The sequence below is a fragment of the Leopardus geoffroyi genome, chromosome B3 (assembly GCF_018350155.1).
Source record: "Leopardus geoffroyi isolate Oge1 chromosome B3, O.geoffroyi_Oge1_pat1.0, whole genome shotgun sequence".
In the NCBI taxonomy this organism is placed as follows: Eukaryota; Metazoa; Chordata; class Mammalia; order Carnivora; family Felidae; genus Leopardus; species Leopardus geoffroyi.
Window position 1 is genome coordinate 93,518,685 of NC_059337.1, and position 121,896 is coordinate 93,640,580.

The following is a 121,896-nucleotide window of genomic DNA, read 5'->3' on the forward strand; positions in this document are numbered from 1 at the left end:
GTCGGTCACTTAACCGACTGAGCCACCCAGGCCCCCTGGCACTGTACACATTCACAGCTTGGGGATAACATCTTTGATGAGGCTGGCTATACTCTGCCAACAATACCCCAGCTCAAATAATATTTCCAAATTGACTCCCAGGTTTCGTCACCTACTTCCTCAACTCCTGTAGTTTCCACACTCCCCTCCACTTTCTTCACCTCTTTTTTTGGAAAGGATTAGGAACACCTGTCCCTAAAGAGCTTACAGAAATGCCAGAAGACCTGATTCAGGATTGACATTTTTCACCCGAGAGAAAGTTCATGGAATCGTAGGCTTTCGGGTGAATCTCATATGATGACATTACCACTGGACCATCTCTATTTTTTTTTTTAAGTTTATTTATTTTTGAAAGAGAGAATGTGTGAGTGGAGAAGGGGTAGAGAGAGGGAAAGAGAGAGAATCCCAAGCAGGCTCCACACTGTCAGCACAGAGCCCAATGTAGGGCTTAAACACACAAACCATGAGATCATAACCTGAGCCAAAGTCGGACACTTAACCAACTGAACCACCCAGGCGCCTTGGATCATCCCTATTATTATCAGTTCTCAATTACTAATTTTTCATGCTGTCAAGGAGAGAGAGGTAAGAGTATACCTGTTAAACACCTAGACTCTGAAGCAGATTGCCTGGGTTCAAACTTGGATTCTGGTTGTGTGGCATCGGGCCTGTTATTTAACCCCTCTGTTCCCGAGTTTCCCTACTGTAAGATGGAGATAATAATGGAATATATCTCACAAGGTTGTGGGAGGATTTAATGATTATGATTAGAACTTAGTGCCTGGCAGAGAGTAAGCACCATGAAAGTATTATCTACCATTATTGTTGATTCCTCTTTCTATATTTTATTAAGAAATGAAATTAGTAGATACGTAGTGCTACTGCAGAAAATGAACTAACATCTGTATGAATATCTCAAGTTTGTTGCTGAAAATAATTGCTGGTATTTCTGTGGCAATTAAGCTCATGGAAAAAAAATTATAATATTAAAAGAGTAAAAGAATGTTAAATTCATGAATTAGTTTGAAATGCAAAAACAAAGGAAAAGTACAAATGTTGGAGGAAAGTAAATAGTTTAAATTTCCCTCGATACTAAATAATACCTATGAAATATCACATCTTATTTCTGCTCAAAACCATTTATCCACCAGGTACTGTCCAAAATAGTTTATCTGCCATTGGCTCTAAAAGTTTTTGAGACATAGTCCTCTATTCATTGGGAACCACCTACTCTCTTAGATTCTAACACCCTTGCCTATATAAACTTCCAACTCTTAACTGGCCTCATTAGCACAGTAGGCAGCATGTTACTCTCAGACTATTAACCCTCCTTAGGGCACACACAAGAATATCCTTTAAAAGACTTTCTTCCTGATTGGGATGACAGAAGTGATTGGTCTATCCCTATGTAGATCTTGCCATACTTAGTAAGGGATTTAAAGATTTTCATATACTTGAAAAATAAGAAGCTTCCTTTCTTTCATTATATTTTAATGTTATACATAATTTGAGCCGAAAAGAACCTGAGGCCAATAAGACCATTGGTAGGTAAATTAATAAAACAGCGTATGAGATACTCTTGTCTATTGTTGATGGGAATGCAAAATGCAACTTCTTAGAAGAATTGAGAAGTTTATGGACTGAATGTTTCTGTCTCCCTAGTGCTCATATACTGAACCCCTATCTCTTCCTTGTAATGGTATTATAAATTGGGACCTTTGGGAGGTGATTAGGATTAGATGAAGTCCCGAAGATGGAGCCCTCATGAACAGGATTAGTGTCCTTAACAAAAGTCATGAGAGAGCTTGATTCCTCTCTACTCTCCGCCATGTGAAGATACAATGAGAAGTGGGCAGATTGCAACCCTGAAGAGGGTCTGACCAGAACCCACCATGCTGGCACCCTGATCTTGGACTTCTAACCTCCTGAACTGTCAGAAATAAAGTTCTGTTATTTATAAGCCACCCAGCCTACAGCATTTTGTTGTAACAGCCTGAAATAACTAAAGCAGGCAAAATTATATACCATCTATGCTTTGGCTCAGCAATTCCACTTCTAAAAATCTATGCCCAAAAACACACAATGACAAATGCACAAGGACATTTTTCATTGTGACATTATTTGTAAGTGCAAAAGTCTGGCAACAACCCAATGACCATCAGCAGGAGACTACTTCAAAGTTCTGTAGTATATCCACACAGTAAGGTACTAAGCAGTTGTAAAAAAAAGATTAGGAATTATCTCCATACATTGATATGGAATCTCCAGAATGTATTAAGTAAAAAAAAAAAAGTTGAAAATATACTATCTTTTTTGTAAGGAAATAGGGAAAGGGGTATATTTATTTTTCAATGAAACCAACATCTAATAAAAATGATTACCTATAGAGGAATAAAAATGAACAGGGTGGAAAATATGGAAATGCAGACAAAACTTCTGGGAATGCATCATCTCATATAGTTTCAACTTCAGGATCAAATAAATGTTTTATGTAATTAGAAAATAAAATTACATCCAAATATATATACCTAAATATTAAAACCTGAATTTGAGTAACTTAACTGTATACCAATCAATCATTTTACTCAAATAAAAATATTTTATTTAACTCTAAAAACATTGCTTTTAGGAGCGCCTGGGTGGCTAAGTTGGTTAAGCATCTGACTCTTGATTTCAGCTCTGGTCATGATCTCTAAGTTCATGAATTCAAGCCCCACTTCAGGCCCTGCTCTAAGAGCACAAAGCCCACTTGGAATTCTTTCCTTTCTCTCTGCCCCCCTGCTCACGCTCTCCTTCCCTCTCTTGAAATAAATAAAGTTAAAAAACGTTAAAAATGTTTTTTAAGTAAGCTCCAGGCCCACATGGGGCTTAAACTCCCAACCCCGAAATCAAGAGTCACATGGTCTACCAACTGAGCTGGCAAGGCACTCCTAAAAGCAGTGCTTTTAATGTTTACCCTTGTGAAATATATCCTAAGGTCAAAAGAGAACCACAGGGACTCTTAACTGCATTCGCTGGCCCTATTTATGCCATCACTGTTATTTTAAAACTATTGTTAAGTGTGTTTAAGATAAATCAAGTAGGTAATTATGCTAATGTTGACAGAAACCAAGATTTTCAGGCTAAGAAAAAAATTAAAATCCAAGAATTTAAATAAAATCCCTTTTCTCTCTTTTGAAATAAAAAAGGAAGCATTTCCTGACTCTACCTATTGAATAGCCTATAAACAATAACAACTGAGTAGCAGAAAGTAGCACCAGCACAACACTGGGATCTAAAATACCACTTCCCAGCAAAAAAGTGCCAGGGACCCTTGACGAAATGGCTGGTTCTAGATCTGAGGAAGAAAATGTGGAAGAGTCAAACCACAATGATGTTTCAATTTGATACCTGAACTGTGGTTACATAAGAGAAGGAATATCCTTATTCCTAGGACATACATGCTGAAGTATTAAGGGATAAAAGAACGTAATGTGTGGTGTCTACTTTTGAATCGTTCGAAACAGTAAGAGAAAGGTGATAAAACAAGTGTGGCAAAATGGTAAAAAAACTGGTGAACTTTGGAAAAGGTATTTCAGAGTTCTATTATTCTTACAACTTCTCTATAAGTTTGACATCATTTTAAATCATGTCAAAATAATTTTAATAAAATTTTTTAAAAGCAAGATTTTCAGTGAAACTTAATGGAGGTATCCACTGGACTAAGGCCTATTAATTGAAACACACATATTGAAATGAATATATAAAACATGGTAAGTTCATGATACTTGATCACCTTTAGAGGTTTCTAGGACATCAATTCATTAAAGATTGAAAAGAGAATGAATCAAATATTTCCCCCAACCTTTCCTTATAGGCCTTATCTCAGGGTAACCAAATACGTGATAAGGAAGTGTTTTCCTTTATAGGATTCCAACTAATAAATGCAGGGAAAAAAATGACAGAGAATCACAGTTTTGCAACTTAACATAATAATGGATCTGGCAGGGGCACCTGGGTGGCTCAGTAGGTTTGGCATCCAACTTCACGTCAGGTCATGATCTCGCGGTTTGTGAGATCGAGCCCTGCATCAGGCTCTGTGCTGACAGCTCATTGCCTGGAGCCTGCTTCAGATTCTGTGTCTCCTTCTCTCTCTACCCCTCCCCCACTTGTGCTCTGTCTCTATCAAAAATAAATGTAAAAAAAATAAAAAGAAAAAATAATGGATCTGGCAGTAGTTGTTAGTTGTTAATAGCTGCAAAAAACAATCAAGTGAAGAATTTGATGGGGAACTTGATAATGGAGGGGTCAGGTTGACAAGGCCTAAATGAAAGCCATGATTAACGTTAGCGTCACTAATAGTGGGATAACCAGACATAATGTACCTCAGATGCAATGTAATAGGAAGAATACGCATCAACTACACTTACCAAAAAAAAAAAAAAAAAAAAAAAAGGAAGAAGGGAAAGAAGGGAGGAAGGGTGGGAGGAAGGGAGAAGGGAGGAAGGAAGGTATGGAATGGGGAAGAAGAAAAAAAGGACCTGAATTTAATCAAGACTCTATGGTCAACTATGAGAAATTTGAAGACTAAGACAATAGCTAAACAATACCACAAAAAGCAATTAGCCAAATCTAGAATGTGGGACAAGCTACTAGACAAATGATCTCATTTGTTCACAAGTATACGGCATGAAAAGGGAGAGTGGCACAGTGACCGGTAGAGGTTGAAAGGGACTCAGAGCTAACAGTCAAACGCAAAGTACAAACCTTTAGATCCTGCCTCAACCGACAACAAAAAAAATCAGATCAGGGAAATCTGAATACAGATTGTGTACTAAGTATTACAGCAGTATTAAATTTTTAAGTGAGATTATTATCAATGTAATTGCTTAGAGAATGAAAATTTTAAGTGTCCACTATCATTTAGAGATGCAGTCTCAGTTCTTTATCAGTCATATTGCATGTCTGGGATTCTCTTTAAAAATATTCCAGAAAAAAAAAAACAAAACAGGGTGAATAGATGAAGATTAGCAAAATTAATTACTAAAAGGTTAATTTTTGAAGCTGGGTGATGGGTATATGGAGGTTCCATTAGTATTAAAAATGAAAAAAAGGAAGCCTGGAAAACACATTAAAACTCACAAAGTATTCTATCTTATCACAGAACTTCCTTTTATGCCTAAAGAGTTTGGACTCTTCATTGTAATAGCTTTTTGCATCCCGTTATGAGCCTATCGTACAATCCACTCATCACAGTCTTCCAAATTAAAGTTGAAACTTCTACTCCCATTACTGCTCTGGCCCCAACTAAGAGAACCATCCAGCAATTTTATGAAAGAACCCAAGAGGTACAGCTTGAGCTTTGCCAGGGTATCACTGTCTTCTATTTTCTCTCTCTGGGGGGAAAAATTAGGTGTATTTTTAATTCCTCAAGTAGATTGAAGAATATGGCTTTACTCCTTTGTGCTATCATGTCCTACACATACTAAGCTCTTAATAACTGTCTGCTGACAGATTTTGCAATGAGTTCTGGGTAATACGAAAGCTATCTGTGCATGTCTTAGACATCACAAACCAAACTTCATATGCATCAATTCAGTAAAGAAATCTTAATTTCAGTATTTTAATAGGTACTCCTAAAGTGCTTATTTGCATATTTTGTCATCTATAATAAATACCTCAGTATATATGTTAAGTTTCTACTTAAACTCTAGGAGTTGCCCTGTTAAGAATGCAGTTCTTGGATGGTTAGCTGATATTTTAACCAGGAAACCTATATTCAAGGCAGCTACAAACACTTCGGTTACTCATAATTTGACCAACATCCAATGTTTTGCTCATTAGTGTATTAAATGTCAGGGACATTGTTGGGGAATAGTGGTTCACAGAATAACATGAAATCAAAAAGTTGTTCCTATTGGTGAAGTTAACAGTTTCAAGATATATGGATTGCCTAAATATATGAGATATTTCCAATCCTTGCATGGACAGGTTATCTGAATCCATTCAGGCCTATAGTTTACAAATTCCTTAAAGATGGCACCTGGGGCTTAATCCCTTGTTTACAGAGCCTTCCCCGTAGGAGGACTGCTGGTTACCTGAGGCTGGCCATAAACGTAACAGAATCCTCTGCAATGTTGCCTTGTCTGCCTCAAGTAAACCCGTTACAAGGCAAGTTAAGGAATCTAAAAGGAGAGAAAGCTGGGACTGCATGGAACTTACAGACTGAACTCTTGTGCTGGCTTTACTAAAGAATGTTTCTTTAATAAGTGTCTGAACATGTGGCAGAATTTAGCACCACACACGTTTCCATTATAATCTCGTAATGAGGATGTAAAAGATTAGCTATCCCATACCCACCTCAACTTTTGTGGCCACTACCTGCCTACCAACAAGCATCTACAAGTTGAGAACGACAAAGTCAGCTTGGGTCAGTTCAAAACATTTGACGCATATGAAGTCATGTTTCTCAAATTTATTTTAAACATTTCACATTAAATGAAATTTAACCATAGTCATTACAGAGCATCACCACAACAGTACACACAAAGAACTTTTAAAATAAAAGACAAAAGAATACAGCTTTCAACAAGTTAAATGCCACTTTACCATGTAAACAAAAATAAAACCCTGATGCTAAAAAGATACATATTCAGAGGTAAGATACATTTACAAAAACATTTAAACATTAACATAATGCACAACTACATCACATTCTTTGCAAGAGAGTACAAATATTAGTACTCTACATCTACAAAATTTCAGAATCCTGTTAAAATCAAAACCATCTCTGGTTTATGATACAGCACAATTCATAAGGCAAAAATAGAGGCATTATCATCCAGTTCTTTAATTTCACTTGTATTTTAAGGCAAACTTGGAACTTTTTGCTTATTATTTTAAAATAAACGGGACTTACACATGATAAGTTGACAAAATTAATAATAAATTATCTCTAGTTAAATATGTATAATATAAAAGACATATGGATAACAATTTTTCTCTCTACAGAGATGTAAACTGGATTTTTATTGACTCCATATTCACACCAGTAAGAAAACTTGTAAACCTATAGTATTTGAAACAATGTATTTTTTACTCTTTTCAAATGTGTATCAACACTGAATTAATATACTGTAAGTGAAAATCCAATATGTATCCAGCCACAGAATAAATGTATCTAATTAAACCAGGTCTAATTAAAGTGCTGTTTTACAAAGGAAAGAAAAAAAAAAAGATTAAGAAGTAGAACTGGATGTTAACTTGACATGTGACATCTTCTAATTTCTTTATTTTCAGACTACAGAGGTTATAGAGGTTATCACAAGTTTATTGAACTTTTAAGCAGTATATTTATTGTAGAATCTGATTTTCCTGAAAATGAGCACTTAGGTGACAATACCAGAAATCCAACACCAAAACTGAAAACAAACACAGCATTATAGGTACATATACTTTTTCAATGTTAGCCAGAGCCTTGTAATATAGTAAATAATTTTTTTGCAGTTTCTACAATTTTGTTTTTCTAATAGAAAATATATTATCCAATTCCAGGAAGTTTAGAGTTCTATAAACATTAGGTTTTCTATAATTCTTTACATGTCAATAAAACCTAACTGGACACTAAAGGACACAAATGTTTATACATAAACTGGGTGTCTAATCACTTCTAGTGATATTGGTTATAAGGAATTAGATTCATACTTTACCATAATAGTTATTTGGGTACAGGTCTCCCTCACCATACTTCACTCATTGAGTGAAAAGACTGTATCTATTATTTATAATATTTCTAGCCCTGACAGAATCTGGCACAATACCACGTGCATCTATATAGTAGACCCTCCATAATTTGTCAAGCTAGCAAAATAATTTTTCAAAACCTAATGCCATTTTCCTACCATTTGATATCACTTTCTATAGTTTGATATTCATTCATATTTAAAACATTATTAGCAATAACCTATGGAAACATCCTTTGGGCTACATTAAAAATCACTTAAGTTCTATTACTATATTTAACAAAGATTAAATACCCAAACATTCCTACAAGATTAAGTCGTCATAATTATGGAAGGCAATTATCTTCCAGGTGATTAGATACTTTCTATTTCCATTGTCACCTTTTTTTTTCCCAAAATATTTCTGGGCAATCTTAAACAGCTTTCTTCCCATTGCCTGAGTATATAAAATTATGTCTAATATCATTTATAAGCAAACACTTTGATGAGTTTTGACATGAAAAACATGTGACTTTAAATTCACAATCTGTCAGCAAAGTATTCATGATGAAACTTCTCAGAAATCCATACGAGAAGGTCTACTGTAAAGTTATCAGTTGTCAGGTTACAATACCTCTGGTTGTTATGGATAGTACCGTAGGTTTGGTAAACCCAAAATTAGTTATTTCAAAAGTTTGGGGTTGTTTTCTTTCTTTTTACAGGTTTTTATAATTTTTTCTCTGGTATACAGTTTCTACTATTGCCCAAGATGTTTCACATTTAGTCTTTAGCAAGATAAAGTTTTGAGTTTTCCAAAACAATGATCAATATATGCCTTTGGTCTAATTTACCAAGTGATTCTATGTTTAATAACAATTTGATAGTGGGGATGACACATGAGTAAAACATTGTTAACATGTATAGTACAGATCTGTTTACAATTAAAATAAATTTCTATTGTCTTTCAAATTCCCTTATCTTCTGGGGATAGAAGATTAAAATAGTATAATAGAATGCATTTAATAATATAAACAGAAAAAAGATTGAGTTGAGAATTTAAAATTAAGTAAGTAATGAAATCTATTTTAAATTGCTTTTCCTTAAAGTCTAGGCCAATCACAATAGTGCACCTTGTTTCTATTCAATAGATTTATTCAAATCAATTAAAAAGTTATTGCTATATATCATTATGTTATTCAAACAAGCAACATAGAAAATACTCAGCCTGTCAATTTTATTAGTAACTTCTGTTGAGTTCTTAATTGTAAGAGACTAAAAAATCACTTGCAAGGTTTTATAATCTGTGCAAATATTCATAAAGCATACTACTTACATGATTAAAGGTGATTTTATGTAGTTTTGCACTATGTATTTAAATCTACACTGGCAGTTTATGGAAGAACAAGAAAAACTGCAAATTGCCAGGCAATAGTTTCCAAAAAATAACATATTTGCTAATGAATGAACCTATGTTTTATAATTACAAATGGCTTCTTAACAATAGTTTAGAATATTATGGCACTTAAGAATGCAGTATGAATTTTTTCTTAGAAAACAAATGTACACTGGTTTTGCAGAGACTATAAAGAGATAGCAGGCAGGTTAAAAAAAAAAAATCAAGGAAAAGAAAACAACACAACTACAGTACCAAAAATACAAGTACCGACATCCTAATAAAATGCAAAGTAATAGGTTCAAGACTGACAGGTATTTACTAAAACATGCTAAAACAAAATGAGCTAACCACTAATTTTAAATAAACTATCACTGGCTATAGCAAACAGTCTTGCTTGTTTCTTTAGTCAAAGTAGAACCAAATTTAGAACCATTACTCAAGTAAACATCGAGTTCCAGTTTTCCTCAGTAACTCTGTAAAATATTCAATTACCTAAGAAGTGTACAAAGTAATGCATAACTGCCTAGTGCTTCATATTTAATGCATATATTTGTTTTTAAGAAGGACATATAATATCTAGCACAAGAAGAAAGAAGATTAAAAAATGCATCTTTCTTTAAATCACTATTCAGGAACCATGAAAAGTATAACAGGCCATTTAGATGACTCTTGGATGTTAACATTAGCATAACTGCTAACACTTTTAATAAGCACAAATGAACCAAGCCAGTAAAAAAAAAAAAAAAAATGAAAAAATACTATCAAAACATACTATCATGCATATCTCATACTGAACATTCAAAAGAACATTATAGCCTTGTTATATATCCTACAGTTAGCACCATTTTTATATCTGAACACTTTGAAAAAGCAACCAAAGGTCTTAAAAAACTAAAATGATTATAAGGATATATGAAAAAAAATCAGTATGTACTTAGAATGTACTGAACATTTGTCAAATATTTACATCAACACTGGGAAGCCTGCTGTACTACGGAAATAACAAAAAAACTGAAACTGATATGCTTAACTCTTTCTATCCATGCTTAGTATAGCACAGGTGGGTAGCTAAATTCATCCAGCCTTAACCTGCCCATAGAAAGAAGGCATAAAGAGCAAATATCTGCCTTCTTAAAATGAGCCCCCAAATATCATGATAGTAAAAGCATTTGTTCTACAAACTTCTTATATCCCCATTCCTAAAGCCATTTAGTAGGAAGAGTATCCAGATGACTCACTATGGTATATAATTTACAACCCTTAACAGTACCCCCCTCAAAAAAGCAGCCCTTTATTTAAAATGTGAAGCATATGAATTAATATCCAACAGACAGTATCAGCGCTCTGTCTAGTCATTCAATACACTCCAACACTGAAGCATCTCTCATCCTAGGAAATCATGGTGCATATATTAAGTAAGAGGGAGAGCTAAATTTTTTTTTAAGCAGCAAGATTTTCTCCACATGTACACTTATGAACATAAAACGACTCTATCCCAGTATTAGGAGGGAAAAAGTGCACAATTAAATTGGCAAGTTCTTTTTTTTTTTTTTTAAATTATTGATTCACTATGTAATCAAGAGCAACCAAAGCTACTTTATCAGTTCAGAGTACCCAGGAGAACTTTGAGTCTTCATGCTATTTCAAGTTAATAAGAAAGTAATGTAGCTTTTGGATTTCAGAAAATTGGGCATCCTTTCATGCGGCACAAGGTTCATTACCACACTATTTCCACAAATCCACACTTGTCAAAGTGCAGTTAATCCAAAGTTGCAGCGACAGTATATCATGCCAGCTGAATCCAGCCACGTATCTGAAATAGGGTCATATTTCTGCACAGTATTCAGATAGGAAGACCCTGAGTGACCGCCGACTACATAAAGGTAGTTATCAATTACTGCAGCACCAACTCCTAGGAAAGGTGAGTAAAAAAGAGGGAAAAAAACATGTTAACCATGAAGCAGACTTCTCACTAAAAATAAATTTGTATTTTAATGTTTTCTTAAAATACATTCTAATAATCTATTATTAATTATACAAACAATATAGCCATATGTACTTACTGGAAAAAAATCCCTTAATATGAAAGCAAGAGTTCAAGTCTTCCTTCACTTCTCCTCCCTAATCCTATTCTCCCTCTCCTCTACCACAGAAAAATATGAAGAGTATATTATATGTCTTCCCATATGCTTTGTCAATTTATATGTATATATTTTTCAACAAAGCATTCATCTTTATCAGGTTTTTAAATGTCTTCAAATACTTGAAACATGTATTGAACTATATAACTTAGACTTTAAAAATTCTACCATATACACTGTTTTACACAGTTCTAAACAGAACATGGCTACCTAATGTTTTCTCACATTCTCATTATTTTATGGCTTTCCCTCTTATGCAAGGAAGCATTTGCATCAGCAACTTAAAACTTTCTCCTTAAAATAATATGATTTGAGTTTGGGTTCAAAGATAATTTCCTTCTTTTCCTCAAAGCTGTTTTTGTTTTCTCTGGGAACACTGAAATCCAACCTTTTCTAGATCTTCAAACTCCTTCAGTAGGTGAAAACATTTGAAAGCGAACATATAGACTGATGTACAATAAAAAAAAACAAAAACAAAACAATGCAAAGATTCTGGGTGTGTGTGTGTAACATAAAAAGATGACACTTGTGGGGCCTGGATGGCTAGTTGGTTAAGCGTCTGATTCTTGATTTTGGCTCAGGACATGATCTCACAGTTCATGAGACTGAGCCCTCCATGAGGCTCTGCGCTGACAGTGAGAGGCCTACCTGGGATTCTGTCTCTCCTTCTCTCTCTGCCCCTGCCCCACTCGCTTGTGCTCACTCTCTCTCAAAATAAATATTAAATAAACATTTTTAAAAAGATGACATTTGTTGTATGGACAGAGGAGTTTCTGTAAGATACATTCTATTCCCACCATTTCTAAAAATGTGTTCTCCCAACTATAAGAAATGATAATATGCACAATGGCATATTAAAATCACAGTTAAAGAAATCTATTTAATTTTGTTGAATCATTTGTCTCTCGAGTCGAGCACAGAAGGTTTTTTTTGGCTGGACAAGTAATACTCTTACTATTCCAAGGACCTATTATTATTCTAAGAACATCACTTCTATAAGAAATATTACCCTATATGTTTAGATATTAGTTATTATTACCTGTTCTGGGTTCTTTCATTGGTCTACACACAGTCCATTGATTTTGATGAGGGTCATATCTTTCAATGCTTGACAAATGTGAGACACCATTATGTCCACCCACCACAAAAATAAAGCCTAGCATGACACCCACACCAAAGTGAATCCTTTTATCTGCCATAGATGCAACCATCTCCCAGGAGTCCTTACTTGGATCATAACGCTCCACACTGTAAATATTCACAAAAGAAAGAATTAATTCACATATTCTTTGTGCCACTCTTCCTACCAAAACAAAATTAAAACCTACCATAGTTTTAAAAGTGCAAAAAGTCAAATAAAACAAGAATAGTTTGTCCTAAATGTTTACTTTTTGCTGATAAAATTGCAGGGATAAAAGCTTACCTTGTGAACTGAGAGGAAAAATAACAGTACGTTATTCCCTTATATCATACAAGCATCAAGATGTATTAAGGACATGGAGCTTTTGGAGTTAGAAAACCTTGGTTCAAGTACTAATGCTGTCTACTTAGGGTTAAATGAACTGAAGCTCTAACACTCTGGGTACGTGTAATCCTGGATAAGCCATTTCCTCTCACCTGCAAAAATGGGGATAATCTAACCTCAAAGGATTCATGTAAGAATAAAGTCAAATGCATATGTATGTTCTGAAAAGACTCTGAACATCCCAAATTATATATGTTTTCTAAGGACACTAAGGATCTTTCAAAGAGCTAAGGAAAAGGGAAGATGAAAAAAAAAAGGAAAGGAGAGGAATTTTTTGTCTTATAGAATTCATGGTTTACTGTAAACATTGCAGTAACCTCAGAGTGATTTAGGAGAATTTAGGGATTTAAGTAAAGTCTGCATTCCAGATAACACCTGGCATTTCCAAGCTGCATTATGGATATCCAAAGCAAATCAGAATTTCCAAAACAAGCTTCCTAGAAAATCCCAGAAGGCCTCTAAATCTGTGATTTGCCCTGAAGGGCACAAAGGCAGGCTTGTTGAGCTCCTTCTGGTCCTAACCTAACTTCTCAAGAAAGCCTGAAGCATTTGAGAGTCGGTAGCCTAATTCTGGAGTTCAGAACAGAGACCAGACTGTAGACTGACTAGAATATAGACTAAACTATAAATATTTCTGAAAGAACACCAGAATAAAAGCCATTAGAGCACAATTACTGGACAAGAAGAGTTGATAAACTTAACAACTTAAACTTGAAGATCATTACCTCCCAATAGAATACTCAACCATTTATCTTATAAATTTCTGCCAGCACATTTTCAAAGATTAAAATGCATGTCTGTGCCCCAAAGACTTTTCCTTCAAATAAAGGCGCAATAAAATGGAAGAATACTTTAGCTTACAAAGAAATAAAAATTTATAGATGAAATGCTGTTGTGCCCCTACTTACGCAGTTAACAAACCACAACATACTCTTTCATCAAATGCTCACAATCAATAAAACATACACCACTCTAGTTACTATCAGAGATAAAATCTCTAGAACATCAATTTTCAACAACAGTTCAGAATTATGATTAATTTTCCATATAAGCAGTCACTTTATGCTTTTATTTTTCTTGTATATTTTTCTCCTTTATTCAGAGAATACTACAAAATACAGAAATTGCAAATTCGGACTCCAGCAGAACTCAGGTACATAATGATACACACATGATTATAGAGTAAGAATCCAAAAAGGAATATTTAAATAAGGCTTTATATATGTTTATGAGGCACTATAATATATAAGCATATAGAAATTACATTTTTCACTTTTTATTCTGTTAAGCAATGCAATAACAGACCATTTATACACACACATGCATATTTATATATATTCAGCACTCAAAATCTAAAGTTGTCCAACTTCATCTTATTTTCAGATCTCTGAATTTTAAAATCTAGCCGAATTATATTAAATGAATGAATGTAAATTCTTATAAGAGGGATTTCTTAGGTCTATATTAAATCATCATGTAAAACAATTACAATTATACTAGTGGAGCAGATTAAATTTCCCAAATGCCTAACAATATTACTTTGAAAATTAAAAAGGAAGTTCATTCATATATACAAGTTGTGTATGAATCATTATTAACGATACTTAAAAAAAAATCTACAAGCATATACAACTTCATTAGGTTAAATACCTGTTCATGTGGGCAGGACCATACCCACCAATGGCATATATCATTCCATCCAACACAGCTGCAGCAAAACAACTTCTTGTTGTAGTCATTGGTGCCACATGTTGCCATTTTCTTAATTTAGGAATATACTTCTCTACAGATTGTAAGTAAGATTGTCCATCATAACCACCTAATGCATAAAGTTCTCCTGCAAGTACTACTACTCCAAGGGTACTTCGGCTCTCATTCATTCTCTCAAGAGAAGTCCAGGTATTTGTATCAGGATTCCAGCATTCTACTGAATTTTCATGTTTTCTGATAGTGATGCCAGGACGCACATTAGTTTCAATACCACCTATAACATACACTTTTTGGTCTAAAACACATATTCCAAATTCATAGCGAGGAATGTTTAGGGGTGCCAAACCAATCCAAGAGTCATTCTGAGGAAAGTACATCTCCACACTAAAGAATAAGCAGAAAAAATTAAATTTTAAAAATCAAAATGGCTCAAAAACAAAAATGTTTAAACTCTTAAATAATCAGGGACGTGCAAATTAAAACAAACCATGACACACTTTCCAGACTGGACAAAATTTAAAGTCAGATAATAGTAACTGTTGGCAAGAATGTGAGCAAGAAATGCATACTCTGTTGGTTAGCATGTAAACAGGTTAAACTATGTTGGAAAACAATACTACCGGGTAAAATTGAAGATACACAAATGCTCTGACTCAGCAATTTCATTCATATGGATCTACGCTACTGAATGCCTGTTATAGCCAGTTTTGCACCAGGACATATGTACAAAAATGTTTACAGCAGCACAGCACAATCATCCATCAAAAGGAGAATGGATAATTAAGATGTGGTATATCCACCCTATGACTGAATAACTCCACTCCTAGATATATACCCAAGAGAAATACACACATGTATATATATGACGTTCATAGCAGCGTAACAGTCAACAAATGGAAACAATTCAAATGTTCATCAACCATAAAACAGATAAATTGTGGCATATCAGAGAATACAACAATGAAAATAAATTATAGGTATGTGTAACAGGAATGAATCTTACATATATAATGTCATGGGAAAGAAGTCCAATTCAAAAGGATACATTCTGTATAGTTTCATTTATAACAAGTTCAAAAACATTTCTAATTTCTGGATTAGAAATGAGGATAGTGGTTACCTTTAGGGAGGGCAAACTCCAGGGTGGTTTCTGGTGTCGATCATATTCTTTCTTGAACTGGTTTGTGACATTCACTTTGTGATAGCTCAGTGAGCTGTTTGCTAGGGATCTGTGCACTTTTCTGTATGTATGTAACACTTTACCTAATTTTTATATTTAACATGTTCATTTTAGAAAGAAAATATATTATATCCATATACTGTAATACCATACACCAATGAAACTAAGTGAACTACTGCTTCATGCAATCTCACAGGTGAATTTCATAAATTTACTATTTAGTGAGAAAACACATCCCTGAAGAATATATATGCTGCATTTAGATAAAAACATGTAAAACCTAATGCTATATTGGGGCACATAAATATGTGATGAAAATTACAATGCAAGGCAAGGAAATAATATACAGAAAATTCAAAATAGTGGTTATTTCTAGGGGAAGAAAGGAGATGCACCAAGGAGGGACAGAAGGGACACAAGGGAATTTAAAGGTATTGTTAACAGTTATTTCTTAAGCTGGCTGATAGGTACTTGGGTTTTTATTCTTTATATCCTGCATGCTTATTATATATGGCCTCTTGCAAGTATACACATTTCATTTCAATGCCTCCAAACTCAATAGTGCAATGGCATAAAAATATGTTTTCTATTCAGTATGACCAAAGAACATTCATTCATTCAACAGTCACTGAATGCCTATATACAGTTTTGTTATATTCCTTGTTTTAAAAATATGAACTTGAAAAAAATAAATAAATAAATAAACGTTAAAAAAAAATAAATAAAAATATGAACTTGTTCCAATGAGAATGATACATCAGGGAATTATGTGACCTTAATGAGAGAAGTTTCAGTGGGGCGGTGTGGACAAGTCTTGACTGGAGTGGTTCAAGAGAGAATGGGAGGTGAAGTGAAAACAGTGGATATCAACAACTTTTCTAAGGATTTTACTATAAAGAATAAAACAGACACGAAGCGGTTACAAGGACGAGCAGAGAAAGACCATGGAATTCAGGGAAGATTGATTTAATCTGGGAACTTAAACCAAAGCACGTCTGCATGCTGATGGCAATGATGCAGTACAACGGGAGAAGGCGAAGTAAGAGAGATGGGATACATGCAAGAGCAGAGTCCTTGTGTAGAGGAGAGGAACGGAAGCTAGTAAGTAGAGAAATGGAGGCAATGGTCTTAGAAGTAACTTGGTGGATCTGGCGATCGGAAAATGAGGTAGTTCTCTTCTGATTGCTTCTATCTTCTCAGTAGAGTAAGAGATGAAGTCATCAGCTGAGAGTTGGAAGGTGAGGGTTGGGGGGTTTGGATGTTTTCATGCAGAGAAGAGAAGGTATAAAACAGTCCTCGAAGGAAGTGAAAGACTAAACTGGTTAGGGAAAGTAAAGGGGTTGCTGAGAGTGCTAAGGGCCCCAAGTGACACAACTTAACATGGGTATTATGTGTGCTTCACTGCTCAGGTGCAGCCAGGGCATAAGTAGACAACTAATTTTAACTAGATGAGTATGATGGAAGGAAAGAAGGGCAAGGGAGCCATGAGTGTATTCAAAGGGATGATGACAGTGATGTTCCTGGAACCTAAGCTGGGTAAGGAGTGAAGTTGAGGACACTTAGTGATTGGTGAGCAATAAAGTTTTCTGATTATAGGGCCAAAGGATAAAAGTCTTGAGGTGACAAAAAGTAATTGCAGTATAGATGTACTGAAATAAATAAGCTGGCAAGAAATAAGCTGGCAAGAAATAAATAGGCTGGCTAGCCAGAGACTGGAATGTGTGAAACCAAGATTTTGAAAGTTTGAAGTCACTGGTAATGACAAAGTTGAAAGTATAATCATGAGAATAGGTGCCCAAGGTAAGGCAGAAAAGACTGTTAGAAGTGAGATCAAGGACAGAGGCAAAGTTGTTGAATAACTGTGGATCATACTACGGGGATGATGAAATCAACAAGAATGTAAGCCAGCTATAAAAATCTTTACTAAATGTAGTTACTAAAGGGACAGCAGATGTTGACAATAAGAAGGGATATCGAATGATATCACCCAATGGCAAACACTTGGAATGAGTTGAGATTTTTGAGAGAAGGGAAATGAAAAAAAATTGGATATGAGGAACAAAGAAAACACTTACTCAACCTTTAGGACCTGCGATACATGAGGTATGGGAAAACAAAACGGTTTTGAGAGGGCTCTGGCAAAAACAGTATCCGTAAGCATCAGTCATATTTCAGAGTAAGAAGTTAAAAATAAAGATTTTTCTTATGATTGGATATAAATTCTATAGGACATGGCAGACAGCTCTGAGGAGTCAAAAAAAAGAGGGCTGGGCAATAAAGTTAAATTAGATGATATACAGAACCTACAATAACGGTGCAATAAAAATTCTATTTGGGTTATGTGCCAGGTTCCTAGCAGAGAGCTCCTTAACTTAATTTCCTGAGTGATAAGAATATCTTTTGTTTTTTATAATGAGCCCCTTTCAACCACACTTGAGTTTATGCTACTGAGGTGACTATAAGTGGCCACCTAGATAGCTTCAGCATGGGAGCCGTAGCCAGAGGTACCAACCATGTAATTAACAGTCTGGAGGTTGAGCTCAATCACCAATGGCCAATGATTTAATCAATCATACCCTTATAACAAAATCTCTATTACATTCCCTAAACAATGGGGTTTAGAGAGCTTCCAGGCTGGTGAGTACATTGAAATGCTGGGGGGAAAGGGGGAGGGGGTGGGGGTGGTGGAAAAGGTGGTGGCATGCCCAAAGAGGGCATGGAAGTGCTGTTCTTCTCTTCGCCACACCTTGCTCAATGTCTCTCTTCCATTTGGTTGTTCCTCAGTTGTATCCTTTGTAATAAGCTGGAAATAGTAAGTAAGTACTTTCCGGAGTCCTCTGAGTCATTCTAACAGATTATCAAACTCGAGGGGGGTGTTGTGGGAACCCCTGAATTTTCAGTCCTCCATACAGAATTGTGGGTAGCCTGGGCATCCCCTTTTGTGGCTAGCATCTTAAGTGGGAACAGTCTTCTGAAACTATGCCTTTAAGCAGTGGGGTCTGGGCTGACTCTGGATAGTGTCAGAATGGAATTACTGGACCCACAGTTAGTGTTGGAGAACTGGTGTAAGAAAAAAACCTCTCAATGATAATAAGAGTTCAGCTTTGATGATGGATTTTCAGAGATGATTTTTCTAGGTAAACAGAGATACAAGATATAAAGGCATTAATTCTTATAATCTTTGAGGACAAATGAATAATTAGTTGTAATGAGAGCTTCTTTGTTGGAATTTGACCCGTAACTTAGAGCACTGAGGTGAGTGATGTCATGAGTGGTTTGGCTAAAAGTCCATTTAACATTTAATGTATTTGCATAATTAGTCAAAAACACTTTTAATGTACTGCCATCCTTATGACACCCTGTGTAAATAGAAACAACACTGTTCTCAGAGCTTCCTTAGAACTTCCTTAAGCTACCTACCCAGTCTCCACTTCCCTCTTTTGCAGACCTCCTTCCTTTACTAGTTAAAGGGAAAAACAGGCTACTAGATAGTATCTATCTTAAACCCCTTCTCCTTCTCCCACCCCTCCCCACTCCAGCAAACTTATCCTCATTTCTGGTCTTGGAACATAAAGGAGTTTCTCTTTCTTATATTTAAAACCTACCTTTGCTTTTGGTACCAACCCCTTCCTATTTCCTTTAAACTCTTGCTCCATCAGTGACCATTCCTCTGTCCTGTACCTTTACCTTACCCCTCTTTACTGGCAACTGACAGAAACATACTCATGTCTCTCTCTTCCAGAACAAAATAAACAAAAACTTCTCCTGACTCTATCATTGTGCTTGCCTTACCTCTCTCAACTCAGCCAAGATTGTTAAGTCTTCACAGTTTATTTCCTTATTTTTTATACACAGCTCAATCTGCTATAATGTAGCATTTCGACAATTATGCTGAAATCAATCCACCAAAAGTCACAAATGTTCCCCATATAGTCAAGTCTAAGAGCCACTTTTCTATCTTTATCTTTCTGGAACTTTCTTTAGCATTTTACATTTTTAGTCACATTTCTTCCTTCTTGATACATTTAAATTGCTTGGATTACATGATACTATCCTCTCTTTTTTTCCCCTCATTTTTAAATTTTTTTTAAGGCTGTTAAGGCTGACTTTATTTTTTTTTAAATTCAAGTTAGTCAACATACAGTGTATTCTTGGCCTCAGGAGTAGAACCCAGTGAATCATCCCTTAAGTAGGACACCCAGTGCTCATCCCAAAATGTACCCTCCTAATGCCCATCACCCAACCACCCCATCGCCCCACCGACTTCGCCTTCAGCAACCCCTAGTTTGTTTTCTGTATTTAAGAGTTTCTTATGGTTTGTCTCCCTGTTTTTATCTTATTAAAAAAAAAAATAATGACTATTCTCTCGATTCTCTGACCTCTAAGACTGTTCCTGTTGCCCTCATCTTGATTAGTGTTCCCCAGAGGTTCATTTATGAACCAATCTTTTTTCCTTTCTCTATGTTTTTAATGGGCAGAAAGAAGGAACATTTAAGCTAGTCCAGAAGACTTCATGGTTTTAATTTATACCTCTAAGTGTTACTACATGCCAATAACTTAACCATTTCCAGTTCTGATCTCTTTGTTGAGCTTTGCAATGATGTCCAGCTAGTGGGACATCTTTCACTTGGATATTTAATAGGCACTCTGATCTCAGTGCCTATTAGTTTCCCCTCTAAAATGGCTCCTCTTCCTATATTCTCTCTCTTGGTATATATTTATCTAATATCTAACCAAGAAATCAAACTCCTCTTGGCCATCCCCTCATATCCATTCAACTAAATCTTGTCAGTCTGCTCTCTTAAAACATTTTTTAATTAATGCCCCCTTCTCCAACTTTGCTACTTCTACCCTAATTGAGGACCTCATAATCTCTTGTCTACACTTTTATAATATCCTCTTTCCTAATCACTCAGATACAAATCCTGGCCTCTCAATCTTTCGTCATAATGCAGTCAAAATGATCTAATATATGAATCTGATCACTGCACTACCCTTCTTAGTTTTTTGACCCACTTAAGAAAAATCTCTTCATCATGGCACATAATACATTCTTTACTTGGTCCATACTGACCACTGTCTATCACTTGCTGGTTAGACCTTTGAACTTTATTTTATTTTTAATGTTTTTTTTTCTTTTCTTTTTTAAGATTTTATTTTTAAGTAATCTCTACATCCAACATGGGGCTCAGACTTACAACCCCAAAGTCAACAGCTGCATGTTCCACTAACTGAGCCAGTCAAGTACCCCTGATCTTCAAACTTTATATTCTGGAATACCAAACAGCTTTTTTTTTTTTTTTTTAATATTTTAATTAATTGTTTATTTTTATTTGAAAGAGAGAGAGGGAGAGAGCAGGGAAGAGGGGCAGAGAGAGACACAGAGAGAGAGAATCCCAAGCAGGCTCTATGCTCAGTGTGGAGCCTGATGTGGGGCTTGATCCCTCAACCCTGGGACCATGACCTGAGCCAAAATCAAGAATAAGACACTCAACTGAGTCACCCAAGGGCTCCCTCCAAACAGCTTTCACTTTTCTGCACACCCTATACTGTCATTCCATTGCACTGTGTCTTTGTGTACTTCCTGTGATGCCCCTGCTGTCTTTTGCTTGGGTCTTGCTTAGCCTTCAACACAACTTGGACGTTAACTTCTCCACAATATCTTCCCTAAATCCTCCAAGTGGGATAAATGCCTTTCCTTAACATTTCCATGGGATTATTTTAAACACTGCATTAACACTACATATTACAATTACCTATTTAAATATTTGTCAAATAAATAAATATTTGTCTCCTTAACTAAATTATAAATCTGTTAAAGATCCATTACCCAGCATAGTGTATCTGATGCACCGTGTCTACACTATTTTTGCAGAAATATATTGAATAATTACTTAGATTGATTCCACTGTTTCCATAGTTATAAATCATACTGCAATAATACTAGCTTAGGGCAAATGACATTAAAATTTTTTTTTGACAGATTGTATGATGAAAGATTACTGGGTCTAAACACATCAACAGTTCTTATAACTCTTCAAAAATTTGTGTCTATTTTTTAAGTTTATTTTGAGAGAGAGAGAGAAAAGGAGAGGGGGAGAAAGAGAGAGAGACATAGAGAGAGACTGAGTGGCGAAAGGGCAGAGAGAGAGAGGGAGAGAGAAAGGATCCCAAGCAGGCTCCATGCTCAAACTCACGAGCCGTGAGATCATGACCTGAGTCGAAACCAAGAGTCGGAAGCTTAACCAGCTGCACCCTTATGTCTATTATTTTTAATATTTGAGAGACCAAGAGGCAACTGGTCAAGAATTTTTACCAGGTAAATTCACACTTGGAATTTTCTGTCATGACATTTAACTAATATGGTTTACTTTATGCCAATAATTAATGCCTTTAACAATAAGAGTAATTTTTAGTCACTATAACTAATGTTCTACCTACAGCCCAATCTCTATGATACTAGCTTTAGACTATGCAATTAACTTAATTTTAGACAATTAAAATGCACAGTAAGACTTTTTAAAAGATACAGATATATCAGTTGACACCGCTAAAACATCAAGTTTCCTATCACTGGACAGGAAAAAAAGCAATCTAGCAAATTTTTGAAAATGGCCAGAAAGAAATCCATATTATCAAACACGAAAGTTTTCATGAAGCATTCCCATTCAAGGGTAATGCAAAGGTAACATCCTGCTATATTTTCAATATATAAAGGTTACTTGTATAATGCTCCAAATCAGAGGACTTTTGTAAATAAAGGTTTGTTGGAAACCCAGTCACCTCATTTGTTTATGCACTGTCTATGGCTGCATTCACTACAATGGCAGAGCTGAGTAGTTACGACAGACACCATATGGCTGCAAAGTCTAAAATATTTACTATTTGGCTCTTTATAAAAAAAAAAGTCTGACAACTCCTACTGTAAGTTATTAGAAAAGAAAACACTCTTTACTTCTGTCATTAAAAAATATTCACACCAAAGAAAATAAATATGGAAGCCTATGATTTGTATTGGTATCCTTTTTCTTACTTCTTTGGTGGTTCTTCTAATTAATGGTATTCATTCAAACCCACTATAGTCCCCAGTCTGCCCTCATCAAAAATTCCTAGCTCTCCTCTTCAGCATCTTCTGTTATAGTTAGTAATAATAAATCCCTGCTGACCTGGTCAAATAATAACGTAAAAAGTTTCACAAAATTAAAAGAAAAAAAAAAAGACATAAAATGGTAGAAAAGTAACCAAAATGGATAAAGTTTGTGGAGAGAGGGCTTGGGGGGAGGTTGTTAATAACTGGGAGTGTTGAAGAGAATGGATGACAATGTGATTGAAACAATCAGGAAAGTGTTTTAGGAAGAATGGAAGAAATAAAAAGAAGCAAAGAAAGCAAACAGTAAAATCAAACTTTTAAAAAATATAGAACATTAGCATACTTAGCATAAAATCTTTTAGTATCAATCATTTAAGAAAGCTTTCTATTTACCTGTCCAAACAGGCAAATAGTCCAGATTTTCCTCCTACTGCACAAAGTACTTTGGGAGCACAGCGAGGTCGTGTCATCAGGACTGTCTGATGAGAAAGTCTATGTTCAGGCATAAAGTGGTACTTTAGGGCTTCATTCAAAAGATGTTTACAAGTGCGATCATCACGAATAAGATGATTTGCTTCATATAGTCTAGTAAGAAACTTAACACTCAGCAATGGTAATCTCACACTGTTAAGTAGCTGTGCTAAGTATTTCTGACGTTCTTGTACGTCATACTTGATCCAAGACTCAAGTGCGTAAAAAACAGTCTCTTCAGTAGCTACGTTCAAACAGTCATTGGAAACAATTTCATCCAAATCAGCATGTGTAAGTTCAAAAAACTCTTCAGTCTGGCAAACGGCTTCAAAATTCTGGCATATGTATTTAGTAGCTGCCAAATAAAGGTCATGACAACCATATGTCTCTGCAAAACGAGAAATTCCAATACAATTACCAGGATCAAGCTGGCTTTCAAGAAATGCACAACATTCTTTTAGGACAAGCTTTATCTGGAGTAGGTTTGCCGCTGGAAGGAGAGATTCAACTGTGTCCTGCGAAATAAAAACAGTCCCGGTATAGGCATACTCCACAATGGCCTGGAGAGCAGTTTCATCAATGCACTGAAACTCAACCTCACTGTTCTCTTTTTCAGAAAGGTTTCCAGTGAACATAGCTTTGAAATATGGGCTGATGCTGGCAAGTACCACTTTGTGAGCATGGATTTTAACATCACCTACTCGAAGAACGATGTCACAGAGTTCGTGATGTTGACGAAGAAGATTCAAGCCCTGCAGAAGTTGTTCAGAATGTAAGTGGGTTAAGTTAGCAAGCATGTAGGTCGGGGATGTGTGGTCCATCTACGGAAAAACAAAAAGCATGAACAGTTATTTCAAAATGATCTTGCTAATATGATTGATTCCTTTTTCAAATAGTATAAAATTAGCAAAATTTGTTTACTGGTCTGTTTGTTGGTTTTTTAATACTTTATATTAAATACTAGACAGAAGCTTTTAGAGGTAGAAGGGATATTACCAATCATATAGTTCAACTTCTATATCATAAATATTAGGAAACAGAGGCCCAAAGGTTATGTGTGTGATATGTCCCAAACCGCAAAGGTCTCTTGACAATGGACTTTTGGACTACAACTCTGCCAACTCTTCTGTTTCCTTTCATTAAATTCAAGTCTGAGTTACCACTGAGACAAATTACAAATGTGAAAATGCTTAAAGAAAAATGAGTTCTGAAACAATGCTAGTAGGTTTTTGGCTATTTTATCAGGAATAATATCAATGCCTACCAATCTAATCAACAGATGCTTTAGTTGGAAAGAAATTCCATGTTAACACACATTTTAGTCAACAATTCAATAATTACTTTGATAAAGGGTGCTGAATTTAACAAAGGTATTACTATCAACCAATTGAATGACAATAAAAATTAATGTGAGTACAATTTGATGCTCTATAGTGAAGGCAATTAGGCTCACCTACTCATCTACACCATATCTACTCAACTCTTCACCATAATTTTAGATCATATTCAATCAATCTTCTTGCCACTTTGTATGTCTGGAATATGAACAATAAAAAACAGGAAAAAAGAGACAGAGGAGAATAAAAGAAGAAAAAGAAGCAATAGGGATTACGGTAAATTGAATAATGGCTCCCAAAAAGATATCCACATCCTAATCCCTGGAATCTTTGAATGGTACTATCTGGCAAAAACAACAACAACACTGCAGTTATAATTAAGGATTTTGAGATGGGGATACTGGATTATCCAGGTGGGCCCTAAATGCAACTTGTAAGAAGACTGTAGATTTGACACAGAAAGAAGAAAAGAAGGTAATATGACCACGAAGGCAGGGACTGGAATGAGGCAGCCACAAACCAAGTAATAACTGGTAGCCCCCAGAGGCTGGAAGAGGAAAGGAACATATTCTTTCCCTAGAACTTCCAGAGGGAGCATGGCCCTGCCAACACTTTAATTTCAGCACAGTGATAACTAATTTCGGACTGTGGAAGAATAAATTTCTGTTGTTTCTTTAAAAGGTTTATTGGGGCGCCTGGGTGGTGCAGTCGGTTAAGCGTCCGACTTCAGCCAGGTCACAATCTCGCGGTCCGTGAGTTCGAGCCCCGCGTCAGGCTCTGGGCTGATGGCTCAGAGCCTGGAGCCTGTTTCCGATTCTGTGTCTCCCTCTCTCTCTGCCCCTCCCCCGTTCATGCTCTGTCTCTCTCTGTCCCAAAAATAAATAAACGTTGAAAAAAAAAAAAAAAAAGGTTTATTATTTTAAGAGCGAGAGAAAGAGAGTGCGAGCAGGGGAGGGGCAGAGAGGGGGTAGGGGGAGAGAGAATTCCAATCAGGCTCCATGCTCTCAGAGCCTGATGAGGAGCTTGCTCCCTCAAACTGTGAGATCATGACCTGAGCCAAAATCAAAGAATTGGATGCTTAACCTAAATCAAAGAGTTGGGCATCCAGGTGCCGCTGAATTTCTGTTGCTGTAAGCAACTGAGTTTGTTGCAACTTGTTACCTAAAAAATTAATACATGGACACTTCAGAATGGATTTTTTAAAAAATATATGTACATATATATATATAAAAATAATTTTTTTTTTTTTTTCTGAGAGAGAGAGAGACAAAGAGAGACAGAGTGTGAGCAGGGAAGAGGGAGAGAGAGAGACAGGGAGACAAACAATCAGCAACAGGCTCCAGGCTCTGAACTCTCAAACAGAGCCTGACACGGGCCTGAACCCAAGAACTGTGAGATCATGACCTGAGCTGAAGTCCAACTCTTAACCGACTGAGCCACCCAGGCGTCCTTCTTCAGAATGGATCTTAGCAGCTGCTTAGCAGCACACTTCAAACATAAGTTATTGGGATAATAAAAAAGGAGAAGATTTGATTCTAATTTTTAAAGTATTACCAAATAAATCAAAACATTCCAAACCAATATCAATACAGGTAGGACTGGGAGAGTACTGCACTTTATTCCTATGCATTTTTAAGTGGAAATATCCAAATATTGAAACTTTTATCTTCATCAAGAACTTCATCATTTCACACTTGTTTCAAAGGAATTTTAAATCCATTAACAAATTATGGTAACATGGCCACCTAACAGCTGGTATCACTGACCTCCACTTCTGATCTCTCCAAATAATCCCCCACACATCTAACAGAATAATGCCAATCATGGTATGAACAAGTCTCAAGAAATTTCTGGAAAAAAAAATTCTGTGTCTTCCAGTAGGTACTTTATTCCAGAACAGAAAATTGGTAAGAAGACAGCAGCCATAGGCATACGGTTAGATCTGGATCTGTTCTTTTACTTACTATAGGATTGACCTTTTATTCAACGTTTTTATTTATTTTTGGGACAGAGAGAGACAGAGCATGAACGGGGGAGGGGCAGAGAGAGAGGGAGACACAGAATCGGAAACAGGCTCCAGGCTCTGAGCCATCAGCTCAGAGCCTGACGCGGGGCTCGAACTCACGGACTGCGATATCGTGACCTGGCTGAAGTCGGACGCTTAACCGACTGCGCCACCCAGGCGCCCCTAGGATTGACCTTTTAATCTATTTAACTCCCTTTAGTCTCAGTTTACTGGAAAAAATTAGTATTTTGACTAAAAAGTGAAAAATGAACAACAGGAATGGAAAACATACAGAAAACAAGTGAAAAGATTAAAAAGCAGTCTTAAGCTACTTTACATCTGGTTAACTTCTCTCATCTTCATTTTTCTGATCTATAAAATGAAATATTATACCTGAACTATATACCTCACATGGTTTTTGAGGGTCAAATTAGATATTGCACATGAAAACGCAATAAACTTTCAAGAGTTACAAGTACAGGGTATTATGGTGAGGCAACAAAAGGGGAACAGCATCAGGAAATTAAAAGGACCTTGGAAATATAAGATAATGAGTTTTAGTCTGAACTAGGTCACATACTGTTACAAGAATCGATACATTCCTTAATTTGAATATTAATTTTTTCATTCATAAAAGAATACCTCCCTCTACCTCAAAAGGTTATATGAAAATGTTTTCTTAAAGTTGTTTTTTTTTTTAATGTTTATTTATTTTTGAGAGAGAGGGAGAGACAAAGTGTGAGTGGGGAAGAGGCAGAGAGAGAGGGAGACACAGAATCCAAAGCAGGCTCCAGGCCCTGAGCTGTCAGCACAGAGCCCGATGCAGGGCTCCAACTTGTAAACCATGAAATCATGCCCTGAGCTGAATTTGGATACTTAACCAACTGAGCCACCAGGCGCCCATTTTAAATGTAAAGTTCCATACAATTTGCAGTGCCATGAATATAGCACTTAAGTGCCATTTTATTGAGTTGCCTCTTCCCATATCCTCACTTTCACTAATTCCCATTCTTTCCACAATAACCTTTCATTCCAATAAAGCTCATGTAATTATTAAAGGGCTACACAAATATTTTCTTACCATATGCCTGATTTTTGTCTATAGCCTTTCTCCTCTCATTTTCTTTTCATCCAATTCAAATTCTCAACAGGCTGGGTCAAATTTAACTTCATCTGTAAGTCTGTAAACATTTAAGTACTCAATTCCTTTATATGCAATTAATTATATGTGCCGTTTTGTGTAACATAAACAACTCTCTCATTGTCTAAGACTCTCAACTCTCTCAACTTTCATTTGTCTTATTTCACAAGGAGAATGTTATTCAGACTGAAAAGTGCAGAATAAACAGGAAAAGTGAATGGATTCAAAATAAGAGAAAGGGGGTGCCTAGATGGCTCAGTCACTTAAACATCCAACTTTGGCTCAGGTCATGATCTCGCAGTTCGTGGGTTTGAGCCCCACGTTGGGCTCTGCTGCCAGCTCAGAGCCTGGAGCCTGCTTTGGATTCTGTGTCTCCCTCTCTCTCTGCCTCTCCCCGCCCCCCACCCCTGCTCTCTCTCTCTCTCTCTCTCTCTCAAAAATAAAAATTAAAGGGGAGCCTGGGTGGCTCAGTTGGTTGAGCATCTGACTTTAGCTCAGGTCATGATCTTGCGGTTCATGGGTTCGAGCCCTGGGTTGGGCTCTGTGCTAACAGCTCAGAGCCTAGAGTCTGCTTTGGATTCTGTGTCTCCCTCTCTCTCTCTCTGCCTCTCCCCCTGCTTGCACTCTGTCTCTGTCTCTCTCTCAAAAATAAATAAATGTTAACAAAAGAAAAAATTAAGAAAAAAAAACAGAAAAGAAGAGAAGGGATTGAAAAAGGAGATTTAACTAATCAGACAAGAAAGGGAAATAAAGAAATAAAACTGCCTTTGTTAGCAGGTTACAGGATTGTCTATGTAGAAAATCGGAAACAATCAACAAGAACATTCCTGGAACTAATAAGCAATTATAGTAACGTAGCAAGATACAAGGCTAATATCAAGTCAATCCCTTTTCTATCTATACATCACCAATGAATAAGTGAAATTTGAAATTAAGAACATATTACCGTTGACACTAACACCTAAAAAAATGAAACACTTAGATATGAATCTAACAAATATATACACCATTTATGTGAGGAAAATTGTAACATTCTAATGAAAGAAATCGAAGAACTAAATTAATAAGAAGCTACTGCATGTTCATGGATAGAAAGACTCAAAATCATCAAGATGTCAGATGTCAGTTCTTCCCGACTTGAACTATATATTCAATGCAATCCCAATCAAAATTCCAGCAAATTATTTTGTGGATATTGCAAACTGATTCCAGAGTTTATAAGGGGAAGTAAAAGACACAGAAGAGCCAACTCAATATTGAAAAAGAACAAAGTTGAAGGACTGGCATTACCTAATTTCAAGAATTATTATAGGGGCCCCTGGATGGCTTAGTTGGTTAAGCATCCAACTCTTGGTTTCAGCTCAGGTCATGATCTCAGTTTGTGAGTTCAAGCCCCACATCCACTCTGCACTGCCAGTGTGAAGCCTGCTTGGGATTCTGTCTTTCTCCTTCTCTCTCTGCCTCTCTCCCTCAAAATAAATAAATTGAAAAAAAAGAAAAAACGAATTATTATAAAGCTGTATTAATCAAGAAAACTGAGTCACCCAGGTGCTCCTAAAAAAGATAAGTCTTTAAAAAAATAAATTAAAAAAAAGGAGACTTAGCTAATCTTTCAATTACTACCAGTGCCACAGACTGGAGACTGTTTTAAAAAATAAGACAGTAAATTCAACATTCTGATAAGGTTAATGTTATTTTTAATAATATTTTAGAATAAATTATTAAAGGTTTGATTTGTGAATACCTAGAAAAGGATGTAGTGATCTGTAAAACTAGAATGGATGAGCTAATAACAGTAAGACATGTTATAGACTAATCTTGTTTCTTTTTTTTTTTAATGTATATAGAAGACTTGGACATCAGGAAAAGACTTGACGTTGAACTAGATGTCTGTCAAGAATTTTACAATGACTCTCATGATTTTGACAGCAAAACTAAAAAATATAAACTTCAGTTAACTAAATTAGCAACATGAGAGTATACCACCTTCATGGAATGAGGTTTATCTGGAGGAAAGCTTCTGGAACATGCTGTAAGGCCAAAATGAAGAAGATACTTGGGCATTCCCTTCAACTCTGCAGGTGACATGAAGCTTCCAAAGACAGCAAAATCAGTGGTTAACAAATCAAGGATCCAAAAACACCTGATATCTAACAAGAAATTTAAGAGGGTAAATGTTGAGATTCTATAATGAATTACAAAACAACTACATAAGTATAGCTTAAGAGAGAAAAGATACATTTGTAGGATATGTTTAAAGGGCTCAGGGGTTTTAATTTTATTTTAGTACACTAAGCTTATGTACGTTTAAGTTGCAATAATAGAACTATAATATGCAGAACTAACAGAGACATTCTCACTTTGCTCTGCAAATGTCACACTACATCTAGAGTATAGATTTTGGATACCATCCTTTAAAAGGGAGCTAAACAAAGTATAATACCTGACAAAGAGAAGAAATTCAAATCATGTCTCATGGATAATGGAACTGAGGATGTTGAGTCTGAAGAGAAAGAAATCTGAAGGTTATCATGTAAAATAACCTAGGGGTAAAAGTTACTCAATAACTATATTATTATTATTAATTATACAGAGATGTTTCAAAGATTAAATAAGCTTATACATATAACGTGCTTAGAATATTGTTTACCAGTAAGTTCTTGATAAATATAATTTTATTTATCAATAAGCAACTGCATTTGAAGTGAATTTCTTGGCTACTTAAAAGGTATTCTGCTTTCTGGGTTGCACCATTTCTCACTACTAGGTAAGAAATCCACTCTGTACTACTGAAATCCTGTGCCCCATAAAGTATTGCAGAATTGCTGATTTTTAAATCAAGTAAATGGAGGCGCCTGGGTGGCTCAGTCGGTTAAGCGGCCAACTCTTGCTTTCGGCTGAAGTCATGATCTCATAGTTCATGAGTTCCAGCCCCACATCTGACTCTGTGCTCACAGCGTGAGGCCTGCTGCAGATCCTCTGTCCCCCTCTACTGCCCCTCCCCCATTCTCTGTCTCTCAAAAATTAACTTAAAAAAATCAAATTAATGAGTTATTCATTTGTTTCACTTTTATATAAATAGGAACCATATAGTAATAGATCCTTACAGTAAACTAGTTTTTGTGTATTTAAGACTAATAAATTACCACTAACATAATATGAAAGCATGATACAATACTGATTTGTAAAAAGGCACACACATATATGTACACACAAAACACATAAACACACACACACGTGTGTGTGTCTGTGTGTATCTCAAGTATCCAGATATGCAGGACAGTATGATTTTAATAAGGGACTCAGGAATCAGGGTCCTAGGGTCAAAATATTGTCTTTACTATTTACTAGTTGTGTGACCTTGGGAAAGTGATCTTAAAGTCTCATTTTCTCATCTCAGTAAAACACAGACAAAACAGCACATATAAGAACTCAGTAACTGTTAGATGCAATTTATTATTATCAATATCATACTTAGAAAGGCTTGTTTTTTGCTGGCTAAGCCATGTGACTTTCTTTCATGCTTACCAAAAAAGAAAAGAAGCTTACTTACTATCGAGCGAACTAACATAACCAAAGCCTGGCTAATCTGACAAGGCACTTTTAAATTTGGACAGTTTGCTAGTAGCACACAAAGAAGAGTAAGCCAAAGATTAGGCTTCCTGAATTCTTGTCCCACAAAACAAAAAGGACAACAAAACAAAAGGGGCCGGACGATGGCAACACACGTTAGAAGAACCCAAACTACACTGCAGCTAGGCAGTTTTATGTTCTGCAGCTCTATTCTTTGGGGTAGGGGCACATGAAAGCCCCACATCTCATCATAATCAGGGAGCTGAAAAGAAGCACTCTCATGACAGACTCTCAAGGTTATAAAAAGGCAAGTGGGAGATGGACTTGTAGCGGCTCCATAAACGTCTGCCAACTTTTAGTGTTTCAGGAGAATCACAAGGTGTTCCAGTACTCAGATAAGCTGCAGTCCCAGGATTCAAGCTTTTGCTTATGTGGACACATACAGGCAACGATGAAGGTCATGGTGAAGCTGTTCCCCTACACTCAGACCTTCTATAGATTTCTCCTTTAACCTACTTTCTTAGTTCCACCCCCCCTCCCAATAATAAAAATGATCAAAGTTTGAAAAACAACTCAAAGAAAGGGAACTGGCAAAGATGACTTTGTGAAAAAAACACTCACACATAGTTCCGTCCATCACTGTACAGGATACACATGACACGATGTTCATTCCCTTTAAGAAATACTGTGAATGGGGAGCCTGGGTGGCTCAGTTGGTTGAGTGACCAACTTCAGCTCGAGTCATGATCTCATGGTTCATGAGTTTGAGCCCTGCATGAGGCTGTCTGCTGTCAGTGCAGAACCTGTTGACATCCTCTGTCTCCCTCTCCCCATCCACCCCCCCACCCCCTGGGTGTGTGTGTGTGTGCGCAGGCGTGCATGTGCGCCGTGCACGCGCTCTAAGAGATAATATTTTTAATGCTCAACCAAAACAATTCAAACTATACACTTTAAAAGGGTTAAGACAGGAAACTTAAAATGAATTATAATGGAGATTTGTCATAACATCATTAAAAAAATTTTTAATTTGACCCCTTTCCTGTCTGAAGAAATCTGACCCAAAAGCAATTCACAAAACGTTAATTTTTTTTTTTAGAAGCTTTAAAACAATGGTTCTCAAAATTTAATCCTTGTACCACCAGCATCAGCATCACCTGGGACTTGTTAGGAATACAAATTCTTGAGCCCAACCACACATCTAAGGAATTGGAAACATAGATATAGACAGGAAGGGGCAGCAAAAGCAACATGCATTTTAAGCCCTCCAGGCAATTGATATGTATGCTAATGTTTAAGAACCAGTTAAAATATTGCCATCACAAGTATAACTGCTAAAAAATTATTCTAAGTCACACTGTAACTCCTTCAAAATTACAAATTACAACTGTGACTATATTTGGTTCTCAGCTATTTACCTTAAATGTCTAAAAATAACTCAAAGAAGCAGTAACTTCTAGTCTTTAAAACCTCATCTTTGACAGTTTACATTGACAGTTTTATCTCAATAACAACCTTGTGCAGAAGGAAAAGAAGTATCATGGAAGACAGGGAAGAACAGTGAACAAATTCAGAATCGAGAGATCTGGGATCGAGTTTATATGTGACTACTTAATAGCTGTCATGACTGGACAAATTACTTATTCTAAACTTGAATGTTCTCATTTGTAAAGTTTGTTGTTGTGGATTAAACCGAATGTTTGGTTTGGAGAAACAAACCAATGGAGAAGAATTAAAATACAGAAATAGATAATTCAGCATATGGAAACTTAGCTTATGATAAAGGCCATTATCTTGAAATCAATAAGGAAAACAGGGCGCAGGTTAGGGGTGCCTGGTGGCTCAGTTGGTTAAGCGTCTGACTTCGACTCAGGTCATGATCTTGCAGTTTGTGAGTTCCAGCCCCATATCAGGCTCTGTGCTCATACCTCAGAGCCTGGAGCCTGCTTTGGATTCTGTGTCTCCCTCTCTCTCTGCCTCTCTCCCACTAGTGCTCTCTCTCTCTCTCTCTCTCTCTCTCTCAAAAATAAATAAAAACATTAAAAAATTTTTAAATAAGCAGGTTAGGATAACTGAATAAAATTAGATAAAATTAGATCCTTATAAAAATAGATAAAATTAGATCCCTTCCACATATCTACACCAGTATAAATTCCTAATGGATCAGAGGTATAAGTAAAAAATGAAATCATACAATTATTACAATAAAATAGGATGAATTCCTCTGTAATGAGATTAGAAATAATTTCCTAATTATGACACAAAACCCAGAAGCAAGCAATGAGTGAAAAAACAGACTAACTTGATTGCATCACAACTTTGCCTAGCTAAAGAAATCAAAGGAGGGGCACCTGGATGATTCAGTTGGTTAGGCATCCAACTCTTGGTTTTGGCTCAGGTCATGGTCTCGCGTTTGGCAAGTTTGAGCCCTGCATCAGGTTCTGTGCTAACAGCTTGCGATTCTCTCTCTCCCTCTGCCCCTCCCCCCACTCACTCTGTCTTTCTCGAAATGAATAAATAAACAACAAAAAAAGAAATCATAAGCAAAGGAGAAATAGGAGATTGAGAAAAATATTTGCAATACATATATAACACATATCAGAATATTTATAACATTTCTAAAATACTCTAGCCCCACAGAAAAAATAAGCTAAAGAAATGAATAGCTCATTAAAAAATGCAAATCATTCTTAACTATATGGAAAATTGCTCTACCTCACTTACAATCAAATGGATTAAAATGAGTTAATAATTCTTTCCTGGCAATATACTCTGTTGGTATGACTGTGAGAAACAGGCACTCTCACACACTGCTGTGCAAATGTCAAATGTTTAAGACCTCTGGAGGTAAATCTGGAAAATCTAGCAAAACTACATTTGCATTTACCCTATGACCCAACAACCCTACTTCTAAGAATTTACCCAAAAAATATACTGGCAAAAAATATATAATGGCACCTTCATAAGGTTAATAATTGCAGGTCTATTTGTAAAAGCAAAAGAATAATTCTTTATGCTTATTTTTATGCTTGAGAGAGCAAGATATAACTGACCAATAATTTTAAAACAACTCTAAAGTCCACCAATAAAAGAATGGTTGAAAAAAACTATGACATATCCAATCAATCGAGTACTATGCAGCTATGGAAGAAGAATGAGGAATCTCTGTACATAGGCTCTAGAGGGATCTCTGGTCCAAGCAAGAGAAATATGTGTATAGTATGTCACCATTTACCGAAGAAATGGGAGGTTACAAATATACAGATTCACTTACATAAAAACAAAGGAAATATTAAATAATATATATTTTTAAAGGTTATCTACAGGAGGAGTGAGGGAACAGAGTAGAAGGGATAGAGATAGAAGCTAGACATCTCTGAATATATCCCATTTTACAGATTTGCCTATGGAAAAAGTATTTTATATAATTATAAAGCAAAATTAAATCTTGAAAACACAATCCATAATAAATTTGAAAATAAAAGGAAGCAAAGGAACTCAATGTTCATCTAGTTAGTGGTCTAACCATATCATTCCAAATACCTTTAAAACAGTAATTTGATGGTCCTTTCCTAGTAGGATATGCCCTAAAAAAACACACTATTTTCAGTAATCACATTGCTGATGAAAGTGTTATTTGTATTGTGAAACTGTTATGTGTGCATTGCAAATGCATTATTACAAGGCATTTCTAATCATCCCTAGGGTCACTATGATCTGTAATTCTCAGTAGGGGAGCAAAGAGATAAAGATGTTGAGACTAAGATATTAAATATAAACCTTGAACTCTGATTTTGAATATAAAGTGTTTAGAATAGATCTATGTACAGAAACATTAATTATATATTAATATATATTTTGTGCATAAACATATAAAATGCAAATGAGATACACAAATATATAAAATATATTATTTTAAGAAAAAAAGTTAATTACATTTACTAGCTCTGTTTCCTGAAAAGGGTTAGAAACTATTAGATTAATGGCTGATTCAAGGCCTGGGGCACAAAAACATCAAGATAAATTTGGAATTTTTACATACTAGGTAGCAAGAAAGCTATCAATGACAGTGAAGGTTATAAAAAACTTAGGAGCCAAACTGAATAGGCTATCATTAGTCAAAGATGGGACAAACTGAACATCAATAACTACAATTGATTAAAACTTATCAGATGTGCTTAAACCCATGAGTCCATAATGATAACAAAATTATGATAATTAAAAGTCCTAATTCATCACCACTGGAAAATGCTAATGAACCAACTTATTATTTGAAACCTAGTAAATAAAGGCGAAGAATCAAACATTTATCATGTCTTTCCAATACTAACTACACCAATGAGTTACCAAACAAATGAGGGGAAGTTTCTTTCATAAAAGTAAAGGAATAAATAAATACAGGAATGTTAATAAATAAAGGAATGACAGAGTGTCACCATTTCACAATCTTTTTAATTTCTTTTTCACTTTTATTTATTTTTGGGAGACAGAGACAGAGCATGAATGGGGGAAGAGCAGAGAGAGAGGGAGACAAAGAATCCGAAGCAGGCACGAGGCTCTGAGCTGTCAGCACAGAGCCTGACGCAGGGCTCGAACTCACAAACTGCGAGAGAGATCATGACCTGAGCCAAAGTTGGATGCTTAACCGACTGAGCCACCCAGACGACCCCACCATTTCACAATCTTAATGAATAAATGTAGGTAGGCTTTCATTATGAAGGGCTGCTAATATCACAAAGAGACAACCAGACCATCAGGGCCTTCTGATAGGAGACCATAATATCACCTATGGATACTCTTGGACTCCCCGCCCTCCCCCCTCCCCCCAAACACCAAAATCAAACATGCAGTCAACAGTCTAGATCCAACTATTAATTTACAAGAAATACAGAGAACAGAAAAAGCACGTTAAACTATAACAGAAAGATGCAATTAGCAAAAAACATCCTGACTGTGAGAAACTTCATGGAATAAATAACCTAGATGCTTCCACAAATAAACTGAAAGAAATAAAAGAGAACGAACCTACAGTCCAAAATAAACTTGAAACACAGATCAAGCAAATACAACTAAAGAAATGTACAGGTGTTGTGTGCACGCATGCATACATGTGCACACACCCATACATATATATTTAGGAGACAACTGGAAATTTGTACACTAACTGGATAATTTATTATATTAACTAATCACTGTAACTTTAGTTGCTGAAAAAGGATACTGTAGTTATGTTTTATACGTTTATATGTTACATATGTAACATATAACTACATATGTAGTACTTTTAAGAGTTTTTATCTTTTTATACTAAAATATTTGTAGATAATGTTTTCAGAGATTTGCTTCAAATTAATATGGATGACCAAGCAGATGTAGATGTAGATGATCTCATGACATGTTGTTGAAGCTGGGTGATAGAGACATGAAGGTTTGTGTATTATTTTATTTTATTTTATTTTTTTTAATTTTTTTTCAACGTTTATTTATTTTTGGGACAGAGAGAGACAGAGCATGAATGGGGGAGGGGCAGAGAGAGAAGGAGACACAGAATCGGAAACAGGCTCCAGGCTCTGAGCCATCAGCCCAGAGCCTGACGCGGGGCTTGAACTCCCGGACCGCGAGATCGTGACCTGGCTGAAGTCGGATGCTTAACCAACTGCGCCACCCAGGCGCCCCTGTATTATTTTATTTTTGCATGTTTTTGAAATCTTGCACAGAAAACAATGTATGTGTAAGGCACTAAACTTGGCCTAAGACTTAGAGATGAAGAATCTGACATGCAGAGAGTTTAAATGAATTGACGAAGATCATACAAGTAGTAAGAGACATTATAGGAACTATAACGTTTTCCTAATCTTTTTTTTTTTTTTAATTTTTTTTTTTCCAACGTTTATTTATTTTTGGGACAGAGAGAGAGACAGAGCATGAACGGGGGAGGGGCAGAGAGAGAGGGAGACACAGAATCGGAAACAGGCTCCAGGCTCTGAGCCATCAGCCCAGAGCCCGATGCGGGGCTCGAACTCACGAACCGCGAGATCGTGACCTGGCTGCAGTCGGGCGCTTAACCGACTGTGCCACCCAGGCGCCCCACGTTTTCCTAATCTTAAAACAACATTCTCTACATATTACATTAAAAAAATTTCAAAGCTGAACAGTGTAGACCTACTCAAAATATTTACTAAATCAATTTATAATTATTACCACTCCTGAGAAAACTAAATGATTCTATAAAGAGCAACTGGAATGGGGTGCCTGGGTGGCTCAGTTGGTTAAGCGTCCAACTTCGACTCAGGTCACAATCCCACAGTTCGTGGGTTTGAGCCCTGCATCGGGCTCTGTGCTGACAGCTCAGAGCCTGGAACCTGCTTCAGATTCTGTCTCTCTCTCTGCCCCTCCCCCGCTAGTGCTCGCTCTCTCTCTCTCTCTCTCTCAAATATAAACAAACACTAAAAAAATTTTTAAAAATAAAGAGCAACTGGAATACCTTTGACTGTCAGTGTGCCAGTTACTGTTCTAAGCTTTTTACATGTATTAACTCCTTTCATCCTCAGAATAACAACACGAGATAGGTGCTATTGTTATTATTCCTATTTTATAAAGTAATCTGAGGCATAGAGAAACTAGGCCCAGGCAAGACTTAAACCTTGGTATGCTGTCTCCAGAATTCTTCACTACCAGGTTATAAAGCCTCACTTATAAACTTATAATTTCTTAATCTCAGTAAAGTTTAACTCAAACAAGAAACTAAAAAAGGGCAGAATAGAAACTCAAAAATAGATCACATACAAATACACACACATATATATATATTTAAAAGTACATCAAGGTTTTAAAATGAAATACAGAGGGATCTATGGAACAATCATTCCCTTCTGTTATTTATATAATAGTAGCATTGTTACATAAACATCCACAATATAAACACAATGTTAGATAAAAATCAAACTTTCCATAGTCTGCAGCAGCTTCGTAATTTCAGGTTCTGAAACAAAGCTAATAAAGGTCAAGCTGTGAGTTTAGTAACTATTTAACTGACACCTAAATTACAAAACAGTTGTGCTGAAATCAGTTGGGAGGCAATTATCTGCTACAAGGAGAATAGTGATGAGAAATAAGAATTGTTAAAAAAAAAATCCAAACACATATATTTTGCTATAACAAGTATGATTTATGAAATAATATTTTATTATGTCAGTCATTTTCTTAAATTTCTTTCCCACAGTTCAACTCTCCTCACACAAGAATTCAATTACTGATGGCATACTATTTTATCAGTGAGCCTATGAACAAGTTGGCATATTTTCCTGTTCTCTGGGCCTGGCTTTCATTATAACTGAAGAAACAAAAGTAACATTAGAAGCCTCTTATAGTATGAATCATTATATCATGAAGTCAGAAATAATACAAAAGAAAGGAAGCTCCCAAAGCCTTTTCTACATCCAGTAAGAGCTGTAAGTTACATAAAACTAGTTGCAATGAATGTGAGATCCTGTTACCTCATACAGATTAGCACCAGAAATACAACAAAAATTGATTGTTGTTTAAAACTGTACTTTTGACTCAGTCCAAACTGCACAACAGCTTTGAAACATAAACCTAAAGAAACGAAAATGTTGTTTAATTACACATATACAAAAACAGACTCATAATTTCTTAACCTTATTAAGTTTTGGCTCAAATAAGAAACTAAAACAGTACAGAACTGTTAAAAAAAAAGGTTAAAATATATATAATATTTTCAAGATAAATATATAATAAATATATGAATAAATATATATGAATAAAATATATGAATATATTTGTAATAAATAAAAATATAACAAATATATAATATATATTTAATAAATATAATTAAAATATATGAATTTAATATATGAATGATTAATACAAAAATCTAATTTTTTCCTATATTTCAACACTTTCCCCCACCAAAGCTTTTCCAAAGCTCTACCATGTACCTACATAGCTTGAGTTTTACTTTCTTTCTCTGTTCAATTACTTTCCAATGGATACAATTGCCACAGTACAAACATAGATGTAGCTTCCAAAACTTGTTGTGAAAATTAAATGAGTCCATATCCATTAAGTACTTATCATCCTGTATGACAGATAGCCAACAATCAATAAATGGTAGTCATATCACGATCTGTTAATTGTACCTTTCATTTGCATAGCATTTATTCACAATAACTTCTTAAAACTATACAAAACTCTTAATAGTTTACAGAATTCACACTGATTTCCAATATTCCTCAACGTCTGTAAAATTTGAGTAAGAACACAGAAAAAATCATAGTGGTTTATCCAACCAAGTAATATCTTATGTCTGTGAAAATAGGAGATGTTTTTAGGACAATTTTATTTACCTTGCTTAAGTTCAGCTCAAAAAATTAATGTATCACAAATATTCCTATAATCCATTAATTTAACTAAACTTGTTAAAAAATATTGGTATTTTTAATTTGTCTTACCTGAATTTGGTATTTTCAACGTACTCTTATTTACAGCCTTTCAACTTTAAAAGGTGTACTATTAAACACATAGTGTATTCCACTATTTTGGAATTTGATTTAAAAATTTTTATCCTATCTCTGGGGTGCCTGGTGGCTCAGTCAGTTAAACATCCAACTTCGGGTCAGGTCATGATCTCACAGTCTGTGAGTTCAAGCTCCACATCAGGCTCTCTGTTGTCAGTGCAAAGCCCACTTGGGATCCTCTGTTCCCCTATCTCTCTGCCCCCTCTGCCCAAACTCTTGCATGCTCTCTCAAAAAATAAATAAACATTAAAAAAATTTTTTTACCCTATCTCTATTTATGGTTAAACATAAAAGGTTTTTCTAGTCAATACACAATTTCTACAATTCCCTGGATTCCTGGAATTCAAGAATAAGATTTTTTTAAATTTTTCTTTGTAAAAGAAATAAACCGAATATGTTAAATGGATGCGATCTGCCTTCCACAAAATAACCCCTAAAGATAATTAATAAGATGTATGATGTTAATTAAGGTCCCATTTCCTAAATATCCACTATGGAGACTAATGCATCTTCCAAGTCTTTACCAAGGAAATTAAATGTAACAGATATAAAATAAATTGCAATCTATAACATAGTGATCTACAGAGCCCTGAAAAAAGGATCAAAATTAAGACTCATTTTGCCTTATTCTAAGGGAAAGGCACAATAACTGGTTGGTTTAAGTATCCACAATCCTTGAAAAGTATTCACTATGAAGAGAAGGGGTAATTCTGAAGCTTCTACCATAACTTTGATGATGGTACATCATTCAAGACGTTCCAAGTTCCTTTTCTTTGATTCCATGATTACCACACAACCTCCACTTACTAACTTGGCTTCCCAAGTTCTTGGATACAGGAAAGAGTGCACTGGATTCTTCCACCTGAAAATTCTGATCACTGGAAAGGGTTATCTTCTATTCCAACATAAACTAGCATTCTAATATGTACATTCTAAAGTGTACATCATTCTCTTACTCAGTTTAGTTTGAATTGGGGTCCTGAGACCTGGACTTTTATGACTAAAAGTATAAATATGAGTTTCTTACATTGAAATATGAAAACCAGACAGACATTCCTTTTCACTGACGACTGCTACAATCATCTCTTGGGTTTTAACTCCCCAGCCCTTACTCTGTCCCTAAATTAAAAAAAAAACAAAAAAAAAAAAAACTTTTTTTTTCTTTTTTTGGTCTACTGATATATACCTAAACCAAATTAGGCAGATTCATTTAAACACCAAAATGACTAACTAAACTCAAAATAACAACCAACCACCAAAGAACTGAAACCAAAACATAAGGATGTTTACATAGGCCTCATTCACATTTACTCTATTCCTAAAAGACAAAAAAGAAACCTATGATATCCAAATTGTACTTAAGACAACAGAAATTATGTTTTAACTTGCATTATCCAGCAACATTATTTAAAAAAGGTTTGCCATATGTAACTCAATTATCCTGACTTCACTTACATTTAAAATGCATAAATGGGAGACCTCAAACGATAACTTTTCTGCAGCCTTTTCTCAGTAAGTCATCCTAAAGTAATTAATTGTGTTATGCTTCAAAAAAGCCCAACTCCCCCACCCACTCCACAAGAATACAGCCTCACAACAGACACTCCGACACTCCAGCTCTTTAACTGTGTTCGCTTAAGTTTCATTTACAACCAAATGAAACAGTTCGCCTAAATTCACCAAATTCACCAAATTCACAGTTCGCCTAAAAAAAGAAATGTCTATTATTAGCCGTAAATCTACAGGGCAGTTCTCTTAGGACCGTGATGCCAAGCCTTCAACCGCAACTGAAACTGTCTTTGCAATCTCGGTTTCCAGGAGACTGAAGGGCTGCAGACACGCGCAAGGATCCTGCAGGGTGGTTGGGATGGCACAGGGCGCCGGAGGAGGGCAGGAGGTAAGTCTCATAAAGGAACTGCATTAGGGGCCTTTGAGAACGTCTAAGGGAGAGGTGGGAGCTACATGGAAAAATAAAGTACGTTTTAGAAGAGAATTTAAAGTGGTGAGATTAAGGAAAAATGAAAAAATCATCAACCTTCCAAGACCATCGTGTAAGCGAAGTAGGAAGGGGGTAGGGCGGGGAGAATAAGGGCCCCAAAGACCAGAATTTGAAAAAAGTACGCGAGCTATAAGCTTGGCTTTGGTCCGAATCTCCTGTCAGGGTACGCGGGCCGCAGGACAAAAGGATCGCACTAACTCAGGGTTGTAGAAAGCAACGCATTTGCAACCATAACAAGCCCTGCACGAGAAGATGTCGTCTTTCTCCCTGCTTGCTCCTGTTCATTTCTTTACCTCTTACTGCAGCACCAGCGTCACTCCGGCAAAAGTCTGCCAAAGCCCGCGCCGCAGGAGGACAGCAAAAGGAAAATACCTGAGTCCCCGGAATCAGGCAGGTAACAACAAGAGAAGTCGCAGGCCAGCGGTGTCGGGGTAGGATCCCCTGCTTGTCCCCAGTCAAACCCCAATTCTTTCCGGTGGGGAGGGGAACTTCCGCTCGGAGCGATAACGTCACTTCCGTCTAATGCCTTCACGCTGCTTTGCCTTCTCCGCTCTACAGACGTTTGCTACCGTCGTAATGTTCTCACTTCCTTTTCCAGGATCCTGCTGCCTATTCGTAACACCCGACGTGGACTACAGGACCCAGCATTCAACACGGCAAGTTGAGTTCCGGGTCAAGAGGTCCGCGCTGGGTATATCACCATGGAAGCGATCGGTTTGGTCACGTGGTGCCCCTGGATACGCCCGGTGGCTGCTGTGGGGTCTGGGGCTCAGGCGGGGGCCATTTTGCAGAAGGCAGCCTCCCGGAGTTGGGAGCGGCTTGGCAGCTAACTGAAGCTGTTCCTTTCCCTCCTCTACAGCTTGTGGCTTGTAGAGGAACCTGGAAGGCTGGGCTCCATCGAGCCCTTCAAAGACGATGGTTTCCTACAGCCTTTGCCATCTGACGAGTCTCCATGGAGGCTGTGCCCTCTGCGCTGCTCCTGCTGCCGCACCTTCCAGCCCTCTGTGCCTATCGCCTCCAGAGCTGCAGTCGTCCTTCCGCCCCAGAGACTGATGATAGTCGAGGTGGGGGCACCATGAGAGGCGAGAAAAACTACTGCCGTGGAGCTGCCGGAGACCACCGTTCCTGCCCTCCGACACCTTCACCTCTGGCCTCGACCCTCGTGATGCCCGCGGAGGCAGTCACAAGTGGTTGGTCTGGGTCTGGAGGTGGTTTGGCAGGGGGAGACGAAGAGGAGACTCGGCTTCTTCAACTCCTTCGGACCGCACCAGATCCTTCCGAGGCCTTCCAGGCTTTGCAGGCTGCTTTGCCGCGGCGGGGCGGTCGACTCGGCTTCCCCCGACGGAAGGAAGCATTGTATCGGGCCTTGGGCCGAGTGCTTGTGGAAGGAGTTAGTGATGAGAAGCGACTCTGCTTGCAGCTCCTTTCGGACGTTCTCCGGGGTCAGGGGGAGGCAGGCCAGCTGGAAGAGGCCTTTAGCTTAGCACTTCTGCCTCAACTTGTTATCTCCTTAAGAGAAGAGAATCCAGCCCTACGGAAAGATGCGCTACAAATCCTACATGTCTGTCTGAAACGTAGTTCTGGACAGGTGCTGAGAACGCTTATACAACAGGGACTGGAAAGTACCGACTCCCGACTTCGAGCTTCCACAGCACTACTGTTCCCCATCCTGCTTACTCCTGAGGATTTGTTGCTCAGCTTAGATCTCACCGAGGTAATAATATCCTTAGCCAGAAAGCTTGGCGATCAGGAGATAGAAGAAGAATCTGAGACTGCTTTCTCTGCACTTCAGCAAATTGGGGAACGACTTGGCCAAGAGAGATTTCAGTCCTATATCTCTGGCCTGCCATCTGCGTTGAGGAGACACTACAATCGCCGCCTGGAGTCTCAATTTGGAAGTCAGGTTCCTTATTATTTGGAACTTGAAGCCTCTGGATTTCCTGAAGATCCTCTCCCCTGTGCAGTGACTGTTTCCAACAGCAATCTTAAATTTGGGATTATTCCTCAAGAGCTTCATTCAAGGTTGTTAGACCAGGAAGACTATAAGAACCGGACTCAGGCTGTTGAGGAACTAAAACAGGTGATGGGAAGAGTTAACCCTAGTTCTACCCCTCATTCCAGTCTTGTCGGTTTCATTAGCTTATTGTATAATTTGTTAGACGATTCAAACTTCAAAGTGGTCCATGGCACACTTCAGGTCCTGCATTTACTGGTTATTCGCCTTGGAGAGCAGGTACAACAGTTCTTGGGACCAGTTATAGCAGCTTCTGTCAAAGTGCTGGCAGATAACAAGTTGGTAATCAAACAAGAATACATGAAAATCTTCCTCAAGCTAATGAAGGAAGTAGGTCCTCAACAGGTGCTTTGTTTACTCCTGGAACATCTCAAACATAAGCATTCCAGAGTGAGAGAGGAGGTAGTGAACATTTGCATCTGCTCCCTCCTGACTTATCCAAGTGAAGATTTTGACTTAACCAAACTGTCTTTTGATCTTGCCCCAGCTCTTGTAGATAGCAAACGCAGGGTACGCCAAGCAGCTCTTGAAGCCTTTGCTGTGTTGGCATCGTCAATGGGCTCAGGTAAAACCAGCATCCTTTTCAAAGCTGTGGATACTGTTGAACTGCAAGATAATGGAGATGGAGTGATGAATGCTGTGCAGGCCAGATTGGCTAGGAAAACCCTCCCAAGGTTAACAGAACAGGGATTTGTGGAATATGCAATACTTATGCCATCATCTGCCCAGGGTAGGTCAAGTCATTTGGCACATGGAGCAGATACAGATTGGCTTTTGGCTGGTAACAGAACTCAGAGTGCACACTGTCATTGTGGTGACCACACAAGGGACAGCATGCAAATTTATGGATCTTACAGTCCAACCATATGTACCCGAAGGGTATTAAGTGCAGGAAAAGGAAAAAATAAATTACCATGGGAAAATGAGCAGTCTGGAGTCATGGGAGAAAACCAGACCTCCAATCCCAAGGATATAGAACAGGTATGCATCTTTTCTAATTTCCTTGAGTTGAAACTAGAAAGAGTTTAAAATGAAAATAGGTTTGTAATGACTTAAGGGTGAAACTGCTAGAGGGTTGTTATGCTGTTTTTTTTAAGTGGTTTGAAAGCTGATGTGGACATCTATTGTAATGGTACAGATCATGTAGGAACATTTAATAAGCTTACTGCTTGATGGATTTCATTGAATTTGAGGCACAATATGATAATGACAATACTTGGATTTCAGTTTGGGCCTGTCAACTTGGTATGTCAATTATCTCATCCATACACAAACACTGAGTATTTAGTACTTGTCAGATAAAGAGCTGACTTCTAATAATGAAGATGAGGCTGGTTCCGTGAAGTTTAGGTAGAAAGACAGACCTGTAAATGGGCAATTTCAAATTTGTTAAGTGCTAAAGGAGAAATATAAAGAGTCCGTAGGAATACTGAAAATACAAAAAAGAATTCCACTAGAAAAGTTCCAAGAATTCCTCCAAGAAGTTCCAAGAAGTCTTCCAAATTGTGACATCTGAACTGATTTTTCCTCCAGTTTTTATTTTGAAAATTCCAAATCTACAGATAACTTAAAAGAACTGTACAATGAATACCCATCTACTTCATCTATATTTGTCAGTTGTCATCTTTTCATATATGCTTCATATTTGCTGAATCATTTGAAAGCAAGTGCAGATATCTTGATATTTTATTTCTCAATATTTCTACATTTATTTTCTAAATATGGCATTTTCCTTTATCATATTATTATCACACCTCAAAAAATCAATAGTAATTCAGTAATATCTAGTATCTAGTCTGTGTTTAAATTTCTCCAATTAACCCGTAAAAAATGTTTTATAGTATTTGTTTTACTTTTATCACCTAGGTTCCAATCAAGGTTCACTTGGTTAATATACCTCTTATCTAGAACAATATGTCTACCTGTTTATTTTTTCTTGACATTGATTTCTTTGAAGATTCTCAAGTAGTCATTTTGTAGAATTTCGTACATTCCTTAATTTGTCTGATTGTTTCTTTATGAGTACATTCAAGATAAACAATTTTAGCAAAAATGTTACATGGGAGATATTGTAAAGTTCACATTATATCACATGATACATATAATATCAAGTTGTGTCACTACTGGTGAGCTAAATTTTACTACTTGGTTAATGTAGTGATAACCAGATCACTGTCTTGTAAGGTTTATTTTCTTCTATATAATTAGCACATGATCTGTAAGGTGATACTTTGAGACTGTATAAATAACCTAAAAACCTTTCAGCCACTGTTCTTAGCATCTAATAGTGATCCAAACCTATATCATTTATTACATCAAGGTCTACAAAGAAAGGGTAATTTTTTAAAAATTCTTACATTTCTTCTGTATTTGTTATCTGGCATTCTTTTTTATTCTCTGTGTGAAGTACATCAGTATTTCTTTTGATGCTAAAATTGGCTCTAAGTTGACCAGTGGCTGATTCTAATGTCCTTTGACGTGACTCCTTAGTCATTGAACACATTCTTAATCATACAAGATTCCCAGGCTTACTTTGTACCATTCTTGTGTCAGACCTGGAATCAACCATTTTTTCAAACTGCTTTTTTAGTTAAGAGCAGAATTTTAAAACCAAAGTCTAGGTATAAATGTATTCATCACTATTGTTTACTATTGTGGATTGGTCATTTCAGTGGACAGAACCAGGCAGTACCTTTGTGTGTGTGTGTGTGTGTGTGTGTGTGTGTGTGTGTGTAGTGTGTATCATATTGATAACCTCCAGTTCAAATCCAGCACTACAGCGTTTTTCCTTATCTTCCTTTAGTCCATATCTTCCTTTTCCCACAGTAAAACCCTGGTTCCCAGTGTCAGTCATATTTATTCATATACTGTATTCTATGATATACAAAATATAATTACTACACCAATAACATGACAACTAACTACCTACTAAAGTTCAAGATTTCTACACTTGATCTTAGCCAAAAGTCCGAGAAGCGATAAAAGTTCAAGATTTCTTTGCAGTTCTTTTTCTGCTTAGAATTATCCCACAGAGTTTTGTTTTCAAACTTTTCTTAAATTGTTTTCTGAGTTATTATGATTTAAACGGTGTGATAAAAGATGAGTAGAAGTTTGCTTAAGTGTGGACGGGTTCTGATGAATTCCAGATGGGAGGAATATATGTTGAAACACTGAGTTATGAAGGACTTAGCAAATTAATAAGAAATGGTGAGTTTCTGTACTGCTGAAACTGTTTGGTGGGAGGTAGCAGAAGATACTAGAAATACAATCAGAAGCAAAAATACAGAGATCATTATTACAAATAAGGAGTTTGTATTTTTGCAGTAGAACTCAAGTGGATGGAGGTAAACTAAATATTCTTTCCTTCCTTCTAGCTCCAAATTATTATTTTTTTTTTTTAAGTTTATTTATTTTTGGGACAGAGAGAGACAGAGCATGAACGGGGGAGGGGCAGAGAGAGAGGGAGACACAGAATCGGAAACAGGCTCCAGGCTCTGAGCCATCAGCCCAGAGCCCGACGCGGGGCTCGAACTCACGGACCGCGAGATCGTGACCTGGCTGAAGTCGGACGCTTAACCGACTGCGCCACCCAGGCGCCCCGCTCCAAATTATTTTTAACAATAATTTTCAGATTCACATAATCTAGTTATATGGTTGTTCTTGTGCACTATAAACATTACCTGACAATGAATGGGTTTCTTTAAGCATTGATCTTAATCCTGCTTGTTCTGTGTCAAAACTAAAATGTTAATGTATCAAGAAGATTCTGGGGGCATCTGGGTGGCTTAGTTGGTTGAGCATCTGACTTCCACTCAGGTCATGATCTTGTGGTTCATGAGGTCAAGCCCCACATCGGGCTTGCTGCTGTCAGCGCAGATCCCACTTCGGATCCTCTGTCCCCCCCTCTCTGTCCCTTCTCCATTTGCCCTCCCCCAAAATAAATAAATATTTTTTTAAAAAGAAGATGATTCTGGTGCTGGCCAAAGCACCAAGAATCTGAAAATAAGTGCATTTTTTAAATTCCAGTGTAGATATATATTGCTTTTAAAAGATGGAACTTGGGGCACCTGGGTGGCTCAGTTGCTTAAACATCCAACTCTTGATTTCGGCTCAGGTCGTGATCTTGTGGTTCATGGTATTGAGCCCCACATGGGGCTCTGTGCGGAGAAGCATGGAGCCTGCTTGGGATTCTGTCTCTCCCTCTCTCTGCCCCTCCCCTGCGTGCTCACGTGTTCTCTCTCTCTCTCTCTCTCTCTCTCTCTTTCACTCTAGCTCTCACTCTCACCCTCCCCTGCACACCTGCAGGCACACTCTCTAAATAAATAAATAAATAAATAAATAAATAAATAAATATTTAAAAATAAATTAAAATGAAAGAACATATCCCAGAAATTAAGTTATACTTTCTTGCTCATAAATGGTTTGTAGAAGAACTACATTGGAATTTATCTTGAGGACAGGTATGAAATAGTTAAATATTTTTAGGTGAGCAGTTTTTGAAGTATGTATGTATTTTAATTAATAAACATTATTTTTTAGAGCAGCTTTAGGTTCATAGCAAATTGAAGAGAAAGTATAGAGATTTGTTATCTCCTCTGCCCTCACACATGCACTGTCTCCTGCACTAGCACCACAGTGGTATGTTTATTGCAGTTGATGTAAATTGACATATTATCACCAAAAGTCTGTAGTTTTACATTAGGATTTGCTCTTGCTGTTGTATATTCTGTGGGCTTGGACAAATCTATGTCTAGTATCTACCATTATAGTATCATTGATATAGTTTCACTGCCCTGAAAATCCTCTGTGCTCTGCCTCTTCATCACTCCTTCCCTCCTTTTTCCAGCAACCACTGATTACTGTTTCCATAGTTTTGCCTTTTCTAGAACGTCGTGGCCCCTGATCTGTTAAGTGTTGGCTCTTGCCCAAGTTCTGCTTTAACATTTCCAGTCTGCTGTTAATTGATTATTTCTGTCTTGTCCACATATAGCGTTGGTTAATTACATTAAACAGCCAAGCTTCCAGAAAAACTCGTGAATGTTTATGTACTTCTGTAGCTCATTTTAAAAGTAGACTCATTTGCTTAGATGATTTTTGTAATGTACTGTTAGAAAATACATTTACAAGAGGGAAGCAGGGCTACATTGGAAACTCTTGAATGTCAGACCAAAGAGTTTAGCTTGTGAGCGCGCACAAGTTGGGGAGAAGCAGGGAAAGAGAGGAGAGAGAATCCTGAGCAGTCTACACACTATCAGCACAGAGCCTACACAGGGCTCACAAATTGTGAGATCGTGACCTGAACCGAAATCAAGAGTTGGATGCTCAACCGACTGTGTTACCGAGGCGCCCCTCCTTTCTTTTTTTTTAAGCAATGCTTTAGGAAAATTCATCATAACAACAGAAATGCGTAGGTTGTACTTTTTGTTTCTTTTGTTTCTTTTGTTTCTTTCTTTCTTTCTTTCTTTCTTTCTTTCTTTCTTTCTTTCTTTCTAGAGCTAGAGACTACAGACTTAGGAGATTAATTAGACTTATGAATTAGACTGCTTGTGTGAGGTGTTGAGATCTGTAAGGATTAGCAGGGTATCAGGATTAGACTAGAAAGAAAATAATGGATGTAAGAGATGTTTCAAAACATTTAGTGACCAAGTGTTAGAGTAGAGGGGGACAGAGAGAGAGAGAGAGAGAGAGAGAACTAAGATTTACATGAGGTGACCAATGCATAAAATCCATGAATACATATAAGAAGGTCCCAAACAAGGAAATTAATTAGGTAGAAAATGAATTTTAGGTGGAACAAGATAGAATATTCTAGTTGAGTTTGAAAAATACTATCCAGAGACAAAGAAAGAACCAGGGATGTAAATCTTGGAAGTCATATACTGAGAAGTATTTGCTGAGACTGAGAGTGGGTAGACTCTCCAGTGAAGGGTATATAGATCAAGAGCAGCATGCTTAGGACTCAGTCTTGGCATACAGCCCCAATTAGGGAAGAGATATATGAGACAGAACCAAATAAGGCAAAGAAAGAGGTGCCTAACAGTTGGAAGAGAACCAAGAAAAAACAAAGTTTTAGAAGTGAAGCAGAAAGTTTGAGAAAATACATCTGTACCACTAAATGCAGGAGAGATTAAGGAGAAGGAAGACTGAAACATGACTTGTTCTTACATATTCAGCCTGCTACTTGTAAAATAATTTTTAATAACTTTATCTTCCTGAATTTCCTCTTAATTTTTCTGATTATAAAAAAATTAATGTGTACTTATAGAAAATTTGGAAAATATAAAAAAGCACAAAGAAGTAAATTAGATTTTTCTAGTAGTAATCCCACTTCTGAGAGAGGTATACACTGAATGTTCTATTGCCTGATTCTTTTTTCAGGCATGAAAATGAACGTCCCCTTTTTAGTTATTCACTTACTTTACCATGAACATTTTTTTCTTTAATATCGAAAAATCTGTAGAAGGATCTTTAGTGACTATTTAATATTAGATCATATAATATCACGGTCTAACTGCTCTCTTACTTTTTGAATATTTAAACTTTTAAATTCTGTTATTGTTTCCACCATTTAGTTGATTATTTTTGTGCCCTAACACATCAAATCACAGACAACCATGTTCCTGTGGTATTTTAACTTTGCATCTCTTTTTATGTTTCTTATGAGTGTTTTAATGGGTTAATGGGGTCAGTGATCAGGCCTCACTAGCTGACTACCATATTAGCTATATTTTTCCTAACAGATTTCTATACAGTGTGGTAAGAGACATAGTAGTCAGTAAACTAGAATGAAAAATAAAGAGCATACTTGCTTCATGTGTATGCAGTTACTAGCTCTGTAGCTTTTTCAGGGTGGAAGATTTGATTATAGGAAGGTCGTTGGGACATGGAAAAGAGTGGTTTTAGAAGAATGTCATAGAGACTGAATTTAAAAGTTTATGAAGTGAGTTGATAAGGAATACAGGCAGTAAGCATTTCTTCAACATCTTTTTGATCATCCACTATGTGTGAAGCCAAGTGCAAGCTTATAATCTACTCTTTAAAGCACCGCCTAGCATTTTTTTTCTATCATTGTTTAGCACATGTGAGCCATGTTCTCTTTCTCAATGATGGTAAGCACTGGGGTGATAGGGACTGTTTCTTTTGGTTTTTGTTTTTGCAATAGTACTAACCATAGTGCTGTGTCCGCAATTAGTATCAATAAATATCTGTTAAGTGAGAAGACATTTAAGGGTTTGGCAGTGAAAGAAAAGACCACGCAGGATATAGCAGGACGAGTTATTACTGTGTTTTATTTTAAAATAGGAGACGCTTGACTTGAGAGAGGCAGAAAAAGGAGCCAATTATGAATTCAACATACCTATTCTGTGCCTTGTACTGTGGTAGATGTTAGATATGAAAAATACTTACGATTTGTAAGCATATTTGAGAAAGAGAGGCAAGGAATTAATGGGTCCTAAATAAGGACTGAATGAGTCAAGAACACAGGTTTATATAGGGAGCTTAGCTGTGGAACAGAGGAGGAAGTCTTTTCCTCTGGAAATGAAAGAAAAAAGGAGGGTGACTAAGGATACAGAAAAATTTCAAGATAGCAAGAAGGGTGCATTTTGTTTTTAGTCAAAAAAAAGGAAGATGTGATTCTAGAACAGTGTTTATTAAACTTTAATGTGCATGTGGATTGACTCAGGATCTTGTTAAAATACAGAATCTGATTCAGTTTGTCTGGGATGGGATCTGAGACTACATGTCTAATAAGCTCCTAGGTGTTGCTGATGCTCTGGTTTGTGAACCACATTTTGAGAGCAGCTCTAATAATATTAAGCTTCCATATTCTGGTAAACTAAGAGGTAAGCTGAAAATGGAAAATTATGGGTCCAGGATCTGAAGAATATGGGAAAGGTTTAGAATACTTAATATGACAAATTTGAAGGTAAAACTTATTAACCTGCAGTAATGTATTTGTTGTGAATTCATTCTAATGAGGCTTTTCTTGGATGTTCAGTTGTTTCTAATAAGTAGTTTTTGATTTTCTTTTTAAAATATGATTGGAGTATCTGAAGGAGAAAAACTCTTAGTTTAAGCATGTCAAAACCATGAACAATCCTGAAAGCATATCTGATGTCAGTATAGATGTTAGTTTCCAAGAAGTACTCACTGATTTTCTTTTTTCTTTTTAAATTTTTTAAAAATAATCTCTGTGTCCACCCTTGGGTCTGAACTCATGACCCCAAAATCGAGAGTCACATGCTCTACCTACTGAGCCACTCCGGAGCCCCTGATTTTTTTTTTTTCTTTTAGATTTTATTGAAGGTTTAAAGAATTTGAAAAACTTTTAGTTTTAATGCTTGTCAAAATCCTGAACAGCACCAAAGCATATCTATTCTCAGTGTGGACGATCTATTTAAAAACTTAAAAATAATTTTAAAATAAATTTTAAAAAATAAACCTTAAAAACTTATTAAATAAGGTAATGTATGTTTATATGTTTTTTTCACCTTAAAAAAAGCTGTAACAGTGCCCTTGATAAATGGACAGCATGTATCCATTGCCTTGTATACATTTTTTTTTACAGTTTATTTATTTATTTTTCAGAGAGGGAGAGCAGAGGAGGGGCAGAGAGAGAGGATCTCAGGCAGGCTCCACACTATCAGAGTGGAGCTCAATGTGGGGCTTGAACTGAAAAACCGTGAGATCATGACCTGAGCCAAAACCAAGAGTCTGATGCTTAACTGACGAAGCCACCCAGACACCCCTTCTTGTGTACATATTTTTATCTCTCTGTAATTTTTTTACCCAGAGCCATGTCAGCTGTATATATTAAATACAACCTTTCACAAAGAAACCAGCTGTATTTCCTCATAGATGCAGAAAAAAAAAAAGTCATATAACCAAGAATTATCTTTCATTCTCTCTAAGAGTACACATTTCATATCCTTTTATGGTGATTTAAGTGGCAATAATAAACATGTATTTAATGTCATCCAAAGGTATTTATAGATCTTTTAATCTGTTTATTTGATGGTTATTCTATAGTGTATAAGAGAAAAGGGTAAATTAAAAACATATTTGATGATCAGTGATTTGAGTTTTTATCTTAATTAGAAATTCTAAAGATTTTTCATTAATTCAATTTTATATTAGTCTAAAATAACATTAAGGGTTTGAAAACTACAACACAAGGTAATATATTAATCATTGTAGGATTTATGGCATTATAGGAGTTGATCCCTTTTAATAAAGATATTATGTATTATAAAATTTAATTGAAATCATGATTTTACAATTTTATATTTTGAGAAGTGAAGCCAGTGGAGGACATTTGAGAAATTTTAGTTAGTTAGGCTTTTCCTGAGAAGATAGGTTCAAGTTTGCACAAACAATTATATCATATTAATATTATTTTACATGGTGATAAAATCTGGGCAAAGACAGATAGCTGATTTTAAGTGAGTTTTATTTGTCCAAGGATTTTATATGAACTTTTCCTGTATAATTAATTATATACCAGATATTAAAACTTTAAAGTTTAAGAACATTTTTTTTCTTGGTTAACCAAGGACATTAATTAAACTCACAGCTAGTCTTTGTTTTCCCTTGAATGTACATCTTGTGGCAAGACCATTGTTTTCCTTACACAGTACATTCAAATTATAAAAAGTAAAGAAATCTCAGAAGTCTCTGGGTTTTTTTCATTTAATGTGAAATAAGCACTCACCCTTTTAATAATGATTTTAGTATGCTAACTGAAATAAGATCTTGTTTCAGTTTATTTTATTCTGATAGATTAATACAGTCTATACATAGACATGATATACCAATCTGTTTGCTCAAAAAATATTTTGTATTCATAAAATGGAAAAATTTTACCCTCCAAGAACTTAGAGAATGTAATTATGATAAAGCAGCAAAAAAACCCAAAAACACTTAATCACCATTAGATTCATCATTGCTGAGTATGTTGGTTTTAAATATATTACCACAAATTCTTTGAGATTCTTTCCTTGAAGAGTTACAATGCAGTTCCCTTCTACTTGTATGTGTCTGACTTAATGACTTACTTCTAACAAATAAAGTAGAGATCATGGTGTGTGACTTCAGAAACTAGGTCATAAAAAGGCACTGCAGCGTCCATCTGGGTTGTGTTTTCCTTGAATCTCTTGCTTTGGAGGAAGCCAGCTGCCGTATCATGAGCAGTCCTCTGGAGAGACCCAGATGGCAAGGAACTGAAGCTTCCTGCTAGTAGCCATGGAGTGAAGTTCAGTGATCCTCCAGTCTCAGTTAGGACTTCAGTTGACAGCAGCCTAGCCGATATCTTGATTGCAGCCTCAAGAGATTAGAACCATCCAGTTAAGCCACTTGTAAATTTGTGATCCACAGAAAGAAAGATAATGAATGTTCATGGTTTTAAGGTACTATAGTTTGGGATAATGCATTATATGGCCAAAGATAACTAATAGACTAAGAATTGTGATTTGCAGGAATTTGGAGAGATATTATATTTCTAATGTCCGTATCTTGTACAATAAAGTCATTGAGTTTTCTTAGCTTTTAAAAAAGCTAAACTTACTTGAAGTTTAGAAAATATTAAATATTGTTTTGTTTGGCTTTTGGAAACCATCATTTTTCTGAGTGTCTAATTTATAATTAAGTTTCTTTACTGTCCTTTCTTTTGCTTCAGAATTCCAAATTAATATTAACTTGCAGTTACTCAATTATTTAGAGAAACTGAAGAAAGCTGACCATTGAACGTTAAGATCTTGTTTCCTTTCATCTTTGGTATAGGAATTTGATTTTTGTAGACATTGACAGGTATTTGCCCCATTATAAGTAAACATGAAGAAACCTTAAGCTTTGGATGGGGAAAGAAAGCTCTCGCTATTAGAGTAACGGAGCTTATATCAGCACATTTAAAAACAAACATAAACAGAACATACCAATAAGGAAATGAGATTGCAGATTCCCAGTTAGCTGCCATCTGCCCAGGATACTGTCATCTGGCAGAAATCACATAATAGGTCATAAAACCAAAACCCATTTCCTCCACTGCTGCCATCTGTGTGGAAACTATTGTCCATGTGTTCAGTTATAGTCAGAACCAGAAAGAGGCTTTATGAGCAGTGTATGCTCAGATGTATGTATGCATGTATGTATGTAATCTCTATACACAATGTGGGGCTCCAAGTGACAACCCAAGATTAAGAGTTGCATGCTCTACCGACTGAGGCAGCCAGGCACACCTCCAAAAATTGTTTTAAAAAGATCCTTTTATTAAAAAATTATACAAGGAATTGGGGCACCTGGATGGCTCAGTCAGTAGAGCATGCAGCTCTTGATCTTGGAGTTATGAGCTCAAGCCCCACATTGGGGAGTAGAGTTTACTTGAAAACACACACACACACACACACACACACACACACACACACACGGAATCAAATGAAAAGTTAACAGTAGCAAGATTAAAATAATAAGACTCTAAATCTCAAATTGTTGTTAACATCAAGTGTGAAGCTTACATTTTATAATACTTTGACTTTCTGTAACTCTAAGGAATTAAGGAATTAAATGAATTACATTTCAGATATTAACTTCAAAGACTGAAAACAGTCCATGTTTCTAAGAGTCCTAAGGTACTCTCAACAGACTGCTTCACATTTTATAAAATTAGTTTTCAACTCTTTCAAAATATATCTGTACTTTTTTCTCTTTCACCCTAACTTCCTTTTCTCTTTAAAATTATTTTTCAGTTTGTTTATTTCTTTTTGAGAGAGAGAGAGCAAGTGGGGGAGGGGCAGAGAGAGAGGGAGAGAGAGACTCTCAAGCAGGCACCGCACTGTCAGCACAGAGCCCAGTGCAGGGCTGGAATCCACAAACTATGAGATCATGACCTGAGCAGAAACCAAGAGTCGGATGCCTAACCGACTGAGCCACACAGGTGTCCTACTTCCTTTTTTCTTTAATTCATTATTTAGTCCCATGAAAGTTTATCCGTGAAAATCATCTGTCAACTTTTAAGAGAGACCCAAAAGGGTCTCATTGGTGTGTCCTATAGTCTACCTTCAGATATGTGCATATTTTTTCCATAGCAAAATTTATTAATCTCTGACTGACTTCTGCATTCTTAAATTCCACAGTCACACACATTCTCCATCACTACCACCGCCCCCAGTATTCCCATTCCCATCCTCACCACCACCACTAGTTGTTGTATGTATCTGGCATGTACAGTAATGTTCTGTTCTCTAAGCAGAAATTAATCACAGAGTAAATCTAATATGTATTCCATACTGTAGGATTATTTCTGGATTTCTCACTATTTTAATGGACTTAGTATGTTCTTTTAATCAATCTAATCAGGAGTTGACCACAGTTTGTTTCATTTTTATTACACTTAATACAAACTACTATATAATCAGTCATAGAAATTGTAATATACTTTGAGAAAGTAAGATCGGGTCTTTTTCATTTGGGGCATTGTTTATTTTTCACTGATATTTTCTTGGTTAATTTTTGAAAGTGTTAACTTGTTTTTCACAAATTTGATGAGGAATAACGTTATCTGAGGATCTGGTAGTTCATAATTAAGTAACTAAGAAGTTTTCAAATAGACATCTTTAATTTTATTGTTTCTCATTATTGTTTGATACTTGGCAAAGTTTGCAAAGAAGCATATTGAGAAGGCTGATTGTTTACCACATGTCTAGATTTGATTGTGTCTGTAAGCTCCAAATAAATATATAGATAGTACAATTTTTGTTCACTTTTTTTTTAGTTTTAAAGTTTATTTATTTATTTAATGTAATCTCTACATGAAATGTGGGGCTCAAACTCACAACCCCAAGATCAAGAGTTGCGTGATCTCTGACTGAGTCAGCCAGGCATATTCACTCAATTTTTTTAATGCTGTAGCCACATTGAATGTGAAATGATCTAGAACAATTGAGCTCATTATTGGTAAAGAAGTCTTGAACACTTAAATAATGTTCTCATTTAGTTCTTTAGCTATGATTAGTTCTTTTACTTCAGAATTCTATTCTGGCACTTTTGTACCTTAAGGATCAAAAGAGACATGTGAAAAAAAACTTGGAAACTATGAAGTACTAGACTTGTATAAAGTATCACGTACTTAGTTTTAATTAAAAGTTCCCTCCTGAGGTAACCATGATATAGGTTACCATGTGTATATTTTTATTTGATATTACTATCAGTATTCTATAGTAAGTAAGACTAGTAGAGCGGGGTGCTTGCTGGTTCAGTGACCTTCAGTTACCATTTACTATTTAATGCTCAAGAATATCATAGTGTGATAGTCTACACTGCTGAATGAGAAATGTGCTTTGCTCTACTCAACTTGTTTTTTAGATGTGTGTCCCTTTACATTCTTTCCTTCCTAGCTGCCAGATGTGTACTTAAGGAAGTAAGGTACAGGGGAGTCTGAGTGGCTCAGTCGGTTAAGGTCTGATTCTTGGTTTCAGTTCAGGTCATAATCTCATCGTTTGTGTGTTTAAGTCCCACATTGGGCTGTGTGCTAACAGCGTGGAGCCTGCTTGGGATTCTCTGTCTCCCTCTTTCTCTGTCCCTTCCTCACTCATGCTGTCTTTCAGAAATAAATAAACATTTAAAACAAATGTTTATTTTAACATTTGTACAGGAAAGAGATGGGATAAAGTAATAAGGAGGCAAAATTAGCATTTCTATCATGGAATGAAAAATACTGTTGGTGTACCTACCATACTATATGTGGATGTTTATTTGTTTCATTGTATATTTGATAAATTTAATATTTTTCTTTTAGTCTGAATTTCATAATTGGGTCTAAGTTATTCTTTCATATTTATTACCAAGTAGATGTAACACAAATTTGTTAATTTATTATCCTCTTCTCATAGTTTTCAGCATATGATTTCATCCCATCTCCAAAATTAAAGCCCTCTCAAGGAATGCCAGTCAATGATGATTTATGTTTTAGCAGAAAAAGAGTGTCAAGAAACTTATTTCAGAATAGTCGGGATTATAACCCAGATTCTCTTCCTGTGTGTGCTGCTGGTAAGTAAAAGGTTCAGGTATTAGACATGTTGAAACTAAGTTAAAGGTTTCTCTAAACTTAATAATTCATTCAAGAGCTCAAAGAATTTATAATCTAGTAGACAATTCAGATTCAATAAATATTTGTTATAGATCTGATAAGAATGGACACTTTGACATAATTGTATATATATGTATACTGCATATATACTATATATATATGCAGTAAAATTCCATAATATTTTTACACAAAAATGATTGTTATAATGATTGTGTAGTTTAATGTTTATTTAATAGAGAAAAAGAAATGCAAGAATATATCCAGTTATGCTCATACCATTACTTGGATTTTTATAAGGCTCATGCTTTCTGTACCATTGAGAGCTCTTATCTAGTCACACAGATTTAAAATAACTAGAAAATAAGACAACATATAACCTGATGCTAGACTGAGTGATATAAATTGTAAGTACTATTTAGGGATTTAAGAAAGGAAAATGTGATAGGTGTTGGAGTGGTTTAGGAGAGCTCCAGGAAAAGTTGGACTTGAGCTGGACCTTAAAGAAGGGAAAGGTTTGTGATTGATTGACACTGAGGCAAGAGAAACTGTTACAGATAGGGAGAAAGTACAATCAAAGCATGGAGATAAGAATTAACTTAGAAGATGTCTGGTACATGAAGGATAAAGGGGCTTAAAATATAGGGAGATAATTTTAAAAATCCCATACATAGAACTGTAAGGGATCCTTTGCTCAGGGATAACCTTATCTAGCCACGGTAGAGGGAAAGAGATCTTAGAAATAATCTTGGAAACCATGTGAATGCTGTGTTAGATGTTAGGAAAGAAAGTAGAATTCTGCGGTACAACTTTTTGTGCAATGTGTACTACAAATACTGGGAAGAAGAAAAGCCAGCACAAGAAACAACAGGTGTTGGCGGGGACAGGGAGAAAGGGGAACCCTCTTACACTGTTGGTGGGGATGCAAACTGGTACAGGCACCCTGGAAAACAGTATGGAGGTTCCTCAAAAAGTTAAAAATAGAACTACCCTATGAGCCAGCAATTGCACTATGAGGTATTTACCCAAAGTACAAAAACACTGATTTGAAGGGATACATGCACCCCAATGTTTATAGCAGCATTATCAACAGTAGCCAAATTATGGAAAAAGCCCAAATGTCCATCAACTGATGAATGGGTAAAGAAGATACGGTATATACACACAATGAAATATTATTCAACCATCAAAAAGAATGAAATTTTGTCATTTGCAATGACATGGATGGAGCTGGAGTGTATTATGCTAAGCAAATTGAGTCAGTCAGAGAAAGACAAATACCATTATTATTTCACTCATATGTAAAATTTAAGAAACAAAACAGAGGAACATGGGGGAAAAAATAAGAGAGGCAAATCAGGAAACAGAATCTTAACTATAGAGAACAAATTGAAGGTTACCAGTGGGGAGGGGGGTGGGGAGATGTGAATTAAGGAGGGCATTTGTTGGTATGAGCTCTGGCTATTGTATGTACGTGATGAGTCACTACATTCTACTCCTGAAACTAATAGTACACTGCATGTTAACTAACTGGAATTTAAATAAAAACTTGAGGGAAAAAAAAGGAAAGTCAGGTCTGGGGAAACGTTCCATAGTGAGAGGAGGGAACATGTAGGAAGAAACTGTTTTTGTGTGTAGTTTTCAATATACCTTTCTTTGTACTTTTCCACTCTCTCTTCTGTTCTTTAACCCCTGATACCAATCAGATATACCAACAGCAAAAACTTTCCCTTTCTTCCTGCCTGGCTTACTGTACATTTACCCCTGTATTTATTCCCACACAAATGAAATCAGTATTTCTGAAATTAGATGTATTCATGAAGTAAAGTAAACATTTACTTTTATGTTTTTCTCTTCCTTCCTTCCTTCCAAAGGCAGTACTGGGACTCATCAGACAAATGTTTCTGGGAAATGTGGACAACTTGGATTTTCACAGATATGTGGGAAAACTGGCAGTGTGGACTCTGACTTACAGTACCTGGGGACAACTAATAGTCATCAAGATAAAGGTTTAAATTCCAACTTAATTTGGATGTAAATGATTTATAAATTTTAAGGGAGGTTTCCAAATCTAGCTTATATATTATTTTGTGTAATTATATTCACTACAGGAAAGAAAAACATGTTATATTTTTAATAAAAATCTTAGGGGCGCCTGGGTGGCGCAGTCGGTTAAGCGTCCGACTTCAGCCAGGTCACGATCTCGCGGTCCGTGAGTTCGAGCCCCGCGTCGGGCTCTGGGCTGATGGCTCAGAGCCTGGAGCCTGTTTCCGATTCTGTGTCTCCCTCTCTCTCTCTGCCCCTCCCCCGTTCATGCTCTGTCTCTCTCTGTCCCAAAAATAAATAAACGTTGAAAAAAAAAATTAAAAAAAAAAAATAATAAATAAATAAATAAAAATAAAAAAAAAAAATAAAAATCTTAATAACATTTTTTCATAGTTGTAACCCTAAAATGTTAGTTTTAATAATCTTCGTACATATATATGACTGATGAAAATTAGAGAGTTTAGAAATTCATGGTGGAGATGAGCATTTTAATACCAAGTAATTAAAAATGTTTTTCATTAAGAAGTACTGTGTTAGCAGAAGACCATTATTTTCCATAGCAGTTTTAACTTTTAAGTACCCTTTTAGGTATCCTGTATTTTTAATTTTATCACAGATAGAAGGAAGAAAACCACATAAATATATCAACAGATGCAGTTAAAATTCAACATCAGTTGGTATGATTACCAAGTATAACAAACTACAAATAACTTTTTTAACCTGATTAACTATGTCTGCTAATGCCTATAGCAACTATATTTAGTAGTAAAATATTAGAATAAGACAAAAATGCTCACTGTTACCATTGCTATTGAACATTGAATTACTAATCCCTGTAGTGTTTATTGAGAAGCAGGCACTGTTCTAGAATCTAAAGATCAAAATCTAGTAGAAGAGGAAATAATAAAAGAATGATAAGAATAGAAGTGACCGCTATGAAGAAAAATAAGGCAGGGTAAGAAGACAGAATGTGATAGGGAAAGTTTCTGTGAAGTAAAAATGTTCAGCAGAAAACTGAATGCAGTGAAGGAGGGAGTTACGTGGATATCTGGAGAAAGAGCATTCCAGGAAGAGAGAACAATCAAAGTATAAATGCTGTGGAGGCACCTGAGTGACTCAGTTGGTTGAGTGGCCCATTCTTGGTTTTGGCTCAGGCCATGATCTCTTGGTTTTTGAGTTTAAGTCCTGTGTTGGGCTCTGTGCTGACATCGCAGAGCCTGCTTGAGATTCTTCTCTCGCCCTCTCTCTCTGCCCTTCCCCTGCTCACGCTCTCTCTCTCTCTCTCTTAAAATAAATAAGTAAATTAAAAAAAAAAAGTACAAGTGCTCTGAAGCAGGCTTATTGGAGAAATATCCAGGTCAATGAAATGAGTGAGGGGGAGAGTAATTTTAGGCAATGACATGGGGCCTTGCTGGACATAGTAAGAATTTGGGATTTTATTCTGAATGGGATAGGAAATCACAGTAGGTTTTTGAGGAGAAAAAAAGGGGGGCATGATTTGACAGTCTTTAAAAGGATCAGAGCTACTATGTAGAGAATAGGTTTGGTAGCAATAGGGGTAAGGTACAAAGCAAACCAGTTGGGATATGGAAGTTGTAAAGGTGAGAGATGATATGGTTTGTATTAGAAAGGAAGCAATGAAAGTGATGAGAAGTAGTTGGATTCTGATATACAAGGTGGCTGTGAAGTTTGGAAACATGGGTAATTTTATTTTAAAATGTATGCTAATGTAATATGAATAAGCCATTTATTCTGTATTCACCAAAGTTTTCAGAATCAGTAATCACCATGTGTTGTTAATGTAGAGCCAAAAAGAATTACTAATGGATTAGATGTGAAGTTTGTGAGAGGAGAGGAGTCAAGGATGAGCCCAGTGTTGTTGGTCTAAACAACTTAAAGAATAGAGCTGCCATTTACCTAAAAGCAGAAGATTAGGAAAAGAATAGATTTGACTGAGAAATCAAAAGCTTTGTTTTGAACATGTTAAGTTTGGGACATCTGTCTCTTAAAGAAGATGTTGAGTGACATTTTGATATTAAGTCTGGAAGCAAAGGAAAATCCATGCTAAAAACTTGGGAGTCATTGTACTTCCCGTGTAGGGAGAGTGTAGCTCAAAATTAAAAGTATGAAATTTGTAAAAAATAGAATAAAATAAAATTTGTAGAGGAATAAAGAAAAATTGTCATTACTCTCCGGTAAAATGTGGTACAATGTGGTAATTAAGAACACTGGGAAGCCACAGTGCCTGGGTCTGTATCCCAGCTTTATGATTTCCTAGTGTGTGATGTTTAGCAATTTACTTATCCTACTTTACTTTTTTTCTTTTAATCTATAAGATTAGTACCTACCCCCACAGGGTGTTATGAAGAGTAAATTAGTTAATACACATGAAAAGTTTAGAATACCACTTGACATAGTAAAGTGCTCAATAAGCATTAGTTCTCATTGTTGCCATCTTTATCATTGTTAATATTAATAGTTTATATAGAAAATCTAAAAGGATATACAGAAAACTCTTAAAATATTAGGCAGTTTAGCAAGGTTGCCAGATATAAACCAGAATATAAAGATCAATAAAGTTCTTAGATACAAGCAACTTTCAGAAAATATAATTTTTAAGAAAGAAATTAACAGTATGAACAAAATCTGTAAATGTGTGGAAGTCTAACAAGATTTATATACCTTTTATTATGAAAGCTAAAATACATTTCTGAAACACATAAAAGAAGACCTAAATAAATTAAGGCTATCCCACATTTTTAAATAGGCTGAATATCAGGAAAATGGCAGTTATTCTTAGATCTGTAAATTCAGTGTCATTCCAATCAAAAATCCGACCAGGGTTCTTACATAGAACCTGACAGGCTGATTCTGAAATAAATATGAAATAATGGAGGGTCAAGAATGGCCAAGATAATTCTAAGGAAGATAAAAAATGAGACATCCATCCTATTGGATAGCACTATGATAAATAAAACATTGTAATACTAGTGCAGGGATAGGCAAAATAGACTAATTGAACCAATAAGAAGCACGTAAGTGTGTATGTGTATACATACATATATACATATAGATATGCACACACACACACACACACACACACACACACACACACATAGGAGCTTTATAGATGAAAGGAAAAGAAAGGACAGTTTATTTATTTTAATATGAAATTTATTGTTAAATTGATTTCCATACAACACCCAGTGCTCGTCCCAACAGGTGTCATCCTCAATGCCCATCACCCACTTTCTCCTCCCTCCTACCCCCCATCAACCCTCAGTTTATTCTCAGTTTTTAAGAGTCTCTTAGGGTTTGGCTCCCTCCCTCTCTTTTTTTTTTTCCTTCCCCTCCCTCATGGTCTTCTGTTGAGTTTCTCAGGATCCACATAAGAGTGAAAACATATGGTATCTGTCTTTCTCTGTGTGACTTATTTCACTTAGCATAACACTCTCCAGTTCCATCCACGTTGCTACAAAAGGCCATATTTCATTCAAGAAAGGACAGTTTAAAACATGGCACTAGGGGAGCCTGGGTGGCTCAGTCAGCTAAACGGCCGACTTTGGCTCAGGTGATGATCTCACAGTTCCTGGGTTCAAGCCCCACATCGGGCTCTCTGCTGTCAGTGCAGAGCCTGCTTTGGATCCTTGGTCTCCCTCTCTCTCTGCCCCTCCCCACTCTTTCTCTTGTTCTCTTTCAAAAATAAACATGAAGACCTGGCACTGGGAAAATTGTACTATCTATATAGAAGAAAGTTAAATTAGATCTTTACCTCACATTGCACAAAAAAGTAAATAAAATAAATGCCAGATGGGATAAAAACTTGAATGTGAAAAGCAAAAAACTTCAAAATCTTAGATGTGTATACATAAATAATATATTTTCTTTTGTTTTATTACAGCGTATGCTAGCCTAAATTTTGCCCCTAAGACACAACAGACATTTGGTACCCAAACAGAACGTACTTCGTCATACTCTGGTCTAAATCCAAGTCCAGGAGGCTTCATCCTTCCATCCTATCCTGTCTCATCACCTCGAACTAGTCCAAAGCACACATCTCTTACTGTATCTCCAAAGAAGTCTCAGGATAATTGCATTAATTTCTCTAATTCCTGGCCTCTTAAAAGCTTTGAGGGACTACCAAAGCCAAGTCCACAGAAAAAGCTTGTCAGCCAAAAATCGTCTGACCCTCCAGGTATAAATGACGGTAAAAATTAATACTTTGTTCAAATTTTCATGTGTTTTTGAATTATTACTTTGGAGTTAGGGTTGTTTAATCTTTAAAAGCTGGTAAACTGCATTTATGTTAAATAGTTCAAACCTGTAATATAAAATTGAATTGAGGGGTGCCTGGGTGGCTCAGTCAGTTAAGTGTCTGCCTTCGGCTTATGTCATGATCTCACAGTTCATGAGTTTGAGCCCGGCATTGGGCTCTGTGCTGACAGCTCGAAGCCTGGAGCCTGCTTGGGATTCTGTATCCCCCTCTCTCTGCCCTTCCCCTGCCTACACTCTCTGTCTCTCTCTCAAAAATAAATAAACATTAAAAAAAATTTTTTTAATTGAATTGAGGGGCATCTGGGTGGCTCATTTGGTTAAGCATCCAACTCTTGATTTCGGCTCAGGTCATGATCTCGTAGTTTGTGGGCTCAAGCCCTGTGTCAGGCTGTGCTGCTGACTTCGTGGAGCCTACTTGGGATTCTCTCTCTCCCTCTTTGCCCCTCCCCCTTGCATGCATGTGTGCTCTCTCTCCCTCTTCTCCCTCTCTCTCAAGATAAATAAACATTAAAAAAAATAAAATTCAATTGACATTGTCATTTCTTAGTTTTCTACTTCAGAATCCTTTTTCAAAACTATGCAACTAATAATGCTTTGTAATGAGCATGAACAGCCTAAGAGCCCAGTAACAAATTTTCACTTTAGAAATAAAAAATGCCATTCATATAATTACTATAATTATTGTTTAGTATCCATTTATTCTACATTTTTTGAATGCTTAGTATATGTTAAAATTATTTTAAGTTTTCTAGTATTTGTTATAAATTAAAATATCCTTAACAATAGCCCTCTCCAAAATAATGACATTGGCATATAAATTTATTCAAGACAGATCCAATTTCAAAATAAGTCTAGTAAAGGCGACCCCTATATCCCACATACTTTCTTCCTTCCAATCTCTGCAGTAAGATGTTCCAGTTCATAACTGATTGCGGTGCCTGGCTGACTCAGTCAGTACAGCATGTGACTCTTGATCTTGGAGTTGTAAGTTCAAGCCCCACGTTGGGTGTAGAGATTACCTAAAAACAAAATCTTACAAACAAACAACAAAAAAAGATGTTCTACCTTTAAACTACCCCACAACACTGATGTTCTAGTTTATAACATGACCACGGGCAATTTATCGCATGGTCAGTCAATTTTATCACTTATTCTTAGCACTGAACCTTCATTTTCTCCATTAATTTCTTTCTATGTTTGTCTTTCCTCTAAGATCAAATATTGTATTGAAAGCTGAAAAATTATTCAGTTTGTTCTCCTAATGCCTGGCATTAATGTTTTGCATATAGTAGTCATTCAAATGTTGTGTATGTAATTAAATGAAGGTAGGAAATAGCCCCTGTGGCTTGTTTAGGGACATACAGACTTTTCCGTACAAATATCAGTTATGATAATGTGTATGAAGACAGAAATTTTACTTGGTGTATATAGTATTTTTATCTAATATGAAAGAAATTCTGGTGACTCAGTTTTGTTATATTTGTTAGGGGACCCTGATACTTTGACCTCATTTTAAATAGTAATCTTCACTCCTAATAAAAAAAAGTGTATTTTTTAATTTAAAAACATTGTATTCCAAACACTTGTGATTATAACTTCCACTTCTCTGAAATTAAAAAAAAAAAAAAAGTAAAATATATTTCTTTTCATGCAGGAGAAAATTCTCAAGAAAAACTATCTCCAGTACAACTTACCCCTGCCTTGGTGAGATCACCATCTTCCCGCCGAGGCCTAAATGGGACCAAACCTGTCCCTCCCATACCAAGGGGAATCAGCCTTTTGCCTGATAAAGCTGACTTAAGCACAGTGGGACTCAAAAAGAAAGAACCTGATGATATTTGGAAGAGTGAAAAAGATAGTCTTACAATTGATCTTTCAGAATTGGATATCAGAGATAAAGATTTGGATCAAGAAGAGGTTAGAGCCAAATATCACTTTTAATAGTTTTAAAATGCTTGTAATTTTCTATAATACAATAGCTGTCATTTAAGGAAAAATCTTACTTTTTAATTCCATAACATGTTTTCTTTTTTATAAAAATATTTCATGATCCTTATAGAAAATGTAAAAACTGTAGTGAAATAGTAGAAAATTCATCACACCAAATCCCACTACCCAGAATGATTTGCCATTAACATTCTAATGTGTTTCCTCTATTTCTTCTGTGCATATTTTATTTCTTTTTAAATTAAAAGTATGAGTAATATAGCAATATACCCATGCACTAACCCCTCCCAAATGAAAAATTTGCATATTTGTTTCCTATTTTTTAAATAAATGAAACATAACATAGTTCCCTCCCCAATCCAGTTCCTCTCCTTCCTTCACCAGAGTCAACTACTATCACCATTAATTTGTATTTTATGTATTTTTGTACTCTTAATATATTAATACTTTGGTATTTATGATATAATCATAATTGATTTTGGGTTATTCCTAGTCTTTTTGTTGTTGCGAACAATGGTGCATTGAACATTCCTGAGTATGTCTGTTATGCATATGTACAAGTTTATTATTATGAAACTGAAATCATATACTCATCTTTGAGTATATACTATATTTTTATACTATAAAAATCTATTGCCAATATGACAACTCTGTACATACTAATTATGTCAGAGAAGGAATGTTGTTGCTATATTACGTTGATTCAGAACACTATTTCCATAGATACTTCCTTTTTATCCTATCAGTCTGCCTGATGTCAGATTTTAAAAAGTGTTTACATTAAATATATAAACTGAAACATTCAATGATGATATTTTGTGGTCTTATTTTTGCCAATTTTTAAGATATAAGCATCATTACTGATAATTTCTCAATAAAATAAAGTTAATATTAACACATCCTCACTTTAAAAGCGTTTCTTTAATATTAAGCATGCATACCAAAATTGGTTCTTAATGGATTAATTAGTTATTCTGACTTCTAACTGCTTGTAAAATCTCCCCCCCGCAAGTTGTATTTCACTGGTACTAGGAAGAGAATTCATTTAAAGGGAAGAAAGTTACAGAAGAGGCATTTTCCTACATAATTCATAAGTTTCATTTGACACTATATATTTTTGCATTGTTTTTGTGAAAGCTTAAAAATTGCCCTTTTTCTTTTAGTGAATAATTGAAAGGGTTATTTCTTTTACATAATTATTGATAAATATTGGAGATAGTACTGTTTTTAAATATTTAGCCTTCCGAGGATTTACTAGGGAAGTGGCCGTATAGTTGCATCAACCATTATAATTGTTACAATCAAAATGTAAGTAAAACATAGTTTATGTATGTTTTTGTGTCCCTTAATTCATTCAAGGTTCTATTTCCAAATTTCATATATTAGTTTGTAATGGCAGTTTCTAGTCTACATTTCTAGAAATACTTGGCTTCAGAAGTCACATACAATGATCTGTTATTCTCTGAACCCTAAGATTGGCAAGCTGGATGTAAACTTCAAATTTTAGAAAAATGATCACTTTTCACAGAATTTTGAAATGGCTACATTCACACATTAATGACTTAAGATTAGCTAAACTTCTATGACTTCAACTCTGATGTCTACCATCTGATTCAATGATTCATTTACTGATTAACTTATATTAGTCATTGTGCTCAGTGATGCAAATATCATGGTAAATAATAAATAGCTTGAGATCCTTCCTCTTAAAGAGTTTACAGTCTTGTTAATAAATTGGTCATGATAAAATATGTATTTTTACTCTGTACAGATATGTTAATATCCATCTTGTTAGTACCAGACTGGAGAGTGGCTAGCTAGGTATAGTGAATAAAATTTAAATACTAAGGATAACTTTTACTCATATAAATGTCTTGTAAAGTTAATTGTTTCTATTTTTTTTTTCTTAGATGCAGAGCTCTCTTAGGTCCCTTCGTAATAGTGCAGCTAAGAAAAGAGCAAAACTGAGTGGCAGTACTCCTGATCTTGAAAGCCCTGATTCTGCAATTAAGCTTGACTTGACTGTGGACTCACCATCTCGATCTTCCTCTCCAAACATCAGCTCTTACAGTGAAAGTGGAGTTTACAGCCAAGAATCACTGACTTCTTCTCTGTCTACAACTCCTCAGGGGAAGAGAATAATGTATTTAATTTTTTTGACATGTTAAATGAATGCTAATGTTTAATTTGTAGTCTGATCCCTAATATCGTATTTGAAAAAAAAGCTTTAAAACTATTTATTTTCTAGTTTGTAAAATGTTGAAGTCCATTTAAAAGAAAGGTTTACAGGTATTACCTTGCTTGGCGTTGGTTTGGGATGGGTGGAGAGAGACAACACAGCCACAGCTGTAACCTAGGGCACCTATATTAATATAAGCCCTTATTCCCCAAGCCCTACTTGTTCCTCTACCTATCTAACATTTATCCTAATATTCCTTGTTCTTTAACTCCTTTCTGAATCATTGACACTTTTGCAGCGGACCTATAGCTGATGTTACTGCTTTCATTCAAAACTCAGCACCAATTTCCTCTAATTTGTAGGTAAACTCTACCCAACTGTTACCCCACTCTTGTATTTTGTTATTCCATTATCTTGTGGAAGCTCAGGAGGCCATGCCATAGCTTTTGCAGCCTCCTCAGGAGTCTTCTCGTAGCGGCTGTGGAATTAGAGTCCTGGCCGCCCCACACTGACAGAGAATTATTTTCTAGTATAGCAATTCAGCAAACTTTTTCACATTACCTCAGTAACCCCTAAGTCTTAATTAAATGGTAGGGGCGCCTGGGTGGCGCAGTCGGTTAGGCGTCCGACTTCAGCCAGGTCACGATCTCGCGGTCCGTGAGTTCGAGCCCCGCGTCAGGCTCTGGGCTGATGGCTCAGAGCCTGGAGCCTGTTTCCGATTCTGTGTCTCCCTCTCTCTCTGCCCCTCCCCCGGTCATGCTCTGTCTCTCTCTGTCCCAAAAATAAATAAACGTTGAAAAAAAAAAATTTTTTTTTTAAATAAATGGTAAACCCACCTTGATTTCTGGGGATTTCTGTGACTTTATTCTAGGATTTTGGGGAATCTCTTCCCTCTTTATTTTAGACAAGAACCTAAGAGTAGAATTGCTAGGTCATAGGGTAGATGTACATTTAATATTTAAATAACTGCTAAACAGTTTTCCAAGATGCTTGTACAGTTTTACACTCCCACTAGCAAAGTCTGAGGTGTTTCACATCCTTGTTTATATCTGTTGTTGTCATTCTTTTTACCTTTACTTTTCTTTGATTTTATCCTGAACCATGTTTATACACAGCTATCAGCCATGATTATTTAAAATTAAATTTAAATTATTTTCACTTACATGAACTGGAGTCTCTTAACAATGTATGTAACTAGAGACTGCATAATCAAAGGAGAGATGGTGTTCTATTAACTTTAATGGAAAAGGGTGTTTCATTTCAGCAGTCCATAGAATTAAACCAAATTTTTGTGTCCTGCTGTGAGAAGTTTATCTTATCCCATGATTTCATTCTCTACAGTTTTAACTTAAGTGGCATTTTATTTTGCAGTTGTACATTTTTTTTTACTGGAAATTATTTTGTTGTAATTACCTAGATAGAATAATACAGTGTATTTACAAAATTAATTTGGAATGGCTACATGGGCTGGTGAGATAACTGTGGTTACATTTAGTTACCAGATGTTTGAAATAGATATTTATCTTTTAGATCTAAAGTCCTTCCCTTATCTTCTAGGAATGTGAAATTTTGTGTTAGATACTCCTACAGTTGCAAGGTCCTGTGAATAATTTGGAACCCAGTTGGGAAGAAATGTTCACTCTATACTTTAACATTCAGAATTCACTATTCCCTATATTGTCTCATGGAATTATTCTCTTCAGATATTGAACTCTGTGAGAAGGGGAGTTCAGTATACCCTCATATCTGGACTAAATTACCTTTAGTGAATTTCATATTTCCACATTAAGTGTAATAGCTTTAAAGCAATTATTCTTAACCAGCTTGCATCTTGCCTTAAGAATAATGTCAAAGAAAGCCACTTCTACCCTATGTGGAGCTTTCATCTTTAAGTGGGTTTGGGAGGAAAAACTCTTAAGAGCCACTCTTTTAGAGACTGAAGTATTTTCTTTCACCTGAATGTAATGCATGGCATAAATGTAAATTTTTTATTCTTTCTATTCTAAAGAAATTACTCTTTAAAGATGTTTAACATTGATTTCTCACTAGATCAATTAACAACTATGCCAACCCAACTAAGAATTGTACTCCTTTGTAAAATCTCTTCTTTATAATATCCATCACTGGCTTGGGGCGCCTGGGTGTCTCAGTCGGTTAAGCATCCGACTTCAGCTCAGGTTGTGATCTCGTGGTTCGTGGGTTCGAGCCCCGTGTCGGGCTCTGTGCTGGCAGCTCAGAGCCTGGAGCCTGCTTCGGATTCTGTGTCTCCCTCTCTCTCTTCCCCTCCCCTGCTCATGCTCTGTCTCTCTCTCAAAAATAAATAAACATTAAAAAAAAATTATATCCATCACTGGCTTATTGATATTATGACACTTACTTGATTTAAAACAGTTCTATTACATTCTAATTTAACATTCTTCAGTTGCTTTTTTTGTAAAACATAGCCTGTAGGTCTTTATAATGTCAGAAAAGTGTGGGGCGCCTGGGTGGCTCAGTCGGTTAAGTGTCTGACTTCGGCTCAGGGTATGATTTCATAACTCCTGGGTTCAAGCCCTGCATTGGGCTCTGTGCTGACAGCTCAGAGGCTGGAGCCTGCTCTTCAGATTCTGTGTCTCTGTTACCTCACTGCCCTTCCTCTGCTCGTGGTCTGTCTCTCTCTCTGTCTTTCTCAAAAATAAACGTTAGAAAAGAAAAGTATAACAAAGAATAATACAAGAAGGGGCACCTGGGTGACTCAGTCAGTTAAGCATCTGACTTGGACACAGGTCAGGTCATGATCTCATGGTTTTGTGAGTTCAGCCCCCTCCACCCCCCCACTGCCGTCAAGCTCTGTGTTGACAACGCAGAGCCTGCTTGGGATTCTCTCTCTCTCTCCCTCTCTCTGCTCTCTCTGCCCTTTCCCCACTCATGCAGTCTCTGTCTCTCTCAAAATGAATAAACTTAAAAAAAAAAAACTCCAAGAAGAAAGTGGCATTTGCTAATAAATGTTTCTAGTCTCTTATTTGTAATGTAGTTAAGTCCCTTTTTTTGGTATTATTACTTATAAGGGTAGATAGTATATTAGATAATTAGGAATCATTTGCTTTAGTTTTGGAATGCACTTTCTTTGGATCACTTTTTTTTTTTGACCCAACAAAAGATTATATAGTACAAGTCGGAGAATCTTCCCTGCCTTTGGCAATCCTCTCATAAATAATTAAGAATTGCTGATATGTTAAAAAGGTTGGAAGTTCAAAAAGTGAACTAGGAATATCAATAAAAAATTCTTATAGTTTTTCTTACTTGCTCCTGCTTTATTATTGCAGTTTAGTGAGTTAATGGGAAATATAGAGAATGTTTTGTGTAAGAATGTTGAATAGCTTTAGATCTTAAATGATTATTGAAATTACTTTGTTTCATTGTAGGTCAGACATATTTCCAACATTTGGATCAAAACCTTGTCCTACAAGACTTTCTTCTGCAAAGAATAAAAATTCTGAGATAGCTGACCAAAGCCCCAGTGCAGGTATTTTATAACTTTTATAAATATGATTTATAGACACTATGATTTTTAAATTATATCAAAAATGATAAATACACTTCAGATTTAGAATTTTTGAGCATACCAAGTAAAACTAATTGTCTTTTTAACTCCTTAAAGGAACTTTTTTTTTTTTTCCAAGAATAAATATTTTATTATTCTTAGAAGAAAAAGCATTTAAATAGTTGATACCCATTTAAGCCCATAGGTGTACCTATGCCTGGCTCTTCCACCCAGATATTTTGGTTTAATTGATAAGAAATGTGATGCTGCTGTCAGAATTTTGAAAGCCCTCAGGGTGATTCTAATATGCAGCATAGTTTGGAAGCCACTATGCATCACAAAAGACAATTTGTTTTAAAAAACAACACTTAACTAGTCGTTAACTTTATTTGTATCTTGTTAAGAATTTTGTGAACTAACCTATAACACTCTAGTGTATAGCATCACTTTTCAGAAAATAGATTTAGTTGTTTGTAATCATTTGGAAAAATATTTGGATTTTTATCTATTTAGGATGGGAACTGCATGTGATTCTATGATTGGTAAAACTGTATTCGATTCTGAGTGAATTGTAACAAATTGGAATGTGATGTTTATTTTCATATGATCTCAGGGTAAAAGTCCTAATAACTTTAAGCTACCGTATCTTGTTATAATTTTCTCCCTAAAAAGCTATATTTGTATTTAATTGTCTGCTAAGATTTTTAAATTTCTTGCTCCTAAATATGCCGTACTATCATCTACTCTTTTTAGTCTCTACTATCACTTTTGCTCATTTCTTACCTATTTAGCCTCCTAAGATTTTTCTCTAGCTTCAGTCTCATTCTCTATAATCCATTCCCCACAATGCAAATCTGAATATGTTGCCCAGCCTAAATTTATTTAGGGCATTCTTCTATGATCTGTCCCCTCCCTACCTCTCCAGCCTCATATTTCACTTCCTTCTTTATAATCTTACACTCCAGTTTTAGTATATGTGCTGCCGAAGCGAGCACAACACTCCAGTTTTATTAGATCACCTTCAGTACCATTTTTTCTCTTTTTGCAGTTGCATGTACTATTTCTTCTAAGTGAAATGTGGAATCCACACCACACCCCATTCAGCTGTGAAAACAGCTCAGTTGCTTTCTCTGGAAGCCTTCCCCATTCACAAACAAAATTGATTATTACCTCTTTTGTGATGTCATTACATTTTGCACTGACATGTTTATAGTTGTATTGCCATTGTTTTACTTTTTTGGACTCTGAGATTCTTAGATCCCCAGAAATTATTTACTTCTGATTCCCTATCAAGTACCTTCATAATCATGAATGCCTAATTCAACCATGCATGCCTAGTATCCTGTCTTCCACAAAGCTAGTGTTCCACAAAGTTAGTTAATCTAACTAGGTACAGGAAGACCAGGTAAAAGTGCTTTGGGGTCTGAAAGACCCCAGCTGGAATCCCAGTTTGACTATATTCATAAGCTGAGCAAGTTATTTAACTGCTTTGGAACTCAGTTCTTTCATCTGGTAATGTAAACCTTGAGAAAGGGTAGTGAACATTTAAACGTATAAGATATATAAAGCACCTAATGGGGCGCCTGGGTGGCTCAGTCAGTTAGGCATCTGACTCTTGGTTTTGGCTTAGGTCATGATCTCACAGTTTGTGAGTTTGAGCTTGACATTGAGCTCTGCACTGTCAGTGCTTGGGATTCTCTCTCCCTCTCGCTCAGCCCCTCCTGTGCTGTTTCTCTCTCTCTCTCTCTCAAAATAAATAAATAAACTTAAAAAAATAAAGCACCGAGTGCATAGAGGACACTTGGTATTTGTTCCCTTAAAGGAGAAGACACAAAGAAACATAACACATAAAATTGTTCTTTAATCCTTTTCTAAAGTTGATTATCATAGTAAATTATTCATAACTTTAAAAATATGTGTATAAGTTATTGGTGGGTTGTATCTTGTTTCTAAAAATGGAGCCCTCTTTTGGAAGAATATCTTTGGAGTTAGAAAAGATTTAGAAGGTGTGCCTGGGTGGCTCAGTCGGTCAACTCTTTTTTTTTTTTTTTTTATGTTTATTTTTGAGAGAGAGAGACAGAGAGCGAGTGGGGAAGGGGCAAGGAGAGAGGGAGACACAGAATCCAAAGTAGGCTCCAGGCTCTGAGCTGTCAGCACAGAGTCCCATGTGGAGCTCGAACTCACAAACTGTGAGATCATAACTTGAGCCGAAGTCGATCACTTAACTGAACCACCCAGATGCCCCAAGTGTCCGACTCTTGGTTTTGTCTCAGGTCATGATCTCACAGTTTGTGGGTTCAAGCTCCCATCAAGTTCTGTACTGGCAGCACAGATCCTGTTTGGGATTCTCTCTCTCCCTCTCTCTCCCTCTGTCTCTGCCTCTCCCCCTGCCTCTCCCCGCTCACGTTCTCTCTCAAAATAAATAAGCATTAAAAAATGTTTTTAATAAAAATAAATAAATAAACCTAGATTTAGAAAACCTAGATTTGAGTTTCCCTCTGACCTAGTAAATCATTTAAGTTAGTGGAATGAAAAAAGTCTTAAAACAGTACCTACCTCTGTATGTAATATTCAGTGTTTCCCTAAAGAGTCTAATATTTAGTGTTTCTCAAACTAGCCTAGTCCTAGGAACCACCAGGGCTGCTTGTAACAGATTTCTGGGACCGCACTTCACAACTAATGAATCAATCTTCAGAGTTAGAAATCTGTATTTTTAAACAAGTAACTTAAGTATTTCTATGATCATGTTTTCAGACCTCTACTGTTGAATTCACTGTGAGATATTCTTGCTTAAATTTAATATGTTCTCAAAATGTAAAGTTCCTAATGGTTTAGGATTTTATAAACTTGAGTTTACATTTTTTGTTTTTGTGGGATAGGGTTTTGTTTTCAGTAAGCAAATATTTACAAGTTTATTGTTTAATTTGTGAAGCATAAAAATGATAGGCTCAGAATAAAGACTATCTGAAAACAAAACCAAAAATAATTATGTAAAAATTTTAAATTCGTTTTGTCTTTACATCATCATTTCCAATAAATATTTCCACACATAATCCACTACTACCTATTAGAGCACATTGTGCTAAATTTCCTGAATGATGTTATGGTAAACTTTTTTCCTATAGCATCAGATTAGTAGTTCCTATTATTAACAGAAAGCATTAGCCCCCAAAGCCAGTATCTTTATGAGGCTAACTTTTAAATTAACTATCAAAACTAAGAAGAATATAGGGGGCACCACAGCAGCTTAGTCGTTTGAGCATCTGACTCTTGACTTCAGTCAGGTCCTGATCCCAGGTTTGTAGGATCGAGCCCCCATATTCAGCTCTGCACTGAGCATGGACTCTGCTTAAGATTCTCTCTCTCTCTCTCTCTCTCTCTCTCTCTCTCTCTCTCTCTGTCTCTCTCTCTGTCTCTCTTTGTGTATGTGTGTGTGTGTCCCTCCACTGCCTTCTCCCCTTCTTGCATGCTCTCTCTCAAATAAAAAAATAAAAAACTAAGAAGAGAAAGATATCCACGTTACTCCCAGAAGTTCTCTATCATTTAACACCAGATATTTTTTGACTCTCTATGAACTTAGTGCTTTTTACTCTCCAGTCTTCTGTAGCTCAGTTGCCACCAGACACCCCTTTCCCCACAATCCTGTTTTTATTAAAAAACCCACAACAATACTAGAAACAAATTATCTTTTGTTATTACTACCTAATGGTATTTATAGGAGCTATATATATTAAAATGGATGGTGACTCAAATGTATATTGGGTAGTATTTTCCATTTGGTACATATTTTGTAGTTTTAACAGCTTCAAAGTATTAGTATAAGGTAGTCAGTTTAAACATTCAAATGTAGATTATAAGTTTTTGTATTTGTTAAAAGGAGGCCCATGTTAGGGTTTTGATTAGTTTTATTTTTAATTAGGAATATAACATTTAATTAGAAATATAAGAGTATGCTAGGCACTATGCTAAGCCTTTGACGTATATTTTCTTCACTTAACTCCTCACAACCATTCTGGAAGAGGTAAAACTATTATCCCCATTTTACAAATGAGATGAAGTGTCTTGCCCAGGTTCTGTCAGTGGTCTAAGTGGAAGTGCTATGATTTAAAGCCAGGAAGCACGATTCCAGATTCTGAGCTTAGTCACTGTGTAGTGTGCTGCTTCACCAGCCAGACCAGTATAGACCCAGTACACAAGAGTAGGAGAAAAGAGAAATGGAAAATATCTCTCAGGATATAGTTTACAAATTCTAGATTAAAAAATTTTTCTTTACGAGGGAGGGAAGCAAACCATAAGAGACTCTTAACTGTAGAGAATAAACTGAGGGTTGATGGAGGGAGGTGGGCAGGGATAGGCTCGTTGGCTGATGGATATAAAGGAAGGCACTTGTGATGATTGTTGGGTGTTGTATATAAATGATGAATCACTAAATTCTACACCTGAAATCAATTTTATCATATTTGTAACTAACTAGAATTAAAATAAAAAATAGAAATAATCTTTTTTCTTTTTGCTCTAAAGTTTTAAATGTCATTTAAACATTAAATGTTTGTCATATTTTAAATATATGTGTATATATATTTGATTATCTCTTTCAAGCACTAAATTTTGTATTTGATTGTAATTTTTAACTATTTTTTTAAACTTTTTTTTTTTTTAACGTTTATTTATTTTTGAGACAGAGAGAGACAGAGCATGAACAGGGGAGGGGCAGAGAGAGAGGGAGACACAGAATCTGAAACAGGCTCCAGGCTCTGAGCTGTCAGCACAGAGCCCGACGCGGGGCTCGAACTCATGGACCGTGAGATCATGACCTGAGCCGAAGTCGGGCGCTTAACCGACTAAGCCACCCAGGCGCCCCTGATTGTAATTTTTAAATGGTTGTAATTTTAACCTGTTTTATAAAATGTTTAGATATAGCTTATAATAAATGTTCTTAACTGCTAGTAAAAAGTATTACAAAATTTAAAATAAGATAAAAGCCTTTAAATTACTGTAACGTAATTTCTAATATTATGTTACTGACCTTTTTAAAAATCTAGAAGGCGGGGCGCCTGGGTGGCGCAGTCGGTTAAGCGTCCGACTTCAGCCAGGTCACAATCTCGCGGTCCGTGAGTTCGAGCCCCGCGTCGGGCTCTGGGCTGATGGCTCAGAGCCTGGAGCCTGTTTCCGATTCTGTGTCTCCCTCTCTCTCTGCCCCTCCCCCGTTCATGCTCTGTCTCTCTCTGTCCCAAAAATAAATAAACGTTGAAAAAAAAAATTAAAAAAAAAACATAAAAAAAAAAAAAATCTAGAAGGCAAGATAGATTTAGAGGGGAGATATGTACCTGTCTGTACTATTACCTGAAACACAGGTAATATTTTTAATAAATATTTTTATGTATTTTATTTTATAGGGATTACAACATCCAATGTAAGCATAATTGGTCAACGTATGAACTATGGGTTTGGATGTGGTGATTTTGAAGATGATAGATCCCATGACATTTCACCTAGTGTTTTCAAGATACAAAATAAGGAACACCCAAGACATACAAAAGGTTAGTAAATTTCACAAGTTAATTTTTAAGATGGAATGTCCTTAAATCCTAAATTAAATGTCTCAGAATTCTCCCTAAGCATGCCAATAAAGAAAAATTAACTGAGCTTTCTAAGTTTTGAGATTTTTCTTTCCCCTCTGCTGATGTGTTATTGATTAAATAATTTTGCCAAATAGAAGAACATACAGGTTCATGTATTGGTTGATGGACTTCCCTGAGAAGCCATGGCTGGGAAGTGACTACCCAAGAGGTTAACACTAGGGGATCTCTGCTGATCTCAACCCCCTCAGATTACACACACACACACACACACACACACACACACACACACATACACATTTTTTACAAGATGTTTTACCACTAAAATGGGGGACATAAATCATGTGAATAAATAAATCCCAGATGCCTACTTAGGTTGTAACCAGGGAATAAAACTGTAGAAGCAGGAATATAGTTTCCTGTGGTCGAACCTGGAAAGGCTTCTTTCTCATCAGTAACCGTTGCTAAGAATTTACATTCTCTGTTGTTTTTCTTTAAACTTAGTATAGCAACTAGCTCCTCTGTGACAGCTGTCCATTTTTTTTTAGAGATCTATCATAGCTACATTTTAAATTTTTCCCTTAGGTAAAGAGAAAGTGATTTAAAAAAATTTTTTTAATCTTTATTATTTATTTTTGAGAGAGAGAGAGAAAGAGATAGAGTATGAGCAGGGGAGGGGCAGAGAGAGAGGGAGACACAGAATCCGAAGCAGGCTCCAGGCTCCAAGCTGGTAGCACAGAGCCCGATGTGGGGCTCGAACCCACAAACCATGAGATCATGACCCGAGCCAAAGTCAGACACTTAACCGACTGAGCCACCCAGGCACCCCAAGAGAAAGTGATTTTAAAAGGTATAAATATTTAAATAGAGTAATTAGAATTCATTGTAAGTTTTTAATCTACTAGTAACTTTAAGGAGCTGTCTTTTTTTTACATGTAGCAACTGTAATTGTAATAAGATCAACTTTTGTTATTTCTGTTCATCTGAAATCATATATATGTGTAGGCAGTCAGGCATTGTAGGACATGTATACTTTTTGTGGAAATAAATTGAGTAAAAGGAAGTTGGTTAGAAGCTTTATCTTTTTTTTCTTTTTTTTTTTGCAAATTTTTAAATTTCATCCATGATGTACTTCAATATCTGTTCTTTGTGGATGGTTTCTTATCATTGTTTTTTCAAAAGAGAATGACAAGGGTTTTTTTCATATTTACTTACATATTTCATTTCTCACGTAAAGATAATCAGTACAAAAAATAATTTTCTTCCTAAAAGTAACTCATACCCTAACATATGTTTTTTAAGTTTGTTTATTTTGAGAGGGCAGGGAGGAGTAGGGAGAGGAGCCCAAGCAGGTTTGAACTCACGAACCATGAGATCATGACCCGAGCTGAAATAAGAATCAGATGCTTAAATGACTGAGCTACCTTGGTGCCCCCCAACATGCATTTTTTTAATTTTCTTTTTTAAAAATAGCTTTCAAATAATTGCTACACATGTTCATTTACTACTAGCGGCATCCTTTTTGGGCAGCAGAATCAAAAAATATTTGTATCTTTTGGGGCACCTGGGTGGCTCAATCAGTTAAGAGTCTGCCTTTGGCTCAGGTCATGACCTCACAGTTTGTGGGTTTGAGCCCTGTGTCAGGCTGTGTGCTGACAGCTCAGAGCCTGGAGCCTGCTTCTGATTCTGTGTGTGTGTCTCTCTCTCTGCCCCTCCCTTGCTTGTGCTCTCTGTGTCAAAAATAAATAAATAAACTTTAAAACAATTTTAAAAATATATCTGTATCTTTTGACCAGCAGTTATTTCTATGTCAGAAAATTACTTTGCACTCACACTGCCAACTCTAAACCAAACACCTGCTACATCTGTTCATTTAACAAGAGTAAACATGTTCAAAAACCAAACTGACCTTCCTTTCCAGACCTGCTCTTCTTCCTTTGTTATTGTTTTTATTAGTAGCATTACCATTTTCCCAGTTATGGGGACTTGTAACTTGAGAGTCATCTTTGTCTTCTTCTCCTTACCCTCCAGGTTCAGGCAATGACTCATCCTGCCAGTTCTTCTGTTTAATCTCAGCCTTTGTTACCTCTTCCCTGGATAATTACAGTAGCCTTGTGATAAGACATCTTGCATTTTATTTTATCCCTTTTTACTCCAGGCTGCATACTCTTCCCAAATTATCTTTTTGAAGTATTGTTACCATCTCTTCCATACTCAAAACCTTGAGTGGTTACCTATTTCCCACAGAATAAATTTCCTGCTCTGTAGCATAATTTGTAAGACCCTTAACAATCTTGTCTCACCTTAACTTTCTTGCATTATCTTACTCCTCTTTTCATTCCCCATGCCCTGGCATTCTTAATACTAGAAGTTTTCTTTTCTTTTTTTTTTTTTTTTTTTTTATGTTTATTTATTTTTGAGAGAGAGACAGACAGAGAACAAGCAGGGAAGGGGCAGAGAGAGAGACACAGAATCTGAAGCAGGCTCCAGGCTCCAAGCTGACAGCACAGAGCCTGACGCAGTGCTTGAGCTCACAAACTGCGAGATCATGACCTGAACCGAACTGGATGCTTGGTTGCTTAACCGACTGAGCCACCCAGGCACCCCTAGAAGTTTTCTTAGTTTGCATGTATGTTGGCGTAGATGTCCGTTTCCAATCTTGATGTGTTCGAATCATGTCTGCTTTTTGAATACTAGCTTAAAATCCATTTATTTAGAAAGCTTTCTCCACTTTACTGGGCTGTAGTAGTATAAGTCATTTAAAAGGAAATACACTGTCATCTTTATATTCCTGTTAGGCTTTGTATGTAATGGTGTTCAGTGTCACATGTTAAATGGAGTGATGATGAGCCAACCCAAACTAATAGTGTAGCCTTGGGCACAGTCACTCAAACATTGCATCCTCAGTCAGGTTAAAGTAAATATTGAGTGCAGAGCTGGAGGGAATAAAAAAACTCCCAAAAGAAATATTGGCAATGAGTGGCATATGTGAGTGGATTCCTTTTGCAGGAAACCTCAGATGGTTTTAGGGTTAGCTTTCAGAACCCCTTCTTCCCGTTCCACTCCTTTTCTGGTTGTTCCTTTGAACCTGTCCATCTTCTGGCATAACATAGAGCCCCTATTAATGACTTGAGAAAGTGATTAATGATGGATGCTTAGAGTGTTATCAAACTGGATTTTATGAATTAATATTTTCTCTTTCTCTATTTGGATGAATGAGAGAGAAGTGACAGAAAGGTTATATAAGGATTGTTTATATGTCAAGAATCTTTTAATTTTATTTTTCCCTTATATTTTAGAATTGAGACTCACTGAGTAACACTTCTTTCAGCGTTTCTTTGTTTATAAGAAAATATAGTATAAAAAGTAAAAAGTAACATTAAAAATGACTAGTTATATCAGCTTTTTTGATAAATGAAGTTAAACTACTTAAAGATAACATGTTCTTTATATCTTTCTTCATGAGATGTGTCTAATTATTCGGTCATCTTTTGACAGATTTTGTTTTTGGACTATTACTGAGCAAATTGTTCCATTTACTGAGATATGCTTCCCTTTGTCACTACACATTTTTTGAGGCTACCTGATGTTTCTAATAGTTGACCCTAAATTAACCATGTTGTGCTTTTCATTTTTTTCTGCCTTGTAACATTCATCTAACATATATTTACTGAATACCCACTATATGCCATACTAATAGGCTCTGGAAAAGATTGATAATCAAAATTAGATAGAGGTCCTATCTCCTACTTTACTACTAGAGCCTACAGTCTAGTAGTAAAGAGAGTAATTACATAATCACAAACTGGAGTGAAAGGTAACCTAGAAAATTACAGAATGCTGTGAGATTGTCTTAGTCTGTTTTCAGGAGTTAGAGCTTTCCCCCATGATTACCCCTTTGTTGCTCAATTATCATGCTGTAATTATTTTCTTGTACATCTTTCCCATTCTTAACCCTGGAACATGTAAACTCCTTAAGGAAGGAAGGTTTCTTTTCTCTCTACTGCCTAGTGCATGCTAGGTATTCTAGTTTTAAATATTTATTGGACTAATGAACAAGTGAATAAATAAATTGTAAAATCTGTGTATGAAATTAATTTTGTTTTAAAAGACCATGTTACAATATTCTAAAAATATAAGGAGAATTTTAAAATATGGGTTTTTTGTTTGTTTTTTTAGCATTTACAGGGTCATCATCAAATTTACAGCAAATTCCCAGTTTTGACTTCACATCCACAAATACCTTACCAGAAGACTCAGTAGTAGTTGTTGGAAAAGGTATTTCAAAGTTCCTTAGCTTGTTAATTGTATGTGTTCTTCACACATAAGCCAAGGGTATCATTAAAGAATAGAGAAGAGTGTGATTCAAGTGTGGATTAAAACTTTCTTTTTAAAAAATTATTAAATTGAAAGAATTAGAAGTAGGTTTTATGTTTCTGTCTAACAACTATAATAATTCATGTCGGCAGTTTTCAGAGAGATGTATTAAGTGACAGTTTAGGTACTTCTAAGTAGGTACTGCAGTTTAGGTACTTCTAAGACACTTTTGGGATAGCTAAGATAGTTTTATCATAGTTTAAATTCAAATGACAGTCCTTATTTATCAGCTTAGTAATTAACGTAATTTTATTATTTTCCATACAGAGTCTAGACAAACCAGAATTGACACCTGATATGTATATTTAGGGGGATTAAGGGAGCTTTGAACAACATATTTGCAAATATTTTTTTAAGCTCTTTTTTTGGCAGACAGTCTCTTCTCTGCTGTCCTGCCTGCTGCTCCCTTGCAGTGTATTCAATAAACTTCTAACTCCTTTAAAAAAAAACTGATTTTTTTAGCTTTATTGAGGTATAATTAACTGAATTATAAAGTGTTTGAAGTGAGAAAAGGATTCTCCCATCAAGTTAACATACCTCAACTAGTTTCTTTTTTGATCAGAAAGCTAGCATGTGAGGATAGACATTGAGAGTGCACATCTTATTATTGGTAAATATGGTGAAATAGAATGAAATGCTTGGAAAGCTTTCCTAATTGTTTGCTTGATAGAATCTCATTAAGTTAATTTAAGGCTCTCCACCTACCCTTGCACACTTAAGTTTCTGTTATTCTTCTATTTGCCTTGTGCCCAACCAAAGTTATTCACTCCACATACGTGGAGTATACTTGTTCAGCTCTGCTTATAACATTCCCATCTCATAGGATGTCCTCACCTTCTTCACTTATCTGTCCATCTCCATTGTATCTTCCAATCCCATTATATATATATATATATATATATATATATATATATATGCGCACACATGTATTTTTTTATATATATAGTTTTTAAGTTTTATTTATTCAGATAATCTCTACACCCAACGTGGGGCTCAAACTCACAACCCTGACCAAGATCAAGAGTTGGATGCTCTTCTGATGGAGCCAGCCAGGCTCCCATATATTTATGATTATTTAACATATTTTTCCTACTAACTATATTGTTTACTTCTTAAAGAGCCTTGTCTTAAACTTTGTCATTAGAGTGACATCACATAAATACTTAATGGCAGTTGGATGGTTGGTTAATTTCAGGTGTATTTGGAAGTCCACATTCAGCACCAGCAGCCTGCAACCAATCAGTGATATCTTCTGTGGAAAATGGAGATACATTTTCAGTTAAACAAAGCATTGAACCACCATCGGGGATTTATGGAAGAGCAGTCCAGCAAAGTATTCCATCATATGTTGATGTTGAGAATGAAAAGGATGTAAGGTTATTTGCAGATTATTAGGATAAATTTAAGCCTATATTATATCATTGTTTTGTGTTCATCAGATTTGGGGTGGTGAAAGTGTTTGGATTGAAATTTTTAAAATCTCAGTATAATAGAAATTTCTGATCCTTAATCATATATTTATTTATTTGTTTTAAGTTTGTGTATTTATTTTGACAGCGCACCTGGGTGGCTCAGTCAGTTAAGTATCTGACATTGGCTCAGGGCATGATGTCTCCGTTTGTGTGTTCTAGTCCTGCATTGGGCTCACTGCTGTCAGCACAGAGGCTGCTTTGGATCCTCTATTTCCCTCTGTCTCTTTGCCCCTCTCTTGCTCGCGCACGTGCTCTGTCTTTCAAAAATAAATAAACATTTTTTAAAAGTTTACTTATTTTAAGAGAGAGAGAGAGTGTGTGTGAGCAGGGCAGGGGCAGAGAGAGAGGGAGGAATAATCTCTGACTCAGGATTCGATCTCACAAAATGTGAAATCATAACCTGAGTCAAAATCAAGAGTCAGACGCTCAACTAACTCAGCCACCCAGACGTCCCGTGATCCTTAATCATTTAATTGATGGATTATTCTTTCCTAACAAATATATTCTCATTCTGTATACTTGACGTATATATTATATATAGTACTTTATATATATGTATGTATACATATAATGTACTTTATATATATGTAATATTTAACAATTTTCTAGGACACTCAATGAGTAACAGACTGGTATCCTCAGGCACAGATTTAGTTATGACATTAGCACTATGTAATTCTGTTCAATTTTAGAATTCCTGAAATAAGGACTAAAAAATGTATATTTTATTTTTTACATATAGACCTTTAATGTCCACCAGTTGTCTGAGATGAAGATAGTTATTTTAAATGTCAAACTCCCTGAATACTTTCAAATATTTCAACTTTTTCATTCAGATTAAAGTTTCTATTTCAAAATCTACTTATGACAAGATGAGACAAAAAAGAAAAGAGGAAAAAGAACTTTTTGACATTAAAGATTGTGAAAAGAAGGAACAGAATCCCTGGGAGCAAATGAAACATACAGGAACTGAGAAAATGACATCTGAACGTAAGTGGAATTTAACTTTTGGCATGTTTTTTAACTGATAATATTCTAAAGCTAGTGTACCTGTGGTTTAATTGAGGGCCAGTAATGGAATATGTTGAACTATAACACTGAAATTTGCAAGACCCAGTAGCTTCTATCATAATAAATATTAATTCCTTCTCATCAAAAGGAAGTTGATTGTTTTTCTCCTTTCTAGACTTAAATATTTTTGGAGATGAGGTAGGAATATCAAAAAATGAGAGTTCCTCTTTAGAAAATATTGCCTTCAGCCCTCCATTGAAAGAAGGGACCTGTTTAAAAAGGTCACCATCTTTAGCATTTTCAGATTCAGTTAAGAAACTTGTTTAAATGTGAAGAATAACATCACAAATGCTGGTTAAGATGAAGAGACCACATATGGTTCAGTGCAATTGTGATGAAAAGAGCATTAAACTAGTAGGAGTCAGTAGACAGACCTGGTTTCATGAATATTAGGTCTGCCCTTCAAATAACTTTGTGACCTGGAAATAGGCCTCAATTTTCTGCTGCTAGAAATATCCAAAATATCTCCAAGGTCAATATTAACTCAAAGATCTCCTCCATGCTCCCTTGTAAATATTACTGTTTCACTAAGTAGTGGTATCTTATTTTATATTGAGGGTTAAATGAGATTATTAAATTGGTTTATATTAGATCATGATTTTAATTTTTTAAATTTTTTTTAATGTTTATTTATTTTTGAAGGAGAGAGAGAGACAGAGCGTGAGTGGAGGGGGAGGAGCAGAGAGAGAGGGAGACACAGAATCCAAAGCAAACTCCAGGCTCTGAGCTGTCAGCACAGAGCCCGATGTTGGGCTCGAACTCACAAACCATGGGATCATGACCTAAGCTGAAGTTGGGTGCTCAACTGACTGAGCCACTTAGCCGCCCCTAGATCATGATTTTAAAAAATCACTATGAGGGGGCGTCTGTGTGTCTCAGTCGGTTAAGCATCTGACTTCAGCTCAGGTCATGATTTCGCGGTTCATGAATTTGAGTCCCATGTCTGGTTCTGGTGCTGATGGCTCAGAGCCTGGAGCCTTCTTCAGATTCTGTGTCTCCCTCTCTCTGCCCCTTTCCTGTTCAGGTTCTATCTCTCCCTCCCTCTCTTTCAAAAATAAAATAAACATTAAAAAAAATTTTTTAAAGATGATTGTTGGGGCACTTGGCTGGCTCAGGCAGTATGACTCTTGATCTCAGGGTTGTGAGTTCGAGCCCCATGTTGGGTGTAGAGATGACTTAAAAATAAAATCTTTTTTAAAACGTTAAAAATAGAGGCACCTGACTCTTGTCAGCTAAGCCTCCAACTCTTGATTTCAACTAAGCTTCCAACTCTTGATTTCAACTCAGGTCATGATCCTCATGGTTGTGGGATCAAGCCTCGTGTTGGGCTCTGCGCTGGGCGTGAAGCCTGCTTAAGATTTTCTCTCTCTCTCTCTCTCTCTCAAAATAAAATAAAATAAAATAGTAAAGTAAAATAAAGCAAAATAAAAATAAATTTAAAAGTCATTATATTTATCCTTTATTCAGTCTACCATTCAGTACTTACTGGGTTCTATATCTGGCCAGAGTAGTTTCCATGTTTCCTGTGTGTTTTTAAAAATATTAAATAGGTCTTAGGTATGGTAGTCATCAGAAATTGAAAATGAAAAAACACATGAACTATCATAAACGTTAAGGTTATTGCTTATTATTTTTATTTATTATTGTTTAATGTTACTGAAGAATAAACCGTTAAAACTGTCTTAAACATTTTAAAATTTATGTTGGGTCTGAAGTCTAGGTATCAATAAAAAAACAAAAAGTACAGAAAAAATAAATATATAAATGTGATATTGGGCAACATACTTAACATCTCTCAAAATCTCTCACAATAAAAGAGATTTGAACTTGGGCCATCTGTGTGGCTTGGTAAGTTAAGCGTCCGACTTCGTCTCATGTCATGATCTCACGGTTTGTGGGTCTGTTGTCAGCACAGAGCCTGCTTCGGATCCTCTGTCTCCCTCTCTCTCTGCCCCTCCCTCACTCGAGTGCTCTCTCTCTCTCTCTCTCTCCCTCTCTCTCTCTCTCTTTCTCAAAAATAAACATTAAAAAAAAAAAGATTTGAACTGGATGAATGTCTGATTCTTCCCAGTTTGGATTTCTTTTATAATGCAAATTTAGAAAACTTTTTAAAATTCTTTGTTCTCAAAACTAATAATTGTTGAAAGTATGACTGATGACATGTTGACTTGTAAAATTAGTGGTTTTAAACACATCCCTAAGAACCAGTTAAATGTAGGCATTTGTGAAGTTGAAGCCTATTTGCTAGCATTCTCAAATAATTTCACTATTATTAATGTCATAAAATCTAGGGGGAGAAAAATCCACAAAACTTCTTACCTAAGTTCTGAACAATGCTGGCTGCTACCGTTAACAGTAGGAAAAGAAGTACAGATAGTAGTAAATAGTACACATTGATGAGGGGTGCATGGGTGGCTTAGTCAGTTAAGCATCTGACTTCGGCTCAGGTCATGATCTCACAGCTCAGCTCTCTGCTGACAGCTCAGAGCCTGGAGCTTGTTATTTGATCTTTGTGATCTTTTCCTTTCTAACACCCTCACTGCAGGTATCTTGCATTGTTCAGTGCCCCCTGGGCCATTCATTACCCTGACACTCAAAGACAATGATTTGTTTCCCCAACGTCTAGGGCAATGCCTTACATCTGGAAAATGGTTGGTAAATGTTTGATTACGGAAGAAATAGTGTTCTTATTACCACACATGGTCTTAGGATTTGTAACAGACCATTAATTCTATACTAGTAGCAAAAAATTAGTATTTTTGGAATTCATCTCGAACTCTATATACAGATGCGATGAAGCTTCATTTTTAGTTGTCAGTTGTATGGTAAAACAGGTATACATCCACATGTTTTTATAAAATGGGATCATAATGCTTCTTATTGATTTTTTGCTCTTAAAACTACACTTTATTATGTGACTGAAAAACCATTTATATATTTATATTTGATATAATTTAATAATTTTGTAGATAAACAGTGAAGTTTTAAATACCTCTGGTATCTAGGTATTACAATTTTATTGAAGACTAAACTGGGGTGCCTGGGTGACTCATTGGTTAAGCGTCCAACTTCAGCTCAGGAATGATCTCACAGTTCGTGGGTTTGAACCCTATGTCGGGCTCCGTGCTTTCAGCTCAGAGCCTGGACCTGCTCTGGATTCTGTGTCTCCCTCTCTGTCTCTGCCCCTCCCCTGCTCATGCTCTGTCTCTCTCTCAAAAATAAAAAACATTAAAACATTAAAAAAAAATTATTGAAGACTAAACTAATAATACTAGTTTCCATAAGAAATATTCATAGAAGCTATGGTATATATGTATATATATATATGTATATACACACATGTATACACACACACACACACACACACACACACAATGGAATATTACACATCAAAAAAAATGAACTCTTGCCATTTGCAGGGACGTGGGTGGAGCTAGAATGTATTATGCTAAGCAAAATAGGTCAATCAGAGAAAGACAAATATATGATTTCATTCATACGTGGAATTTAAGAAACAAAACAGATGAATATCAGGAAGGAGAAAACAAAGAAGGAAGCAAACCATAAGAGACTCCTAACTATACAGAAAAAACAGAGTTGATTAAGGGAAGTAGGCAGGAGATGGGCTAAATGGGTGATGGATATTAAGGAGGGCACTTGTAATGAGCACTGGGTGTTATATGTAAGTGATGAATCACTGAATTCTACTCCTGAAACCAATATTGCACTGTATGTTAACTAAATTTTAAATTTTAAAAAAAGGAGGAAAAAAGTATTCATAGAATCTAGTCAGAATATCATTTGTTTTAGAGTTCTCTGCTGCTTTATTTAATATGTTTTTGTTTTGCTTTGTTTTAGGTGAAGCATCTCCTGGAGCCGTTCCACAATATAAAGAAAGGATTCCTTCTGTCACTCATAGTCCAGAAATAATGGATACATCGGAACTACGGTCATTTTCCAAACCAGAAATAGCACTGACAGAAGCCCTGAGGCTTTTAGCTGATGAGGATTGGTAAGTTCACCATCCTTAACTTAAAACTAAACTGAGTTCCACAAGTGTCCTATAAATTTTTTTTTAAACTTTGAAACATTTCCTATTAGAATAGTCTTAAAAATGATTATTATAGTTCTTAGACAGTCCAAAGTTTTTTCAACTTCTCAATGTAACTGAACTCTGGTCCTAATAGCACTGTATTACCAGTTATATTATAACTTATGTACCATAAGGACAGTTTACCTTTATCATGGATTACGTAAATCTTTTGGTACTGGAATACAAATCTCACCATTTCTCCAAGTGTTTCTCTGTGAAATACATCATATAACAATCCTGGAAATACATCCACGTTACTACCGCAGCCGCAGCAGCCACCCAGCCCCGCCCAGCTGGAGCATCTCCTGGCTGCTCTTGTCCTGCCCATTTCCTTCCCTTCTTCTTCAGTATCTCTCTCTATCCCCATCTTCTGTGTCCTCAGTTTTGCTCTTCTACTAGATCATATTCCTCAACATTAAAATGTGCTGTATCTCCTATTTCTTAAAAATCCTCCGTAAACTACACATCTTTTTCACATTTCTTTTCTTCTTGTTGTTTAGCCAAGTCCTCTAAAAGTCTAACTCATTGTCTTTAGTTTTCCACCTCATATTTTCTTCTCAATCTTTAACTGGCTCTCAACCCTCTCCATCATGACCATCACATCACTAAATCTATGAAAATGATCATCTTGCTAAATCTACACTGGTTATTTATTAGTGCTTATGTTTCTTAGCCTTTTAGCAACATTGGACACAATCGACACTCCTTTCTGATTTCACTGTGGAAAATTCAGTCTCTTGGTTCTTTTCTTGCTTTAGTTTGTTCTTATTTCTTCTGTTTGACTTCAGAAGTGAGGTATGCTCCAGAATTCACTCCATTGGCATTCTCTATCTACATTTATTCCACAGATCTAGGCTGGCAATCGTTTTCTGTAAAGGGCCAGATGGTAAATATGTTCAGCTTTGCAGGCCAGGTGTCTCTATCACAACTCCTCAACCTTGCTGTTGTAGTGTAATAGCAGCCTTAGGTAGTATGAAAACAAATGGCTTTAGCTATGTCCCAATAAACTTTACTTATAAAAAAATCTGATGGGGCCAGATTTCGTCTGTGAGTCATAGTTTGCCAACCTGTTTCCTAAATGATTACATTCATTATATAGCTTTGAATTCAGTCCATACTTTGATTCTCATGAATGTATGTCTGGATCCTAGATGTCTTCTTGAGCTCTAAACTTATAATCCAACTGCCTACTTGACACTTTCACTTTGATGTCAATAGACATTTTAAAAGTTTTTTTTTTTAATGTTTATTTATTTTTGAGACAGAGAGAGACAGAGCATGAACGAGGGAAGGTCAGAGAGAGAGGGAGACACAGAATCCGAAGCAGGCTCCGGGCTCTGAGCTGTCAGCACAGAGCCCAACGTGGGGCTCAAACTCATAGACCATGAGATCGTGACCTGAGCTAAAGTCAGACGCTTAACCAACTGAGCCACCCAGGCACCCTGCCAATAGACATTTTAAATTTAACATATCCAATATAGAACTCTTGATTTCCACTTCTTGCCAAGATGGGTTAACAGGCATTAGATTTGCCTACACATCTGAAAGAACTAGAGAAATTGTACAAAATAAGTGAAACAGTGGTTTTCAAAATATTGTTCACCAGGTTGTGACAAATAGTGATCCCTGAGAGATGAGAAACCAACAAGGTGAGCTCTACAATTGCCCTGGCTTTCTTTCTACCAAGTTTCCAGGTCATAGCTCAATGAAAGGAAAACTGTAAATGCCAGCAGAGATGGAAATGGAGCTATGAGTTTGGGGAGGCCAAGGTAACTAGAGTTTGCAAGGCAGAGTACCAGAGAAGATGGAGCTTCACAAAGAACTCCAGAGACTTTTAAAGGATTCTTCTCAAATATTTAGCTGAGGACTAGTCAGGACATACATGTAAGAAAATTACCTGAAGCCAGAACTAGGATGAAGTTACAGGGAACAATCCCTGAATACTTCTTGTTCCCACCAGCATGGTGGAAAACCTCATAATTCACAGGGCATTGAGTAGGAAACTCAGAAGAGTTTTGCTTCTTAGTGTGGTAAACTAAACTGTAGGCTAAAAACTAGTTTGCTCCTGCCCGACAAAGCATAAAAGCAAAGCCTAACAGGATCAGACTTTTCAAATAACCTAACTCCATTTCAGAACAAAGCTCAAAAATGATTTAGGAATATAAAAATATCTCAGGTAAAATGCATAATGCCTGACACCCAATAAAAAATTATCAGGCATGCAAAACAGCAGGGACATACAACCTACGATGAGAAGAAAAAAACCAACAACAGAAACTAATCCAAAAATGATACGGATGATAGAATTAGTAGATAGGGACATTAAAGCCATAGTTATAAATCTGTTCCGTGTGTTAAAGAAACTAGAGGAAAGACATGAACAGAGAATCAGTGAGCTGAAAGACAACTTGCAAAATCCCCTTTGCCAAATAACATAACATGATTGAGGGAAATAATATCCCTTCATATTCACACGGAAAGGGAGGGTATTATCAGGTGGTATACACCTAGGGGCAGGAATCATGGGTGCCAACCTAGAATTATGTATTTCACATTAGGAACAAAAAGAGTCATTTTATAATGATAATGGTAAAAAGGTTAATTCATCAAGCAATCCTGATTTTATTTATCAAATAACAGAGCTTCAGAATACATTAAGTAAAAACTGGTAGAACTGCAAGAAGAAATAAATCCACACTTATGGTTAGAACTTCAACAAACCTCTCTCATTGACAGAGCTAGAAGAAAGAAAATCCTCTAGTGACAATATGGAAGGCTTGACATGATGGACCAACTTGACCTAGTGGCATTTATAGAATATTCCACCTAAAACAGCAGAATTTATATTCAAGTCCACAAGGAACATTTACCAAGAGAAAATAGTATTTGGGATCATAAAATAAGTAATTAAAATTTTTTTTAATGTTTTTATTTATTTTTGAGAGAGAGAGAGACAGAGACAGAGTGCTAATGCAGGAGGGACAGAAAGGGAGACACAGAATCTGTCTCTAGGCTCTGAGCTGTCAACACAGAGCCCAACACAGGACTCAAACTTGTGAACTGTGGAATCATGACCTGAGTTGGAAGTCGGACACTCAACTGACTGAGCCACCCAGATTTCCCTAAAATAAGTAATTTGAAAGGATTCGGATTATACAAATTTTGTTCTCTGACTACAGTTGGAGTAGAGTTAAATTAGAAATTAGGAACAAATAACTAGAAAATCTCTAAGTGTTTTGAAACTAGCACACTTAGAAGCTTCCCATGGATCTAAGAAGCAATCAAAAGAGAAATTAGAAAGTATTTTGAATTTAACGAAATTAAGAATGAAACATCAAAAATTACGGGATACAGCTAAATTAGACGGAAATTTATAGCACCCTAACGCCTATGTTACATAAGAAGAAAAGTTTTATGTCAATGACTTCGGCCTTCACCTTAAACTAGAAACAGAAGAGCAAAAGAAGCCCAAAATAAGTAAAGAAAAGAAATAATAAAAATAGCAGTAGAAGTAAAAAAAAAAAAGAAAGAAAACAGGCGAACATTAGAGGAAATCAGTGAAAACAAAAGCAGTTTCTTGGAGAAGATCAATTGATAAACTTGTAATCAGACTGATCGAGCAAAAAAAGAGACAAAAAACAAATTACCAAATCAGGAATGAAGGAACATCACTACTGATCATGTAGCTCTTAAATAAATAATAAAGGAATATGATAAACAGCTTTATGCCCATTAATTTGATGACTTAGTGAAATGGACAAATCACAAACTACCAAAACTGACTAAAAAAAAAAAAAAAAAAAAAAAAAAAAAAGCCAACCTGTATAATCCAATCTATTAAGGACATTGAAATTGGGCTTAAAGCTTTTCCATAAAGAAAACTCCAGGTTCAGATGGTTTTAATAGTGAATTACATCAAACATTTAAGGAAGAAATCAATTCTACACAAACTTCTTAGAAAACTGAAGAGGCTGGAGTACTTCCCATCTTATTCTTTGAGGCCAGATACCAAAACCATATAAAGATAAAACTACAGACTGACATAAAAAAATATCTCATGAACATAGATTTAAAAATCTTTAAAACAAGTTTTTATTTACCTACCTCCTAATCCCAAATCTGCTTCAGTATTCACCATCTTAGTTAATAGCCCTGCCATGGACATTTAGTTGTTCATACCAAGTCAGTGTTGACTTTTTCTCGTTTCTTCACATTCCATCAGTTCTTTTACTTTCAGAACACATTTCAGCTACATTTATCTCTCATCTGGCTATAGTGGTATCATCACTGGTTTGCATGCCTCCATTATTGCTGAACTCACACAACAGCCAGAGTGATGCTGTTAAAACATAAATCAGACCCTGGGATTCCCTCACATAAAACCCTCCAATGGCCCTCTAGAACACTAGAAAAAAAATTTTTAACTGTTTTTTATAGCTTACAAAGTCCTTCATTATCTGTCTGTGGCCTCTTTGTAGCCTCATCCCCTACAGTGCTCTGCCTTACTTATCCACTCTAGCCATCTGGCTATTTCCTTAACACCCAGCTCATTTATACCTCAAGATCTTTGTACTTAATCTTTGAACACTCTTCCAAGTGGCTTCTCTCTCACTTCATGTGAGTATCAAATGTCACCTCCTCAGGAAAGCCTTCTGGCATGACTTTTACTAAAATAGTGTACTTTTCCCCATCCTCTTATATTGCTTTATTTTTAATATTGCTACCCAACCTTATGTTTCATTTTAACATTCTTCTTAGCAATTTGATTATGATGTTCCATGTTGTGGGTTTTTGTTTTTTTTTTTTTTTTTTTTTTTTTGTGCTATCCTGTTTGGGGTATGTTCTTACATTCGAGGGTTCATAGTTTTGATCAAATTTGGAAAAATTTTAGCCACTTTTTCTTAATTACTTTTTCTGCCTCCCTCTCTCTTGACTGCACTTTCTGTTATTTATGTGTATAGAAGAGTTGTTTCTGCATTTAAGTTGTAATTGTAAACTGTTTTATCCTTTTGAAAAAAATGATCATTTTGAACCGGAAAGCTATTAACAAATAGATCCATTTACTCTTGCCACCTTGGATTCTTAGGTGTTTTTCCTTTCTCTGAAGTTTCCATAACTCATTCAGGGAATTTAAATGCTTTAAAAAAATGACCACCATCAATATTACCCAAGGAAATATTATAATATTTCTAAGGAAATTCATTTTGGCTCAGATTTTCAAACCTGCAAGATGAAAATCATCAAATTTGTATTGTTAACATCTAAATCCCACTTGAATCCCACCCTCTTGTTAGTACTGCCTACCCTTCATCTACCTCATTAAGCCAGATAATGAAAGAAAAATACAAATTATAGAACCATCTGTTGGTGGTTTTCTGCTTTTGGATTATATATTTGCCAGTGAGGTAATTGCTTCTCTCCTTCCGTTTTTGTTTTATTGCTTCCCTCACCTTCTGTTCTCCAGAAAGAATATGGCATTCCTATAACTAGGGGGGAAATATTCCTTTTTATTTACAAAGCATGAACTTCGTTTGACTGTCAATGTTGATTTTGGGTCTTAAAAGATATTTTGAATCATTGAAGAGAGCTATTGGAACAAACAAAACTATGTATTTTTTATTTGAAATTCCTAAATGGTATGGGAGAATAAGCAAGGTCTCCTCTTTTGCAGTATTTCATGCACACAAGACAAGATATCTGAGATCCTGTTATTTGAGCCCCATGTAATAAGTGATTCTGTCATTTGTTTCTTTTTCCCATAGGGAGAAGAAAATTGAAGGACTGAATTTTATTAGATGCTTAGCTGCTTTTCATTCTGAAGTATTGAACACAAAGTTGCATGAAACAAGTTTTGCAGTAGTTCAAGAGGTAAACTTAGTTTTCAGCCCAGTTAAGGGTTGTTTGGACGACAAAGAATAAATATGCCACATTTATTTGACTTTAAAAAATATTTCTGTACTAAGTGATATAAACAATAAACAGCTTGTATGTAGTTAAAAGTAGCTTATGTTTGGGTGACTCAGCATTACAGCATGTGACTCTTGATCTTGGGTTTGTGAGTTTCAGCCCATAAAATCTAAACGGTAGATTTTACTTTAAAAAAAAAAAAAAAAAAAAGTAGCTTATACCTTACTTCACAACTTTTTTTTTTAATTTTTTTTTTACTTCACAACTTTAAAAAAAATTTGTTACATGTTAATTTTTAGGGTGTAAGATAATATGTATTAAAACAGGTTACTGTAATAGTAAATGTGGTTTCAAAGTTATTATTACTGATTTTCTTTCAGAATGTCAGCAAAATATACATTTTGGAAATTTTTTTTAGGTGAAAAATTTACGTTCTGGAGTTTCTCGTGCTGCTGTGGTCTGTTTAAGTGATCTTTTCACTTACCTGAAAAAGAGCATGGATCAAGAACTAGATGCTACAGTAAAAGTTTTGTTGCACAAGGCTGGAGAATCAAATACATTTATAAGAGAAGATGTTGACAAAGCCCTGAGAGCTATGGTCAGCAATGTAACTCCCACACGTGCAGTTGTTGCTCTTATCAGTGGAGGACAAAGGTAATGTTCAAAATAATCAATGTGTCCTTAAACTAAAAAGTCAATTGTTTGTAGTCTGGGATATAGGGAAAAAAAGCAAACATCAGTATTATTTCAGTCAAAAATAAGTAATTCCCATATGATAAACATCAGATTAGGTGGAGAGCATATAAAGAATAATAATATTGGTATTATAGTAATTTTACTTACATTCATAGATACGGAACTAAATAAATGTCAGTGACTATGAGTTTGTTTTGTTTTTAACTTCTTTTTTTTTATTTGTTTTTTTTTTGTTGTTGTTGTTGTTGTTGTTTTTAACTTCTTAGGTGGAGGGTAACTAATGTAATTTGCCATTTTAGCCTCCAAGGATGGTTGTTGAGGGTTAGAAGAGGTTTAATCATTTAACTTTAAAGGTACAACTTTGGTAAATAGTTTATACATCCGATTTGTTTGGCCATGTTTTCCTGTAGCCATTTACACATTGCGGTAAGAAGATGTACAGCCCAGCACTTATCAGATGTAGTGGAATTTATGGAACCAGAGCGTATTTTATCTGGAACAAAGGATATGGCTGACCGCATATTACCAGCTGCTGCCAAGTTTGCTCAGGACAGTTCACAAGAAACCAGGTGAATAGCTGCTAATAATATTTGCTGAATCTGTTAGGAAAATGGCTTGAAAGTAGGCAGCAAAGGTTAAAAAAGAGTAAACATTTTTCCTAAATTGACAAGTGGGGTCCACAGGGATTGGTGCTGGGGGATGGACTTGTTTAACCAATTTGCAAATGATCTTGAGGGAGTGCACAGTGAATTCTCCAAATTTGCGGATGACATTACCTACTTCTGGGTAGTAAGATGCCATGTCACAGGGATGAACTGCATGAAAACGGCACAAGACTGAGTGGGCAGAAAAGTGGCAGAAGAACTTTATTTTGGGCAAGTGTAAGGTAATGCCTTTAGGGGAAGTGATATATTTTCCAAGCTGTTAGGTGAAATCATGGAAGTAGGTGCACATGAAAAATACAGGAAGCAAAATGGGTAACATATTATCTCCTGAAACATGATATAGCTGCACTTCGAAAATCCCATAAATTTCTGAACACTGTATTTGAAGAACAATTTTACAAAGGTTAAGAACAGTCAAGAGAGAAATGACGAAATAATTAAGATGTGGATGGTACATTATCCGTGTTGGTAACTTTTTTTTTTAAGTAAACTCTGCCCAAAGTGGGTCTTAAGGCCATGACCCCAGCATCAAGAGTCATATGGTCTACTGACTGAGCCAGCCATGTGCCCCTAGATGTATTGGTGGCAGAAATTTTAGGTGTAGTCAGGAGCCTAGGTTCAATTCCTAGCCCCAGTTACTGTTTGCCCTAAAGCAAATTACTTACTGTCTGTTAGGCTAGGTTTTCTTGTATGTAAAATTAGGAAGGTGGGACTAGGTGATTGATAATGTCCCATACAAAAATCTAAAAATTTATGGCAGTTACATATGAAGATAGATTAAAAGTGGGGAGGGGGGATCCTGAGTTCATAGAGACTGAAGTAAAGAAGGGTATTAAAGTATTAACCTTTTTAAGACAAAGGTATCCTTGACTTTAGGTAACTGGAGTTAATCTTATGGAAATCATTATACCAGAAGCTAATATAGAAAGTCAATGTATTCATTTTCTATTGCTGTGTAACAAAGTGCCACAAACATAGTGGTTTAAGGCAACACAGACTTTTTTAGCTTACTGTTCTTTAGGTTAGAAGTCTTGCATGGCTCAACTGCTTTCTCTGCTTAGGGTCTCCCAAGACTGAAATCAAAGTAATGATAAGGCTGAGATCTTATGTAGAGGCTCTGTAGAAGAATCTGCTTCCAAACTCCTTTTGGTGGTTAGCCAAATTTAGTTCCTTATAGTTTTAGGACTGAGGTCTCTATTTCTTTGCTGTTGTCAACCAGGGTCCTCTTTCAGCTCCTTAAGGCCACCCAAATTCCTTTTTATGCAGCCCCCTCCATCTTCAAGCCAAAAACGGTATGTTGAGTCCCCCTGTTGCTTAGAAGCTGTCTTACTTCCTCTTCTCTTACCAGCCATAGAAAGCTCTCTGCTTTTAAGGGCCTGTCTGATTAGATTAGGCCCACCCAGAAAATCTCCATATCTTAGAGTTAACTATACCATATAATATAACATAATCCTGGAAGTTATATCTCGTATTTACAAATTGTAGGGATTAGAGCAGGACGTCTTTGAGGAGCCATTTTAGAAGTTGTGTATATCAAAGTAAAGTTCAAAGCAGTTTAGGAGGGTTCAGATCATAATAGACTAGTTAGGAACAAGAAAAAGATTCATAATGGTTGTTTTGTGTACATCTTTAAAAAAAATTTTTTTTTAAGGTTTATTTTTGAGAGAGAGAGAAAGACAGATGGAGCACAAGCAGGGGAGGGCAGAGAGAGGGGGAGACACAGAATCCGAAAGTAGGCTCCAAGGTCTGAGCTGTCAGCACAGAGCCTGACGTGGGGCTCATACTGACCAGCTGTGAGATCATGACTTGGGTCGAAGTCGGACGCTTAACCGACTGAGCCACCCCAGCGCCCCTGTTTTGTGTACATCTTAACCTTTCCTTAAATGGCATGGTAATTGTTTTAATCCATTTCATCATTTCTTGATTTCTTATTTGAAGTTTTAAAATTATAAAATAGTTACACCTTTACAGTTTTAATATTTCTCATATTTAGTGTCCCCATTGCTTGTTTACTTGATTGTTTTAGCCATTCTCCTATCATTAAGGGCTTGTGATGGACCTACAGTTTTTAATATTCTTGGCTAAAAGTTATAATCATCCTTGAAACTATAACTGATTAGGAACTACTTATCAGGGTGTAGACTTTATTCTGCTTCTGAGGAGAGAACGGTAGTTTTTATTTTCTGATACTACCTCTCTATAATTTCATTATAGTTGGAGTCTAGTTGATACAGATATTTCTGAAATCATTCTGTACCCTCTCCCTATCCCCCAAGCCTTGCCTTCTCTGCTTCTTCTAGTTCCTTATATTCCAATTTGTAGGGAAAAAAATAACTGTAATTAGCTTTAGGGCCACGCCTCCTTGAAGGATAGTAATATGGTATAATTAAAAGGTACTGTAAGACCCCTCTATTCAAAAATATCTCCAGTATACACTTCTATATCTGCAGTTCTTCCATTAGAATGATATCTGGGCTTAAGGCTTTATCCTGAGAGAATTTTTTTTTTAATGAATAATTTTAAAATTTATATATCGTAAAAAATTTAGTTTGGAGAGCATTACACATTCATTAATATATCATCAATGATTTATCAACTAACTTTGGGTGTGTTTTAGGTAGCAGAGAATAGGTTTTGAAGAATTGGAACCCAGGTAAGTTTTGGCATGAAAAAAAAAAAGGTTCTGTATTTCCTACAGAACCTAGCGAAGGTTGACTTAGGTCAGAACATCTGACCAGCAGGGGAGCAGCAAAAGCTCACTGGGCAAGGAGCCCAGGATAAAGACAAACTTCTCCTAACTCACAGTTCTGCCAAATGCTGGCCTTGATATGGGCCCTAGGGTTTCTGAAAAATAGAATTCAAGCTTTTGGCTCTCCATCTGACATATAACTGAAAGAATTGAAGCTATAGTGTTTTTTAAAGGTGAGGGTCAGGAAAATGCTTTATTCCAGCTCAATTAATATAACTACATTTCAGTGGTTTATTTAAAATAAGGATGACAGTTTTGATGTTGATAGATTTTTTTTCTGTTGAAAAAAATTGCATCTAAGGACAGAAACTGAGTTTGTTTAAGGTATATAACATTATTTACATATTTCTCAAATATCCATAGGTACTATGGTCGAAAGATGCTCTTCCTTCTGATGTGTCATCCAAACTTTGATAAAATGCTTGAAAAATATGTCCCATCTAAAGACTTGCCATATATTAAGGAATCTGTTAAAAGCTTACGGCAAAAGGTATGTGGAAAAAGTTTATTTTATAAACAGCTTTAAAAGCAAAGTACCAGAAAAAAATAATAATAAAAAATAAATAAAAGCAAAGTACCAGGAAGCTAAAGGATACAAGTAATTACTTCAATTATTTCTCTGTTAACCATTCAGACTGTATCTACAGTAGCATTTCAACAACTGCAGTTGAAAAACTTGGAGTAGACATTCATAGTGTTGGTAAGTGTTTAATGAACAGAAGCTCAATACTTGATAGAACATAGTGTGGTTTACTGGAGTGACAAGACTTGGGTTTGAATCACAACTCTGAGAATTAGTGAACTATAATGTTAGGTACATCGCTTCATTTCTTTAACCTGAAGTTTTATTTTTATAAGGTAAGAATAGTGATGTTCTTCATGCTTGGTTCCTACTTTATTTACCTTGCATATTCCACTATTAGAATTCCTATCACACTGCAGAACATTAATTGGGAGCTGCTTGAGGGGAAGCCCCATGTCTTATTTATCCTGGTAGATAATGGGGATTTGGACATGTCTGAAATGAGTGACTGAGGGAATATCACGTAAATTAAAATATGAAGTGTCTTATAAAAAAGCAATCCACTTACATATTATTTTTTACAAAAATCTGTTAAATAATCTAGAATTATTCTGTGGTAATTTATGTTATTCTTTACTGATAATCTTCGGCAAAGGATTCATTTACGTAAGGATAGTATTTCAAAGATGTATGATAATATACATTTTAGAGCATTTTCTTCTGCTCAGTTAGCTTAATTCATACAGAAATAACTAAAGTAACCATGCAAAAAATTATCTTACCAGCGTGAGGCAGATTATATTTGTGAGTCATTTCAAGTACAAGTATTTTTAAATAGTTCTTATGTAAGTGTTTATTCTCACACTGGAATTCATTATTCTCACACATAGGAATTCATTATTTATGTAACGTGTTCATATTTTCTCTACAGATTTTAAGGCTTAAGAAGAATACTTATAAAACATAGCATATTAATTTTAAAAATTTTAAACAGTTTTACCCTGCCAGTGTCATTGCCTATTAATTTGGTTAATTTACTACTAATTAGAAGGTATTTTATTTATTGATACCTTTTGAAGCAGAAGCATAGCAGATTATTAAAATGCTTTCAATTACAAAGATCAATAATGGGTTCTCTGAAAATTGCATTGTATAAATTATTTCACTTCACTAGTTTTGAAATTTTTAGGGGCGTCTGGGTGGCTCAGTTGGTTAAGTGTCCAACTTCAGCTCAGGTCTTGATCTCCCGGTTCGTGGGTTCAAGCCCCGTGTCAGGCTCTGTGCTGACAACTCAGAACCTGGAGCCTGCTTCGGATTCTATACCTCGCTGTCCCTCTGCCCCTCCCCACTCACACCGTTTCTCTCTCTCAAAAATAAGTAAACATTTTTAAAAATTTTTAAAAAAGACTTTTATTACACTGCCTTTCTTTATATTACTTAAAGGGTTTGGGAGAGATACCACTAGATACTCCTTCAGCAAAAGGAAGACGATCTCATACTGGTACTGTTGGAAATACACGGTCATCCTTTGTTTCTAGAGATGCTTTCAATTCAGCTGAAAGGTAGGCTCATTTGATAGTTCACATCATTGGAGAAATTACTCCCTAGTGATAGTAGTCTCATTTGGATATTTTTATGAACTATTCCAGGGATATTTGTCAAAACTGAATGGAGTTTTAAAAGTTGAAAGTAAGAACTTAGAAAGTGTGAGGTAATTAGATTTAATAAGGGAATTGCATATTCACAGCAACTTTCTTTTATATGCACTAAACAGTATTAAAGCATTAATGTGGTTTAATTAAGTGCTGTTGAACTTGTCAATATTAGGCCTGTGTTGGACAACTCTAATTGATTTTGTATTAATTTATAGCCTTTACTTTTTCCCCTTGATTATGAAAATAATACATAATTATGATTAAAGAAAAAAAAAAACTTTAGAAAATCCAGACATTATAAGAACAACTTAACCAATCACCACCAGGCAGAAGAATCCTCTTAAAATTTTTATGAATATAATTACATATGCTATTGTGGAACCTGTTTACATTATGTAACATGTAATTGATTATATAACTTAAAATTTTTTTTCTTTTGGAAGTATGATCTCTGGCATATTTTAAAATATATTTTAAACATTATTTTTAAAACTACATGGTAGATATATAAGTATCTTTCATATTTTCTAGATTTGTATATTTTTGAAATATTTCATAAACTAAAATATACATTTTGTTAAAAAATTAAAATCCATGTGAAAATACATGCTTTTGGGACCTTGCTATTCTAAGTACAGTCCATAAAACAGCCCCATTGGCATCCCCTAAGAACTTCTAGAAATTTGAATCTTAAAAAAAAGAAAAAAAAGAAAAAAAAGAAATCCAAATTTTGTAATCTTCCCAAGCCTATGGAATCACAATCTGCTGTTTTTTTCACATTAAGGTATAATCACAGGGGTACCTGGGTGGCTCAGTCGGTTAAGCATCTGACTTGACTTCAGTTCAGGTCATGATCTCCAGGTTCATGAGTTTGAACCCTGTGTCGGGCTTTGCGCTCACAGTCCGGAGCCTGCTTGGGATTCTTTGTCTTCTCGCTCTCTGCCCTTACCCAACTTGTGTGTATGCGAGTGCTCTCTCTCTTTCACTCTCTCTCTCTCAAAAATAAATAAAACTTTAAAAAAGTGCCATTGAATATTAAAAAAAAAAAAGATACAATCACATAAAATCCTGGGTCAGACATTTTGGTCAAAACTTTTTTTGCAACCAACAAAAAGTAGCTTTTTAAATATTAATTGAGAATATACTGTGTACCAAGCCCTTTCTGGTCAGTTACTTATTTTGTAGATGTCTCTTAATTGGGTATTATCTGATCATTTTTCACAGTGAGATTTGAGGTTATGCATTTTTTGACAAAAAATACCTCAAAAGTCAAGTTGTACCCTTCTCAGTGCATCATTTCATGAGGTGCATGATGTTGCTGTGCCTTCTTACTGACCTTGTTAACCTTGATCCTCTGATAAGGTGGTTTCTCTTGGGTTTCGTCACTGCAAAATTACTATTTTCCCCCTATAAATAATAGATATTTTGGAATACTTTGAGACTATATAAATCTCCTGTTTCATCATACTGTAGTTTACAAATCTTAGCAACCATTGATGGATCTTGCCTGCAGCAATTATTGTGGGATTTATTTATTTATTTATTTATGTCTAATGGTGATCTTTTATTTACCTTATTCTTCTACATTTATTAGTTGAATTTTTTCATGAAGAAAACTGCTACTTTTCCTCCACGTATTCACTTATTCAAATATTTATATTATTGTAGATGGATGGATTTTTATTTTATTTTATGGGTTATAATCTATCTATATCTATAAAAACTATTCATTACTCACTTTTTCAAATTGTTGCAACTTTAAGATCTCCCTCAGGTTGGCTGCTGTGCTTTTTCAACATGGCACATTTTACATTTCTTTATTTTTTGCCATCACAAGATTGCCCAGGATCAACTTGTATTATTTCCTCTTCTCTAATCTGTATGTTTCTAATTTCTTTTCCTTTCCTGTCTGAATTGCAATGACTAGAATATTGAATATGATGTTGCATACAAATATTAAGAACAAACATCTTACCTTATTCCTAATCTTGGGCACAAAACATTTGGTATTTTCCCACTAAGTATGATGTTAGCTATAGATTCATAAAAATCCTTTATCAGGTTAAAGTTCCTTCCTCTTTCTAGTTTGAGTTTTTATCATGAATGGTTATTGAATTTTGTCAAGTGATTTCTCAATGTCTATTAGGATAATCATGTATTTTTCCTTTATTCTATTAATATAAATGGTTTACAGTCATTGATTTCCAAATGTTGAAAAAAGATAACTTGTATTGCTTGGATTAGTAGCACTTGATCATGAAGTGTTATATTTTTAATATATCACTGGTGTTGGTTTGCTAAAATTAGGTGGGTATTTTTTGTCTATAGTCCTGGGATCTGTAGTTTTCTTGTCTTAGGATGTCTTTGGTTTTGTTATGGGAGTAGTGCTGGATAATACCTTGTGGTTTCTTCTTTAATACATGGGCTATTTAGAAATGTGTTTCTTACCAGCTGTATAAGATGGTTCCAGTTTTAACACCTCCTCATCAATATGTGTTATTCTCCAAGTGGGTATAAATTGGTATCTCATATGACAAAGACTTTTTCTTTAGCTATACTTTACACAGGCTTTTTATCCATGAATCCTCTAAGTCTGCTTGTTGGCTATAAATTCCAGCTGTCTTTACTGCATTCAGAATTGAACACCTCTGACTATCTCCTCTATTGCAGTAGTCATGACCCCTATTCCAAAGTCTTAAATAAAGTCTTCTTTATAACTTTACAATGTCAGAATAATTATTCTTTACCACGTTATAGTTTTGACTTGTGTTTCTTAGTATGTCTTTTTAAAGTATGTTTTTTGTAAAAATATATATGTTATATTTAATATATATTTATATATCTGATTAAATCTTGCTTTTTTATCTAATAATCTCTCCCCTTTAATTAGAGTATTTGACCATTTCTATTTGGTATAATTATTCATATGGTTGGGTTTAAGCCTATCATGTTGATATTTTTTTTTACATTATTTTTCAATCTATCCTGGTTTTGTTTCTTTTTTCCACTTTTCCTGCCCTTTTTTTCATCCAAATTTTTACTTAAATTCTAGTTATCATACAGTGTAATATTAGTTTCATGTGTAGAATTTAGTGATTCATCACTCACATACAACACCCCAGTACTCATCACAGCAAGTGCTGTCCTTAATACCCATCACCCATTTAACCCATTCCCCCACCCAAATCCCCTCCAGTAACCATCAGATTGTTCTCTATAGTTAAGAGACTGTTTCCTGGTTGGCCTCTTTTTTTTCCCTTCCTCTGTGTTCTTTTGTTTCTCAAATTCCACATATGAGTGAAATCATATGGTATTTGTCTTTCAATGACGGACTCATTTTGCTTAGCATAATACACTGGCTCCATCCACATCATTGCAAACGGCAAGATTTTATTCTCCTGATGGCTGAGTAACATTCCATTGGTGTGTGTGTGTATGTATGTATGTATAATATATATATTATATACACATGTATATTATATACATATAACTATATACATGTATATATTATACACACACATGCATACACAAACACATACATACATCCACACTACCTCTTCTTTATCCATTCATCAGTAGATAGACATTTGGGCTCTTTCCATAATTTGGCTATCATTGATAGTGCTGCTATAAACATTGGTGTGCATGTGCCCCTTTGAATCAGTATTTTTGTATCCTTTGGGTAAATACCAGTAGTACAATTGCTGGATTGTAGGATAGTTCTATTTTTAATTTTTTGAGGAACTTCCATACTGTTTTACAGAGTGGCTGCACCAGTTTGCATTCCCACCAGCAGTGTAAGAGGGTTCCCTTTTTTCTGCAGCCTTGCCAACACTTGTTCTTTCCTGTGTTGTTCATTTTAGCCATTCTGACAGGTGTGAAGTGATATCTCATTGTAGTGTTGATTTGTATTTCTCTGATGACCAGTGATGTTGAGCATCTTTTCATGTGTCTCTTTGTGTGTCATATGACGTATCAGATATGTCATTTGCAAATATCTTCTCCTATTCCATAGGTTGCCTTTTAATTTTGTTGATTGTTTCCTTTACTTTGCAGGAGGTTTTTATTTTGATGAATTCCCAATAGTTTATTTTTGTGTTTGTTTCCCTTGCCTCAGGAGATCTATCTAGTAAGAAGTTGCTGCAGCCAATGTCAAAGAAGTTATTGCCTGTATTCTCCCCCAGGATTTTAATGATTTCCTGTCTCACATTTAGGTCTTTCATCCATTTTGAATTGTTTTTGTATATGGTGTAAGAAAGTGGTCCAATTTCATTCTTGTGCATGTTGCTGTACAGTTTTCTCAACACCATTTGTTGAAGAGACTGTTTTTTTTTTCCATTGGATATTCTTTCCTGCTTTGTTGAAGATTAATCAACTATATAGTTGTGAGTTTATTTCTGGATTTTCTATGTGTTCCATTGATTTATGTGTCTATTTTTGTGCCAGTCCCATACTGTCTTAATCATTACAGCTTTGTAATATAACTTGAAGTCCAGAATTATGATGCCTCCAGCTTTGCTTTTCTTTTTCAAGGTTGCTTTGGCTATTCAGAGTCTTTTGTGGTTCCACACAAATGTTAAGATTGTTTCTTCTCGCTTTGTGAAAGATGCTGTTGGTATTTTGATTGAGATTGCATTAAATGTGTAGATTGCTTTGGTTAATATAAACATTTTAACAATATTTGTTCTTTCAATCCATTAGTGTGGAATGCTTTTCTTTATGCCGTCTTCAATTTTTTTTTTTTTTTTTTAGAGAGAAAATGAGAGAGAGAGAGTGCAAACCAGGGAGAGGGGCTGAGGAAGGGAGAGGGAGAGGGGGAGGGGGAGAGGGAGAGGGAGAGGGAGAGGGGGAGAGAGAGAGAGAGAGAGAGAGAGAGAGAGAGAGAGAGAGAGAGATTCTTAAGCAGGCTCCCTCCATGCTCAGCACGGAGCCCGACTTGGGGCTCAATCCCACCTTGAGATCATGACGTGACCTGAAATCAAGAGTTAGGCACTCAACTGACTGAGTCACCTAGGCATCCTTTCTATTTCTTTCATCAGTGTTTTTATAGTTTTCAGAGTATAGATCTTTTACCTCTTTGGTTAAGTTTATTCCTAGGTATCTTATCGTTTTTGGTGCAGTTGTAAATGGGATGGATTCTTTGATTTCTCTTTCTGCTGCTTCCTTATTGGTGTAAAAGAATGCAACAGATTTTTATACATTGTTTTTGTACCTTATGACTTTACTGAATTCGTGTTTCAGTTCTAGTAATATTTTGGTGGTGTCTTTTGGGTTTTCTACATAGAGTATCATGTCATTTGCAAATAGTGAAAGTTCAACTTCTTTCTTGCTAATTCAGATGCCTTTTATTTCTTTGTGTTGTCCGATTGCTATGGCTAGGGCTTCCAGGACTATGTTAAATAACAGTGGTGAGAGTGGACATCCTTGTCTTGTTTCTGACTATAGAGGAAAAGCTCTCAGTTTTTCCCCATTGAGGATGATTTTAGCTGTGTTTTTTTTTTTTTGTGTATGGCCTTTATTATGTTGAGGTATATTCCCTCTATTCCACTTTCTTGAGGATTTTTATCATGAATAGTTAATGTACTTTGTCAAATGCCTTTTCTGCATCTATTGAAAAGATCATATAGTTCTTATCCTTTCTTTTAAAAATGTGGTGTATCATGTTGATTGATTTGCGAATATTGAACCACCCTTGGAGCCCAGGAAAAAATCCCAGTTAATCATCGTGAATGATTCTTTTAATGTACTGTTTGATGGGTTTGTTGGTATTTTGTTGAGAATTTTTGCATCCATGTTCATCAGGGATATTGGTCTGTAGTTCTCATTTTTAGTGAAGTTGTTTCTCTGGTTTTGGAATCAGGGTAATGCTGGCCTGATAGAATGAATCTGGAAGTTTTCCTTCCTTTTCTATTTTTTGGAATAGTTTGAGAAGAATAGGTATTAACTCTTCTTTAAATGTTTGGTAGAATTCACCTGTGATGCCATTTGTCCCTGGGCTTTTGTATCTTTGGAGATTTTTTATTATTGATTCAGTTTCTTTGCTGGATATCGATCTGTTCAAATTTTCTGTTTCTTCCTGTTTCAGTTTTGGTAATTTATATGTTTCTAGGAATTTATCCATATCTTCCAAGTTGTCCATATAATTTTTGGCATATAATTTTTCATAACATTATCATAATTATTTCTATTTCTGTGTAGTTAGTTTTTATTTTTCCCCTCTCATTTGTGGTTTTAATTATTTGTGTTCATTCTCTTTTCTTTTTTAGAAGTCTGGCTAAGGGGTTATCAATTTTATTCTTTCAAAGATCCAGCTCTTACTTTTATTGATCTGTTCCACTATTTTGGTTTTTTGTTGTTGTTGTTTGTTTCTATATCGTTTATTTCTGCTCTAATCTTTATTATTTCCCTTCTTTTGCTGGCTTTAGGTTTTGTTGTTGTTTTTTCTAGCTGCTTTAGGTGTAAGGTTAGGTTGTTTCATTTGAGATTTTTCTTGCTTCTTGAGATAGACCTGTATTGCTGTATACTTCCTTTTTCCTTTTTCTCCACATCCTCACCAACACTTGTTATTGCTTGTCTTTTTAATAATAGCCATTCTTACAAGCATGAGACAATATCTCATGATGGTTTGATTTGTATTTCCCTGATGATTAATGATGTTGAACACCTTTTTCATGGACTTGTTGGCCATTTGTATGGCTTCTTTGGAAACAATGTCTATTCAGTTCCTCTGCCCATATTTGTTTTGTTTGTTTGTTTGTTTGTTTGTAGGTGTTTGTTTTCTAGGTTTTTGGTTTTGTTTTTTGTTGTTGTTTTGCTATTAAGTTGCGTGAGGTCTTTATATTTTTTGGGTATTAACCTCTTTCTCTTCAGATATATGATACGCAAATGTTTTCTCCCATTTTGTAGGCTGTCTTTTCATTTTTGTTGATGGTTTCTTCTGTGCAGAAGCTTTAACTTTGATATGGTCCTACGTGCTTATATTGGCTTTTGTTGTCAAATCCAAAAAATTACTGCTGAGACCAGTGCCAATGAGCTTACCATGTATGTTTTCTTCTATGAGTTTTGTGGTCTTATATTTAAGTCTTTAATCCATTTTGAGTTGATTTTTGTGTATGGAGTAAGATAGAGGTCCAGTTTCACTCTTTTTGCATATGGCTGGCTGTTTGGTTTTCCTGGCAGTATTTATTGAGGAGATTATTCTTGCCCCGTTGTATGTTCTTAGCTCCTTTATCATAAATTAATTGGTGGATTAATTAACCTCTGGGTTTATTTCTGGTCTCTTTATTCTGTTCCATTTATACATGTGTTTATTTCTATGCTAATACCCTGCTGTTTTGAATGAGAAAGTATGATGCCTTCGGCCTTGTTCTTCTTAGAATTGCTTTGGCTATTCTAGGTTTTTTGTGGTTCTATAAAAATTTCAAGATTGTTCTATTTCTGTGAAAAATGCTGTTGGAATTTCTATGGGGATTGCATTCAGTCTGTAGATTGCTTTGGGTAGTAAGGACATTTTAACAATATTAATTCAGTACACGAGCATGAAATATCTTCCACTTATTTATATCTTCTTCAGTTTCTTTTATCAAGGGTTTATAGAGTAGAAATCTTTTACCTTGGCTAAATTCATTACTAGGTATTTTATTATTTTTGATGCATTTGTAAATGAAATTATTTTTTAATTTCTTGTTCTGATAGTTTTTTGTTAGTGTGTAGAAATGCCACTGATTTTTATATATTGATTTTATATCCTGAAACTTTACTGAATTTGTTCATTTGTTTCTGAGTTTTTTTGGTGGATTATTTAGGATTTTCTATGTAAAGTTGACCCTTAGACAATGCAGGGGTTAGGGGCATTGACCCTCATGCAGCTGAAAATCTACAAACAGCATTTGACTCCCCAAAAAGTTAACTACCTACTGTTGACCAGAAGCCTTACTTGATAAACATAATATAAGCAGTTGATTAACACATATTTTGTATATTGTATGTTTTAAATGCTGTATCCTTATAGTAAAGTAAACTAGAGAAATTAAATGTTAAAAAAATCATAAGGAAGAGAAAATACATTTACAGTACTGTACTATGAAAACTCCACATGGAGGGGTGCCTGGGTGGCTCAGTCCATTGAGCATCTAGCTTCAGCTCAGGTCATGATCTCACAGTTTGAGTTTGAGCCCTGCCTTGGGCTCTGCACTGACAGTGCAGAGTATGTTTGGGATTCTTTACCTCTCTCCCTCTCTCTCTGCCTCTCCTTCCCTCATACTTTCTCTCAAAATAAATAAATAAACTTAAAAAAATATCCACATGTGGGGTACCTGGTGGCTCAGTTGGATAAGCATCCAACTTTGGCTCACGTCATGATCTCGCAGTTCATGAGTTTGAGCCCTGTGTCGGGCTCTGTGCTGACAGCTCAGAGCCTGGAGCCTGCTTCAGATTCTGTGTCTCCCTGTCTCTCTGGTCCTCCCCCGCTTGTGCTCTCTCTGTCTCTCAAAAATAAATAAACATTGGGGCGCCTGGGTGGCGCAGTCGGTTGGGCGTCCGACTTCAGCCAGGTCACGATCTCGCGGTCCGTGAGTTCGAGCCCCGCGTTGGGCTCTGGGCTGATGGCTCGGAGCCTGGAGCCTGTTTCCGATTCTGTGTCTCCCTCTCTCTCGGCCCCTCCCCCGTTCATGCTCTGTCTCTCTCTGTCCCAAAAATGAATAAACGTTGGAAAAAAAAATAAAAAAATAAAAAATAAATAAATAAATAAACATTAAAAAAAAATTTTTTTTTAATCCACATGTAAGTGGACCTGCAGAGTGCAAACCCATGTTGTTTAAGGGCCAACTGTATATCATCTGTGAATAGAGGCAGTTTTACCTCTTTCTTTCTTACTTGGAGACTTTTATTTCTTTTTCTTCATAATTGCTCTGGCTAAGACATCCAGTACTGCATTGAATAAGAGTGGCGAAAGAGGGTATCCTTATCTTGTTCTTGTTCTCAGAGGAAAACCTTTCAGATTTTCATCATTGAGTATGATCTTAGCTTTGGGCTCATCATATGTGTCTTATTATGTTCAGGTATCTTCCATCTAAATCCAGTTTGTTGAATGGCTATTGAATTTTGTCAGATGCTTTTTCTTTATCTATTGAGAGGATGATACAATTTTTATTCTCAATTTTGTTAATATGGTGTATCACATTAATTGACCTGGAGATGTTGAGCCATTTTTGCATCCCTGGAATAAATGCCACTTGGTCATTGTGTATGATCCTTTTAATGTATTGCTGCTTCAGTTGCTAGTATTTCGTTGTTGAAGTTCTTTGCATCTGTGTTCTATGATCATTTTAATGCATTCTCTTTTTTTATAAATTGTATTGATGTTAATATATACCTAGTGAGTTTCTCCATTTCACTCTTACTGTATCTTTCCCCCTAAGGTATATTCAATGCTATTCTGCTATCAAATCCATTTTGTTTTGAACAGTAAAAAAGTCATCTTTAAACACAAGTATAGGGGCGCCTGGGTGGCGCAGTCGGTTAAGCGTCCGACTTCAGCCAGGTCAAGATCTCGCGGTCCGTGAGTTCGAGCCCCGCATCAGGCTCTGGGCTGATGGCTCAGAGCCTGGAGCCTGTTTCCGATTCTGTGTCTCCCTCTTGTCTCCCTCTCTCTCTGTCCCTCCCCTGTTCATGCTCTGTCTCTGTCCCAAAAATAAATAAATAAACGTTGAAAAAATAAATAAATAAAAATAAATAAATAAACACAAGTATAAGTAGTTAGATGACTTCTTGTGGTGTTCTTTTGTTTTACTCTTCATTTTTTCACCTTTTATGTATCATATACTTCTTAGTTTAAATATAAACTTAATCCTTTTTTTTCTCATTGTATAGAATTAACCATTTTACAAATTAATCTCAGATTGATTTATTTAAATAAATTAAAAATAATGGATGAATACATCTAAGATCTGCATTCTAGATCACCATCCTGTGTCTACTTTTAAGATGATTCTGAGTCATTCATTAACCAGTGCTCTTAAGATAACGTTAGCATCATTTTTAATACTGGTAGTCAGAAATGGTAACTGGCAACTGTTACTATTGTCTGTAAGACTTATCAATTTGCATGACTTAATTTCTTTCAAAGGGATCATTTATCTGCCATATTGAGTCACCCCTTTATAGGAATAAAAAAAATTATGCTAGTAATAGTAATTGAAATAATAAATCCTGTCAAGATTCTAGTTCTCCCACGCAAGTTCACATGGTTATTTTGAGTTAACATAGCAGGCCTGAGACTACTATTTTTGGAAAGTCCTACTTACAAGGTTAGCCCTTGGTTGGCATCTAGGAACTAGGATTTCAGGAGGATTGCCACTGTTCCTTAACTGATGAAGAGTAGTTTACTATACCAAAATTATTTAAGCAAACAATATGGTTTATGCTGAAGACCTTCTTTCCTTCTGGAAGCCTGGAATTTTAGTATATCCTAGGCAGAGGACCAACCATGACCAACTCTCAATATAACACCCTGAGCATTGGAGTCTCTAATAAGGTTCATTGGTAAACAGCATTTCACATGTGTTGTCACAGGTTGTTGCTGGAGTAATTAAATTTGTCCTATGTTACTTCACTGGGAATGGACCCCTGGAAGCTTAGAGCTGGTTTTTTCCAGACTTTGACCCCTACACTTTTTCCCTTTGTTCATTTTGTTTTGTATCCTTTTGCTGTAATAAATCATAGCTGTGAGTAAAACTACATGTTGAATCCTGTGAGTCCTCCTAGCAAATCACCAAAGTCAGGGGAGATCCCAGGGACCCCCTTTAGCATTGTGGCTATCAGATCAGTTTGTGAATTTTTGAGAAATATATATGTAATAAGATGTATTGTGTTTATGTTTCTCATAGGAAATTAAGAATGAAATTAAATTTACCTTTCTTTGACTTTAGAGAAGTAACTGAAATTCGTGACATCACCAGAAAATCAGTTCCCCGAAATTCCTTAGAAAGTGCTGAATACATTAAAGTCATAACAGGTTTATTAAATGCAAAAGACTTCCGTGATCGTATTAATGGGATTAAGCAGCTTTTATCAGATACTGAAAACAATCAAGAGCTTGTTGTTGGAAACATTGTGAAGGTAATGAACTGTCAAAATTAATTTTCATTTTCAATATGTAGCTAATAGCTCATTAGTATAAAAAATTGCCCTAACTCTTAGTACTTTATATGTATTGTTTTAAAATGTTAAGCTTAGAAGAATGAATTACTTTCTAGAACAATTCAAAGTAATTGGGAAAAAATAAGAAAATAAAATAATAATATAAGAAAACAGCTGCTTAATTTGTCTGAATTTTCCCACTAGATGGTAACTCTTTGAAAGCTCTGTATTCTCAGAGCTCTTGGAACCTGAAAGCTCTCTATTCTCAGAGCTCTCAGTGCATATATGTCAAGTGAATCAATAAATATTTTAAAAACCAGGGCATTTAGGTGCTCTGATATTACTTGAGTAGATATTAAAATTTTTATATTTAGATTAGAAATCTTATATATACTAATTTATATACCAATGTTAGACAACAAGCAATAGAAAAGAAGATAGTAATAAATGTTAGTGGTACCAGAGCATAGATGATTTATGCTTCTTCAGAGTTAATTCAGTTAATTCCATTAGTGATTTATTAATAAAATCCCATGTTAAATTTGTATTATGTTCATTAAACTTGGCCAGCATACCATTAGCTACTCTTAATTCCAGTAATGTTGTCTCTTAATTTTCAGAAGAAAGGTACCATATTATCATGCGATGGGCACCAGAAAGTTGCATTTTCTGATATCTGTTGAGTAAAAATAAATCTCTTGGGAAGACTGTTCTCACCATGAAAATTTTTATTTATATATTAACTTTCATATTTTTATAAGAGATGTGTATATGTATATCAGCCTCATAGAATAGCTCTTCACTCACCTAACATGACTAAAGATTTTGCTTATCATTCACTTTTTATGTCTTAAACTTATGAAAGTTAAGACTTCTAAAGAGCAAGGAATAATTGTTAAAGTAATCAGGTTAAAAGGTAGTAAAAATTTAACTCTGAAATTGCATATAAAATTCTCATAAGAAACCCAAACTGAAACTAAATCAAATCTCTATGGTTGTTACATATCTAATTCTGTTATGAATAGTGATAAAAATGAAAACTTTCCTTGAGTTCTTAGAGTTAGCTAAGCTAACCACACCTTCCAAAAAATAGCATTTTTATCACATTTACGGTAAATCAGTCATCTTCCTACTAAGTCAAATTTCACAACCTGAATTTATTAGGATGTCTGTTTGAGTGATGTTTGAAGACTTGTCATTTTGCTATAAGAAGATTTGAGACTTAGATTTAACATCCAAATTTTTATAAAATTCCTATTATCTATGTTCAAGTTAAATAAGATGTTTTGTGTATGTTTTTAAATAGTATATTAATAGGATAAATACTATAGAATGCCAAAAAGAATTTAAATAGCTATAAACATTATTTCACATTAAATAATTTACCAATTTACTTTCAGATCTTTGATGCTTTTAAATCTCGGCTTCATGATTCCAATAGTAAAGTAAATCTGGTGGCTCTAGAAACAATGCACAAAATGATTCCTTTGCTTAAAGACAACTTATCTCCTATAATCAACATGCTAATTCCAGCAATAGTAGATAACAATCTGAATTCTAAGAATCCAGGCATCTATGCTGCTGCCACAAATGTTGTTCAAGCACTGAGTCAGCATGTAGGTAAGAACTCTTACTTTTGCACTCAAATTATTTTGACTTTACTTTCATACTTTCTGTCCTACACATGATGTACTTTGTATAATATTGAAATCATAGATGTTAAATATTTGTCATTTAATGTTGTTGTGATATTTTCAGTAGTTTAAATTATTTTTAGAGTTTAACACTATCCCATTAAATTGACTTTCTCTTATTTTTGATTTTTCAGTCCTTTTATTCCTACCTCAACCTCACATCTGGTGCAAAATTAACTCAAAATGGATGGTAGATTTAAATGTAAAACTTAACTGTAAATCTTTTAAGGATAACATAGGTAAAAATCCTTAGGACTTGAGGGCTTGGTGAAGAGTTGTTAGCATGATACTAAAAGCATGATCCATAAAAGTCGATAAATTAGACTTAATCAAATCTAAAAACATTTGCTCTGCAAAAGACCTGTTAAGTACATAAAGAGACAAACTACAGATTTGGAGTAAGTATTTGCAAACCACATGTCTGAGGAAGAACTCAGAATACATAAAGAACTCTCAAAACTGAACATTAAAACAAACAATCCAATTAGAAAATGGGCAAAGGACATGAAGGAACACTTCACTGAAGACGATATATGGATGGGAAATAAACACATTAAAAAGATGTTTAACATCACTAGTCATTAGGGAAATACAAATGCAGGTTAAGACCATGATCACTACACAAATATGTTCATCTGTTCAGGCTGCTTTAGCAAACTACTTACAGACTGGACAGTGTAAAAACAAACATTTATTTCTCACAGTCCTGGAGGCTGCAAAGTTCAAGATCAAGGTGCCAACAGATTTGGTATCTGGTGAGGGCCCACTTCCTGGTTCCAGTGGAGCTTTCTGGGGCATCTTTTATGAGAGCTCTAATCCTATTTATGAGGGCTCCACCTTCATGACCTAATCATCTCCCAAAGTCCTCACCTCCAAATACCATAACAACAGGGATTGGGTTTCAACATATGAATTTTGGAAGACACAGACATTCAGTTTACAGCAAGTATTAGGACAGCTAAAATTAAAAAGAGTGATAATACCAAATGCTGACAAGATTTCAGAGAAACTGGATCTCTGCTACATAAATAAAATGGTGTATCCACTCTAGAAAATGGTTTGTCAGTTTCTTTAAAAAAAAAAAAAAAAAAAAAACTAAGCATACACTTAACCATATAACCCATCAGTTGCATTCCTAGGCATTTATTCTACAGAAATGAAAACTTCCATCCAAGAAGTTACACTCTTGTTCATAGCAGCTTTATTTACAAAAGTCAAAAACTTCAGGCAACCTAAATGTAATTCAGTGAGTTAATAGTGAAGAAATTTATGATGCATCTATACCGTAAAATAGTACTTAGTAATAAAGTAGTATTATAGATACATGTAACAATTTGGATGGATCTAAAAGGGCATTATGCTTAGTGAAAAAGGACAGTCCCAAAAGGTCACATGCTGTGGGATGGCATCTTTGTATAGCCTCAAAATGGTAACATTTACAGAGATGGAAAACAAATTAGTGGTTATCAGGGTTTACGGGCGGCTAGGAGGGGCTGGATGTGACTATAGAGCGATAGCTCTGCGGAGATCTTTGTGGTAATAGAATAGTTCCATATGCTAATCACAGTGATCATTACACAAATCTACACATGTGATAAAATGACATAGAACTATACACACGTAGGGATGCCTGACTGGCTTGGTCATTAAAGCATATGACTCTTGATCTCTGGGTCATGAGTTCAAGCCCTGGGTGTAAAGCTTACTTAAAAATCAACAAAGAAGGTGAATGATGTAGATTAGAATTATGCACAGGTATTGTACAAATGTCAGATTCTTTGTTTTGATATGTACTGTAATTATGTAAGATGTAACCTTTGGATGAACAGTACACAGGACCTTTTTGTACTGTCTCTCCAATTTCCTGTGATCTATAATTATTACAAAATTAATGGGGCTCCTGGGTGGCTCAGTCGGTTGAGCATCCGGCTTCGGCTCAGGTCATGATCTCACAGTTTGTGAGTTCGAGTCCCGCGTCAGGCTCTGTTCTGACAGCTCAGAGCCTTTGGAGCCTGTTTCAGATTCTGTGTCTCCCTCTCTCCCTGCTCCCCCGCCCCCGCTCATGCTGTCTCTCTCAAAAATAAATAAGCATTAAAACTTAAAAAAATTAAAACTGAAAAAATCAGTAAAAATAAAAACTACCCCCTCCAAAATGTAGTTTTTTTCTGTTTTTTTATTTTGTTTGTCTTTAATAAACTTATATTCTATTTTTTGGAATAAGATGACTGGGAGATAGGCAATTCTTTTGCTTTTTATGCCATATGATAGCTCTTTTAAAACTCTTATTTGAGGTATTTTATTTATTATTTGCTATAAGAATAATATTCTATTAAGGTTTTATAGATAATGTTAAGTACTGATTACCTAGATTTAAAAATCTTTTTAACACATTTGCATTCATTTGTGTATCTTTTCCTTTTAATGCTTTGTAATGAAAAGTAAGAACCCATAACTCTTTAAACATGTGTCTGTATTATTCTTTTTGTTTAGACAATTATTTGCTTCTACAGCCATTTTGCACAAAAGCTCAGTTTTTAAATGGAAAAGCAAAACAGGATATGACTGAAAAGCTTGCTGGTAAATATTCTTTAATTGCTATTTCTAAAGAAATATTAACTAAGGAAAAATGATAGGCAGTTCAATTTCTTTTTGGGATAGCTACCAAATTCAATATCATTACCCACGATGTAGAAATGAATTGCATAATGATCTATACGAGAACTTTTTAAGACTTTTACCCCAAATTTTTTTGTTTATCCTTTTTTTTTCCAGTAAGAATTTCTTCCTTGTCACGTTTAAAAATAAAGAGACATTAAAATCAAATTGGTACTGTTTCAAATTATTTATTTGATAAAAGATCAGTGGTTTAAAAATGTATGTTTTTTGGAAAACATTGAGATGAATTTGGGGTTTAATTCCTACCTTTACTAATTTTGCCTGAGCTAAGTTGTCCTATGTGGAATTCTAATACTTGAAGATTCCAATCTTTGGGAGAAAAGTTTCTGACCTTACCTTCTTTAAAATGCTTGACATTTTAAGACAAGTGACATAGAGAAGAAGCTTAGTATATTTTATATGCTGTTTAATTAGCAAAAGTTGAATTTATATATTTAAAAACCTGACTGTTTACTAAATTTTTATGTTTCAGATATTGTTACGGAACTTTATCAAAGGAAGCCCCATGCCACAGAACAGAAAGTATTGGTTGTTTTATGGCATCTCTTAGGGAACATGACAAACAGTGGCTCTTTGCCTGGAGCTGGAGGAAATATACGAACAGCCACAGCTAAATTATCGAAAGCACTTTTTGCGCAAATGGGTCAGAATCTGTTACATCAGGCTGCATCTCAACCACCACATATCAAAAAGAGTTTAGAAGAATTGCTCGATATGACAATATGAAATGAATTATGAATCTTTGATGAAATATAGTATGATGAACAAAATTGTTTACATGATGACAAATGGAACTTTTTCAAGTTACATTTTCAGTGCCTGCACTACTCATCTGGTAAATTAAGTCAATGGCTATTTGTATTTGCAGCCAGTGGGCACACATCTGCTCTGTATCAACCCTACCACTTGTACCCATCACAGACAGAGAAACCTAAAATAATTAATATAACCTAATATTCATGAAATCTGAGGCCCATGGAATGAATCCAGTTATATTTTTGAGGAAAGTCCTGCTCATTTGCACTGTTCTATAGAAACCACAGTTCATTGCCCTATATGTACAATTAGATTTGTAATTAAAAATATACTTTTTATTATGTAATCATGTTCTGTCATTACTCAGCCTTATTTTATGAAGTGAAATAAGTCATTGAACTATGTTATCACAAACTAACTTTTGTGTGCTATTTGTGAAAAACATGTATTTCTGAAATCATTCTGCTAATATGATTGTGCAGTATTAGCTTGCTTTTGCTGCTGTGTTAATGTGATATATTTGCTTACCATTTGGGTTTAATCATCTACATAATTGTGAAATTTAACAAGTTATAATGAAGCATGGTGACCAAAGTTTTAGAAAACACTTAAACATTTTAAATGCACGTTTAAGAAAACGTGTTGAATGTAACTTCCCTATTTTTGTGTGAAAACACTAAATTTTATTTCTATATGTCCTGACATTTATAAAGGTGTTATTTTGCTCTCCAGTTGTGTAATTCTCAAAAATAGTGCCAGGTCTTCTATAGGCTTTTCTCAGAATTCTTGGGCTATAAGTACTGTATGCATCTTAAAAAGAAAAGGAATGTTATAAAAATAAAAGGATTTATTTCTGTAGATATGTGAGAGGTGTCCTATTTTTCCAACTTCCAAATTTGTTAAAATAAAAAGTATATATATTGTAATACTGACCTATCATTTTCAGTTGGTATACTTGATAAAATATTGACCTATCTCTATTGACCTAACAATAGACCTGGATTATAGTTCTAGCTATAGAACTATAGGAAAATTAGGCATGTGATCTTGGGCAAGTCACTTACCAGTTCTAGGTCTCCCATTTTGTCATCTCTAAAATGTGAGAGCTGACTAGATGATTTTTAAGGTTCTGTTTTGTTCTAAAACTATATGGTTCTGTGTTGTAGTTTATTCAATGATCACTTTATTACAACTGTGAACTATCCTCATTCTTTTTCACTTCTTGTGTCACTAACTGGTTTTCTGATGTATTTGGCTGCATTTTAAATTGTGATTCTTTGTATTACTGCATGAGTGCTAAGAAGAAAATGGGGGTGCAGGGGGTTACAGCAATTTGAAGAGAAGCTGAAAGGAAAGACTTGGTTACTTTTTCTGTTTATGGGCATTGTTACATACATTCATAGTTACATATTTCTTAAATGCTTTATCTTCTAAGTGTATTTTATTATGTATCTATAGTTTAGGTCTCAAGTTGGCAAACTTTTTCAGTAAAGGACCAAAAAGTAATTACTTTTGGTTTTGTAAGCTACAGACAGATTATGACATATTCTTTGTTTTTTGTTTCATTTTTTTATAATGTTTTAAAAATGTAAAAAAATATTCTTAGCTCAGGCCAGACAAAAACAGGCCTCTGGCCTAGTTTGTCAACACCTGGTTTAGACTCTTTTGACCTTAGCTGTAAATCTGAAATCGTCATTAAAGTTTGCTTTAACCCTTAATGATATGCACCATTGAAACAATAGTTACAGATTCCAAGTTTTATTAATTTTGACCATTGTCCCTGTGTCATTGCAAATTTGCCCCTACTAAATTTGCATTAATGTTGGATATATTGAAGGTAAATTTTAAATTTCAAAGGGAAAAGACCATTACTTTGTGTATAAGCTTAATTATCTCTTTTTTTTTTTTTTGAGTTAATGTAGTTTGAATTTTGCACTGAAAAAGTACAGTAAATAGTCACTACTATTAATGTGAGGACTTTACATAATCTCTGTGCTGTCTTTTATTATAAAAAAATGTTTTAATGTTTATTTTTAAGACAGAAACAGAGCATGAACGGGGGAGGGGCAGAGAGAGAGGGAGACACAGAATCCAAAGCAAATCCAGGCTCTGAGCTATCAGCACAGAGCCTGACGCGGAGCTCCAACTCACCAGACTGCAAGATCATGACCTTAGTCGAAGTCGGAAGCTCAACTGACTGAGCCATCCAGGTGCCCCAGTGCTATCTTTTATTATAAATAAAATACTCATGTAATAGAGTCCCAGGCCTTAAAGATTTTCTCACTTTTAGTAACTTCTTAATAATGAGCACTCAGAAGTCAAGCACTCTGTTATCAAGAACTGTTATCAACCCAGAAGTCAACAAAAATTGGAGACTGATCACTGATTAAAAGAACTAATGCAGCCGAAGACCTGAATAAATTGGAATGAAGGAATAATTATACAAGTAGTGATAATTATAAAAGTTTATCCTCACACTGTAACTAAAAAATAAAGAAAAAATTTAAATGGCAGATTTCCCCAATGGAATCCATATCATATAGTCATTAAAAATGATGGGGCGCCTGGGTGGCTCAGTCGGTTAAGTGTCCGACTTCGGCTCAGGTCATGATCTCACGGTCCGTGAGTTCAAGCCCTGTGTCGGGCTCTGTGCTGATGGCTCAGAACCTGGAGCCTGTTTCAGATTCTGTGTCTCCCTCTCTCTCTGACCCTCCCCTGTTCATGCTCTGTCTCTCTCTGTCTCAAAAATAAGTAAACATTAAAAAAAATTTTTTTTAAATGTTAAATACTTTAATCACAGGACAAAAAATGTTAAATACTTTAATCACAAGAAAATATCCATAGTGTGTTAAAGGAAAAAAGTCTGACTACAAAATAAATGCAGTGTCTCTATCAAATATATATGCACACAGAAAATAGAATAGGAATAATATACAGCAACATGTTAAACTGTAGTAAACTATGAGTAAAGAAGTTAATTTTTTTCAGTGTATTATGCAATTTCTATTTTTTTCAGAAATTAGCAATATGTGTTACTTATGTAATAAAATTTCAGTTACAATAAGTAAAAGTCTGAAGAGAATCTAAAATAAAGATAATGTGAAGAGAAAAAATAAGGCAAAAGAGAGAGACAGTGAATATTAGTGTTAAGAGAGGTAGAAATGACTAGAAGGGAGATGAGAAAGGGGAGCAAGATATTATGAAGGTAAAGAGCTTAAGACTTTGATTTAGAAAGCATGGATTTGGAAGCCAGTTTTATTATCACTTACCAAACCTTATGAATATTCTGAGCTACCATGAGGTCCAAAATTAAAATGGGATTAGGAATAAGAAAACATTTGTAAACTTCAAATTTTCTACAAAGATAATTTCTTGCCAGAAGCAAATAAAGAAAGATGAACACAAACCCTATAGAAATCTTGAGTGTTAGGATAAGCTAAAACCTACTTATTTCATTGCTAGTTAGGGGGGGTTGAATATATCAAACAAAGGCAAAATCAATTAAGTACTCAATTATCATTAATGATTTATGGTTTCATAAAGCATACTATAACAGAGAACCTAAATTCTTAATTCATAATTAAACTCTCTGGGCAGAACAATGGATAAGCAGAGACTTAAAGTTTTTAAAGTAATTTACAGATTTATCAAAGTAGTCGTTAATATATATATATATGTATGTGTATATATATATACATACACTATACATATATATACATATACATATGTGTGTGTGTGTGTGTGTGTGTGTATATATATATATATATATATATATATATATATATATATAGTGGGACAGCATTATGTAAAATGAAGACAGAATGATCTGGTGGTACCAAATTTTGGCCAATCCTGAATTACTTTTTTTTTTTCACCACTCTACCTGGAGTAGTACCTAAGCTGGATGCTAAATAAATGGTACTTGAATAAGATGGTGAATATTACATAATTTTGAAATTTATTCTGGAGACAGAAAGCAATGTTTTCAGGGGTGGAAGTGGTGTATTAAAAAATAAAGCAAAATAACCAGTAGCAGAGGGTTAGTTGGATGGAGCAAGGCAAGGGTGTAGGCAAGGAAGTCAATTTGAAGCACTAATCCAAAAGGGACAAATAAATCTCATCAAATGTTACAGTCTAATGAGTTGACAGTATCTGCCTGTGCAATGTGTTGAAAAAGTTAAATCAAATTTCAGTAGGAAGGAGTGTATTGATCTATCCAGGACTCAAGAGACAGACTCTAGATAGTAAAGTATAGTAGAAGCAATGAGAATTGAAAAAATGGATCTGAAATGTATTGGTAACATGGTTGACTGAATTGATGACACACTTAGATATGGAGGATAGAGGAGTCAAAAATTAATGAAGTTTGTAACACTGGTGAGTTTCTCTAGAGCTTCTACTTTTTTTACTTAGGAAAGGAGGCCTTTTTTATGTACTTCTAGCTCTATCTCATTGACCACCCTTAAATTCATGGGAAGCTGAGAAATTGAGTATTTCATTTCCTCGTCTCAAAAGTAGAGGAAAATAATAGGGATTGTAGTGGGAATAGATATGACTGAGCCAGTCAATAATATCTGTCATATTCAATAAGCCCCCATTCTGTCTGATGAACCACAAAGGCATTCTATGCCCCTGGGAACTGGTATTAGTTCAGAACCAGTGTCCAATCAATTCTGAAAAGCATATTTTTTCCCCCAGTGTGAAGTTACCTTGATACGTAGCCAGAGATCCCTTTCATAGTGATATTACTGCAGAATCCTTAGTGGTTCCTTCCCTTATTTCAAGTGGTCATGGGAACTAGGTGAGAAATTGTGATTCCCTTATTTAGAGTTTTTTTTTTTTTTAATACAAAGCAACTAAGATCTTAGTATTTTACTCATCTATTTCGATCCCATGATCAATTAGATATTGCTAAGTATTGTTGCTCCTGGCTGGCTCAGTG

General features: G+C 35.5%; 2 protein-coding genes across 13 annotated transcripts; one reads left to right on the top strand and one right to left on the bottom strand.

The window, feature by feature from the left end:
* Window positions 1-6,478: 6,478 nt before the first annotated feature.
* Window positions 6,479-42,361, bottom strand: KLHL28 (kelch like family member 28). 7 transcript variants are annotated; one of them, XM_045450867.1, is made up of 6 exons: window positions 42,214-42,361; window positions 24,706-24,787; window positions 23,175-24,073; window positions 14,452-14,895; window positions 12,316-12,524; window positions 6,479-11,047 (listed from the first exon to the last, which is right to left on the bottom strand). In XM_045450867.1, the coding sequence occupies exons 3-6, from the start codon at window positions 24,071-24,073 to the stop codon at window positions 10,884-10,886; spliced, it is 1,716 nt and encodes a 571-aa protein (XP_045306823.1). In that variant the 5' UTR covers window positions 24,706-24,787; window positions 42,214-42,361; the 3' UTR covers window positions 6,479-10,883. The 7 variants fall into 7 exon arrangements, with proteins under 7 accessions (XP_045306823.1, XP_045306822.1, XP_045306818.1 ...); XM_045450866.1 differs by lacking the exon at window positions 24,706-24,787 and adding an exon at window positions 27,676-27,775; XM_045450862.1 differs by lacking the exons at window positions 24,706-24,787; window positions 42,214-42,361 and adding exons at window positions 27,676-27,775; window positions 29,722-30,606.
* Window positions 42,362-42,376: 15 nt separating this feature from the next.
* Window positions 42,377-117,812, top strand: TOGARAM1 (TOG array regulator of axonemal microtubules 1). Of its 6 annotated transcripts, XM_045450855.1 has the most exons (21): window positions 42,377-44,836; window positions 57,739-57,895; window positions 59,807-59,941; window positions 63,880-64,173; window positions 65,908-66,170; window positions 68,111-68,343; window positions 71,784-71,884; window positions 77,299-77,442; window positions 81,661-81,759; window positions 83,054-83,229; window positions 84,167-84,320; window positions 88,260-88,413; window positions 94,257-94,362; window positions 94,820-95,055; window positions 95,508-95,666; window positions 98,875-99,001; window positions 100,478-100,596; window positions 111,618-111,807; window positions 113,229-113,448; window positions 116,013-116,099; window positions 116,671-117,812. In XM_045450855.1, the coding sequence occupies exons 1-21, from the start codon at window positions 42,794-42,796 to the stop codon at window positions 116,922-116,924; spliced, it is 5,451 nt and encodes a 1,816-aa protein (XP_045306811.1). In that variant the 5' UTR covers window positions 42,377-42,793; the 3' UTR covers window positions 116,925-117,812. The 6 variants fall into 6 exon arrangements, with proteins under 6 accessions (XP_045306811.1, XP_045306812.1, XP_045306813.1 ...); XM_045450856.1 differs by lacking the exon at window positions 81,661-81,759; XM_045450857.1 differs by lacking the exon at window positions 59,807-59,941.
* Window positions 117,813-121,896: the final 4,084 nt, after the last annotated feature.

Excerpts from the sequence above, each read along its gene's own strand:
- KLHL28 (XM_045450861.1), bottom strand. The coding sequence starts at position 29,976 with ATGTATCTTTTCTCTCTTAAGCTATACTTATGTAGTTGTTTTGTAATT. Across the intron at positions 24,074-29,721 it reads ATAAACCTCATTCCATGAAG|ATGGACCACACATCCCCGAC; the intron begins GTGGTATACTCT and ends GTTTTTCCGTAG. Across the intron at positions 12,525-14,451 it reads GGTCCTGCCCACATGAACAG|TGTGGAGCGTTATGATCCAA; the intron begins GTATTTAACCTA and ends GAATATTTACAG.
- TOGARAM1 (XM_045450855.1), top strand. The coding sequence starts at position 42,794 with ATGGAGGCTGTGCCCTCTGCGCTGCTCCTGCTGCCGCACCTTCCAGCC. Across the intron at positions 83,230-84,166 it reads ATGTTGAGAATGAAAAGGAT|ATTAAAGTTTCTATTTCAAA; the intron begins GTAAGGTTATTT and ends TTTTTCATTCAG. Across the intron at positions 94,363-94,819 it reads GTTTTGCAGTAGTTCAAGAG|GTGAAAAATTTACGTTCTGG; the intron begins GTAAACTTAGTT and ends AATTTTTTTTAG.